The sequence below is a fragment of the Lethenteron reissneri genome, chromosome 28, assembly GCF_015708825.2.
Source record: "Lethenteron reissneri isolate LAM-NWPU_2019-01 chromosome 28, ASM1570882v1, whole genome shotgun sequence".
NCBI classification, from domain to species: domain Eukaryota; kingdom Metazoa; phylum Chordata; class Hyperoartia; order Petromyzontiformes; family Petromyzontidae; genus Lethenteron; species Lethenteron reissneri.
Window position 1 is genome coordinate 11394336 of NC_083806.1, and position 142586 is coordinate 11536921.

General features: G+C 52.3%; 3 protein-coding genes across 8 annotated transcripts in view; 2 read left to right on the forward strand and 1 right to left on the reverse strand.

Moving 5' to 3' along the window:
• Window positions 1–9047, forward strand: part of LOC133348969 (RING finger and transmembrane domain-containing protein 2-like) — an 18333-nt gene extending 9286 nt beyond the window's left edge. Inside the window, exons 2-9 of the mRNA XM_061562142.1 lie at window positions 798–1159; window positions 1551–1627; window positions 2425–2525; window positions 3690–3843; window positions 4643–4795; window positions 6129–6194; window positions 6859–6960; window positions 7609–9047. Coding sequence (XP_061418126.1) covers window positions 798–1159; window positions 1551–1627; window positions 2425–2525; window positions 3690–3843; window positions 4643–4795; window positions 6129–6194; window positions 6859–6960; window positions 7609–7743 — 1150 coding nt within the window. The 3' untranslated portion in view covers window positions 7744–9047. The remainder of the gene's footprint in view (window positions 1–797; window positions 1160–1550; window positions 1628–2424; window positions 2526–3689; window positions 3844–4642; window positions 4796–6128; window positions 6195–6858; window positions 6961–7608) is intronic.
• A 907-nt stretch (window positions 9048–9954) lies between these two features.
• On the reverse strand, window positions 9955–20280 carry TUBD1 (tubulin delta 1). Of its 3 annotated transcripts, none has more exons than XM_061562128.1 (10): window positions 20135–20280; window positions 19733–19892; window positions 17543–17783; window positions 16811–16961; window positions 15902–16118; window positions 15139–15391; window positions 14159–14326; window positions 13775–13849; window positions 11580–11763; window positions 9955–11153 (listed from the first exon to the last, which is right to left on the reverse strand). In XM_061562128.1, the coding sequence occupies exons 3-10, from the start codon at window positions 17709–17711 to the stop codon at window positions 11051–11053; spliced, it is 1320 nt and encodes a 439-aa protein (XP_061418112.1). In that variant the 5' UTR covers window positions 17712–17783; window positions 19733–19892; window positions 20135–20280; the 3' UTR covers window positions 9955–11050. The 3 variants fall into 3 exon arrangements, with proteins under 3 accessions (XP_061418112.1, XP_061418115.1, XP_061418114.1); XM_061562130.1 differs by having other exon boundaries at window positions 9956–11153; window positions 14183–14326; XM_061562131.1 differs by lacking the exon at window positions 13775–13849 and having other exon boundaries at window positions 14183–14326.
• Window positions 20281–32003: 11723 nt separating this feature from the next.
• Window positions 32004–114844, forward strand: LOC133348941 (mediator of RNA polymerase II transcription subunit 13-like). 4 transcript variants are annotated; one of them, XM_061562088.1, is made up of 34 exons: window positions 32004–32502; window positions 34817–35051; window positions 79290–79374; window positions 80145–80228; window positions 81915–82060; window positions 83144–83407; window positions 84666–84821; window positions 87650–87878; window positions 88656–88760; window positions 89316–90572; window positions 91337–91565; window positions 92958–93045; window positions 94269–94396; window positions 95871–95985; window positions 96940–97160; window positions 98020–98216; window positions 98476–98938; window positions 99753–100326; window positions 101153–101332; window positions 101700–101923; window positions 102183–102384; window positions 103240–103631; window positions 103991–104128; window positions 105183–105280; window positions 105678–105936; window positions 107252–107443; window positions 107738–107961; window positions 108791–108933; window positions 109049–109207; window positions 109763–109939; window positions 110639–110811; window positions 111312–111485; window positions 111706–111806; window positions 112278–114844. In XM_061562088.1, the coding sequence occupies exons 1-34, from the start codon at window positions 32434–32436 to the stop codon at window positions 112408–112410; spliced, it is 7614 nt and encodes a 2537-aa protein (XP_061418072.1). In that variant the 5' UTR covers window positions 32004–32433; the 3' UTR covers window positions 112411–114844. The 4 variants fall into 4 exon arrangements, with proteins under 4 accessions (XP_061418072.1, XP_061418073.1, XP_061418074.1 ...); XM_061562089.1 differs by having other exon boundaries at window positions 103994–104128; XM_061562090.1 differs by having other exon boundaries at window positions 101706–101923.
• The last annotated feature ends 27742 nt before the right edge of the window (window positions 114845–142586 follow it).

Sequence of the window (142586 nt, forward strand, 5' to 3'; positions counted from 1 at the left end):
CTACACTATATTATACACTACACTATACACTACACTATACACTAGTGCTGTACTAGTATACTACACTATACACTACACTATACACTGCGCTAAACACTACACTATACACTACTATAAACTATACACTACACTATACACTACACTAAACAGTTTTTCCCTCTACATTTACATTCCTGTCAACCCCTTATCAGTGCCCTACCAGTTCACAGACCAATTCAGACCTTACTGGTCACCCCGTGCCCTCATACATCTCAACGTTCATCCTACAAAGTCCCATCACAAGGGAGAAACACAAATAGACATTTTGTTGCCCGTATTGAAACGGCTGTACGCCATATGCACCTGCAAACTGAATTTCCCTGTACAAGAATACGGAGTAAACCGTACGGGTTTACAGCTGTGCATTTAGACTCAACATCACGCGTTTATAGGCATGTGGCTGTCATATATAATTCCACGAGGTGATGACAAGCCACTCCGTTGAGCGATCATTTGCGATAGGCCAGGTCGCTTCTGAAAAAAATGTTTCTATATTGTTGCTCATTGGGGCCTTACCTGGGAAAGCAAACAACAATCCACGCATTCCTCCTGCCTCGCAGCGTGACCCCAAGCCCAAGCGTGCATCTCTCCAATGCTTCCTCTTGCACACTTTTTAACTTTTGCTACATCGCTCGGTGGAGCCTCAAACCTCAGTTTTAGTTTCAATTCCTGAACTCGCTTCCCTCCTCCAAAAGGCCCCGACCTCAAACTCCGTTGCCTTCCCACCCCCTTCTCCCCTCCGCCGTGCATCCCGGCAGCATGGCGGGCCTCGCGGTGGGCACGGCCGGCTTCTCCACGTCCTCCGCGGGCGACGTGGTGCTGCAGATGGTGGCACGCCACGACGGAGCCGGCGGCGGCTCCTCGGGGGCGCCGCCGGGCGACGCGTCCGGGCCCGCCCACCGGCACCTGCTGTCGGCCTACGCGCCCGCGCAGCCGTCGGCGCCAGCCAGGGGTGACGGCGGAGGTGGAGGAGGAGGTGGAGACGCTGGGGACCCCGGCGGCGAGGCCGGGAATCCCACGGCGGCGTTCGCGGAGATGAGGCCGCTGCTCGGCTGGCTGCAGCGGGGGCTGCCCTTCCTGCTGCTGCTGCTCACTCGGCTCGGCTACCAGCACCGGCTCGGTGAGCGGTCGAGGCCAGCGGCCGTGCGGCAACGCGGCCACACACTCACACGGCCACACGGCCACACACTCACGCGGCCACAAACTCACGCGGCCACAAACTCACGCGGCCACAAACTCACACGGCCACACACTCACACGGCCACACACTCACGCGGCCACAAACTCACACGGCCACAAACTCACACGGCCACAAACTCACATGGCCACACACTCACACGGCCACACGGCCACACACTCACGCGGCCACACACTCACGCGGCCACACACTCACGCGGCCACACGGCTGCACTGACAACGACCTGAGCTCACGTGCACACTACACGAGCACCTCACCTCCGGGGATCGCTGATTGACGGGCGCCCGTCCGTGTGTCCCGATGGTTTCGTCAGGGCTCGCCGTGCTGGCCGGACTGTTCCTCACCTTCTTTTACGCCAACCGCACTCTCAAGACGCAGGTGACGCTCCGGGTGAGTTCGTTCGTCCGGACCGCCGGACCGCCGGATGGGCGGTCAGCTCGGGTTTCGAGGTTCATAATTCACGCGCGACATTTTTTACGTGAATAAAAATGCCCTACTTGATGATAAAGCCCCTTCCGTTGAGCTATCATTTGTCATAGCCAGGTTGCTTCTGAAAGAAAGTTACTTAGCTCAGTGGCGCCTTATCTGGTAAAATAAAAAATAGTTAAATTCATAGTTGAGTTTACTTCCACCAGGGCCCATGGCAGCCACGCTATGCCACTGCTTGACGAAGGCCTTCCCCCCTACACACCTGCTCTCCACCCGCTGCAACGTCTTCCCGATTGTCAGCAATGACTTCTCGCCGCCGTCTTCTTCCGAGTCTCCGAGCTCCTCGCCCCCTTCTGCTGTGAAGTCACGTGCGCCTTCCGCACGCACAGACTCACTCGGAAAATCAATTTCTGTCGATTCGGAAACGGCGCGGTTAACTTGGGAAGGCTGAAAATTCCAAATATACAGCAGCAGGCGTGAAAGTCGGAGTCGAGCCCACGACCGCCTGTATACCGCCGTTATCCTTGACCTAGCGGCCGTCACCGCTTGGGGTGAGGTGCCCTGCAACCAAGGACCGCCCTTGTCGTCGTCCGGCACGGTCGGACCGGCGTCCCTAGAACTGCGCTTCGGTCTCGCTCGTGTGCCTTCCGTTGGCCGCGTCGTCCATGTGCGTTGCGTGCGTGCGTTGCGTGGGCGCGTTGCGTGCGCGCGTTTCGTGCGTCCGTTGAACACCTTTGCCCATGCACGTGCGGCTGCAGGAGCGGAGGTCGTGCGTGAAGACGCTGTGGCTCCTCGCGTTCCTGGCGGGGAACGTCGCCTTCCTCTACTACACCTTCCGCGCGCAGAGGCTGCATTACAGGTAGCAAACTAAATTTGTATTACATTTTAAAAATATTTATTTTAAACTTTTTACCAGGTAAGGCTCACTGAGCTATGGAGCTCTTTTTTTCAGAAGCGAGCTGGCTGTCACAAATGATAGCTCAACAAGAAGTGGCTCATCGTGTGGAAATGCGTAGTGGCAGCCTAATACTCGAAGCCGCGTGGCAATGTTGATTCGAAATGCGGAGGGAAAAAAATCGGAGGACCCGGAGAAAAATCCATGCGACCACGGGGAGAGAGAGAGCAAGAGACACGCAAACTGCAAACCTACAACAGGCGTCAGGGTTGGGATTAAACCCATGACCTCCTGTACACCAGGCGAGGTAGTCAACATCTCCTAGCCACCGTGGTGATGATGAGAGAGAGACGCAAACTCCAATTATACAGCAGCAGGCGTCAGGGTTGGGATCGAACCCACGACCTCCTGCACACCAGGCGAGGTAGTTAACATCTCCTAGCCACTGTGGCGCCCCACTGGGGCAAGGCAGCTGGGCCTGCCCTGCTGCCCTTTGCTGCCACTTCACCATTCTATCGCTACCTCGTGCTGCCATTTACTCTCCTGCTCTGCCCTTCCACTGACCATGGGCACTGGGCTCTGCTGGTACGCGGTGATTGGAGTTGCCACCCTTGTATGTATGATGTATGATGCATGTATGTTGTATGTTGAACTTCTTTCGCAACCGTACGTAGCCAATCGTGCTAATCGGAGGTGCGGGGGAAGGACAACAAACTAACGCACCAAAAGCAGCTCTCAAGAGATTCGTTTTCAACGTAGATTTAAAAGTGGCGTAGCTCCAGTGGCTTCCTATTATCGGAAGGAAGAGCGTTCCAGACGGCCGCAGAAGCGCATCTGAAAGCGGGGCGCGATCCAGCCACCGTCTTTGTTCGATGGCTTAGCCAAAAGCCGCCGCTGCTGCTGCTGCTGCGAGGATGACCGGAGTTCGCACGATGATGATTTACGCTCCTTGACGAGATCAGGGAGAGCGTTGCGGTTCATTTGTGGCGAGGCGCGTAACGCCGCAGGGCGGTCGTTCGTCCCCCGTCGTCGCCGTTGAGCTCACGAGAGGGGAAGAGAATGACAAATCCCGACCCCTGACTTTGTTCGCTCGCTCCCCTCGCTCTGCGCTTCTCCCGACCTGCGCAGCCTCATGCTGGCGTCTCCCTCGCTGCTGCCCGTGGAGCTGTGGGATCTGCTGTGGATCGTCGGCATCGGAGACTTTGTGGGGAAGTTCATCTCTATCGGCCTCAAGTGCCTCCTGGTGGCTCTGCCTTCCGCGGTGCTGCCGTTTGGCTCACGGGTAGGTCGCGCAACGTTACGCAACGTCACTCAATGTCACGCGCGCTGCAGCTCGTTTGCTGCAGCCACATTTTTGTATTTTTTTATTTTGTAATTTTAAATTTTTTTATTTTTTTTTACACCGGGTAAGGCCCCACTGATCTATGTAGTTTTTCAGAAGCGACCCGGCTGTCAAGGACGGTAGCTCAACAAAGTGGCTCATCACCATCGTCGTCGTCGCGTGGAAATTTATAGCGGCAGCCAAATGTTCTCGAAGCGTGACGTTCATTTTTAAACGTGGAGGGAAAAGCCGGAGGGCCCGGAGAAAAATCCACGTGACTATCGGGAGAGAGAGAGACGCAAACTCTAAATATACAGCAGAAGGCGTCAGAGTCTGGATGGAACCCACGACCTCCTGTATACCAGGCGAGGTAGTTAACATCTCGCCACTGTAGCGCCCCTTGCGACCGATGAGAGGACCTACGCAGGTTACAGACTGTTACTGGGTGTAAGTGGGCTTGGGTGGCACGCGTTACTTGAAGGGATGATGGCCGTTGCGGATGAGAGTTATCGCCGGGTGGCAGCCAATGGGGTCACGTCCTCCGCGGAGATGGAGCGGCGAGATCGGCTCGCGTGCAGGTGCTGGGTGGATCGTTGCATTGCGGAGCCGTGAGAGGTGGCGGCGACGGCTTTGTTGGGGGGGGGGGTGAGGCCCTTCAGCCCTTCAGCCCTTCAGCGGATTGATCACGGCTACCGATGACGATGCCTCGAAACTTTCCTACTTAGATTCTGTGCGTGGGGTGGGGGGATGTCTCCTGCAGGGGCGATGGTACGTGTTGGTGGAGGAGGGCAGTCAACTGTACCGCTACTTGCTCCCCGCGCTGCCGTGGTTCCACTTCCTCATGGGCACCAGGAGGCCCGGCGAGGCGAGGCTCTTCCACATGCTGCTTGCCCTCCTGTACTTCTGCGCGAAGGTGAGCAGGCCGGCGGTGGGCGCATAACCTCACGGCAAGTCCTCAAGGCCAGTGAAGCAGAGGTCGGAACCGGGTACCCGATACCCATACCCTACCCGATACCTGGCTACCCGTACCCAGCCGGGTACAGGTACGGGTACCCGTTTGCGACCCTGGTGCGGCCGGGTACGGGTACGGGTAGGCCGTGAGTCACTGGTGAGTAACTGTTTGTCACTCATTTCCCAACGTCTTGTCTCTTCTCACAATTCAAGTTCCTAGAATCAACTCACCCGCGCCTGCAACATAGCTTCATCCCAGAGGTCGCAATCAGGTACCCGATACCCGTACCCTACCCTACCCGTACCCGGCCGGGTACCCGGCCGGGTACGGGTAGGGTACGGGTACGGCCGGGTACGGGTACCCGTTTGCGACCCTGGTGCGGCCGGGTACGGGTACGGGTAAGGAATCAAAACCCGTTTGCGACCTCTGCAGTGAAGCACTCTGTCCAGACCTCCGTTTGACCAGCCAGGGTGGGAGCTAGGCACGTGACCAGCGCTGGAGGGGGGCGGGGGTTGGTGGTTCGCCCCGTGAATGTCGTGGGCGTCTAGGATGTGCCGTGCCGTGGCTCGCCCGGAGGTGGTACAGCGAGTGGACTAATCGCCATCTGTTTCCTGTCTGTACTAACTAGAATTAACTGGACTGGACACAAATGATAGGTCAATGAAGTGGCTTATCGCGTGGAAATTTATTGCAGCCAAATAACTCTAAATGTGTTTTTTATTCTCAATATGGAGGAAAAAACCCGTCACGACCACAGGGTTCAGGGTCGGGATCGATCTCACGACCGTCAGTATAGCAAGCGAGGTAACATCTCGCCACCGTGTATGGGGATCGAGTGTGGCCCCCTTGCACTTGTGGTTTTCTCCAGGTGCTCAGCCTTAAATGTAGCTGGACGCTCCTGAAAAATAATCCTCGGTTTCAGTGTGCTAGGCCAGGCCGCTTCCCGTGCACGCAACAACAACCACAACAACAACCGCCATTCGCCACTAAGTGGCGGTGACGTCACCATGGCGCTTGTGCCAGGCCATGTGCACTTTAAGGCCACGTGAAGTGTCGCACACGCTCACACACGCGTACACACACACACACCTATCAATACCACGCACCCAGCGCTCCAGATGAGCTCCAGCAACCCGCGCGCTGCCCGGCGTGGCGATGCGTAGTCCAAGTAAGGAGAGCGAGAGAGAGGCTGCTGTAAGGAGAGTAAGGAGAGCGAGAGAGAGTGAGAGAGAGGCCTCCTCCGCAGGCTGCCCGCTGCTGCGACCGTCAAGAGCTGTCGCCCTTTCTCCCGCAGTGTCTGGGCCTGTACAGCAACGTCACCGCACTGAGGAAGTCGTGCGCCATGGCGTGCGCCCAGCAGGTGCGTCGGAAGCGTCGCACGCTGACACGAAACCCCGGCGACCCGAGTTCGATTCCCGCTCACCGCCACCAAAGCCTGCGGCGATTATCTGAACCGGTCCTGGGCCCTTCCCTAGGTCGATTCGGCTTCGAATGAGTACCCTGTGCGGTGTGTAAGCATCACCACTGGGGAGACAAAGGCGGACGGGCGTGGTGCTGGCCGCCCACCCCGTCGTGTGCCGTTCCGGCCTTCAAAGGTACTCGCTTAACAGCACTTGCCCCAACAGTCTCTTAGGGCTACACGGGAGGTCTTTGTCTTTGTTCCCAAGTGGAGAGCGGCGGCGCATTAGTTAGCGCTGCCGCGCTACGACCCCGGCGACCCACCTGAGTTCGACTCCCGCTCACGACCACAAGACTGCGGCCAATGTTTGAACCGGGCCTGGGCCTCGCCGAGACCGACCCGTCCTTGTACGAGTACCTGGTGCGGCGGCGTGCAAGCATCAGCACTGGGGAGACAAAGGCGGACGGGCGTGGTTGGCTTGGCCACCCCACCCCCCTCCTGTGCCACGGTGCCGGCCTTCATAGGCGCTGCTCCCGCTCGCTAAGAGCACTTGCTCCCAACGGTCTGTGAAGATTACGCGTGGTGTGGTGGCGTGGTGTGGTGGGATCTCTGTGTTTGTTCCCAGGTGTACGGCGTGCCGGCCAGCAAGCAGCAGTGCGTGGAGGCCGGCGACATCTGCCCCATCTGCCAGGCCGCCTTCGCCCAGCCGCTGATGCTCGTGTGCAGAGTAAGCGTCACCCCCCCCGGCCCCAATGGTTCCATACAGACCCCTGGCTCCATCCACGAGCCGCAGTCTCCATGTGTTTATTTACGCAGTAGAACCCCTTCCTCTGAACGACGGTGATTGGTTCCACGAGTGATTTTGGTGGTTAGTGTGCTGCCGCTACCAACCTGGCGACCCGAGTTCGATTCTCGCTCACTGCCAACGACGATTATCTAAACCATTCCTGGGTCTCCCCTAGGTCGACTCAGCCTCAAATGAGTAGCTGTTGCAGTGTCTAAACATCGCCACTAGGGAGACAAAGGCGACCGGGCGTGGTGTTGGCCACTCACCCCCTCCTGTGCCGTTCCGGCCTTCATAGGTGCTCCTCGCTAACAGCACTTGCACCAACAGTCTGGCAAGGCTATACGGGGGATCTTTGTCTTTGTTTGATTGTGTGTATGCGTGTTGCATGCTGTGTGTTTGTTGACCGCGTGTGTGTTAAAAAAGGGGAGGAAAATCTTCTAGGGGGGTGTCATCATATCAATATGCGTGGAATGCCAGGCTGTCACCGTGCGTGCTATGCCAGGCTGCGTGCCGTGTGTCTGTGCCGTGCTCGCGTCCCGTGCTAACTCCGCGTGTGGCGTGCGGCGTGTGGCGTGTGTCGTGCTACAGCACGTGCTGTGCGCGGAGTGCATGGCGCTGTGGTGCGACCGCGAGCGCGCCTGCCCCCTGTGCCGCGTCCTCATCAGCCCCTGCGCCCCTCGCTGGCGCGACGGGTCCACGTCCGCCCACTTGCAGCTCTACTAGGCGCCCGCCGGCTGCAGCTCCACCGCGGCCCGTGCCACCACTGGATTGGAGCCACGGTGGCCGACGTGCGGTGCGAAAGTAGTCCCGACACGCACACGTATGAGGCGGCCGCCGGCGACGCTGCCGCAGCGACGGCTCCTCCGTTTACCGAACGTCTCCGATCGCAGTTTATTAGCCTGGGTGGGGACCCCACCCCCTGATGGCGGCAGATGCTCCTGGAGCCACCGGTATATATAAAAAAAACACACAAAGGCGGCAATCTTCCGCCGGCCGTGAAGGTTAAAGGCGCAGCCCTGCAACCGCCTGTTCAGGCAACTGCCGGCAGAATAAATGGCTTCCGCTTGAGGAAGCTCGAGAGAGCGCCATTCTGTGGGGTATTTGGCCTACCCTTCCATGCTGGCCCAGACATCTTGTAAGAGGCGGTTTTCAGATGTTTCTGCTGCTAGGCGGTCGGAGGTGTGGGGGGATTGAACCGGAGATGTCCGGATTCTCTGCTGTTCATTGGATGTTTAAAACCCGGTCACATTCTTCACATGGTGGTGTCGGTCCAAACACTACTTTGAAAAATATAACAAGATGACCGCACGTTGTTAGGAAGTACACAATAGCCATCTCCGTATAGCTCGAGGTTTTGAATGTCGCGTCCCATGTGAGAGAGGTCGTGAGTTTCCAGTTGTGCCGTCACGTGGACAAATCTAAGTGAGCGCGTTTCTGTTTTGTAAAGTTTCGAATCAGTCCCCTCCGACTGCGACTCCTCATCGTAACTACCGTTTGATTGAAGAAAGAAATACACTTTCAAGAAGAGTCATTGGTGCTCCGAATGCCCTTGCCATGCACATGAAGTGGATTCTTCAATAGGGGGGAGGTCGGATGTTGAACTTCTTTCGCTCCGTACGTAGCCGACCGTGGCTTATCGGAGGTGCGGGGGAAGGACAAACTAAACAACAAAGCAGTTCGAAAGAAATGGGTTTTCAATCTACATTTAAAAGTGAATAGCTCCAGTGGCTTCCTCACATTGGAAGGAAAAACGTTGCAGGCGTCCGCAGAAGCGCATCTCTGTCCGACGGCCACCGTCTGCTGCTGCGACGGTGCTTTACGCTCCTCGACGAGATCAGTGAGGTTATTGTGGCTTCATTTGTGGCCAGCACTTTGTGTGTGTGTGTCTAATGAGTGCGATCTTGTAACGGGGGGGGCTGTGCCAGGCGGTCGGCCCCCACCGATGCCCACTTGGATGACGTCTTCATTCGCCACGTGTAACAGCATTCGCTAAATAAAGTTTTACGAAGTGAGGGTCAATACCAAAAGTGTCCGTCTCTTTATACGCCCGTTGCCAGAAGCCGCAGCTTGCACGGCACCCATTTCGGACACGAAGAAAACGTGCCGCTAAAAATCTGGCAGTCCGCGAGCATTGGTTCAAGGAAGCTCGACTGCCGATGAGACTGCTGCACGTCGAAATCGGTCCACGGTTTGCATGGAAGCAACGCTGCTGACAAAATGCACTCCCAGGCCTGTGTACAAATGTTTTTTTTCTCTGCAGAGATAAGGAGGCGTACGTTGTGAAGGATTATTTTGCACATTACTACGTACTCTGATACAAAGAAGCCGCAATGTGTGTTGCCCTTGACGCAGACTGTGGGGAGACGTCCCGAAACACGAATTGGCATCAACATCTGCCGCTCTGCTCCCCGCCACGCGCTTTATCGCAGCCTCCGCTCAACCTTTGCTCGGTGGAAGGTCCGCTCATCGCCTCCCCCAATGACCAGTCATCCGTGCCGTCACCTTTCCCGCCGCTGTTCAAGCTCAGGCCCTATAGACCTGCCTTTCTGCCCGTCTATGACGCACTAGCTCGAAGTAAATGAGCCCAGTTTCTGTGCAGCATCTTGAGCCGCAGTGCACTTAACGGAATTCCAAATTGCTACGTCCTGCATAGAATAACAAAACATTGCAATCGCCAGAGACCCGAAGCCGAGTAGTTTGGCACGGAGCGTTGTAGTTCGGGAGTGCACACCGCTGGTGTGCAAGCGTGAGATGGGTCACCGTCTACCGAGGTCTGGGGGCCCACGTGACGACTGCGCTCATTAATATTCACCATCTGTGCGTAGGCCTGCAAGGGTATTGTGATTCAAGAACATTCTCGTGAGCGTATTAATGATTCAACAGAGAGTGTTTTTTCTAATTAATGTATACACTTGCACAGGTATTTAACACAATTTATTTTATTGTGATGTCACCGATTACGTCTCTAGCGGTTCATAATTCGTTGCTTTTGGGTTCGATCGTGGAAGTGGCAATCAAATCAGGTTGTCATGGGGGGAAATGTGCCACTCGACTTGGCTTTGCAGCTTGTACAGGACTGTTGACAACCAAGCAAAACGATGACAATTTTGTTACTTGAATTTGAGAGATCACTGAATATCCACACGGTGCAACCCAAAATAAACGGATGTAATCACATCGGTCGCGAAAGCTTCGTGTTCAATAAATAATTACATCTCTTCAAATATATAAAAAAACATTTGTACAAATTCACTTAACAGGATTCTATTAACTGGCTATCACAAATGATAGCTCAACGAAGTGGCTTATCATCGCGTGGAAATGCATAGCGGATAATTACTCTCTAAACGCGTGGTGATGTTGATTCTAAATGTGGTGGGAAAAAGCGGAGGACCTGGAGAAAAATCCATGCGACCACGGGGAGAGAGAATTCAAACTCCAAATATACAGGTGTATCGGTCATGATTGAACCAACGACCTCCTATATAGCAGGCGAGGTAGTTAACATCTCGCCAACGTGGCCAGGTTCGGCAATGTGTGGGAAGGTGTTCAATGGAACGCTCGAGTTTCAGAGCTACACAAACGAATGCATGGTGTTTGGATCAACTTCTTTCGCACCTTACGTAGCCAACCGTGCTAATCGGAGGTGCGGGGGAAGGGCAACATTAAACTCCAAGCAGAGTTCAACGGAAATTCCGACGACTGCTGCATTTGCACGGCCCAGTGGGAGTCGAACCGCCCTTGGTTCATGAGTTGAGCAACGAGGTTCGGTTCGAAGAGCATCGCGCCGAGCCGGTAAAACACCGGGAGGGGGCGAGGGGAGCTGGGGGGCGGGGGGGCAGGCGACAGCGCACTGACGGATTTCCCCGCTTGCGTGCGACGCCTGTGGCCGGAACACGTGGATCGCAGATCGGAAGCGCCGTCGATGAGATCCGCCATGTCGACGGCTCAGCCCCCCTGCTCCACCCCCCCCCCCCTCCATGACGGCCACGTCCCAGCTGCAGCTGTCGGTAACTCAGCCGCGTCCCAGCTACAGCTGCCGGTAGCTGGCTATGACCTGCTCCAGCAGGGTGAAGCTGTCGAGGAAGTCCTCCTCCGACACGCCGTGGTGCGTGTACTGGTGGACGTACGCCCTGAAAAGATGTTCACATTGTTAAACGCACTTCACGACAATTACCGCACAAACACGGGTATTTATGTTTGTTTGTTTGTACGTACGTTGAACGGTGCTGATCGGAGGTGCGGGGGAAGGACAACAAACTAAACAAAAAGGTGTGCTAAAGAAATTAGTTCTCAAGGGTGTAAGGGACGCCTCGTCAAGACGCGTGCGGGTGAGGCGTGCGGGTGATGCGTGCGGGTGACGCGCGCCGTTGTGCCTTACACGCGTACGGCACGCGTGAACCCAAGAGCCAGACACAGATGCCATCTTGTGAGGCCAGGGCAGACCGGCCTCGATTCTGGCTCGGCAAAACGCCAACAGAAAACGCCGCTAGGATGTGCGAGCGGAAATTCGATACGGTTGCTTCTGCCGTTGCGGCCAGGAAGCCGATGCGGTTTACCTGGACACGAACATGCGCCAGGCCTTGGAGACGGCGTGCTCGACGGGGGAGATCACGGCCGTGTCGTTGGCGAGCAGCGTGGCCGACTTGCCGTAGCCGGTGGGCGCGCGCCGCTCGCTCCACACCGTCAACGCCGCCTCGGGTGGCACCCAGCGGCACAGCGAGCCGCCTGCCGCCAGCTCGCCTAGCGCCACGCAGCGCCGGCAGAATCGGAAATGTGTGTTTGTACTGCAGGAGGAATCCGATGAGCTATAAAGCTCTTTTTCACAGGTGCCCAGTAGGGGCGGGTCAGAACGTTACAACAACAAACAGTACAAAACACGATAGGAGTGCGAAGTATGGGACAGATAAACGAGTTAGCCAAACACATACAAATAAAACTAAACCATCCTAGATTTGAAGCTTTCGTGACTGCAAGGATTCATACTCTTAGGTTTTTTCGGTAAAGTCACGTAGGTAAAAATAAATATAATAGAAATACAATTATTATTTCTATTATTTTTATTATTTATTTTTACCTATGTGACTTTACCTGAAAAAACCTAAGAGTATGAAAACTAAACCATCCCCGTCCTACCAGACAAGGTCCACTGATAAGTATGAACTTATTTTTCAGAAGCAACCTGGTCACAAACGATAGCTCAACAAAGTTAGGGAGAGCTATAGACGTACGTCGCAAGCTTGTGTGTGTGTGTATACTTCATTACAAAGACAAAGAACTCGCGTATAGCCTTAATAGACTGCAGGGGCAAGTGCTGTTCGCGAGTAGAACCTATGAAGGCCGACACGGCACACGAGGGGGTGGGTGGCCAGCATCACGCCTGGCCACGATGTTTACATAACCGCACAAGGTACTCATTTGAGGCTGAGTCGACCTAGGAGAGGCCCAGGACCAGTTGAGATAATCGTCACTGGTGTTGGCCATGAGTGGGAATCGAACTCGGGTCGCCCGGTTCGTAGCACAGCGTGATAATCGCTACCACTACCGCTCCCTAATGTACATACACAAACACACTTGTATACGACACCTATATACAGATAGTCCCTGAGTTATGATGCTCCGACTTAAGATATTTTGATCTTACGATGGCGATAGCGATACGACAAAATTGTAAAATATTAAAAATTTCGCGCGGCAGGCAAACGCAGCAGCGTACGAGGTACGACACTGTACGTTGGGACGCTGCCGGGATGTACGCATCTCCCGCTTTGTGTGAAGTTGCAGTTCATATAGGTAGGCTAAGAATTTACCTTGTTTTTTTTTACTTTACATCTTACTGTGCAATACAGTATTGCAATTCATAAATACATACAGTATAAAGTTTATACAGTACGGTACTGTAAATTGCTCTGTTTTGCTAAATTATCACCATTCTTTAAGACTCCTGGGTAGGCTAGGCCATCTTCGACTATTTTTAACTTACGGTGGGGTCGTCGTAACGCATCTCCATCGTAAGTAGAGGACTACCTGTACACGTTGCTTTGTGGAGACAGGGCTCAGCACGGCTCGGGACGGGCCCAGCATGGCTGGGGCCACAGTACAGCACTGGGCCCAAGTACAGATCCTCGTGGAAACGCAGTGGACGGTGGGAGAGGTCGCCGCTGGGTACGTGCGGGACCGTGTGCGTGCGGGACCGTGTGCGTGCGGGACCGTGTGCGTGCGGGACCGTGTGCGTGCGGGACCGTGTACGTGCGGGACCGTGTACGTGCGGGACCGTGTACGTGCGGGACCGTGTACGTGCGGGACCGTGTACGTACGGGACCGTGTACGAGCTCTCCAGGGAAGACGCTGCAGTGGTGGTTAACAAGCGAAGTTCGTGGGGTGGTTTGCAGTCGTGTGTTGCACGGCTCGCGCTGCAGTAGCAGCAGCATGTGCCAGAACAACAACAAACTCCACACACCTGTCAACGACACTGTGGCCTTAGAGATACAAACGCAATAGAAATCGCCGGCGGCGTGACGTTTTAGGAATGGGCCCTATTTCATGTAAGTGCGTAAACAGAGAGGCCAGAGACAAAGAGTTAACGGGGGTTGGAGACTGTGTGTAACAACACCACGGGGCATGGTGTTAATTCAATGTAATGAAAGTTTTTTCTGATGAACAGTGGTTCAATGGGCACATGAATAGTTAAGTATAACAGTAGCTCTTGAGCAAGAGACAAACTCTTCTGTAACCGAGCACCAAAACAACTCACCAAGCGGCGCAGAGTGAGCATCTGGCCCTCTCAGCACCAGCAGACGGGCAAGAGAGGTCGGAGGTGGGGCAGGGCCTGCAACGCAGCAGAGGACTCGGTGAGTCAACTACAAAGACAGATCACCCGTATAACCTTTAATAGGCTTGTAGGGACAAGTGCTGTTAGCGAGCACCTATGAAGGCTGGCACGGCACACGAGGGGGCGGGTGGCCAGCACCACGCCCGGCACACGTAGCACCAGGTACTCATTTGAGGCTGTGTCGACCTAGGGGAGGCCCATGACCTGTTCAGATAATCGTCACTGGTGTTTGGCAGTGAGCGGAAATGGAACTCGGGTCGTCCGGGTTCGTGCGCGTTACGTACACGCGCCTACACGCACACGCACACGTAGGCGGAGTTGGGACTTTACTCTGGGTCTCTCTGTGCAGCTCCGAGAGAAGGCCCTTCCAGTCGTAGCGCGTGAAGTCGCGCGAGGACTCGGGCAGCTGGGGAACCGCGTGCAGGGAGAGCAGCTTCAGCTCAGGGTGCGGCACCAACGCCTGCAGCAGCTCGCCTGAGAGACACGAAAGACAAAGATCCGCCGTGTAGCCTTTGACAGGCTGTTGGGGCAAGTGCCGGCCACCTCTGTCTCCCCAGTGATGATGTTTTACACATCGCACCAGGTACTCCGTTTGAGGCAGAGTTGACCCAGGAAAGGCTCAGGACCGGTTCAGATAATCGTCACTGTTATTGGTCACGAGCGGGAATCGAACTCGGGTCGCCAGGTCCGTAGCGCAACACACTGACCGCTAACGCTGCAGCTCCACCAATGGTACAATGAAAGCACACACACAGGGTGATGACCGCAGAGGGCGACACAAAAGGGGGAAGAAATGACAGGCACCCGAACACGCAACCTCCGTGCATCCGCAAATGTATGTATGTTGAACTTCTTTGGCAGCGTACCAAGGTGCGGGAAAATCGGAGATGTGGGTGCCTGTAACCTGGCTGAAGTAAAGCCCTGGGCTTCACCATGCCGCTCGCAACAAAGCACACGCACACATGCACTCACACATTCACTCACACACTCGCGCAATCACTCACACACTCGCGCAATCACTCACTCAATCACGCATTCACTCACGCATTCACTCACGCACTCATGCAGGCACTCACACACTCGCGCAATCACTCACTCAATCACGCATTCACTCACGCACGCATTCACTCACGCACTCATGCACGTACTCACACACTCACGCAATCACTCACTCAATCACGCATTCACTCATTCACTCACGCACTCATTCACTCATGCACTCACTCACGAACGCACGCTTCGCCTGATTCGCCTGCGTTGTCCCTCCTCCCCGCGTCCCGCCTCACCGAGCTGGTCGTGGAGGTAGGCGCCGGCCGTGGGCCCACCGGCGGGAGGACCCCGGCGGACGCGTGCGGGCAGCAGGGCACCCGCCAGCTGAGCGGCCACCACCGCGTTGAGGTGCGAGAAGGAGACGGCCGGCCGGCGCAGGAGCTGCGCGCAGACGCGGTGCGTGCGATCGTTCTGCTGCACGAGCAGCGCGTCCGAGCAGCCGTGCAAGTGGGCCAGAGTCAGCACCGCGTTGTAGTTCTGCACAATCACCTGTCGGGGGCGGGGGGAGGGGGGAGGAGGTGAAGAGGTCAAGAAGCAGCCTGACGAACGCTTGCTCAGGCCACTCCTGGCACAAGTTGCAAGTTCATGTATTAGGTATAGCCCTGTGAGCCATTCGGCTCTTGAATCGGGTGCAACAGCAACAAACAAAAAACAAAAACATGAACAAAAAAACATCTTAAAGTGAATATGTGACTGAGTGCAAACAAAAAATCCAAGAAAAGACAGCAAAATATTGCAGAAAAAGCACCGTACACCAACGCTCTGTGCAAAAATCCCAGTGGGATGCAAGTCAAACAACAACAACCACAAGACAACTTAGATTAAGGCCATCAGTCTAACTCTGTACTACAACAAACAAACATGGCTAAACCAATACACTTTTCGAAATCACCAAAATAAAGCCATGAAAGCAATGAAACAGTGATCACAAGGAGGTGCGGTGAGCGGGGGACAACAATAAACAAACAGCTGCGGCCACGCCGTGCGCCGCGGCCCGACCTCCCCGGTGCTGTACGGCCAGGTGAGGTGGTTGAGGAGGCCGGCCTTGGGGTAGGCGTCGCGCAGCCGAATGCACAGCCTCGTGCCCAGGCCCGAGCCCGTGCCGCCCGCGACGCTCATCATCGCCAGGAAGCCCGAGAGGCGGTCACAGCGCTCCACCTGCGCCCGCACGCTCTCCATTGCCTCCGACAGGCAGTGCTCGCCCGGCCCTGCAAAGCTGCACACAATGCAGACAACAGTGTGTGTGTGTTTGTTTACACAGCAAACCCTTGTGCATCGGTGGGGAGGAAGGGGGGGGGGATTGTGGTCTTGAGAATACCCCCCATCGGCAAATATGCGATACGCAATCTGAAATGGGTTCAGTTCACGGTTTGTAATATGACATCCCCCTCCTTTTGTTACACGTTACCTTACGTCAAGCCAAACGCCAAACAGGAAGTGATTTGAATATAAAATGTTATTAATACTTTCTCGTGTTAAATATAACTTGTACGGTAAATGTATCGAATGAAAATAATAATGTAAAATATCCGTGTACAGTACATCAATCCTGCTATCCCAATAGAAGTCCCATGACGAGTGAGGAGCAGCGAATCATTAAACCGGTGTGGCGTAGAAAGACTTAATTATTTTTGTCACAAGCACGGTCAATCCGCATTTAGGACGCTCTGCTGATGGACAATCGAGTGGTCAACTGTGTAGGTGATTGAGCATTAGACGCACAACGGGAAGGACACACACAATGCGACGACATTCACCTAAGACACCGGCTTGGAACTCGCCGCGACCTACAGCGCTGCCACCATCTGAGTAGATACAACGGCCTCCGTCGACTTTAACATTCTGATAATGACGACAATGATGATGATGATGATGAAGCGTGTAAAGCAGGGCCACCACCTCACTCACCCGTACGCCCAGTTGTTGGCGGAGCCGCTGGTCCGGCAAACGGCTGCCCCATCGGCGTAGCGCCACTCTCCCGAACGTGCCGCCATGGCCACGCTGCGTGCCACCACCTTCCTCTCCATGTCCACCAGCACGGCCCGTGCCTCGGGGAGTCCTGCGAGTGGCAGGACGCCCCACTTCGCTTCACAAACATCAACTGGTAACGCAGCCAATTGCTAAACTAAAAACTATTTTTTTTATTTTAGCAGGTAAGTGACCTGGCCACAGATGATAGCTCAACGAAGTGGCTTATCATCACGTGGACATTTATAGCAGCCAAATAATCTAAACGTGTGATGTTGATTCTAAAAGTGGAGGGAAAAACACCGGAGGACCCGGAGAAAAGTTGACACGACCACAGGGAGACGGAGAGAGAGAGACACGCAAACTCCAAATATACAACAGGCATCGTCAGGGTCGGGATGGAACCCACGACCACCTGCACACCAGGCGAGGTAGTTAACATCTCCTAGCCACCGTGATGATGATGAGAGAGAGACACGTAAACTCCAATTATACAACAGGCATCGTCAGGGTCGGGATGGAACCCACAACCTCCTTCATACCAGGTGAGGTAGTTAACATCTCCTAGCCACCGTGGCGAGATGTATCCAGACCAACTCTTTAAAAAACTGGGGCCCATGACCCACAGTTGGGAGGGGGTGAAAGATGTCAAGGTCCCAAGGGACTGGGTACCGGATCCGGCTGGGCTGTGGAAGTATCGCTCCAACGCCGCCTCCCGGTAGCACGCATCGTCGTTTCTCGGCGGCCCCGGAGCGGGGCGCACGTCATGAATCAGTGCATCAAACCACGTGCTGCCCAGCTGGTTCCCGCACTGGCCCAGCTGGAGGGCGACCACCGACATTGGCCCTCTTGAGGTTGCGGGGCCAGAGGCAGCCCTGAGAAATTCGCAGGCTGAGATGTGGATCCGCCGCACCTAGGGGCAGGGGGATGAGGAAAAGGGAAGCGAGAGTGATGTGGAGATGTAGGAGGACGCACAAATTGATAGAATTGTGGCAAGGAGATGTTAACTACCTCGCCTGATATACAGGAGGTCGTGGGTTCGATACCGACCCTGACCCCTGATAATTTTGAGTTTGCGTGTTCTCCCCGTGGATGCTTAGGCTGCATCCTATTCATCTAAAGAGAGACATAGGAATGGGAATTATTTGACAGCCTCAAGAAATCGTTAACACAATCTCCATTCATGTCAATGGTGACTGCTGCGTGTGCATTCAAACGAATTGGATTCTAGCGATAATCCCACGATCGTCACAATATGACATACTAACCCTGGTAACAGTAACTCAGCAATGTCTCCTTCATATACGTCCATAAAAAATGTCAATGTCATTTTACAAACCTTAAATCTGCGACAATGCATTGAGTGCATAATTGCAGCGGCATTACTTTGAGGACTCCTCTTTGCCACGATTTGTGTTTCGCGGATAAGGAGTTACGTGGCAGATAACCCCGCAGATTAATAGTATCCGCGATATTGGTCCCCCACATCACCGCGGATAAGTGGAGTCCTATGATAGCACTGACTGCCGACGAGCGAGTGCGAGTTGTGACGGGAACACATCTGGCTTGCCATGTGGTGCGAGTTTGACTCCCGAATCCCAACCCGTCAACCCATATGGTTTACTCCATATTCTTGTACAGGGAAATTGAGTTTTCAGGTCCATACGGAGTACGGCCGCTTCAATACGGGCACATTTAGTTTTTGGTCTATTTGTTTGTGTTTCTCCCTTGTGATAGGACTTTGTAGGATGAAATTTTATATTTATAAGGGCACGGGATGACCAATAAAGTCTGAGCTGGTCTGTAATAAGGTAGGCACTGATAAGGGGTTGACTGGTATGCGAATTAGTGTGGGGGTGGTGTATGTTTACAGAAGCCATGGCTCACTACCAAACGCTGTGTTCTTATTCACTGTGAGACCCACGGGCCACTGGCGGCCCCTGGTGACCTTTAGTGTGGCCCCTGGTGGCCTTTAGTGCGGCCCCTGGTGACCTTTAGTGTGGCCCCTGGTGGCCTTCAGTGAGGCCCCTGGTGACCTTTAGTGTGGCCCCTGGTGGCCTTTAGTGTGGCCCCTGGTGGTCTTTAGTGTGGCCCCTGGTGGCCTTTAGTGCGGCCCCTGGTGACCTTTAGTGTGGCCCCTGGTGGCCTTCAGTGAGGCCCCTGGTGACCTTTAGTGAGGCCCCTGGTGGCCTTTAGTGTGGCCCCTGGTGGTCTTTAGTGTGGCCCCTGGTGACCTTTAGTGTGGCCCCTGGTGACCTTTAGTGCGGCCCCTGGTGACCTTTAGTGTGGCCCCTGGTGGCCTTTAGTGTGGCCTCTGGTGACCTTTAGTGCTGCCATCTGGTGACCTTTAGTGCGGCCCCTGGTGACCTTTAGTGTGGCCCCTGGTGGCCTTTAGTGTGGCCCCTGGTGACCTTTAGTGTGGCCCTGGGCCTTTAGTGTGGCCCCTGGTGACCTTTAGTGAGGCCCTTGGTGGCCTTTAGTGTGGCCCCTGGTGACCTTTAGTGTGGCCCTGGTGGCCTTTAGTGTGGCCCCTGGTGACCTTTAGTGTGGCCCTTGGTGGCCTTTAGTGTGGCCCCTGGTGACCTTTAGTGTGGCCCTTGGTGGCCTTTAGTGTGGCCCCTGGTGGCCTTCAGTGAGGCCCCTGGTGGCCTTTAGTGCTGTCACCCCCACCCCGCTCCACCACAACAATTTCAAACGGAGTGGCGGCCCCCCTCACACCGACGATGTCTTCTTATCGACGACAGCCCCCCCCACCCCTCTCACCTCTCTGCACGTGAGTGAAGAAAATCATCGATCGAAGCGAACACGATTTGGAGCGGTGGGGGGTGGGGGGTGAGGCAGTGGTCAGCTCAATAAACTTACGAAGCTTACGAAGCCGGCGAGACGGCGCCTTTGGAGTCTTTGGCCGCGGCTGTCGGGTCAGCTGACGAGCGGCGTCCATCCGAGGAGCCGGTCACACCATGGGGGCGCGCAGTGACCAGTGTGGTGAAGTATGGTCAAACGAGCCTCCGGCGTAAGAGCCCTGGCATTCAAAGTCGAATCGACAAAGTTTGCGCAGACAATGAATGAAAGCAAACACTGCCGCCTCGAGAACAACCTTCTCACAGAACTGCGCGTAAACCAAAAGTGTCATCGCGGTAAGAGACGCAACCACTGTTGCTATGCAGTACTGTAGTAGTACAGTACTGCATAGCAACCAGCGCTGATGCTTGTGTGCAACGGTGCATTGGCGGCGGGTTTGCAATGCGCCTTTACGGGTCTCACCTGGTCGCTGTTTGTGAGATGCGCGACCCACACCCGACGCATGCCTCATCCAGCAGTGGAGTGACGAACGAAGGCACTGTACGCGTACAGTAGTTACCGCCACTTCATTTCAAAGCGCGCCACGACACGCCCCGCGCGTGACATGACGTCACTACGCAAGCGCACCATGACCAGCCCTGCGCGTGACATGACGTCACTACGCAAGCGCACCATGACCAGCCCTGCGCGTGACATGACGTCACTACGCAAGCGCGCCATGACTCCCCCCGCTCGCGTGACGTGACGTCACTACACAAGCGCGCCACGACTGCTTCCCCCGCTCGCGTGACATGACGTCACTACACAAGCGCCATGACCCGCCCTGCGCGTGACGTGACGTCACTACGCAAGCGAGCCTTGACCCCCCCCCCGCCACGTGTGACGTCACTACACAAGGTCTCCTTAGTGGTGATGTCACCGTTCTGGCAACGAGCAGGTGACGTCATCGTATGGAATGACGTCACTGCCCACTTTGTGGGGGGGGGGGGAGACCGAAAATCTGAATCTGCAATTATACTGCAGAAGGAATCCGATGAGCTATAAAGCTCTTTTAAACGGATGTCCAGTAGGGGCACAGGGTGAGAACGACAAAGAGACGATAGGAGTAAAGGAAAGTTAAACAAATAATTATCCAATTCTCGCCCTAATAGCTTCTTTAAAAAAAAAATCTGTGTAAATCGTATTTCCTCCCCACCGTCTTGCCAAATTCTTTAACCTCTGCCGATGAGTGCTCGGTCTGTAAATCCACTGCTAGACTGATGGACACAAATCACGTGTGCGGTCTATATATTTTATTACATACTGGACGTGTCGACAGAACAGAGATCTGTGTCAACCTGTGCTGGATTTCGCACGTTGCTTTAACTGCCGAGCCGGGAGATCGAACCGACCCGGCAACCCCTGGATTGCAAGCCCGGTGTCGCACACCGGGACACGACGGCTCCCTCCGATCTCAAAACGAACCTCACTTTATCCGCCCCTGGTGGGCTGATTGGTCACAGTTGACCCGAGTCAGGCATTTTCACTCTCGAAGACCCCCTTGGGGGTTGATTTATCACGAAGCTGATCCGTGTGGTCCACCCCTTAACCCGCAGCCACTGCACAAACCAGCGATGATGGTGATGATGATACACGACTACTACTACACTACTACTACTACACCACTACTACTACACTACTACTACATTACTACTACACCACTACACTACTACTACACTACCTACACCACTACTACTACACTACCTACACTACTACTACACCTACACTACTACTACACCACTATTACTACTACACCACTACTACTACACTACTACTACACTACCTACACTACTACACTACTACTACACTACCTACACCACTACTACTACACTACTACTACACTACCTACACTACTACACTACTACTACACCACTACTACACTACCTACACCACTACGACTACACTACTACTACACTACTACTACTGACGCGGTTGTTACCTGGCCTTGACCACCTCAATGATTGTGGTTGTTGGCGTCTCTGCATCTACATCAGCAGCCGTAAGACAGAAGAAGAAGTCTATACATTCGGAATTTCAGAGTTGCCTTCTCTCTCCCAACATCAACATTCGCTTTTGCCCAGTGTGTGAAGAATTGGAGTGAAGATGCATGGGCAGCATCGCTTCCAGAACGCCCCACGTGGGGGCAGTAACGCGCTCTCTCTTCAGAGGTCTCCGAAAATCGTTCATCTCAGATACTTCTGAGTGCTCAAGCCGAGCTAAAGATGCCCTCTGATAAGTTGAATTGGCCTTTGTACTGTTAATAAAACTAGTTCGAATGTACAACGTGCCCTTAAGCAATATTTATTAGGGCGCCTTTTGGAAAGGCTGTGTCTCTGGTGGAGGGCAATCCGTTTCAAAGACAACGCGTAAGTTATTATCAGTGCCACGTGTTTGTTCGCATGTTCAACACAAGTACCGTGGTTAATGCAGACCAGCAGTTCCTTGCGAAAGGTTTCTGTTTGGTGTTCAAACATCTTCACACCTATTTTATTGCTAGGAATGGTAATAAAGCGATTCTTGTTTTTCATGCATTAATCTCACGCAGATTTCCAGTGTATCATCTTATCTAAATTTAGACAGAGAATTAACTATGTGTACAGCAGAGTAGTGTGACGATGAGATGAGTTTATGATGGCAGTGCGTGATGGATATGACGATGCTTGAATTGAACGATGATGAGAGTGACAATGAGTGGTCAATGATGAGTGAGTGTGATGAACGGGTATGCAGGCGTGCATGTTGAACTTCTTTCGCACCATACGTAGCCCAACCGTGCTAATCGGAGGTGCGGGAAGTTTGGAAAGAGGGGGCGTATTCATAATAAAATTGTTTTTGTGGTTCCATTGCGGAAATACAAATGTGTCGTTCACCCACCACCACCCGACACGGCCAATTAGTAAGGTTTGTCACAAACAAAATGCGCCAATTCAGCACACCGGTGTGCTGGAGAGTAACCCCCACAACATGTACAATTAGAGCCCTGTCCGACGTTTCGCTGGTAATTACAACGAGCTTCATCGGGCGATGAAGCTGTGCCAAAATTGTGGTGGTGGGTGAACAACACGTTTATATTTACGCGATCTACCCCCCCCCAAAAAAAAAACCTTTCTTACGAATAACATTGATCGCGAAAGCCCACGACGCGTTAAAGAGGGATGCAGTTAGTGATGGGGAAGGGATGAGGAGGAGTTGGGGTGAGCAAGAGAAAATAAGTGAGAGGCTTAACGGGAAACACGAAAAATGTAGAGTGAGGCTGAATGTGTTGACGTGCAGGGGACGTTTGTTCCAGGTGTAACCTTGGCGAGTTTCTGGCTCTGCGTAAGGTATATAAAGTGGGCTGCCTATGTATGAGGTTCCCAGAGGTGGACTTGGCAGCAGTTGGCATTGGTGACTGCGTTGTACTGATGAGTCCTAATATGGACGAAGCCGTCCACAGCTGTCTCGCTGCTGCTGCCTGTTGGTTCGTCGCATTTGCTCAATTTATTGAAGGTGTATTGAGGCTAGATGACGACACATGGCAGTTCTTCAGGAATTGCTGGCTTCGCGTATTGCTTCGGGCTGATGAGTGTTTCGCACGCAGAGTGCGCGTTTCGTTGTCGATGCGTCGAAAACCGATACGGCAGACCGCTGAGAAGCCTCGTCAGTGCCTCGCCACCCTTCGATTGCCGCTGCAACAGTTACTGCTCCTGTGAACTTCCTTTATTTATTCGGACACTCGCATAGAGGACTATCTGCACCGAACACGCGGCAAGTCAAAATCACTGCTGCTCACTTTTTTATTTCCCTGCCACCGTCTCTTTCTCCACATGCACACAAACGTTATTCTATTCAAGAAACGTAATGACTCACATCTGTTGCACCTTCACTCGGAATGTTTGTTGCTGGGCATTCGGGCCTGTGTTCATCAACCATGATTTTTAAAAAAATGGTGTAGTGCTCACTTGGATGAACTGAAAAGTGCAGGAATGATCTGTGCGGCAGATGTTTTGGGTCCAGAAGGTTTGTTTGTCTTGTATAAGAATTTGAGATTTAAAAAAAATTCCACTTTGCAATACGCGTTTTTTTATATACCAAGGTTCAGCCAAGTGTAGTTTATGCCAAATTTAAAATAGCTTCACTGAATTGTTTTCGCTGTTCATGCAAGCATGGCACAACATTCAAGCGTGCCTTTTGGGACTGTCTGGATATTCTCAAATGAATGGATGTGGTCCTGCATCACTTCAACGTTGCATGGAAAAATCGTGCTCCCATCGGTTCTGGAGCTAAATACTCTTGGGCATTAGCAAATGATTTAAGCATAAGTTTCAGTTCGAAATTTTATATGTACAGTGTGGCCCAAAAGTCAGGACACATAGGGTTATGATATTTCAACAATTCGCATCGGGTTACTTCATTTATGATAACAAATGTTCAAATTGACTACCATTAGCATTAATGCATGGGTGCATTATCTTTAATTTAGGACTTAAAAATATATATTCCAGGTGTGATCTTTCAATATTCATTAAAAAAAACATGTTTGTCTCAATTCATTCACAGGGTTCTTGGTCGGGTTTTGTAAACAACGGATTTGAGGTGTACCCACAGGAAGAAGAAACGTATAAATAAATAAAAACTAACTATTTTATTTTACCAGGTAAAGCTCCATGTAACTATATAGCTCTTTGTCAGAAGCGACCTGGTTATCACAAATGATAGCTCAACGAAGTGGCTTATCACGTGGACATCTATAGCAGCCAAACACCCGAAACGAATGTTAATAAATGTGGAGGGAAAAACCGGAGAAGCCCGAGAAAAATCCACGCGATCATAGGGGAGAACGTGCAAACTCCAAACATACAGACGTCGGGGTCGAGATCGAACCCACGACCTCCTGTCTACCAGGCGAGGGTGATAACATCTCCTAGCCATCGTGGTGAAATATAAATCTAAAGAGTACACTTTTTTTAATTCTAGATTTGAAGCTTTCGTGACTGCAAGGATTCATACTCTTAGGTTTTTTCGGTAAAGTCACGTAAGTAAAAATAAATAATAGAAATAATAATAGAAATCTAATAATAAATCACGACGTTTCGGGTGGCAACACAAGTCTCCGTCATTAGGTGAGACTTTTTTTATGCCAGTGTTAAACTACGTGAGATAACCCGATGTGTGCCTGGCTTTTTTGCCACCCTGTATATACGACTCGACTGTTGGTAAAATACTCTTTGTTTCTTTCGGTAAAGTCACGTTTCAAGAGAAAAGAATAAATTAAATACTAGCATACGACGTTTCGATTGCAACACAAGCAATCATCATCAGGTATAAATGAAATAGATAACATAACAGTCAACACCCTTATCCGACTCTCTGTTGTATTACATTACATTTCAAAGTATACTAGATTTGTGTTTCTATTTCATTTATACCTGATGACGATTGATTGTGTTGCAATCGAAACGTCATATGCTAGTATTTAATTGATTATTTTCTCTTGATACGTGACTTTACCGAAATAACCAAAGAGTAATTCCTGCAGTCATGAAAGCTCCAAATTAAGTATGTTGGTAAAATGTCGAGGTGCAGCCATGAAACTTCTAGCTCACTAACCTCGCTGGTGGAAGGGCCTCCCGCCAGAGTTAGCTCCAGAGATCGAAGCCGGACCTCTAGAGATCTATCTGCGGGGTACATGGCCGAACTCATCACAGTACTGCACCCACACTTCACTCCACCTCACGCGGCCTGCCTATTGACTTACTGTGGTGTTTGCCCATTCGTACTGCTGAGTGGACAGTGGTCTTGGGGGGAGATTTTAAAGAAAATTGTCGAATTGTCTCAAACTGCCGTGCCCGGAGATTGAATCGTAGTCTGCTAAATTGGCACGTTCCAGACTGATAGAAACCGCACGACACCACACAAAATCGCGTTCTTCATTTTGTTCCTCTCACGATGCTTATTATCTATCACTATCATTGCCTCTCTCATGCCGAATATCTCACAATCCTAAACGATGATCTCCCTCCATACTTCTCCGTGTTCTTCTCTGCTATTCTCACTGAGAATATTTATTCATACTGGAGGAATCCGATAAGCTATGAAGCTTGTTTCACAGATGCCCATACATTGATGACCTTTTTTATTTTACCAGGTAAGGTCCCCTGAGCTTTATATAGCTATTTTTCAGAAGCCACCTGACCACAAATGATAGCTCAACGAAGTGGCTCACCATGTCGAAATGTATTCCAGCAAATACTCGTTTCTATATGTGGAAGAGAGAACACGCAAACTCCATATATACAGCAGGCGTCCGGGTCGGGATCGAACCCACGACCTCCGGTATACCAGGCAAGGTGGTTCTCCCTGTGGTCGCGTGGATTTTTCTCCAGGTCCTCCGGTTTTCCCCTGCACATTTAGGATCAACATCACGCGTTAATAGTATTTGGTTGCTTTGTTCAGCCATCAATTGTGTTTCAATGCATAACAATGGGAAAAGTAGGACTCTAGGCCGAGCCATGCGATATACATTGCTTTGGAATTTTATTTGGTACACCACATTTCATTTATTGGTTTTCTCTCTTTTCCAGTTTAGTGTTTTTAACATAACGATTTGTTATATTTCAGAAAGCACAGCCTGAGTGTATGGAAACTCTGTAACTTGACCTTGTTTAAAGGGGGGGAAGGGGCTGTGGGGGGGAGGGGGCGTGATGGGCGGGGGCGAGGGGCTGGGGGCGTGAGGGGTGGGGAGCGAGGGGCGGGGCGAGGGGGGTAAAGGGTGGGGGCGAGGGGCGGGGCTGGGGGCAATTCAAAAACTGCGAATCTCGCCACACCAATCTCTTTTCTTCTGATGATTTTAAAACATTTGCATTTCCTCCCCTAATAAAATATCGTGCCACTTGCTCAGGGTTTTACTTAAATGCTCAGGGTTTTACTTAATGGGGGGTAGAGGGGGCTGGGGGGGGGTCAATACAACAACGACAACACAAACACTTCTGGAGTGGGAATTGGGGGGGGGGGGTGCATGAGACAGTCAATGTTAAACAGGCTTGAAACAAATGTTAAGCAAAGGAATTCACGTGGCTGTTTGGATCTCGGACCCCACGGCTCGCTGGATTTCAAGTTGGGTTCGAGTTTATGATTTTTTAAATCTCTGTTACACGGGCGATCCCGTTTCGCCAGTTTGCCCGGATATTTTTTTTAGACGACAGATCCGTGGTGCCACGTGGTGCCACGTGACCACAGCAGCAGCAACAATAAACAAAACAAAGACACAAACATCAACATTGCACAGAACGGACACTGGGTCCTTAAGGAAATGTTGCACAACAAACAGACGTTGTTGGTATTTGGTGCTAATAAACGAAACACACGCGAATCAAAGAGTCAATGCGAACGTGACGTGAGCCAGGAAAAGTTGGGTATATGTGCAAGTAAGCTCTCTATTATTGGCCAACAGTGACACAAATTGTCGTAAATCGAAAAAGAAAAAAACTGTGCAAACATGTAGGAGCAAGAGATTTATGGAAGTGAAACTCTGGTCGCAGGATCGAAATGTGCCTTGCTGAGCTGTTAGAATGGCTTTGCGCAAGTTTTTGTTTTGTATTATAAGTCAATGATCTGATACCGTGAAGTCGATTAGTGTCTATTCGTTGTCCAATATTGTATCGGCCATGAATCCGGGAGTCCGTATTCAATTTCCAGGGCATAGCATTCAATTAAAAGTGGGCTTGGGCAGGCTGGGTTAAGGGCTAGAAGGGATGGGGACGAAGAATGGTGAGGAATAGTGACGGAGTTCGCAGCCAGGGTGAGTGAACGCGCGCGAGAGGGCATCCAAGAAGTTGGTGGAGCTTTTGAGATCAGCTGGCGTGCTCGTGCCAGTGGTAGATTGGTCGGTGGCATGCAGTGCCGGATGATTCCAGTAGCAGCAGTAGCTACAAATGCTACGGGCCACGCACTTTCAAGGGCCCCGCGCTAAATGCTTCCAAGCTATCAATTCCGGTTCAGTGATTCTGCACTTGCTCTATTACTATAGTACTATACCGCCTTCAACGTTTATAAACGACTGGATGTTAAGGTTCGAGGTTTGTCGTATTATCTGGCTGTATAGCAAATAAAAAAATAGTTACTTTACTATGCAAGTTAAAATGTGTTGTATTTGTGTTATTTTAAATTTAGGGCCCCTTTATAACATGTACTACAGACCCCGCACTCGCTTAATCCGGCACTGCTTGTCACCGAGGGACCTCGTCCAACAGTGGCTTGACCATGAGAGATTATGATGGTGATGATAACGGGCGTTTAATTAAAACAATAACAAATGATAGTCAGATAGCTTGTGTTGCGATCGAAACGTCGTGATATATAATTTTTTGTTTTATTTTATTTTTTATACCTATGCGACTTTACCAAAAGAACCAAAGAGTATGGATCCCTGCAGTCACGAAAGCTTCAAATTAAGAGTGGATATTTGCTTTTCGATTAGCGAGAGTTTAATAAAAATGCAGTAGAAACATTGCTAACTCGGCATGAACTGTGGAAGGAGTGTACACCATTTAACACGTGCAGGCTTTCGCGATCAACGCTACGATTTATCGTCAAATTGTTGGGTCAGATTGCGTGATACTCTTAGGTTTTTTCGGTAAAGTCACGTAGGTAAAAAACAGAAATAATAAAAATAATATAAATAATAAAGAAAATGATTTCTATTATTATTTATTTCCATTTTTTATTTTAGTAATATTATTTATTTTATTTATTTATTACCTACGTGACTTTACCGAAAAAACCTAAGAGTATGAATCCTTGCAGTCACGAAAGCTTCAAATCCAGATTGCGTGAGTCATAAAGATCGCGTGATGCCGGTTGTAATTGCTGCTCCTGAAACAAAACGCCTGTAGCCCTAATTGTTGAATCTGGCAGGTCGCTCTCCATCCACACCGGCCTGCTGATGCAAACAAAACCGGCACACTTTTGTTCACGTGACAACTTCAAGTGGCTTCTGCCGGGTGGATGACGGTGCACGACACAACACGCACACACATTGGCAATGCACTCACGCGGCGATCTAAACCCAAATAAGTAATATAATTTTTTTTTTAAAACACGCTTTTATGAAATTTACTAGTAATGGCAGAATTCCACGACTCCAGAAAGTGGCCCCGAAGCTTGCCATAACGTAAGGGACTGTGGCCAATTTCAGCCAACGTCAGTTAAAAGAATTTTTAGAAATATATTAAAACATTTTTTATGATAGAATATAGTACTGTCATCAGTATGACATAAGTTTCCCAAGTTTGCAGTCGATACCACATTGGGAAGTGGGTTAAAATTGAGTTACAAGATTTGAGGATACAACAACGACAACAACAGAGTGAGTTAAAAGAAAGCGTGTAAAAAAAAAACAATTATGAATCAGTGTGCGCTGTACGTACAGCTCTAGCAAGAACGTAGCAGTGGTTTTCATGAGCCCTCTTGCAAATGATTAAATTGGGGGGCCTGCCCCCTCAAGACCGTGGGCCCCCCCGCAGTTGCACCGCCTGCACACTCTACAGCTACACTAAGGCAGGCTTCCAGGTTATTGTATGGGTGCAATACTATGAAGTTATTCTTGTATTTTTTTTTATCCGGGAAAACCTCACAGAATCTCACGACTGTTTTTTTTAGAAGGCAGGAGGTGGCTAAAAAGGAAAATGTGGGTATATTTTTTTCTGGAATAATTCATTTGGGGGCACCACGGTGGCGAGATGTTAACTACCTCGCCTGGTATGCACGGAGTTCGTGGGTTCGATCCCAATCTTTGACGCCTGCTCTAAATGTGAAGTTTGCGGTGCCTCTCTCTCTCTCTTCCCGTGGTCGCGTGGGTGTTTTTAAATCCTTTATATTAAGTTCGCTTGCTTAGGACCGTGCAAATCTTTCGGTCGGTTTTTAACCCACTTCCCGTGATCCAATCGAGCTGACATTTTGCACACAGACTCGTTGTGCGTGACAATGCATTTTCGTGAAAAAAAAAATTCCAAAATTTTACACTGTTTAGGGAATTTTTAAAAAATATTTAATCACCAATTGTTTAATGCTGCCAGACAATCATCTGACCCATAGGTGGCAGCCATCTCAAGCCAGAGGACGAGAGGACTCAAGCCGCCCCGATGCCATGGCATATAAAGGATTTAGAGTGAAAAACTTTGTTTTTACGGGTTAATTTTTCCCCCCTCACCCCACACATTTAGAATCAACATCACCACGCTTTTAATTGAGTATTTATTTTACCGCTATAAATTCCCCGCGACGATATAAGCCGCCAACTTCACCGAGTTTGTCATTTGCGACCGCCAGGTGGCTTCTGAAAAAGAGCTACACTGTAATAGGCCTTACCTGGTATAAAATAAAAAGACACAATAGTCAAACAGAAAGTCTTACGTAAGTCTATAAGTGTCCTCCTATATGTACTGCATGTTCTATGTTAGTTTATGGGTCTCGGCAGTGTAAGCTATACTGACTGGCAGGGCTTAGGTGCAATTACACCCAGACTCTGCACTCCAGGTAGCTAACGAGACAACCACACTGTAAGCATCTCTAGAAAGCAGCAGCAGCAGCACAGACACTTCGGCATGTGTTTGAGAGAGAGAGACAGAGGAGACAGAGGGAAAAAAACTCCCCAAGACCGTAGGAAGGCGAATTACGTAATCGTGGTGTGCGATTGGTCGGAGTGGCGCGGTAGGCGCACACGCACAGATACTAAGATCCCCCGTATAGCCTTAACACGCAGACACACACAGACACACAGACAGAAACACACAGACACACACACAGACACACACAGACACACAGACACACACACAGACACACACAGACACACACACGCAGACAGACACACACACAGACACACACACAGACACGCACACGCAGACAGACACACACACAGACAGACAGACAGATACACAGACACACACACAGACACACACACACAGATAGACACACACAGACAGACACACAGACACAGCCACACACACACAGACACATGCACACACACAGACACACGCACACAGACAGACACACACACACACAGCCACACAGACACACACACAGACACACACAGACACACACAACTCGCTACCCCGTAGCCACCCCACCAGCAGCAACTCTGTGATGTCGCCAGCGACAAGATTCCTTCTCAAGCTGGGAGACCATTCGCTGCCCCCCCCCCAAAAAAACTCAGTTTTTTTACTAAAAACTGATTGCTTCACTACTTGCCCATCATTCAGGGATTTTCATTCCCCAGGCAATGTCCCTCCCGCAGTAGCACCGCCGGCACACTCAAACCATGCCGACAACCAATACGCTTCTTTTTTTGTTGACAAGGAAATTGTTGTAAATTGTAACAAATCAAAGTATTGCATTCACGCGTAAGTTTAAATTTCACGTTCTTTTATTGTCCCTTTGTAGCTCTGTGGGTTTTTTTTATTTCTCGCTCTCCCTCCCTCTCTCTCTGGGTCTAAATAAATATAGGTCTAAGCTCGGTATTGACGTAGTGTGTAAAATGTATCTGTGTGTTTACGAGCTTTCAATTTCATATTTATAACCAAAAAGGTCTCTCCCCACACAGCCCCCCCCCTCTCCCCACACAGCCCCCCCCCTCTCCCCACACAGCCCCCCCCCCTCTCCCCACACAGCCCCCCCCCCCTCTCCCCACACAGCCCCCCCCCCCCTCTCCCCACACAGCCCCCCCCCCTCTCCCCACACAGCCCCCCCCCTCTCCCCACACAGCCCCTCCCCTCTCCCTCCCCCTCACATTCCCTTTCGCCCCTCCCCCGCTCCCTCTATTCCCCCGCCTCCACTTCCGCTCTCCCGCCCCTCCATTTCCGCCGTACCCCTCCCCTCAACCCCCCCCGCCCGCCCCAATTCCCACCCCACTTCTATTTCCGGTCTCCATCTCCCTTCCCGTTCTCAAATCCCCCTCCTTCATTTCCGGTGCCCCCCCCCCGCCCGCCCGCCGTACACTGCCATTACGGCACGCGCGCGCCCGTTGGGAGGGGCGGGGCTCGGATTGGGTTGTGGAGCTGAGGGGAGGGGGTGAGGGTCCAACCTCCCCCCTTTTAGCCCCCCCCACCCCCACAAGGCTGCTCGCGTGCCCCCTCAGCCGTCACGCGACTACGAACCCGCCAATAGCGTCGCGCGGACACCGCAGGAGCGGAAGGGGAGGAGACTTCGGCATGCGGGGGACGGGGTGGTGTGCCGGGGGATGAGGGGGCGGGGGTTGTGGAGGGTTGGTTGAGGGGGGGGAGGGGCTACGAGGGGGGGGGATGGGGGGGAGGGGCCCGCCTCATTATTGTCGCCATTACAGCGCGAGTCGTGGGCGCTGTGGCAGGGACGGCAGCGCCAGGCGCCTTCACCACCGATCCCCCCGCGTCTCTCTCGCTCGCTCGTTCGCTCTCACGCGAATAGCGACGGCGACTCGCGAGGGCGACCACAGCGAGTCGCCATCAAAACGGCGGCGGCGGCGGTGGCGGCGGCGGAGTTGAGAGGAAATTGATCTCGCCTCTCTCTTTTTTTTATTAGCCGTCCGTGCTAAACCTTTCGCTTGTCGAATAAACACACAGCCGTAGTAGTAGTAGTAAACCAGTAAGTACTAACTAGTAGCAGCAGCAGCGGCGGTGGTTGGTTGGTTGTTGGCGGTAAAGACTGGTGGACTGCTAAAAGCGAGGAGAACCAAGAATTCCTGCCGCGGGGCCCAGAGTCATGCACGGAGCATGACCGCCGCAAGCTGGGTGGCAAACGGCGCCAGTTTGGAAGACTGCCACTCCAACCTCTTCTCCCTGGTAAGCGAGCCGGGGCGGCCGTGAGCGAGCGAGCGAGAGAGAACGAGAGAGGAGAGAGAGGAGAGCGACAAGGCGAGCGAAGCCACCCGGGCGAGCGAGCGAGCGCCGTGTCCACACGCGCAGAGCCGCCGCCGCCGCCGAGCGAGCTCAGAGAACGCCGCAGGACGGAGAAGCGGCGGGGAGGGGAAGGTTTTGGTGGTGGTGGTGGTGGGGTGGTGGTGGTGGTGGTGGTAGAGAGAGACGGAGACGACAACGACGTCGAAGGACGGCGGTAGACGAGAGAGAGACGGGACGGACGGCGGGAGAGTCCGCGCCGCTAGAATTACCGCCCCGCTTCTAGAATCATTACAGCGGCCATTTTCTTGCGAGTGATAATTTATTTTATTATCGTCATCATTATGTTAATTTTTGTGCGTTAACATCTTTTTTTTAACACCTATTGTTGCGACGTTCGCTCCGTCGTGCGAGGATTTACTCAGTGGGGGGGGGGGGTGGTGGTGGTTTTATCCCCCACCCATCTATCAAACCCCCCGGCGAGGTGGAGCTAGCTCGTGGGGCTTCGCGTTGTTTTTCTCGGGGATTCTCACCCCCCCCCCTCCTACGACCTCCCCGCTCTTGCCTGGATGCGCTGCCGCCTTGCCGTTGAGGCCTCCCCGCGGGACGTGTAGGCCCGACCGCCTCGAAACCGATGAGAGGGCCTCGTCTCGCCCCAGGCCGGAGAGGGTGGCCCACCGCCGGCCCTTCCCCCCGTACCCAACTCTCTCCAAATCCACTCCTGCATTTAAAACTATCGCAGTTTTAGTTTTGTGTCTCGTGAAAGCTCTCCGTCAATGGTTTAGAGCTTTTGTGCATCGGTTCACTTCGTCTGGCCATTTGTCTGAAACGGCGGGGAGACACGATAACTCGAGTAAAGGTGATCCAGTATGAATGGAACTTTCGTGTAAAGTTGCCATGATATTTAAAGACTGTGCCTATCAAAAAGCGACCAGATTGGTCAAATCATTGCTTACAACTATGGAGTTACAAAGCAGAGCAAAAATGACAAATTGCAAATATGCTCGACTATTTGGTTTCCATACTTATAATTTAATACTTCCGAGAATAAAACTCGCGTACAAGCAGAGCGTCACAATCCATTCCAACTATCCTAACTCCGACTTATTATTTCGGGGGTTGTATCGGCCCTTTTCTACTTCGTTACTACGGCGGCCCCAGTCTTGTGGTCGTGTTTGCAAACGAAGTGCTGTGGGAACGCGTACGTGCCATCTACCAATTATCGACTATCTTTGCCTGGTGTCCTGTGGTGTGCAGAAGTGTCGGTGTGACAGCAGCACACGTCATTGGTGTACGCAAGCCGTGGGCTGCACATGCGTGTTCTTACGTTAGTTATGTTCGCATGTACACGCGCGCATTTGTGTATTCTCAACACAAAACTCGCTTGCCCGAGTCTTCGCCAGACTTAAACGAGTGCGCGTGGATGTACTGTCTAGGTAATGTCTGCCAGTGCTTGTGTCTTGAGCGTACATGTGTGCATTTGAATATGCATGGGATGTGATGTGCTCACAGTGCATGTGTGTATTCACGTGTGGAGAGTGTGAATGAGTGGCCGTGTGTGCTCCTGTTGTGAGTGTTCAAGTCTCTTAATGGTGTGCGTGAGTACAGTAGCTTCATCCGTCGTTCGTACGTAATGCGTGTTTGAACTTATTTCGCACCGTACGTTGCCAACCGTGCTAATCAGAGGTGTAGAAGTACCCCCGGTCGTGCACTCGTTTGCATGGATAGGTATACGTATGTGTCGGCGTGTCTTCTGTGTATGTACCCGTGTACCTATACGCGAGTCATCTGACGTGCGTGCACTTTTACCAACCAAGATGTGTACACGTTTGGCTACCTACGTGCGTTGTGCATTCCTGCACGTGTGCACCGTACGTGCACATGTTGGTATTATTGGTTCCTACATCTATGATGATGTTCTCATTTCTACACGTGTCTACGTAGCAGCATTGGCAAGTTTGCATGCTTTCACCTTAAGTTTTTCAGTGACGGTTTAATATGAATGCCGACATGCATCTATGTACAGTGTGCAGCACACGCATGTGTCCCGCTGCTCATGTCAGTCTGCGTTCGTGTAGAAATGCATTTACCACGCACACACAGCACTCGCACGCGGTGGATGAAGGAATTATCATCTGCACTTCTGTATGGTTCACATGCCTTGTGTCCTATGCGTGAGTCTGCATGATTTTCAGTGTTGCCTTTCCCCCCTCCCTCCCCCTCCCAACTTGTACTACCCACCCCAACCACCACCTTACAGGCTGACCTGACCGGCATCAAATGGCGTAGGTACACCTGTGGCCTTGGGGCCTCGGGGCCTGTGATTGCTGCGCCCGCGCAGGAAGACCCCATCCTGCACAGCTTCGTGCGCTCGCTGCAGACCAACCTCCTGGCCGTGTGGCGCCGCAATGGCAGTCCGGGCCTCAAGGAGCTGTGGGTTTACTGGTGGGGTGATCAGCCCAACCTCGGGGACGTCATTCATCCTGAACTTAGAGGTGAATGCACAGGGCTCGTAGCCCTTGTCCAGATGGCGAGCCATGCGAGTCGATCTATCCCAGAGTACCTCGTGTGCACGTGCATGCGTTCACAAGTACACAATCCAATGCACACCTATTGCACCCCTTGCAGTGCACACACCACCTCGGTGTCTATCTGCGCACATTCATCTACGATGACCTATCTGACTGCTCTGTGCTCGCCGAGGGAGTGCGATTTTCATTGGACAGACAGCCTCGAACAGATTGAATGCACAGGTGAAGTGGCATTGACAAGTGCAAGAACCGTTTGCATGAAGTAAACTGAACATATTTATTTCAACAAATGTATTAAATTACGAATTTTAAAAGTAAGCAAAAAAAAGGCGTATCCTCAAAATGGAATTATCTTCACAAGTCGAAGCATTTTCTTCGAAATATTTACGCTAACTGAAATAGGATACATTCATACAGTACTTTCAGAAGCTATAAGGGGCACATTCTGACTTGTCAAATGAAGTACTGTGTGCCCACACAGACGCACAGAGGTGCAAAAGTGTTGGCACAAAGCAGGCTTATATATGCATACAGATAAAGAGGCACGTAAAAAACATGGTTGTTTTGCTGTCACCTGGGTGAACTCTTAATGACATCCCAAAATCCCACGCACAGCGGTAGAGAAAAGCAGATTCACATACTGACACATGCCGGGACATGCAAACCTAACTGACACTGTCAGATGCAGTATTTAGAGAGGAATATATATATGCCAAGAAGAATGACATATGTACTTGGACACACAGATTGAGAGAGAGAGCGGTTTGTGCACAGTCTCACATTGAGGCATCCGTGCACATCGCACACCCGTAAACTGATAAAGGCAAAATGGCATGACAAACTGACACGGGACGACACATGGACGAACTGATAGATAAACATACAGCTAAACAACCTGGCCAGTGCATTACTCTGACTGGCGCCTTGACCGATGGATACAGGTGCTCATAAACTGGTGTTGCGTGCATCTCACAGACCGCGCCAATACGTCCACACGTAAAAAGTCTACACTAAACATGTGTGTTTCACTGTATGCAAATTTCATTACTTTTATCATGCCGAGCTTTCTGAAGTAGGGTTTTCCACCATCCATTTTTTTTATTTAAATGGGAAAAAAATAGACCTGGTTCGACTTTTGGAGTGTCATCAGCAGTGTGGCGAGTGAAAACAAACAGCATTAAGCTCATTTTGGCAAAAGCCTTTGCATACCCATGGGTCTCATTCGGTGCAGTAAATAAAAATTGTACAAAATGTTATTTATGCATGGGTGTGATGGATTTATTTTTCAACTTAATTACTCCATCTGCCATTGGGTTGAATTTTTAGCTTTCAACTGTTCATATTTGTTTTCATTCTCCTAGTTCCTATTTATGTTTAACTTCTTTCGCACCATGCGTAGCTAACTGCTAATCGGAGGTGCTGGGAAGGACAACAAACTAAACTCGGAGCACTTCTAAAGAAATTAGTTTTCAATCTAAATGATTAAAAGTGCATGGCTCTGGTGGCTTCCTAATGTCAGAAGGAAGAGCGTTCCAGACGGCCGCAGAAGCGCATCTGAAAGCGGTGCTATGCAGTAAATGTCTTTTGTTAGATGGTTTAGGCCAAAACCTTCTGTGATTTCCATGTCACTTCAGGTCTTCACAGAATCCACCCATCTTTGGTCTGTTCTCCCTCTGATTTGTTCTCTCACTTCCTGTTTTTCAAAGCACTTTGTTTCATAATATAACAAGTTTGTTCTGACCACATCCACAGTCTCACCTCTTATTATCATGCCCTGAACTACAGCAACTTCTGCTAATGTCTCTTTATTTGCGAGATGTTCTTGAAGACCGTGTTTGCAGAATATTCTGCAGGAACTTCATTGCTGTGGTTACCATATTTCCTTCATGGGAATTGTTTTACCTGTGCGTGTTCCATGTTTCTGTACCATCAAGAGGGTTGGTCACACTACCATCTTGTTAACATACTGTATAGTGTTTTTGGATTTTGAATCCTACAATGGTGTTTTTTTATCGCATGAAGATAAAAATAGTAGGCATCCCTACAGCGTTGGTTTAACCGGCTGCACTTTGCTAATGGGGATTGAGAATGTGAAAGCTGGTCCATCCAGATTTGCCTGCCGAAACGAACGTGGCTGAAAAAAGAGTGAACCAACAACGTTGGTGCGTCAAAAGCCATTGAATCGCCAATGTATTGTTAATTTTACTTGGTGAAAACAAAAAATGCCCCTCTTTTCTCCTGAATTACATGCAATTCACCACCACAAGAGCTTACGGTAAACTTGTGCGTGGTCGTGACGTTTTGCTTTGAAGCACCACAGTGTTTGTTGGGGGGGGGGGGCTCTTGCCCACATGGCATCGGGCAAGCCTCGCTATCGATGAGACCAAGGAAGTCAACTGCTCCTGGCCGCTTAAGAAAAGTCCACAGGACTGATGGGATGAACATTTGTATTATTTCAATACACAAATCCACTACGCAAGGGACGTAATGCGCGTTATGCATCAAGGCTAACTTGCATTTGTTGCCAGTCAAAGGCATGTGCTGTAGGAGGAGGGGTGCCACTCGATACGCAATTTATGGAAAAGTGACGTTTAAGTTTATTGGATTACACCCTCCACTCGATTTGTTACTTTTTGGTGCTGGCAGTCAACTGCTGAAAGTGTCCTTCTAGTCAATTAATATGTACAGGTTGCTAAGGGTCCCCTCTTCTTTACATATACTCAATGTTTCCATACTATGACTCTGTATTGACTGGATTGCATTGTTCAACTCTGTATGTTGAACTTCTTTCGCACTGTTCGTAGCCAACCGTGCTAATCGGAGGTTGAGCAAGTTGTACATGTTGAGGGGCTAACTTAACGTGCAGTGCTTAAGTTTAACAGGTCAACGAGCAAAGGCAGGAGTGTGTGACCTTGAAAATAGTGAACTTGCTTTTTTATTTCATATTTACATTATGTTTATGAATGAGAAAATATCATGCATAGCAGATGTACAGTATATATATGCATAAAGTGACAATTTAAGTGCACAAAAACTAGACATTATTATGACAATGCCATATATTATTTATCCAGGCAAGCATTATCTTGTCACAACAGTTTGAAAGAGGATTCTGCATTGCCACTTTGGTCTTTTCCTTATAAAATAAGCGCCGTTTTAACTAAAGGCGATAAAAGCTCCTTAACTACTTTTAGGGTTCCGTGTTAATGTCCCCAAGGCAAGTCGAACTAGACCACAAGGTACCTTTAGGGTTCAGTGATAATGTTCACGGTTCAGAGAACTAGGCTATAAGGCATCTTTCAGAGCTTTCTGGTGCATGGTTATTCCCCGAGGCTCCGAGTCAAGACTAAAGCAATGTCACTATTCTTAGGGTAAAACAGAAATCAGTAGTATCCTAGTCATAGGGACCATCTATATATACGCACACACATAGTGATACGTGTCTAGTGTGAAACTCTTATCTGAGCAATCTGTCACCAATTAAGTAATTAACACTTAAAAGAAAGGCCAACAGGTTGGCCCGTTTAGTTGAAAAGTCCTCACTTTGTGCCACTGCCAGACCTGTTGCCAGCTTCACCAGCCAGCCAGACTTTTAATCCAGACATCCTACTCTATAAAGACATCCAAAAGAGCCCGCGGGCCCTTTCAACTGTACGGACAATGGGCTGCTATGTTTTCACACCCAGTCTATCCAGAGCTAGACGGGGGTAGTCGGGACGCACGGCCCGGTCAGCTGGACAGCCAATGGTGCCAGGCCCGCCTCTGGAGTAAGATGGAGGAGGGTGAGCGAGGGCAGGCAGCAGCAGCAGGCAAGTCAGTTGACTGACGCTCGCCAAGGAAATATGATCCGCGGTTTGGTCTGCTTGTTCTCGGCTGCTGGATTCCTCCCGCCTTTGCTCAGCCCAGCACAATCACCACCTCCACCCCCACCCCCCACCCTGAACTAGCTGTGTACTCCCTAAGGGCAAGCTGTGTGGCTTTTTTTTTCTTGCTGCGGTGGTAGTTTTTGTTTGGTCACTTGCATGCACCGCTTGCTTTTGTAGTGGCTGACCTGCTGTGTGATGCACCAAGTAGCTGAGATATGGGATGCGCTGGATTTGTCTATAGCAATTGTGAACCATGGACACACGCTGGGCAGGTAGAGTGGATGATCAACTGTAGGATAACGTGGCTGATAATACCGATACGCCAATAGTATGTGAACATTCACCAAAATACTTCCTGGTTTGCTTTTGTGCTGCTTAGGCCAATCCACTGCACGCGCCTCGGACGCTCTCTTGCGCGCCACAGTCTTTGTAGCGACACCACAAATGTGTGTTGTGGCATCGCCGTGGCTGCAGCAGCAGTAGCAGCTGCTACTGCTGCACTCACTGATGAGGGTTCTGTGTCGGTGTGACGACGCCTTCGTCCTCTATAACAACACCACGTGTGGGTAATGCTTAATGGATAGCAAATGACTTGAGGTGCGAGTCAACACACACTTAGGGTCTGTCAAATGCACCTCTGGATAAGAGCTATAGTTGTTTACTCTATCAGGAACGGTACATTACTGACAAGGACGCATGTGGATTGTTAACAATATGGTGTGAAGGTTGCCTTACAGACGAGAGCTATTGTAGCACGTGACTTTAATGCGAGCACAATGTTGTTTCCTGCCCCGAGTTGAGTCGTGCATTCTCCGGTAGAAGGCCATGGATTTTATTGAACTGCCTTCCCGGTGGCAATGGAAGTGCTTCGACAAGTTCACGTCGTGAAAAGAATTTGGCTTTTTTGAGGTTTTGAGAGCTCGTGTGTGGTGTGTTAAAAGAAATAGAAAATCTACACCCTTCACATGTTGACCTACAGCAGCTCCTTTGTGTGTGTGTTGTGAGAAGCGGACTTATTCTCACCTGATGGATCGTACGCGCCGCTTGATGGGCTGTGATAAATGAGCGTGCACGCTACATCCTCGCGGGCTTTTTCCCTCCCTCCCCTCTCCTCCCTCCCCACTCCCTCGACTCCCACCAACAATCATCAAATGCTGTGTCACGTTATCGGGTTGCCACCGCCCGCCCCACTCTCTTGTTACGTTATGTCACTTTTTTTTTAATCCTTGATCATCTGGGAGCAGTAACCCCATAGTCTTCGGGAGCTAAAGCAAGTCATTGATTCGATGCGTTTCCTGGAGCTTTATTAAACTAACGACCCCCCCCCCCACCCACTAAACTTGATTACTACAACGGTGTCTTCTAGTACACGTGCTTTTCGAGCCGTGGCGTGAAGCCATGCCCGATTGGTTGCCAAACGGCACAGGAGCGAGCAGAATTGTTTGTATGATAAATAGATGCGGCCACCCGCTCTTGCATGTGTCATTATTTAGAACCGTTTAGTCGTTTTGAATCTTGAGCAGCGACAACTCCCGGTTGTGTTTATTGAAAGTAAAAAAAGCGGTTTTAAGAGTGCTCATTCTGGTCATGAATTGTGCGGGGAAACGGAAGCTCGCACGTTTCGGGTTGGGGGGGGGGGATCGAAAGACGCGGAAGAGAGGGGGGGGCGACTTCAGTGTGCATCCTTCACCTTGGTGGTCCTTGTTGCCAAATAAAGAACCTGTTTTTAATGTGGTGTTCTTGTGCTGGATTAGCGGATGGTCCGCAAGCGATGGTACTGCACATGACACGTGCGTTTGGCTACTGATCCATACATCCAGTTGATTCTTGTGGTTCAAAAATATGCATTTTAGTAATAAGCACGTCACACTTTTCCTCTCGACTATTAAGGGCTTAGCGGCAAAATCCATTCTAGTTCTTTGCCTGCCCCCCCCCCCCCCCCACGTTTGTCAGCTTTTCATTGACCAGCGTGGTGGAGTATGGTCAAATAAGCCTCGTGACCCAACGCAGCTCTGAAGTCCTCATCCAGCATTGGTTCGGCAATCGGTCGGTGTGCTTGTACAGTCTCGGTATCCAGCATAAACCCAGTAATAAATGGACCAGCAATCCCCGGTTTAGCTCTCCTTGCTTCAAGGTTCCGTGTGTTTGTGCAGTTGTACTCCAATGTGCCGTCATTAGTACTCGTCGCGCCTAGCAGGCGAACGTGTCTGCACGCTGAGTAACGGTGTGTGGTGTGGAACATGCGTCTCCTTATGTAAGGTTATGTAATCGGGAAGAGTTTCCTTTCTCTGCTTTTGGCTCTGTAAATTTGCAGTGCGGATTAATCAGATCTCTTGATAGATGAAAGCCCCTTACCCCTAGGCGAGACACACAAGGGGGGGCCTTTAAAGATAAATGGATATCAGTCTGGGGTGATTTTGTATGAAGTGGGTCTATTAGTTAGCACTCTTCGTCAATTGATATTAATATAAGTAAAACAATTTTGTTTCTTTTTGTGGTGTCCCGATAGTTGGCAAGCGAGGTCAGGAGATGGCGGCGGCGGGGGGGGGGGGTATGTAATGGTGTTTGGATAATGATGTGTTGTGTGCAGGTATTCTGTCAGCTTTGCGAGAGAAACCTATTGTGTCATGAATCTTTTGGAAGGGGACTTGGGAGTGCAGGGAAGACGTATAGGGGTGAAAAGTCATGGCTATACAATCTGTACAATACAGATGCCAAATGGGCAGGGAAACGGTGAATATATGTGGACCTTCTAGGATTTCATAAATGAAAAATAAATATGCAATAACTTGAATCTTTTTTTTAAATCTCTGGTTACAGCTGTGCTGTTGGTGTTGTATAATAAGGAAAAGCTCTTTTTGGAGCAACTCACGATCATTAGGGCAACGCAGTTGTGCAAGTTACGCTCATCTTAAAGTGTCCAATGTAGGTCGAGTTACAAGAGTGAAGCAGCATTGACGAGCCGTTTTTCTTTATCGTCGTCGTCATATTTCGGATGATACAATCTCGAGGGGGGGATCGGTCTGAACAGTGTCGTGTAATTGTGACTTGCAGACGCGTCGATCGCACGGCTATCAAGGCTCGGCTGCTTGCCCCGAGCGTGGCGTTGCCCGCTGCGACGAAGCAGCAGCGAGTGCCCGGTGGTGGATAAGGTCGCAAACATTGTGAAATGAATCGTTGCGCGTGCCCATTTTTTTCCCTTCCCCAAACGTGTGTTCACAACAGAAACGGTTAGCAACCAGTAAGCAGGTTTGAAGTTGGCCAGTTGTTGGTGGCTAAACTGGTTCCATTGGTGTCCTCTCTTTTGGCTACCCCCCCCCCTCCTCCCCCCTTTCGAAAGCCCCGAGGCTTTTTTAGTGCACGAGCGAGGTTCCCTAGCGACAGACGATGAACTCAAGTTCCTTAGCGATACAGAATGGCGCTGGGGCTTTCGTTTTGCATCCTGTAAACAAGATGCAGTTTTGTTTTTACCAAGTCTGTCCACATTGGAACGGAGCTGGTCATTACTGACACTTTGTATGAATGCAGCTTAAGGAGGGGGGGGGGGGTTGGGGTGTGTGGCGGCGGGCGGGCGCAATGGAATGTAGTTGCCCAAACCGGCCCCACGGGCGAATCCCATTCTGTCAGTCTAATCACATGGCTACCTGTGTAACCAATCGTGGGTACGGAGGGTGCTACTGGTGGTGTAAGATGGCGTTGCTCTTCCTAAACCTCACGTGAAGCCCGGCATAATGGGAGAGGCAGGGGGCCATGTGCCTTCGTACCGGATTGGACGGGGCTTAAAAAAAAAAAGGTCACCATTTAATTTGGTCAACGTAGGATGCTGGCCTCACTCGTGTGATTTCTTAAAGCACTGGTCATTCGCACCCATATGCATGGAGCGCTTTGAGCATAAACGAATCGGATTGTCTTGAATCCATGCATTCCAGGAATGCAAGTGCATTTTTTCCCCCAATGTTGGTGCGTTGTGGATTTTAACTTAAAAAAACACAATGATTGCCACCGCCTTCTATCAACGACGGCTACCGACGGCCATTGTTCGCAAGTCTGAAATTTTGTCTGGTCAGTGCTTTTAAATACCCTTTGTCAATCATCCAGTGACCTTTACCCCACGTGCTCCGTTAAATTGTCATTGTTTGAACAAGTACAGATTTTTATTTATATACTAGACTTTTGCCCGTCCTAGGACGGAAGCTGTAATATTTACAAAACAATTGAGCAGAGTATAATTGTATCTTGTATAAATTTAATGGCAGTGAATCTTGCACGAAAGAAGTCCTAAAAAACTTCACTGCAGTTCACTGTAGCACTATTAATGGCAGTGATTCTTGCACAAAACTATGCCCTAAAACACCTGACTTCATGTCACTGTAGCACTGTATATAACTGACCTTTAATTTGTTCAAATTCACTGCTCTGATACTTTATTCGATTCTGCTTTTGGTCGCTGAGGTGGAAATTAATTGGAATTCGATACAATATCTGGAAAATCACGGAGATATGTCTTTTACCATAATGTAGAAGCATAAATTAGACTTACCTTTTGTCTCAAGTGCTGAAGAAATAAATAAAGACACCAAATCCACTTCGTCACTTTCAATAAAGAAACGTCAAACTTAAAGCGAATTTGCGAAAAAATATGTCTTTCCTCTCGACCGTCGGCGTGTTTGTAAAAATCCACCCGCTCATAAATATTAATGACGGGGCGGGGGGGGGGTGCGGCATGTGGAGTGACGTCACGCGCGGGACACACAGACATTCTTGGCCCATTACAGTAGTAACTAGTATTTTGCCTGTCCAAGGACAGGAGTGTTGCAGCAAATGTAAAACTTGCAAGTGAAAAGCAGACCGCGACGTGATATTCATTGCATCCATTCGTGTGCAACTTGTAAGGCCGCGGTGACAGACTTATTTCATTTAAAGGTTATAATCCCTTGTTTATCATGACGTCCTTTTTCATTCGATGTCTCAATAGCGTTACGGAGGTCGCGTGACGTAGTGAGGGTTGTCAGTTGATGCCGAGGGGGGGGAGGAGGCACCTCGTCCACCCCCCCCCCCATTTGGAGTGACGTTACCCGCTAATTATTATTCATGGGGGGGGGGTTTCCTTTTTGGTGGACGTCACCTGTTCATAATTATTAATGAGGGGGGCTGTTCGATGTGGAGTGACATCACGAGCGGGACACAGACATTCTTGGCTCATAGTAAATGATCTCCTGGACTATGAACACGGTTTCTTTTATGTCTGTCTCGTAAACCCAAATCGGGGTCTTCTCCAAGGTGAATTCTTAATTTCCAGGTATTTATTTTTTACCCAAACCTGGGTTTTGCCGCTTGCTTTATAGCTGTGTTTGTTACAGCATAACACCGTGGATTAAGCACACGAGGGCCCTTTGTGTAATTTATTGAAAGCAAATGTGTATAATGCTGTTTACGGTTTAAAAACGGATGCTTGCTGGATTTGCGCGCTATTCTGCCGCTCTGCGTAGGTTACGAGTTCAAATCCCGGTTGGGGGTCGATTGGGCCCATCGTTCATCTGGGGCCATTAGAATACGCACTGCTTTGTGGTTAAGTCGGCAAACAAGTGGACGGAGAGTCGTGTTACGGACGGGGAGAGTCGTGCGTGAATGTGGAATTTCCACAGCTGGCTCCTGGTGGCCCAGTGGGGGGCAAGCTTTTCCACAGTGCTCTTTTGAGTAGGAACACTTTAACAGTTTATTTAATAGTGTTCTTTGTTTATTTAACTAGGTGAGGTAATACGCCTGTTTTTTGTAGGTGTGACCTGGTGGGTGTAAATACCAGGGATTCGTGTAGAACTTGGCCCAATTTAATGTTTGGCGGGAATATGGCTTTATTTCAAGTGTTCTGTTTGGCTGGAATGAATGGCCATAAACTGACTCTGGTGTTGGTGTTGCAGCAAGGGAGAAAGGGGGTGGAGAAGTGGGAGGCGTGTGGGTGTGTGTGTGGTGGGAGCGTGCTCTGTTGGGGGTAGAGAGTGGGGGGATGGGAAGGGGTGAGTGGAACATCGACTTGCAGACTACAATTGTAAGTGTGTGTCCATCTACTGTCTGTGTTCTTCATCGGTGCTTGCGAACAGCACTTGCCCCAAAAGTCTGTTCAGGCTATACGGGGTGTAGACGGGGGGGGGAATTATTGTCGTACTATGTGCCTCTGTAAACAAGCATTCATTGCAAGTTGCTTAAAAGTGCACTTAGCCTGGCACAGTACTGTGACGTTACTGGTGTGCCTGTTTTTTCCCCCAGCCATCTGTGTTGGTACGTATTTGGTTGTATACAACGTTTGTAAACACGGTAGTAAATAAAAAATATAAATACATGGACAAATCACCATATTGAAGAAAGGCTATTGTAATGTAATTTATGATAATGGCATATTATGACCCTAGTCTTTTCAAAACTAGCTCGTGGCATTTTGAAATACACACAGCAGTTTTGGCAATTCCCTGTCGACGCTGTTGGGGAGAGAGGAGGCTGCAACGAGGTGTTCCGAAAACTTTTTTGGCCGCAAGTGAGAAAAGTGCTCTGCGATTCAGCCGCCACAGGTCCAGGTGCTCGCTGCGTTTCGTGTTCTCACTTTTAGCGTTCTCTCACTCCCTCCTTTGTGTCTGATCGGAAATATCCAGCCTGGAGCCATTTGCATGCAGTCAGAGGGCCTGGAATGTCAAACGGCATTATCCTGGCCAAGTACACAATGGGGGCCAAGTGGATTGCATAAATAATGTCTCTTATGATCTTGGCTTCCATTGTGGATGATCCCGGGGAAGGTCCTTTTGCTTTTTGCATCGGACAAAACATGAATCAAAACGGGTGAAGTGGGGTTGCGTGGAAATGCACGATGAGGTCATTGGAAAAGCTGATTTCAAATAAATAAAAACCAAGGGGGGGATTGTCTGCGCCACTGTGGCGAGATGTTAACTACTGTTGTTAGCCTGCTATGGAGGAGTGCGTGGGTTCGATCCTGGCCCTGACGCCTGCTGTTGTAATTTGGAGTCTGCATGTGTCTCGCACTCCCCGTGGTCGCGTGGATTTTTCTCCGGGTCCTCCGTTTTTTTTTTCCCTCCACACGTTTAGGAAAACGCGTGAAGAGAATTTGGTTACAGCTAGAAAATTCCGCGTGATAAGCCACTTCATTGAGCTATAATTTGTGATAGCCAGGGCTATTCTGGAAAAGAGCTACATAGCTCAGTAGGCCTTACCTGATGATACAATACAAACATAGTTTAGTACAGGCAGCCAGGTTTGCCTCGTGCTCGTGTGCATTTCAGGTCTTGTGACCTGTTACTGTTGCAGCAGCAGACGATCTGCTTTCCAACCAAAACACGGGGGCCTGAGCAACACCCCCTTGGCATTTCCGCCGACAGCTGAACGTGCCGGCCACCGCTGGTGGCTGCTGCTGCTGCGGGCGCCCCGTTTAAAGCGACGTCTCCCTCCCAGTGGTCTCCAGAATCTTGCAATTTTCAATCGTGCACACTTGCAGAATGCGGATTTGCGCTCAGTAATTTTTTTACACGTTGCGGAATTTTTATTTTTTGTGTTCACGTCTCTCCTGCAACTTGGAAAGCAAGCGTGCTTTTTTGGGACGAATGCATCCAACTTTAGACTTAATTACTTGGTCTTGCCAAGTGCATACTTTAACCTTGTTTGCTTTAGGCAAAATAGACTTTTGCAGCTATTGTTGAGCTATGGAATTTCAGATTGTTTTTTTTTACAGCTAAGTTTTGTGGTAAATCTGGACATTTTTGGTTATGGCCTATGATGTGGAGATACACCGACTCGAGATGGCAAGCAATAGCATCCCAGAACCACTAACAAGTGGCGAGCTTGCCTTTGCAATAACCACTCTCACACCGTCACCTGTGGGGTGTGCTGAGAATTTAACCCTAGGATTACAATATTCGCTTCAGTTGGCGATCGCACAAACCGCACCGTTCACGTGAATTGTTGCCGCGACGTGCCGGATTGTTTCATCGGTGGCCGCATCTTTGTTGCAAACTACTTTCCTTGGGTGTTAGGTGGTGAATTTCTGAAAAGCACATGCTGGTGTTGACAACCCACTTGGGGGTAGGGGGTGGCGGGCTGTAAATTGATAGGCCTGGGTGGTAAAATAGTCCATAGTTCAGGTGGATGGCACCATTCGTTCTCGTTGCCTTGGTGGTTGTTCATGGCGCCGCAAGAACAAAACATCTGTTTTGAATCCTGCGCCCACTCGTTAGCTTTTGCCGCGACAATGAGGGATTTTAAAAAGGTGGGGGGGTGGGGGGGTGGGGGCCGTTCGATGCACGCGGCGTAACGAGTGAAGTGCCGCGAAGAGTTTTGCACCAATAACGCCTGCGTGCGAGCGAGCCCGCGTGCGCACGCACTGCCAAGGGCTACTGCAATTTACGGTACCGTGCCATGTTATGAGAGGCATTGACTACTGAGCAATGTAGCTGTTGGTAATTTGCTGCCAAGTTGGATGACATAATCAGCAGCATTTCCCCCCCCCCCCTGGCCCCCCCTCTCACCCCCCTACAATCCCTTGCCCCCTACCACGCCAAACAGATTCGGCAGCCGGTACGAAAATGGATTAGGACATAAATAACGGCTTTACAAGGCTTTGTTCCGTGGTATTTATTCTGAAATAAATTTTGTAGCGCCATTGATGTCCACCGTGTCGGCCGCACACACTCGTTTGCAGCCGAGCCTTAATGTCACAGGCGTTGCATGTAGACGTCAGGATCGGAGTATTTGGAGGAATACTGGAGGAATCCGATGAGCTATTACAGCTTTTTCACAGATGTCCAGTCGGGGCGGGTCCAAATGTTACAACAACGAACACTACAAAAATACGATAGGAGTGAAACATTTAGGGAAGGTAAGCAAATCACATCAAATATATAAAATAAAACTAAACTATTATTTTACCAGGTGAAGCCCACTGAGCTATTAGCTTAATTTTCAGAAGCGACCTGGCCACAAATGATAGTTCAACGAAGCGTCTTATTGTGTGGAAATTTATATCAACCAAAAACTCTAATCTAAATGCTTTGAAAGTGGCGAAGGTGGCTCACGGTTGGCAAGTGGTGCCACGGTTGAAATTGCAAGTCCATTAAAGTGAGCGTTGTTTGCTTTTTGTCGTCTTGATGGGGGCGATGTTGAGGCCTCCTTAATTCAATTGTTGGACACGATTTAAAAGTAAGAGCGGGGAATCAAGTCGGGTTCTTCACGATCGCTGACGGGGCAGGTCTTTTTCCTTGCCGCGGATAAGCAGCAAACTTGCCACGTCCGCAACGAAATGCTCGTTCCCAAGCAATTCTGCGTGCGTACCTGTTAAGCCCTTGACACTGCTGACAAATGGCAGCTGCTGCCCGTTTCTGGGTTTTTGCTTTGTGCTTTTCATCTTCTGCCGTGTTCAGTCCACTGCTGAATTAAGCCCTCGCCAGGCCTCGCCCCTACCACACTTCCACAATCCTCCCGACGTAACAAGCCGTCAAGCACCTGCACAGGAACATGAGTTCATCGCTTCGTCTCTTCGGTGGCTTCGCTCTCGGATGCGCTTCATTCTTTGGTCGCCACTCCGTTATAATCAGAATTTTTTTCAGAATCTTTATTTATCCTGGAGAAATCCGATGAGCTGTGAAGCTCTTTTTCACATGTGTCCAGTCGGGCCGGGTGAGAAAGTGACTACAACAACAATAAACAATACAAAAAAAACAAAAGTGCAAAGCATGGTGAAAGGTAAGCAAGTCACAAAAAATAAAAGTATATAAGTTCAAATTTATTAAGTACAAAGCCAATTATTGATAAATACCAATAGTGCCCATTAGTTTGTCATACCTTTTCAATGAGCGTGTGGAATTGTCACTTTTTCCTCCGATGCACTGCTGGTGTTACGTGATGACGCGCCACTTTATTAGCACACGCGGTGCTGCTGCTGCTGCAGATGAATGGTGGGCGGCGTACGCGCTGTCGACCTGTAAACATGCAACGCCATGTCCCGACCGTCGGCCCTCGCTGCGACTCTTAATTTAGAACCTCCGACACGCTCTACACCAACATTAATGCTAATTCTTAGCCCTGCATACTAACCCCTAACCCCCTAACCTTTAACCCTAACCCTTAAAAAAAATCAATGCCTCTGCTCAAACAAAGCGAGGGGGGTAATCCTCATCTCTTGGCAGCCTTTAAGCAAGAGGTGTAAATGCCACATTCTTGCGGGAGGGACTCGCATTTACTTAAAGTAAGCATGGTAATATTTAACACTCGTTAATAATATTTAGCCATGATATCCACCTCGTACTTAATTTAAATGGATCGAACCTGAAACTAAAACTCATCTATTCCAAAACTCTTAAAGTTTACACTTAACCACAACCCCCATGCACAACCCCCAATCCCCTAACCTTTGTGCATTGCTTTAATTAAATTGCACTTCAATCGGTTTTGTCTTTTTTTGGGTAAAGCCTCATGCTGTGATTTCTCATGGCCATCGGTGCCCCATGTGACAAACGAGATAAAACATTTGCGGTAAGACGGTCCTTTTTAGCCTTGACTTTAGCACGATCCCTGAACGTTGTCGTGCCTGGTATCCCTTGTGTTTTTTCTTTTCGTTGAAGTATCTCGCGCTGGCGGTTCACAGCCATGCGTCGTGGTGCCCGAAACGAAAAACCGAGAGGCACAAACATTTGCGATGGGACAGGGGGCGCTGCTGTGCAGTCTGTCGTGAAAGTTCTTAATCACAGATGCCGCCCCTCGCACCCCCCCCCCCCCCCCGCAAGACTTGCTTTGTGGTTCTCACTGTGAGTGCGACGTGCATTGTAAGCGCAAACTGCTTGGATCTGAATGGGGCCCTCTTTCTCTCTCTCTCTCTACTCTATGTTGAACTTCTTTCGCACAATACGTAGCCCAACCGTGATAATCGGAGGTGCGGGAAGTTTGTAAAGAGGGGGGCGTATTCATAATGAAGTTAGTTTTTGGGGTTAGATTGCGTAAATACAAATGTGTTAACCCACCACCACCCAACACGGCCAATTAGTAAGTAAGCTTTGTCCCTGCGAGTCTGTGTCTGTATGTACATATGTTGAACTTCTTTTGCACCGTACGTAGCCCAACTGTGCTAAGCGTAGGGAAGGACAACAAACTAAATGCAAAAAAAAAAATTGTTCTAAAGAAATTAGTTTTCAATCGAGATTAACAAATGCATCCCTCTAGTAGGCTTCCTCCTATCGGATGGGAGAGTTCGAGACTGCCGCAAAAGCGCATCTGAAAGCGGCGCGATGCGGTGACCACCGCCTTTGGTCGATGGCCGGCTAACAAGCCGCCGCCGAGGCGAGGATGACCGGAGTTCGCATGCGTACGCCTTGAGCAGGAACCATAAATTGACGTCCCCAAGTTATTGGATCGAGCTGATGGCTTCGGAGGACACAGTGCGCAACATCGCCTCTCCCCGAACCTCGGAGGAACACTCGGAGTGAACCCGAGTTCACGGCGTGCCATCGACTGCGGGGAGTGCACGCGGCAACGCCAGCCTGAGTTGCGTTGCTAATAAAGCGGTTGTCATTTGGGTAGGCGGAGGAGAGCGGGCATTTTAAATTACAATCGATAAGATCGGTAATCATTGACAATGGTGCGGTTAAAAAAAAAATTGTTTACCAGCTTCATCGGGGCACACACCTTGAGGATGCTTAGGCATCGATCTTAATGTTGGAGGCTCATAGTTCCGGAATCGGGGTCCCACCTGGGTTTTGTGCGGTGTATTGTTAATTCTTGAAGCTTAGCGAGCAGACGCATCTTTGGGGCTCTGTGTTCATGTTTGCGTTCCTCTCCTTTCCCTTCCCCCATGAACAATTGCACCATCGTGGTCACCACGGTGGCAGGATGTTAACTACCTCGCCTGGTATACAGGAGGTCGTGGGTTCGTTCCCGACCCTGACGCCTGTATATTTTTTCATGATCTCTCCGTGGTCGCGTGGTTTTTTTCTCCAGGTCCTCCGGTTTTTCCCCTCTGCATTTAGAATCAACGTCACACTTTTAGAGTATTTGGTATAATTTTCTACTCGATTTGGCCACTTCGTTGAGCTGTCACTTGTGAAAAAGAGCCGTGTAGCTCAGTGGGGCCTAACTTGGTAAAATAAAAAAAATAGTTTAGTTTTGGTAAGCGCCACTCTTAATCCCCTGCCCTACTCCCCCCCCCCCCCCCCCCCCTGGCTGTCGTGTCCCTGTCTCGCAAAGACATTCTTTGTCACGACATTGCTCAGCCACTCCGCGCGGTTTAAACGTTTGATAATGAGTTCCAAACATGTTTTACCGTTTCTTGTGTCGGTTACCCTCGTGTAACAATACAAAAATTAATCGATGTGATAATTGATTTGAACGCCCATTGAACTGCGTGGTGAAAATTCATTATTCTCCTCTGTACCATACTTTGCACCTAATTTGTTCTAAGCGACAATCCACCGCAGGCAGGTGTCATCGTCGCAGTCCTAGCTAGCTTTTACATTCCACTTCTCTTCTCTGAAACGCAGCTTCTTGACCTCCGTATCCTGCCTAACAAAGGTGCGGCGTCTTTCCCCCTCCCTGCACACCCCTTTCCCGTCAACCCCCGGGGGCAGACGCAAGACTGTAGCGAGTGGGGAGTAGTTTATAGTGGCGAAAGAGGGGAGATGGGTGGGGGGGGGACAACAGGAGATGGGGCTGCGTGCTTTTTTTTGTACAGACATTGCTCGGCATGGTGCAGGCACAGGCTTGGACTCAAACGTGCCTCGAGGTGGGTAATACGTGTTTGTATAAACATAAAAACACTTATTGATGTTGGTTGCGAAAGCCTACGTGTTAAACCGATTTATTTGATTGTCTTTTCGTGTACGTTGAACTTCTTTCACACCTTACCGAGCCAACTGTGCTTTATCGACGGTGCGGCGGGGGGGGGGGGCTACAACAAACTAAACCCAAAGTCAATTGGCTGATGACATCGTTAATAATATATTGAGGACTGCAGAAACTGGGCGGTTGTTCGTGCCAGGTTTCTGTGGTTCCTCTGCGAATGTGAGATTCCATTATGCATGACGACGCTGCATTAAATGTTAGCAATTCCTATTGTTATTGTTGCCTGGCCTTCTTACAACGCCTCAACAGCCGAGTAAACTTGGCTGTCCTTTATCTCAGGCCTGTTGAGCTAGAATTTAAGGACCAATATTATTGCGAGCCGGTTATTATTAACTTAGTGCTATTATTACGTCGAGCGCTAATCGTGGAAGCATTTTTAAGTGTTTTTTTTTAGAGCGACTTGCCCCATTCAAGCGCCAAACTTAATGTTGAACGTAACGCCACCGCCTACACCTGGTGGTGCTGTTGTGTTTTTGCAAGTGTCGATGTTGTATCGCTGTTGATGCGCTCGAGGATTAGCGGAAACAAAAACTGGAAATGCCACTTTTTTTATCCAGGTACGGAGTTGCTTGTGTTTTTAAAATAGTTTTGTAAATCCTGCAGTTTTGTTTATGGGTGTTGATTTAACAGAAGTGTCGGTTCCGTTACATTAGCGCGATTTTTATGTCTCCAAGGAACATTAGGGGGAATGCACTTTTGGCACTTTCACAGAGGAGCGAAACGCAAAGAAATGCAAGTGGAAATAAGTCTGACCATTTTGTTAGAAAGCTATTTTTTTTATACCATCCTTCCTTAACCCTTATCCAAACCAGCAACTCGTGCAGCCTTTCATCGCACGGTCTTCTAATCCACTCCTAGCCCGGTGGCGCGCACACCCCCTATCTAATCCCCTCCCGTCCACAGTGTTCCAGGATTTTGCAGCTTTCTCCTGGCTTGTGGCTTGCGACGTCACTCGATTTGCGCGCGACAAGCCAAGGGAAAAGCTTCCTCTCATGTGCGGGCTTTGAACACCCCGTGTGTGTCCCCCCCCCCCCCAGAATCTTTTTAATCACAATCTTTATTTAAGACCGGAGGAATCCGATGAGCTGTGAAGCTCCTTCACAGATGGATGTTGCCCCCCACCCCCTCTCGTAGCGGGGCCCCGCGCCTCGCCGAAATCTGCGCACCACTCATTTTTACGTCCACTGCAACATGACATCATCCGCAGAGTAAATTGGGAGTGCCCCTAAGCTGCTAGGTATGCACCCTGTGGAGTGCAGCACGGCGCTCCGCGCGATGCGACACACACGTGGGGCCCCGTCCAGTAGGCGGGAGGCAAAATAAAATGTAACCCCCCCCTCTCCCAACCATTCCCACCCTGCTCCTTTGTGAGACGGGGACTGTCACGGCCCATTTGCAACCGCGGCCAAGCAGGTTACCGCCGACCCACATTGCAAATGCGCGTACAGTGTAGACATAATGTAGCCAGGCCAGACTCCGCCAGCTCGCTAAGGCAAAGGGAGAATCGTGGTCTGCGGCTCCGATCTGGTGTCTGCACAGAAGATGGGAGATTACAAGGGCTTTAGGGGTCAAACCCTACAACGAGGTGTCTCCTTAGGGGGGCTTGCGAGCTCTCTCAGGGCATGCGTTAGGGTTGATTCGGCAAGCCCTTGGACTGGGTTTGTCTTTGTGACCTGATGCTCCGACTTGTCACGGCAGTTTAGGTATGCGAGGCTCTTTCGGGGATTCAAACCATGGATCCGTCACTCGTAGTACGTAATGTCCGTCGAGGTTGCGAATGTTGCGGCCGATGGTTGTGCTGAAAAATCGTACATTGTGATGTCAGATTGGTCGTATCGTGTCGGATTAGAGGGTGGGACCAAATGGGGATTGTTAAAGTTTGCGATTCGATCCCAGAATCGATTATTTAGTAACATCGCGGTGAGTGATAGCGTGCCTCTCATGCGTGCAGATGCGACCTAAACCCATTTACCTAAGAGTCAAAAAGCATTGCCTCCAACGCTTGGTGATGCAGTGTGTTTGTGGTGACATTATTACCGATAATAATCGATTCGTCATTCCATCCCGACTTGTATTTTAAAGAAAAGGTTAAGGGTTTGCGTCTTATTGGATAGGTGTGCATGTGTGTGTGAGTTATCGCGCTGCACTATGAACTTGGCGACCCGAGTTCGATTCCCGGCCATGGCCAACACCAGTGGCGATTATCTGTATCGATCCTGGACCTCCCCTAGGTCGACTCGGCCACACATGAGTACCTGGTGCAGTGTGTAAACATCGCCACTGGGTAGACAAGTGGCCGGGCGTGGAGCTGGCTACCCACCCCGTCGTGTGCCGTGCCGGCCTTCATAGGTGCTACTCGCTAACAACACTTGCCCCTACAGTCTTTTAAGGTTATACGGGGGATCTTCTTTATCTTTTGTGAAACTGTGGTACCTGGCACAAGTTTGTGGTGTCTTACTTTCCAGAGCGTATTTTAATATGGAGAATATGGAACCCCCCCCCCCCCCCCCGTATTAATAAAAGAATGCACAATAGATGTTATTGCTAAAGGCAGGAGAGTGCATTCCGTTACGGTATCATGCTGTCTAAATGTTGTTGAACAAAATCGCGTGCCATTTACCAATGTGGGTACTGGGAAATTCAACGTGTGATTCAACCTCTTCCCAAAAATGTCACGATCCTGTGTTCTCTAGGCAGGAGCGTTTATTCATAGCACTTCTGGCATGGTACCCACATTCTTCCAAAATGAGGCTGTCATTGGTATCCATATAGTTGATTTTTTTTGGTGTGTGGTCAAAGCAAGTAGATTTTAAAAACATTCTGGCGAGTGTCACGACTCCAAAAATAAGTGGCGGGGAATGCTCTTGATTTCTAAAATGTTGATTGCTTTCCACGGAGGCAATTCGATGTGGAAAGGGACTAAGAATCATACAAAGACAGATCCCAGTGGTGGTCGTCCAGCACCCACGCCCTACCACCTTTGTCTCCCCGTGTACTCATTTGAGGCCCAGTCGAACTAGACGAGGCCCAGAACTTTTTTTGACAATCCGTCACTGGTGTTGGTGGCCGTGAGCACGCACAGAACAACTCTGATTACCGAGTTCCTTGTGCAGCGTGCTAACCGCTGCACCACCGCTCCACACGTGCGCGCGCGCACGCATTGATGGGGGAAACTGGATAGTCCAATGCTACAGAGGTGGGGGGGGGGGGTGGAAAGTTGAGATTGAATTGTTGGCATTGGATGTCCAAAATAATAATCGTTATGAATAATGACGTGCAGTGGTAGCGGTGAGAAAATGTTTGCGTGGCGTGGTGATGAAGTGGCTTTTGGTATTGACATTGACTCGAGAAAAAACATTAATATGCTTTGTGACTTTATTTTGCACTGCCGTGTGAGAGTCGGACCCTTGCTATTATGGTATGGGGGGGGGGGGGGGAATTAAGTGAAAGGTATTTGTTGCATACACATTCATAATTGCATTGTCTGCCTTTGTCCTAACACCACCCCCCCCCCCCTCTTTCGTGAAGGGAAGTGGTAGGTTCCTTGCCTAAGTGATGCAACTGTCACTGCACGCTTGTGTGATCAACCTGGATGAAGCTGAGTGCAGCAATTGCAATCGTACAATATAACAGCTGTATAATATAATAATTGCGGTTGTTGCCAATGCAGCGGTTGCGTTTTTTTGTACACCCCCTCTCGCCCCCCCCCAGTCGAGTGTTACTCGCGAAACGTTGGCGCGACCGCACTTAATTTCATTAGGTATCTGTATTAAACGGCATCCTTAAAACGACTTGAGCTAAAGTAAGTTTGGCTCGTCGGGGAAGATCCTGGGATACCTTGGCGAGGGTGGGAGGGGGGGTGGTGGCCGACGGGTCAAGAGGTAACAATTGAACGATGACATCGGAGTTGGTACCGAGGTCTCTGGGTGGATTGCATCGCAGGATCGTGAGCAAGTGGTGGGGGGGGGGGGGGAGCAGCTTTAGGGGGAGGCCTTCACCCAGCAGTGGAATGGCTGTGGGGTAATGATGGTAAGCAATATTTCTTTTAAGTTGTGTCATTGTTTACTTTCCAACACCGATACTGCATGATGAAAACCTGCTTACACCACAACACGTTTTTGTCACGCTAATTTGTAAATGACCAATTAAATGTGTTCAGTAATTAATGGCATTAGAATTTCTGATTTGTTATTATGATGATAAACTAATATTGTTTTGAAAGCCTTTAAAAATAACTTGAGGTACGTAGTAATCTAAAATGATTTCACAATTGATTTTATTTCTAGTGATGACAGTAAAATTAACAGCTGCTGTGAGATAACCGCGAGCGCGCGACTGTTAAGTCGCGCACGGTCGTGCTCCGACATACGTACCGATGAAACTTTCGGCTTGCCCGGCTTGGTGGAGTGGGTGTTGACTGCGTGGCTTTGCGTGTGCCCATGCATTTACTCGTGTCCCTCCGCTCTGCGTGCGTGCGTGCGTCCGTCTGTCGGCTTGGCCTACGTGATTCCGCGCGAGTGCTCTTCTCTTCCATCGCTCTCTGTGGCTGTGTCGCTGCTCGAGTGCGCGTGTCTCCTTTTGTCCGTGGATGCGTTTGCGTCCTTTCCCATGCTTACGTTCGTGCATTTTGTGTAAATTTTTGTGCGGTGGGTAACCCCGCTGCGCCGGTGTTAAATGTGTCGCACCCGTTTTCTTGACCGCCTGCCAGGGAGCCTTCGACATTCCACTTTGCCTCGGTGCACCTAGCCTGGCATCATAAGCTCCATGGTGACGGCAATGCCACCTGGTGGTGAATTTGCAGTTGTCTGCTGGAGCCAACGTGCGTCATCTTGTTTAGCTGTTCACTGCAGATTAAAGTCAAAGTGTTGTGTAAAATGAGCTTTCGAGTTGGTGTTAATCTCCTTGCTTACAGCGCTGAGCCAGTGGTGGAAATTCCACTTTCCCATGGTGGGGGTGAGTATGCATAGAGCAACCCCTTCGCTTCACCACAAAGTGGTAGCAATTTTAGTGACCCCTGAGGGCTGATGGGCCAAGTCAACCCCCGACCAGGATTTCAATTCGCAACCTTCCAATTGTGGGTTATTCGCTCTGCCGCAGAAGCCACCTTGCCCGGATGCCTTCTATAATTGCCTTATCTTAAATAGCCCTGGACACAGCTCGTTCGTTAATTTACCCCACTCACCCACTCGCGCTGTTCCTTGACGGTGACACCAAAAATGGTAATGAAACGCTATGTATCAGGGCTGGTTGAGCGCTGTAGATGCGTAACGCTATGGCGGTGAGCGGGATAATGAATCTCCCTTGTGCCTAACATTCCCAGCCTTCAGATGTGTTCTGCTCACCTGTCTTAAGCTTTTGAAGCACTTTATGAATAGTTGATGATTGTGGGTGCATGGACTACAAATTCCCTCACACCCTCGTGGTGTTCACATCCGTCTCCTTGCCATCAGGCAAGCGACTTTATGAAATGATGTCCGTCTCTCCACCTTAAAAACAATGCAGCCTATTCTACTTTTGAAACTCCTGCTATCCAGCAGCATTTGTTTGAGTAAAAAAAAAAGCTCTCAACTGGTGCCAACATTTTGTCTCAGCAGTCTGGCTAGATATTGGAGTTCTTGGTGAAACCACATTGCCTACTACTGGGCAAAGCCATCTTTCTGGGGCAGAGAGCGTCGTTGCTGATGCACTGAGCCTGAGGGTGGCTGGACCTAGCGCAGTGAGGTCTTCATGCCCTGGGCCTTACCTGGTGCCGTAGCAAATCTACCCACTGGAGGTCGATTTGTTTGGCACGTCGGGGGGGGGGGGGTGTAATTGCCAGTTTACCCAGCGTCTGCACACGGTTCTTCAGCGCAGTTACTGGCCAGTTGTGTGCACGCATTCTCGCTGTGGGTGCTCCTCCCGATGGTGCCGGCGAAGATCAGGAGGGGGACTTGCCGTCCATTCTCCTGATTGACCCATACTCGACCCTCCGCTGGCAAGGTTTACACCCATCTCTGGAGTTGTCCTGTTACTCCACGTTGCGTCGGAGCATTGGTCCTTACTCCCCTGTTCTGTGACCTCCCGTCGATCGCGAGCCACTTACGAGAGAGGAGTTCCAGCGAGGACGGCCGACTCTGCCCGTCGAGGTGCGATGGTCCAAGGCCGTTTTCCGACTGCGTTGGCCTTCAACAACGATGTTGCTGGATCGCCAACGGCGATGCATCTGGGAAGGTCCGGGCGACCGGCCCCAGTCTCTCGTGCCGTTTGGTGCTTGACATCCTCACACGGTCGTCGTTTGATCTTCTGGCCACGACGAAGGAGACGCTCCTTGAAAGCCTCGTTTGTCGTGGCAATTTCCCCTTTCATATCTTTCCAAGGTAGCCTTCACGTTCCATCTTTAGCAGAAACACTGCACCTCGAGACTGTTTGCTGCCTTTCGTGATAGATGGGCAGAGGGCCTTGCATTCACTTGCTGTTAGCAAGGGCCCTCTGAAGTTTTACTTGCAAAGGACAGCTGACTGGCACACATCCAGGAGCTTTTCGTCCGGTATGGGAAAGCCGTATGGGGAGATGCGGCCTTCAGGGTTATGAGTTGGCCAAGAGGCCTCTGCCAAAGGGCTTTCAGGTCCCATTACACCAGGGTGGTTGTAACCTCCTGGGCCTTCCAACATCCCGTTGGAAATGTTATGCCGGGCGGTGACCTGGAAGCCATCCCTTGCATTCGCCAGGCACGAGAGGCTGGGGGATACCCTTGCCTCGCAAAGGGTCCTGTGGGGGAGGGCGGTCTTGTCGATGGCCAAAAAAGGGGTGACCTGTCCATAGTCCAAGTGGCCAGCTGTGGTACTGTTGCTGATGTCGTACTCCCAGCATCGTCCAGAGGGTGGCAACAAAGATAGTCAAAATGTAGGTTTTGGTGCCGGGGTAGAAACGTGTTTTTGATTGTGGGTGGTGCCACTCATGGGACATGCTTCTAAGAGTGTTCCAGGCTTCTTTAAGATTATCCCCCCCCCTCCCTTGTTGTCATCATTGACCGGCTACTTTTTTTTTATCGTGTAAGCTGTGATGCGGCGCGTCTTCTGTAGCACTAGGGGAGGTGGCCAGGAGGTAGGGGGGGCGGAGGCATCCCAGTGCCACGCCCCCCCCAAAGACATTTTTGCCGTCTGGATGGGCCCTGCCGGAAAATGCTAACGTTGTTATTACCAGCATCGTCCAGTGGGTAGCGACACCGACGGGATGTTTATTTATTTATTTACGTGTTTGTCCCTCGTGCTTGTCCCGGTTGCCGATGCGTTCCAGCGTTTTGAAGGCTGAGTCGGGAAGTGTGCGTCAGTTTTTGACGGAACGGGTACGACCGTAATATTTAGCTTGTCCACCGACATCTGTAAACTATATTAATAATTAACTCCTTTTTTTCCTCTTTTACGTTAGTTTAGTTTCGATGTGGAGGGAGAATGGAAGCAATATGTTAACTTAAATATACAAAATGACAACAGGACTCTGGATGTAGTTTTGCCAAAGGAAGCTGTGTTTCTGAGACTGCGAGGCAGTTGAATACATGTTTGCAAGCTTAATTGAGAAGTGCGTGTGTGTTTTAGTGTATAGTGTGTGTGTGGTGCGCACTGTATACATGTCTGTGAATTGTGTGAGAGTTCGTTGCGTTCCCTCCCCCCCCCCAGTGCCGTGCAACAGAAGTTGGAGCTGGGTGATGGGTGGGGAGTGGATTTCACGTGGGCAGGAAATTCCTGCCGCGCTGTAATGGGTTCCATTCAGTGCGCGAGGCAGGAGTTGTGCGTGTTGCCAGCTGGACCTTGCTCGGCCGCGCTGGTATTTTTGACCATTCCCCGAGTTCAATTGCATGTGTGCCCCTCCCCCACTCACCCATCCACCCACCCCCATATCTGCGCTGCTGCGTACGTGTGGCGAGCGGTGGTGCAGCACTCGGGAGACAAAGGCGGCTGGGCGTGGTGTTTGGGCACCTTTACCCCCCCCCTTCTCCCTTGTGTTGTGCGCCTGCATCGTGTTTATTAAAAGCAATTGCCTACCCCCCCCCCCCCCAAAAAAAAAAGACAGAGTTAAAGTAAAGTCGCGTAGGTATAAAATAAATCGCGACGTTTCGGGCGCAACACAAGTGTCCATCATCGAATGAACCAAAAGAGTATGGATTCCTGCAGTCACGAAAGCTTTGAATCAAGACAGTGTTGAAGGTTATACAGGGGGATCTTTTATGAGTTTTTAAATTTGGTGAGTTTAGTTTATTTTGTAGTTGGTTTGAAGCTATTTTTAGTCGGTGTCAGTTTATTGTTTGTAAGGAGACTCGCGTAAAAAAAATCGAGTCGTACAGTTGTGTTGGGTGTGTAAGCGGAGCCTGATTTTGTGATGTCAGAGCAGAGGATTTAAAAAGGATGAAACACTGCATTAAGGAACAATGCGGCACTTCCCCCTTGCCCTTCGGTAGTCTTAGACAGCTCGTGAAGCTTTTTGTTCGCTTCTGTCAAACAGGGTGGCCCGAGTTGACAAACGAGCCGTCGTGAAATTAATGTTTTAGCCAAATGTGTATCCTGACCGCTTTTATGAGGCATGGGACTGCCTCTTCCGTTTTTAGTTTCTCCAGAAGGTAGATAATCACTATTGTGAAACCCACGTGTGACCAGAGCATCGGTGATTCTTGTTAAATTGTGGGGTTTTTCTGAGATTTGCAAATGTGTTGGGTGACAGGAGAGTAAAAACCCAGTTAATTTACAGCCTCGAGCATGTCGCTGCCTCTCCCCGTTGCTGAAATAGAGGGTTGTTGTGGTGGGGGGGGGGGTGTAGGGTTGGGTCTGTGGTCAAGTGAACAATGTGATGGGCCCAAGATGCAGAGAGAGATACCGTCATTAACATTGGAATGGCTTGTGACATTGCATGGCTTTACTGGTGCTTCTCCAGCCAGAGACGAAGTGGGCCCTCATGCCAGATCACAAGACGAGGAGGAGGAGGAGGGGTGGGTGGGGGGCGGGCGGGGCCCTTTGCTTCATTTTATTCGCGCGCGAAACAAGCTGGCAGGCCAGTCGATTAGCAGAGCCTCCGTTCCGTGGCAGCAGGGATGGGCAACCCGCGGGCTCTTTCCAGGATGCTTCGTGATGTTCGCACGTGTGTGCGTGGCGGCTCTTGAAATTTAGCGGGGCGTAATTTTTTTTTTACTCGCCGAATTATAAAAAACTAATAATGCTCCTCCAGTTATTTCGGTTGCTGACCCATGTGTTGGAGAGGATTGGACCGTACTAAAGAACAAACGTGGGCTTGGAAACGTGTGGAAACGCGGTCCAACGGTACGCACGCGGGTCGTTTACGACCGCCCGCCCGCCAAGCACACGCACACTTAACACCCACGTGTGCAACTTCTAATAATTGATTCGCTTACAGCCACTCTCACCCCCTCGCGCACACGTTCACACCCGAGCATGCGCAGCCACGCGTGTTTACACCCGGTTATTCGCTGGTGGGGGGGGGGGGCTTTATATTTCAAGCAGGTGAGAGACGAGTTGCTTTTTGTGTTTTTACTTTGTCGTCATCCACCTCCCCCGCACCTCCGATTTTTTTGCACGGTTGGCTACGTGCGGTGCTAAAGAAGTTCTGCGTGCGTACAATTGAGGTTGAAGTCTTGAGTTGGCAAAAGGCATTCCGCACTGCAACACAAGTGGTTATTTAGGATGTGTAAAATGTGCCCCTTGCACAATGTATGCATCGTTGTTGTCGGTTGCTGAGAGGTGAACTGTATGATGTGCATTGAGCACTTCCGATAGCTCACTTCAACGTGCTTGGGTTATTTTTAGATTGTTTACAATACTTTTATCAGTTGCATAAAACAACCTAAATTGCACAATTTCCGATAGCTGCTATTTCACGAGTACAGGAGATTTTCACTTCAGTTATTTCTTGCAACTGACTACGGGCTTATTGCTTTGAAGAATTTCATGTAACAGTGGTGCGAGTTGATGTTTGCCTGTATTCAACTTTATATTTTTTTCAAGAAGTGCTGAAGGAGCCGAGGTTATAGAGAGAAGCGTTTTGCGTCTGGGCGACTGCTCGTGTTTTTATCGCGCACATCTCCGCAGCCCAGAAGCGGAAGACGAGCGGCGTCGGTCGGGGTTCCCGCGCTGGGCAGCCATCTTCCATCACGACAAACACACACAAAGACAAAGTTCCCCCCTATTGCCGTAAGACGGTTGGGGCAAGTGCTGTTAGCGAGCACCTAATGAAGGTCTGCACGGTACGTGGGGGCTGGTGGCCAGCACCACGCCCGGCCGCCTTTTTCTCCCCCCACAGTGGCGATTGTTTCCACATTGCACCAGGTACTTATTTGAGGCTGAGTCGACCTAGGGGAGCCCTTGGACCGGTTCAAGATAATCCCCGCTCGAACTCGGGTAGCCGGGGTCGTAACACAGCGAAGCTAACCATTGCACTACACACACAGAATACACAGAACACACACGCATTCTTTAATCCTGGACAACTTCAGGACCGTGCAGAACCAAGCACACCTTCTCACCCACGCCAACACACACCCATCCACCCACACGTGCGCGCCTGCTAACACGGCGTGTTCGTGATGCCCGCATTCTCTCCTCCTAACGCACGCGTGCTAATCGCGCTGGTATGCGGCATAACGTTACATTTTCATGAACTTTTTTTTTACCAACCACCTTCTAAATCTTTGCCAAAAATGACAGATCACGCCCATTGGTGTTTGTAAGCTGTGCTACATTCTGTAGCCAATGGTGTAGTCGAAAAAGTTAAGTGATTTCCTTCTCAAATGAGCACGGGCAGTGCCTCCCATCCCGCTCACAGCCATGAGCCACTGACTAAATTCCACGTTCCAATGGCAGATGTGAGTCTGTCCAAGAGACGTGACCATTGCCGTCTCCCCCACTAAGTCGTCCTCATCTTATCGACCCCCGCATGGGCGATGGGCCGAGGCCATCCCCAACCGGGGATTGAACCCGCGGCCCCTCCGAGTGCGAATCCCGTACTCTCTTTATTGCTCGGGCCACCTCGCCGTTTGCCGCTTTTTCTCTTCACCCTTGGAAAACACGGGGAGCTTTTTTGAATGACACGGAGCGGCGGGGGCGTGCGTCCGTGGGACCCGGAACTCGCTCTGCAGGCATGGCTGCCTCCTGCGGTCCCGTCCGTTTTCTTTTCCATTCCGATCGGGTGAGCGATGAGGTGTGGCCGATTTTTTTTTTTCTCACACCAGAGCGACTGTTTGCCGAACCACCCGGGCTCGTAGATCCCAACAACCCTCCCTGCTTAACAGCATGGTCCACTGCTTAATAGCGTGCTGCGGTGGCAAGGATGTTAACTTACCTCTCTGTGTTTACAGGAGGTTGTCGGTGCGGTCCCGACTCTTGACGCCTGCTGTATATTTGAGTTTGCGTGTCTCTCTCCTCGTGGTTGCGTGGATTTTTCTCCGGGTCCTCCGGTTTTTCCCTCCACGATTAGAATCGACATTGCACATTTATAAATTTACACTTGATCATGAGCACATTTGAGCTACCATTTGTGATAGCCTGGTCACTTGTGAAACCGAGCTATACAGCTCAGTGGGGCCTTACCTGGTGAAATAAACTTTGTTTAATTTAATAACAGTGGCTTGTGCAGAGAAGAGATAACAACGGCGGTGAGGTCATGTGACATGGGGAGGAGAGGGGGGTGCCTTCTACTGGCGGAGTGGCCGAGTGTTTTGCGTCGACCTCTGAGGACCGGAACACGACCGGCTCTCACGTGTCGCTCGCCCCCCCCCCCCCCTTCCACGAACTGGAATCAAATTTGAGTTTCTGGCTACGCGGGGCAGCGCGCCGACGACCGCCGCCGTGGCTCCCCCGCTTCTCTCGCGTTGCGTATTTACGAACAGTCCGATGGGGCAGCAGCAGGCACGGTGGAAGTTGCGAGGTCAAATTCCAACTGCGTAGCGTCTATTCTCCTACAACAGCGATCGTTGTAGCAGCATTGTCCTGAAGAACACCGCGCTCTGGAAAAATCACGTAATAAATAATATATGATATGGGGGTAAAGCACAGTCCGCGATGACGCGTGAGACGCACACGCAGGCTCGGCAAAGACCTGAGGTGCGTGTGGGTAGCTTCTTGAAGCATCCAGCTCCAATCCCGTCTTGCGTGATGCTTCTCCGAGGCAGCCGTACGACCGCTTATTCATACTCGCGCGACGTTGTACCGTTCACTCGATGGCGTTGTATATCCAATTCGCATCCACGTAAAAAAAAATGCGTTCCCAATACATTAATCAGCGCGTTGTATTCAATTCGCATTATGAAAACAACACACGTCGTAGGAGAACAGACTGTTCGTGTTATCCGATTTTTAGTCGGGTAATGGAATCGCTAATGTGTTACCTTTATAATTGGTCATCCTAGCTCCGGTAAAACATTATAACGAATCTCTTGGAAATGCGCACCGCTCATTAACATTTAAATTCAAGCGATGCGCAAACAGTGTTGGCTTGATTATCGGACCGGCCAGCCCCAAGGAGTTTGGTCTAAACAGGCAGCTAATTGACATCATATTGTGAGAGATGGATGTATATAGCCTGTTGGGTTTTCCTGTAATTAAAGTTCATGGAGCAGAGTAGAATGGCGTATGTGGATCGTTACATTTGTTTCACCATGTATTTCATACTGACAAGTGACATGCACTCTCATACGTGAGCATATGAGAACTTGTGATGTTTTATTAAATGGATACATTTAATTAAAATGCATGAATTATTTAGTAATTATGATGGATGTGATATTAGTCCAATGATAAAATGTATTTGATATTCAATTCATAGATAGTGTCCTTTAGTTAATTGTTCTTTTCTTCATTATCCACGGTCAAACTTGAGTGAATTTTAATTTTGAAGCTTTCGTGACTGCAGGAATTATTCTTTGGTTCTTTCGGTAAAGTCGTATGCTATTATTTAATTTATTATTTTATCTTTATACGTGACTTTACCGAAAGAACCAAAGAATAAAACTTGAGTGAATTATCTTCTGCATGGGAGAACCTGATTCCTGTAGTTTACAATTGGTATTGTGCATGTGCTGTGTTTTTATTGTAGACGATATTTAAACCTGTGCAAGTAGCTCCGCTGGTATAATGGACTCCCTTTGTGAATTATGATGTTAGTGTTTTCAGAGAGTACTTGGTGATATTAGGTGTCACCAAGGAAATTGCCATATAGCTGTGGGAATTGCGATGCCTCCCTACATCTCAGAGTAAACAGTCTTAATGATTCACACCACCAGAGAATTGGCACGAGGATTTAGCATTTTTTTTTGTTGCACGGGGAAAAAAACCCATCTGCCGCATGCACGCAGACACACAGGAATGTCCAATAAATAAATGGGTACGCCAACAATGGTTTTAAGCAATCTGCAGCAGTTTGCGTGTGGTGGGGTAAGGTGTGGGCATGACCTGATCGGCGTGCAGAAGTAGATGAAATGCGCTCTCTAGCACTCCCCTCTGTTGGAGGCACTTCTCATGGTGTGTGCATTTTATAATGGAGCGCGTTGTAAGGGGGGTGGGGGCGTGCTATCCGCGTTGTAAGGGGGGGGGGGGCGTTATTGTGTGAACACACGTTAAGTGAGGACTTGCCGTAATCACGATCCAGCCGACGATATGAAAGCACAAGGTAGGCATTAGAGTAGGCAGGCAGCGTTCAGCGACCCAACACAAGGTAGTGGGAGATTCATTTGAGTCCTGCTCTAACCTTGCGTGCAGATTGTAGGACAGTTACGTAATATATTTTTTTATAATTTTTAGGGCAGTTATTCATGAATGCGAGAATATTATATATATTTTTTAGCAGGATGGAAGATGGTAATGTTGAGGCTTGGGAGCATGAACTGAATAGGTTGCGAATAAATGTTGATTACCTTTGTAAATGTTTAATAATTGATTCCCATGTTAATTCCACTTGTTATGATGTTATGGGCACATCTGTCACGGTGGAGCCCGACTATAATCCAGCGCACAGTCACCTGTTATTTGATCGTACACAAACGTAATGTTTACGCATCTGCCGACCTACGAGATGGCCACGAGATAAGTGCAAGGAGGTTGCTAGCTTGAACATTTTCTTATCATTTCAGTTTTACAGCAGCGTTGTTTTACGCCGCTCCTTCGTCATTCACTCACGGGCAATCCCCTTGCTGGATGAAGGCTGCCATCGCCACCTCTCGTCGTCCCGTGACGTAGCAATCCGCTCTTAAACGGCCGTGGCGTTCGCTATTGCGGCAAGCCCTCCTCGCCTTAACGCATTTGCACACAACGCACAAAAACGCGGTTCTTCTACGAGGGAACACTTTGCAAACAACGTGTAGTGCGGTCCGTCATAACGCGCTTTCTGAGCTGTCGACGGCCAGCCACAGCGCGGCACTTGAGCCGGCTGAGCTGTGTGGGAATTCTGGGCGTACGCGCGGAATGATCACGTACGCGGCGGCGTACCCACATATCGGCTCTTTGTCCCATCATCTCACTGTGCGTACATCGTGTGTTGCACCCCCCCCCCCCCCGCCTTTTACTTATAATTTCTCATGGGGAAATCGTTTTCGCTCAATGCGCTTTTCGCTTAACGCGGCGCTTCTCGGGAAGGCGGCATCTGTCGCGTGAAACGAGGGATTGGTGTTTTTTTTCCACCGACCGAAATTTGGGATAATGCAAAGTTGTGCAAGTTAGGTAGTCGCGACGCAAGCTCGGTCTTGGCGTTCTGCATCGAGGCTCGGTGACGAAGAGGCGATTTGGATGGGGCCTCGGTGTGTGTGTGCAGGTGTCATTTGATGTAGTCAGAACTTTGGGTGCCTCGGTGGCTAGGAGATGTTAAATACCTTGCCAGGTATACAGGAGCTCGTGGGTTCGATCCCAACCCTGATGCCTCTGCTTTATATTTTCCGTTTGCATGTTCTCCCCGTGGTCACTTTGTGATGACCAAGTCGCTTTTCAAAAAGAGCTACATGGCTTGGGGTGGGCCTTTACCCGTTAAAATAAAAATAGTTTATGCATTGGGGTAATAAGATGAACGATGCAGGAGGTTGTGAAAAGGATGCTGATAAACGCATTGCGTCGGATAGCAGCGGTGTGGTCACCCATCGTGGATAGGCAGCACACTTCTTTGGTGTTGCGGTTGGCATGGCACGAGCGCGACTGGAGGGTGAAGTGGCATCACTGGAGGCTATGGTAGCATTCACCAGGGTTATACATGGCGGTATTGTGCTGTGTATAATTTGATGTACTTGTTGTTTCCTGTGCAACTGCAGTGAGTTGACCTAAAGGGCCCAAAATTAATTGAGCATCGGCACGGCTACGTATGGGGCATGGTAGGGTCATCTACACGTACCATGTCACCTTTTCCCCATTAAATGCCGCTGGTTATAAACCCCAGACCAGGGACTCGTATTGAGGTGAAACAACTTGCGGGAGAGACCCCGTGGTACAGGTACCACATTTCCGCCGTGTTGTGTTAAGGAATTGTGGAATAAGTGCTGTGCTCTCCAGCACAACACCCCTCCGTAACCTTTCCTTACCGTGCCAGTTGTACTTATGGGTGTCTGTACGTAGCAATCTGCACACCGAGAGATTGACGCACGCATGCAGAGTTCGTTCAGTTTTGCAGCCCTTGAAATCTTGACGTTTTTTTAAAACACAAAAACAAACCAAGGAAAGTGCATTGGACAGTTTGTTGGATTGTGTAACCTCCGGAGAGAGATTGGTGCCTGATTGCGCTAAGCTGTTTTACATGCCAGGATCGTGTTCGGGCTCACCAAACCAGCTGGGTAAACCATGCCCAACAAACCAGTGGGTGTAAACCATGCCCACCAAACCAGCTGTGTAAACCATGCCCACCAAACCAACTCGACCTGGCCAGCAAGCACACTTCCTGCCTCGCACAGACATCCGGCAGTGCGTACAGGATGTAATATACGACGTACCTAAAACAATCCGTTAAGTCATTCCTATGATTTTTTGATTCATAATTGGTTTCTTTTCGGTTGGGCCGTGGAAAAATGTGTTAACCCTCCGCCACTTGGCACAGCCAATTTATGAATCATAATATTAGTTGTGAAAGCCTGCGTAATAAAATTGTATGATTTATGTTTTGTTTTGTGTGTGTTTATATTAGATTTTATGATATTGCTTTGCATTCGTTTTATCAACAGTTTTTCACATTTATTATTTATTTCATTCTTTGCAGAGGGCTTAGGTTCTCAACTGAATATATTGCGGATAGACTGCAGTAGGGGTCACATGACCTGCAGCCAATAGCGTAAGCTATACTGGATGTGGTGTACCGTGTCGCCGACACGGACAGACGGGTCGAAGCCCTGCTTTGTTGTTATTAGTATTACGTGTTGCATGAATCATCACCAACATTGTTGTCAACAGCAGCCTTGGGTGTGCCCTTTGCAAACCTACCACGGCCGCCCTGAGCCTGCCACACACGTGGGCCCGCGTGATGTCACCGACACGTGCCAGCCTGGCAGCATCGTTCATGCCACTCGTAGAGCGCGCGCACCAGGTGGCCACGGGGTCTTGTCAAGTGGGGCAGCTTAGGAGGCGTGGCACCCACTGCCTCCCCCTCCCGTTAGCCTGCAATGGTCCTTTGTGGACGCTGGGGGGCAGTGTAAACAGCCTACTACCGATGCAAAAAAAACCTAATAACTCCGACCAAGCTGGCCAAAATTTCAGAGCCGACTTGTTCTAATAATACCAGATGGTGGAGGGGGTACCGTTAGGGGTACATCTTGAAGGTCGCGCGCCAACTGCAGCAGCAGCTGCTCCAGGTTCCGCCAACGGGTTGAGAAGCGTTGTGTTGGCGCAAGGGTGTGTGGTGGAAACGGCGACTTCCTGATCCGTAATATTTTAGTGACCTAAGCCACGTTTATTGGCTCGTAAGCGCGGTGGGGGGGTGGCGCCCCATTTAAAAATCTAAACGACGAGCTCTCATAATATGACTGAATGTGAACAAGTGCGTACGTGATGGTATGTACGTTGACGTTCTTTCGCACCGTACGTAGAGCCAGCCGTGCTTACCGTAGGTGCCAAATACTAAATATGGCACACCGAATGGCCACGGTGCTTCTGCGTAAATGTGGTTTCCATTGAACTTTTGGGTCCGTTTGTGCACGATCGGGTGTGAGGCCCGTTGAGCGGTGTGTATGTTGAACTTCTTGGGCGCTGGACGTAGCCTGCCATGCTAAGCTGAGGTGCGGGAAAGAAGCTCGTCTTGAATGGCGACCCCTGGCCAAAACGGCCGCGCCATGTCGTCGTTGTTACGGTGGGAGAGCAGGGGGGGTGGTTTTTACAAGGGTTGTGTAGCAAGTCCGTGTCTGATACGACTATCGCGAGCATGTTGCATCGGGTAAGGGGTGGGGGGAGAGGGTTTTCAGGGGCTGCATTAGAACACAAAAAAGCAGGGACATTTTCTAAACGTGACCTAATAAATAATAAGAATGGTACTAAAATAATAAACAAGCAGAACTATGTTGCAGCGGAAATCTGAGGCAATCCAAAATAACCACGCCGTGCACGACGCCGGTGAGAGGAACCACGCGGTATTTAAAATGGCATCCGTAGTAGCGAGGACCACGATTGCGTTTTCCTACTTGGAAATTGAGGCTTTCCAAAAATGGCACGCAAAACTTAGTCGCCCCCAATGGCTTTTCTCATGGCGATCGCAAGTGTGTGGCAGTGTCGCGTCCTGATCAAGGCAGCAATAATTCCGTCAATGCAGGGAGAGATGGTAAGCCACTCTGGACCGAGAGGTTCAACGTTATGGCCTATAATGTGAATAATCGCACTCAAGCTTTGTTTATGTTGATGTTTTGTCAAAATCCGCATTAAATGTTTTCCATTTAGCTTATAAACTAACGTGGATTGATGCCTTGGTGGGGGGTGGGAGGCAAAGGGATGTCATGGCAGCTGTGACCCCTGGATGACCCCCCCCCTCCCCATTCCCCCGACTGTTTCCAGTGTTGAGAACATGGCAGCACATGGCCTAAAATGTGTTTCTATTCGGGAAGTAGCAGCAGGTTCTTAGGCCGGTACGAGTCTAGCAATTTAAAACAAAAATTGTGGAGACAGCTCGCAGGTCCAGCCGAAAAAAAAATGTTTGGGGGTTAATTTTTTGTTGCGTTTTTTATTGTAGAAACGGGACAGTCGTCTTATTTCGTATAAATAGCTCGATGTAGGTAGAGCAAACGACTCGAATTTCACAACGGTTATGACACGGTGGCGCAGTAGTGCTGCTGCGTATTATACCGGCGCCGTCCCACGCTGCTATAAAGTTATTTTTCAGTGGTTCGTGTGGGCCCCCGTGGCGTGCCGAGACCTGACCGCACGGCCGATCCAACCTGGCAGCGTCCGCTGTTGTTCGAATGACCCAATATTTGATCGCGTAATTATTTAAACCACAGCTCGCCGTGATGTATGCGCTCCCTATGAAAACCGCTTGATGAATACCGCTTGATGAATAATTAAGTTGGTGGTGCGGGCTCTGCTGTCTGTGGCCATATCAATAAATCCCCGTTGTCTGCCTGTTGCCCAGTGTTCGTGGCTGTGCATTCTGCGGCCGCTTCTGTTCTTGAAATGAGCCCCCCCCCCCAGCCAGCTGTTATCAGTCGCAGGGCCGCACAGCCACTTGTTGTTTTGCTTGTTGAGCCGCCGCCGCCACCCCCACTCCCGCCCGCCCAGTAATCACGGCGAAAGCCCCTTGCTGCTGCTGCTGCTGCTGCTCGCGGAACGCGGGCCCGAATCTCGGCGCGAGCCATGTTGCGTGCGCGCGCCCCCATCGCGTTTACCCGTGAATCCAGTCGTGTGGCAGCTGCCTGACATGGCGCGCGCGTGTGCTTAATGGTGCGCGTGTTTAATGGTGCTGCTGGGCTGAGGTTGGGTTGGGGGGGAGGTGTGGTGAGGCTGCCTGTTTGCCGATTGGCCCTCGGCTCCGAATCTGACAGCATGCCTCGGAGAATGAATCCTGCTCGCTCGCTCTCTCTCGTCTTACTCTCGCCGTCCTGCACGCTAGGGTCATTGTGCCTTGGCGTTCCTCTCGATCTCCGGGCCTCTCTCCCGTGTGGTTTCGTTCTGTGCTCTCTCTCGCACTGTCATGCTCCCTATAGCTCGTGCTCTTTCCTCCTGCGTCGTGTCGCCCTCTCTTCTCTCTCACGCTTGCTCGCACCGTCGTTTCTTTTTGTGCCTTTCTCTCTCTCTCTGCTCGATGCCGAAAGCAGTCTGCAGAGATGTGGGGTAATATTTAGATGCCTTGAATCAGCTTAATGGGTAATCGGATAAAGTGTTATGTAAATGTGTGTTTTTCTCTCACTCCAAATTAATATTAAAGCGACACCGAGAAACATTCGAGTTCAAATTACATTAACTGGCAGATTCTTCCTGTTCCGAACATAAATCTCAATCTGGCAACATTAGCATGAGCACGTTGACAGAGCTCCAGTTTTTGGCACCCTGTGGCTGAGCGGTGGCATTGGCTGTAACCCAATACTCGGGAGAGCGGTTTGGGGGGAGGAATTCAGATATCATGTGCATGACTCATCCCTAATGTAGACCCGCCAGGTGACCCGGACCGGATTGCGTAAAACAACTTAGAAGTGAAAAACGTGCGTCTTCCTTAACATTTCATTCGGATTGGAAACTATGTGAATGTTTCACTGACTGTTGTTTTTGTACGCAACTCGATGCTATTTTCTATCAATTACTCAGTGCATGAAGACTTTACTATTATTGTGGCGAGGGGGGAGGGCAATTTTGCATTTACACTACTTACAGTAAGGCCGTGTGCTCCGGCAAGGCCGTGCTGCTGCAGCAGCAACGGGGGTTTCTCTCCTCCTTCCGAGGGGTCGCCTGCGTCTTGCAGTGTTGTGCGACAAACAGCCAGGTGACCTTTATTCTCTCGGCCGCCCTGGTAGTTTCTCGCGAGCGCTGCCATTTCCTGTTGCTAGCGTGGGCTCCAACATCCCCAAGCACAAATTACCCCCACCCTCGGTCCCCGTTCTCACGTGTCCCACGGGTTAACTGTGGGTCCTCATCCCCGTGTCCGATTTTAACTTTGGTGTCTTGATTTGTACGTTAGAGCTGTTTGGGCTTCGGCAATGAGTAGCGGCCGCGGAGGCTGTGACGGGTTGTGGCTCACGCCGTCCGCCTCGTGCTGCGGGCTTTCCCTTTCACACCATCGCTGTCCTCCGCTTATCGAGCACTCCTTTGCCAAACAAAAGTTGCGTTGTGGTGACTTTCACTGGGTCACGTGGAGCTCACTTTTATTAATTACCCGATCTCTGGCATAGGCGTCAACAACCGTGCAGCGTTTGAAAGGTACTGTTGCACTGGCGCGCTCGCTGACCAGTAAGTATCCTCATCGGCCCAAGTGGTCTCTACAAAAAACAACGATCAAAGGTCCCCCGTATAGCCTTAACAGACTGTTGGGGCAAGTGCTGTTAGCGAGCACCTATAAAGGCTGACACGGCACACGAGTGGGTGGGTGGCCAACACTACGCCTGGCCGCCTTTGCCTCGCTCGTGGCAATGTTTACACACCGCACCAGGTACTCATTTGAGGCCGAGTCGACCTAGGGGCGGCCCAGGACCAGGTCAGATACTCGTCACTGGTGTTGACCGTGAGCGGGAATCGAACCCGGGTAGTCAGGTTCGTAGCGCAGCATGCTTACCACTACACTACCGCTCCTCAAAACATACAGACAAAGATCCCGCGTATAGCCTTAACAGACAAGTGCTGTTAGCACACACGTGCGCGCACACAATGTTTGCCACTCTAGATAAAACAAACTGCTCCAACCGGTATGGTGACATAGAACGGAGGCTTGGAACTGCCTTTCCCCATGCAATGCAGCATCCCTGATGGCAGGAGGACTTTGCACTGAAATAAGCCGGTGCGGTGTGTGGCGGTGGGGGGGGGGTGTTTAGGGCGGCTAAACAGCAGCAAGTTGGCAGTCAGGGGTACAACTGGTGGTGCATCTTCCAGTCATCTCGGTCAGCCAACCCACAGCACCTGGGTCTGTCCCGAGACCTGTCAGCGAGCCTTCGACACTTCACCTGGCCTGGCACAGGCGCCGTGGTGACATCACCGTCACTTCGTGGCGATTGGCCCGGTGTTGGTGTTGGTTTAGGAGTGGCGAGGGTATGGGGCCCCCAGAGTCGAGTTTGCAAAACATTCAGGTTTCCCCCCCCCCCTTACATATCACGAACACCGAGAGCCAATGGAAATACAGGAGGGACCTGGGAATAATAAAGCGTCGCTGAAGCGACGCTTTATTATCCCTTCTACGTGACTTTACCGAAAGAACCAAGAAGATGAATCCCTGCAGTCACGAAAGCTTTAAATCGAAATGACATTAGCTTTGTGGTAAAGTATAAAGAAAAACACATTAAAACGATTTGAAAAATTGAAAGAATGCCCGAACTCGGCGGGTTGACACTTGGAACCCGCGTTCGTGTCCGTTCGGCCTCACAGTACGCGTAGTTTAAAAAGCGGTCAATAACGAGCCCACTTTGAAACGAATATTATCGCGCGAGGTAAAGTCTTTGTTTTTTAGGTGAGCTTGCGCTCGCTACAGACAGCGCGCCTGGCTTGCGTCGCCGTGCGGCAGCGCACCTGGCGTAGAGCCGCGCGCCGCTCGACCCACTAAACATTTACAGGACCAATAACTCCCCCACCGCCCGCCGTGTTAGACCCCTCCCCAAGCCCCCCTTCCACCACCCCCCCCCCCTTGTTCACGATGCCACTGTTGTGCGTGGTGGTGGTGGTGGGACGTGTCTGGTAGCTTGAATACTGTTGTTGCATTGGTTTAATATGTACGCTTTCGCGACCAATATCTATAATACAGGTTTTTTGGGTTAGGGAAACCTGTATTTAAAAAAATACCTGTGATTATGGGTACTGTTACATCGTCTGGCGATACTGCCCTCATACACCGTCCCCCGACAGTTGTATCCTCTAACGTTTTGCGAAATGTAGTTCCGCGTCGTTATTAATGGTATTCAATTAAAGTAGTTTGTGCTTTGCCGAAATACCTAGGAAAAACTCCTCTTACGTGAGTTTTTAAAGTAATAAACAATTGTTGAACTGCAACGTGTTTTTTGGAGACGTAATTAACGGTATGGTGGTTGTGGCGTCAAGGTTATAGTTAGTCAAATTATTAAAATGCTCCTTGCGTAACGGACGGTGCATGCTAAAGTTCATGAAGTTGCAATGAAAGAGACTGATACGTTGAGTGATCGATCGCCTGTTGAACGTTTAAGTAATCTTTATTCGTACTGGAAGTGCGGCAAAAGGACAACCTATTAAATACAAATGCCGCGTTCATTTGCAAAGTCGTGGGATAATGCTACCGTGATGAACATCGCATCGTGAAAACTTACATCGGATTACGTCATGAAATATTACGTCACGAAACCAATATTGTGCCAGTCGCCCTAGAAACACCTGGGAGGCATTAGGTAGTGCTTGGTGCCCGCTTTGGCCCCTCTTGCCGAATCCTCCGTTTGCAGTTTCTCTCGGCGCTAGAGAAATCGACGAGCTGGAAAGCAAGTCTTAAGAGCCTGCATCTTGCTGATCTTGCGAAGAAGCGTAGACCATCGCGCAAACTTCACTCCTCACGGCAGCGGCTTTTGGCTAACCATCGAACAAACGCATCGCCCGCTTCCAGATGCGCTTCTGCGCCCGTGCAGAATGCTCTTCCTTCCAATTTTTAGGTAGCAACAAAAAATAATCTAGATTGAAAACTAATTTCTTTAGACCTGCTTTTTGTGTGTTTTAGTTTTGTTGTCCTTCCCCGAGCCTACGATCAGCACGGCTGGCTACGTGCGATGCGGAAGAAGTTGAACACGATACAAACATACGTCTTGTTCACGCACTCGACTGCGGAACGAAATGCACGTGTGCGAAAGCAACACTAGCACCCATCCGGACTGGCGCAAGGCGTGCGAGCTCGCACCCGCACGCTCGTCGTGTTCTAACGCACGTGCGCAAATTGTGAGTACGTGGCACAACTTGGCGTTTTAAAATATATAATGCAAATGCTTTTTTCCCCCCAAGTATGTTGCAGCCAATCTTTCCAAAAACTACACACTTCGGAAATGTTAATGTTGCATTTCGGTAATGATGCTGTCGACTGCGCAATCCCATTCGTGCGATGCGTTTCCTAATCGGTGTTTCCCAACTATGTAATTTCAACCGAACAGGAGAAGGACTCGGGGTAGTGGTGTAAGGAATTCCAAGAGGACTTTAACCGCTGCTTAATAGACCTTATCATGCCCTATTATATACCATTTAAGAAGTCGGAGCTTTGGGATGTTCTATTCGCCCTTTGGGGCCCCAAGACCCCTGCTCCTCACTATCATTATTACGTGCGCCTCTCCTGAGCGTGGGCAGCCGCCGTTACCGCCGCCATAGTAGTCGGGAGCCATTCCCCGAGCACCTGGAGGTGCATTTATGGGTGTCCTCTGGCACCTATACTTCTGTTTAATGGCTTCTGTAACTGTCATTTGAGGGGAGCCTTCCGTGGCGTTACCCATTGTATTTCCATATGGCATGGGGTACTACAATAGGAAGGTGCTGATAAGTGCCCTGGGGGTAAAATGAAAATGTTGGCCCCCTGCCTGTAAACCGTCGATCACCCGGCGCTGCCCGTTCTTCGAAACAAGCGACATGTTTTGCTGATAAATCTAGAGTCCCGCCGCTTAACGTGGTGGAACCTGAATATGTAAACCTTGACGAACAGAATACCGTACCTGCCAGGCTACTCTGTCTCTGACAACACCACCCCTCCCTTCCTCCCTTCCTCCCTCTTTGATGGAGGAGGAGGATATGAATTAGTGGTCACGTCGGTTTCTTTATTTAACAGCAACAATAACACCACCACTGACAACAAAGACAAAAATCCATCCTCGCACCAGGTGCCAAGCTGCTGAGAACTGCAGGCGATCGTGGCTGGCTCTTTTTGGCAGAGGTCTCGTTCTGAATTGGACGAGTGGCATGGTGAACGCCGTTCATCGACCTTGTTGCGCTCTTGTGGCAAGCGCCATGAATTTGGGCTGTCATTCCACAATCTCCTGGTGTTTCCGGACACAATCGTACCATCTGTTGTTATCTGATCTTGTGATGAGTGGATCTCCTTGTAAGGAAGCACCTGCATTGGCACATTAATGCTGCCCTGTCTGTGATCTGTTATCGGATTGTCTTCATTTGATTGAGGAACTAGCAGATTACTTGTTAAATACCGGCATACGTTTCCCATCATTCGACTCCACCGGCAGATGTGAGGATACTTCGGCCGAATCAAGCCCGGTTGCACGCGCTGCCTCGGTGCATGCCCGAGCAACTCCTGTTTGGCTGGGTAGTGGCTAGAGGGAGCTGAATGGGTCAAGTAGAGACTGTTAAAAAGTATACTGTGGGCCAGCAGATGTGGTGCAGGGCAGGAGACTTGTTTTGATGAGATCCCTGAGAGAGCCAGACCGGTATTTCACTCGGACCCTCTGGATACTTGCTAGACCACCAATAGCTCGGCCCAAATAAACTTTTCCACCGTCTCCGCGCTTTTCCTTTGTGGATCAGCACTTCATCTTTGTCGGGATGGGCCTTTGCCCGATTTTAAATCAAGGCTCAACCCAGGTCCTTGTGAAGACGAGACTTGACACGGTTTTTGTTAGTTTTATTTTATAGCGTGTAAGAAATTGACGGATGTAACTTTAGTAGTTTGGCAACTGATAGGGCGCGGCCGGGGGGGGGGGTGTACGCGTGCTGGAATATTATTACATGTGTTAATTCACATACTAAAGTAAACTGAAGGGGAGAACAAAAAAACTATTTCGAAAGGAAATGAAATAAAATTGTGCATGATATTGGATGTTGTGTTAACCCCACCACCCACTCTGTCTGAAAAGGCTGTACTGGACCTTTGGAGTGTAAGGGATACTGCCTTGGTGTTGGCGGTGTGCCTTGGGGTAATGGTTAGAACACTGCCGATCCGGTTGGATCTTATCTTATGTAGGTTTATATAACGTCTTACTCCAAGGCCCTTTACAGCAATTACACAATTGTACATTAGATAGTGATTGCGATTTAAAGAGTGGGGTTATAAAGATGGTGGTGGAGTTATGGTGACAGGAGAACGGGTGGGAGTGGTTAAGGAGGGGTAGTGGTAAGGGGGGTAGGGTTTGGGGTAGTGACAGTGATTGGGGTAGTGGTAGGGGGTGGTGGTAGGCCTGATCGTAGCTGGTAGCGGTAGTGGTAGGGGTAGTGGTAGGCCTGATCGTAGCTGGTAGGGGTAGTGGTAGACTTAATAGTAGCTGGAGTGTCACGAAGTGGCTCTTTTAGGAGCTGCTTTGTGACCGTTATTTATTAAGGAGCCCACCGTGAGGCTCTTCTTCACCACGTGCATTGCGGCTCTTGGAAAAAAATTAGTTTAATATTTTTTTATGGAATTCAAAAAAATGTGCTCCTTTTGTTGTTTTGGTGGTTGGCCGACCCTTGGGCTCGGGAGAAGAGAGATGGGTTGTGGGGTTAAGTCGCGGCACTGCAAACAACGGTGAAAGTTTCTTAAATCCCACCCATTGCTTCTGTTCCACACAGCAGTAAAAACGGGAACACCAAATTTTGTAGGCTGCGTGTGGGGGAGGGGGGGAAGGGAGGGTTGGGGGTAAAGCATCGCTTTAAACACCGTTTAACACGGAGGCTTTCGCAACCAATATTATTTTTGGGTAATAAATGTCTTTAAGCCCACCACCACCACCCGACACAGCCAATTGGTAAGGTTTGTCACGTAAAAAACACTACTTATTGGCTGTGGTGGGTTTAACGATCTAACCCAAAACTAAATTCTCTATTCCAACCCAAAAACTTCAACACATCCACTCAACCTGGATGCCATGGGCCAAACTACCAAGGCAAGGCACACCCCCTCCGTATAGGTGCTTGCTCTGGAGCTGCCTCTAGTGGGGAGGCCCTTCTGCCAGCAGCGGTGTGCGTAAGCAGTTGCAGGGCTTTGCCTTTAACGTTCTGCAATGAATTTCCCATCTTTGAATAAGGAAATATTTTTAGTCCAAGAAAATGACCAACTGCCTGTATACATAACAAAAAATCCTAGCCCAGATGTGAGTTAATATTTACGTATGCAGCTGTTGATTGACACGTGCCCATGCCCGTGTTGCAAGTAAATTGGCCATATGTTATCGTTAGCATGGTTGGCTACGTACGCTGCGAAATAAGTTCTGCACACATACATTGGTTAAGAGAGAGGTCTGTTGAGGTTTCTCCTTGCGTAACTGCGTGCCATCATCTAGTCCAGAGTCTTTTTTTTTAATGCTTGCATGTGAATCTCCCAGGTGTCTGGAATAATTCCAGGCAGGGACATCGCTTTGCTTCGGGACACGATAAAAGCACGAATTTTGGTGTGTAATTAGAGGTTAGAAGCCAGCCAATAACCGCAACAAATTGTATCCAGCGAGAAACCTCTTATTAGTGGCACAATGGAGGGTAACTTTTCGCCGGGCAGCAATTCCCCATGTTTTAGCCCATTGCCGCTGGTCACACGAGCGTGCTAATCGTAGTCCAGAATTTTTTTTAATGCTTCCATGTGAATCGCAACCTGTAGCTGCTGCCTGATGAGGCTGGTTGTGATTGCCAGCAAAACATCATGGTACTCAACTTGTAAACGTTATGGGTTTACTCCCCAACACGACCAGTGCACTGCTGAACTAGCAACAAATTGGCACGTTTTGCGTTACCCGACACAAACCCTTAACTAATTGGCTGTGTCGGGGCGGTGACGGGTTTAACGACGCATATTTATGCGATCTAACCCAGAATTGCCTCTAATGGATAATAATGGGCGCGAAAGCTTAGCGTGCGTTTCAACTCGCAGGAGTTCTTCTCTATGGTTGACGTCAGTGTACCTGTCGCAGGGCCACGGGCATAGGCAGAGTACTCCTTTTGACTTAGCCACTTGTGCGCCTGCCCCATACCGCCTGAATAACCCCCCCTCTTCTCTACTACCCACAATGCCTCGCTTCCTTCTCAGCACCACGAGGGGGCGCAGCGTGTGGGCAAAGTTGCCGCCGTGGCCTTAATCGTCGAAAATTGCTCCATAAACAAGCAAAGAGGAGAGGGGTTACAATCATTCCTGTACCTGTAATCTGTTTTCCATCCTTCCTTTCTGCTGTCTGTTCAACTTTGAAGCACTGTTTTAAGCGTTCGTCTGAAATATAAATAATAACCACGTGGCAGCTTGTCGCTTGAAGCTGTGTGCTGTGTCAATTTAGGCCTAGACCACCACCACCATCACCCCACATTCCCCTTCACTCGTGCAAGATGCTTTTACTTGCTTGACTAGGAAGTCCGTGTTTGTTGTGACCTTTCTATGTCGGTGAACTAATCGTACGTGTGCATGTCGCACATTCACCCCTCTTGTGCAGGTGAAGAAGAAGGCTCCTGGGATAATGGACTCACGTACGAATGTCGCACTCTGCTCTTCAAAGCCATCCACAACCTGCTTGAGAGGTGAGCGCGTACTCTGCGCGCACACGCGTGAGCACGTACGCATGGGACAACTGCGTAGACGTGTGCATATGAACGTCTGCGCAGACGTCTTGACAAGGCCGCAAGATTTGGGGGGGATGCGTGTGGGATCCGTTTAGTCGAAAGCACGTTTTTTGACTGGCGTCACGCTTCTCTGCGGGCATCGGCAAACGCCCACAAGCCACTGTTAGAATTTACCAAATTGTAGGTCGTAGGCTGCTCGGGACAACATTAAACTGTACTTTTTATTTTGCCAGATAAGGCCCACTGAGCTGTCTAGTTCTCTTTCAGAAGCAGCATGGCCATCACAAATGATAGCTCAACGAAGTGACGACTCTATAAACGCGTGTGATGTTGATTCTAAATGTGGACGGAGAAAACCGGTGGACCACAGGCGTCGGGATTAAACCCACAACCTCCTGCGTACCAGGCGAGGTCAAATGAAAGCAACTCCGGTTTCTTCCCATGCACTTTATTCTCTGCGTTTGAGAAAAAAAATTGTCTATTCACTTCCTGGATGCAAACCTCTGCCCACTCCTGAATCTCAAAATTTTATCAGAAGGTCTTTTAAATGTGCGGTTGAATCCTCTGTGTGTGTGCAGCCCATCTTTAGCATGAGCGGTAAATTAGTTTTATGGTTTGTAAAAAAAATATATACTTTTTAACTGCTTATTATTTTAATAAAAATTGTTACACGAAATGAACAATGTTACGCCTGAGGTCCTAATTGCGCGTTTCATTCGTTCCTCCAGGTGTTTGTTCAACAAGAGCTTTGTTCGCATTGGCAAGTGGTTCGTGAAGCCGTACGAGAGGGATGAGAAGCCGGTGCAGAAGAGGTGAGTCCATCGCTTTGCGCTGCTGTGTGTATCGTCTCTGGTTTGGCCTGCACGGTGTACAGCTGTGCTCTCTCCTGTGTTATGCACAGCTCGCTGTCCAGACTACTTTGGGTATAGCCAATCCGACGTCCAGTGTATATACCCCGCTGTCCCAACTGGCTGTGTGTACACCCCGTTGTTCGGCCGGCTGTGTGTGTCGCCCGTTGTTCGGCCGGCTGTGTGTGTCGCCCGCTGTCTGGCCGGCTGTGTGTGTCGCCCGCTGTCTGGCCAGCTGTGTGCGTCGCTCGCTGTCTGTGGCCGGCTGTGTGTCACCCGTGAAACGTCTGCTGGTCCGGTCCGGTCACAATTGGCCATGTGGTTCTGGGCATCTCCGTGCTCTCGCTTGGTAGCCACGTGGGCAGGGAGAAATTCTCTCCCTCACAAATGTGTAGCCCCTGGCCCCCCACCAAGGCCTTAATAAGTAAATACTACGATTTTTTTTTTAATTGCCACGTAAGCCCCCCACTGAGCTATGTAGCTCTTTTTCGTAAGCGACCTGGCCACCACAAATTATAGCCCCAACGAAAGACGTGGCTTATCATGTGGACATGTCCCATGCCAAATAGTCTAAATGCATGTTTCTAAATGCGAAGGGAAAAATCCACACGACCACAAGGGGAGAGAGAGACTTGCAAACTCCTAATATACAGGCGTCAGGGTCGGGATCGAACCCACGACCTCCTGGAAACGTGGCGAGCTAGTTAACATCTCCCAGCCACCGCGGCGAGCGTTTCCCCTGTTGTTTTTCCCCGATTGGTTCAGAACCAGAATTGAAATTATTATTTATACTGGAGGAATCATTCCGTTTATGTTGGGATAAAAGTGGAGCTTTGGCGACTGTGGATACAGCGCTAGGAACCCACACACCGCACTACCAACCCGGCACACCCGAGTTCGATTCTCATCCACGTCTACCATCGGTGGTGAGTGATATCTGAACCAATCCTTCGGTGGCATAACAAAATTTCAGTCTTATATCGGTCCCTATTAAGTTATATTATTGTTCCTTAAGAGTGGGTGAGGGTGGCGGTGAATCGTGCCGCTAACTCCCTCCGAAAACCCGAGCTCAAGTGAGCTGGAGTATCCTTTATTGTTATTTCAGCAGCTGCAAGCATGTTCTGAAGGTCTCGATAACTCTGCAAACCTGGATTGTGGCAGCAGCAGCGAACGAAGCACAACAATAACACGGCGTCCCCTTCCATCATAAGTTGGCAACTTATGCCCAGGGGGACGTGTGTACTATCAATAGCTCAGGCTCACCTCGGATACCCTCAGAACGCTACGGATTTCCGACCCCCCCTCCCCCCGGTGCCTGGAGATGTTTGTATCTCCGCACCAGAGCGCGCAGTGAAAGTGATATCTTCATGGGCATCTTCATCGGCACGCTAAATACAAGGGTTTAGACGGGGAAGAAGTGCTGCACTGGTGGTACGTGGAGCGCAGCTTGCTTTGCCAGCGCCGCCTGTTCACCGCTGACTCGCCGAGCGTTGTCGAGTTCCACCCGGCGCTACGAGGGTAGAAGCAGAGTCTCGTTGCCGCCCCCCCCCTCCTCCTCCTCCGGGCTCGCAGCTCACCGTCGGTCGTGGCGTCCCCTCTCTGCTCCCTCGCCCCGCCCCCCTCGTCCCCGCCTTGTCTCCGTGGTTGCAGCGAGCACCTGTCCTGCTCGTTCTCCTTCTTCCTGCACGGGGACAGCAACGTGTGCACGAGCGTGGAGATCTGCCAGCATGCGCCGCTCTACCGCCTGGACGTGGACCTGCTCGACCTGGCCAGCGCTTCGAGCTCGCCCCTCAACGGTAAGGAGACGCGCACCCACCCCCCGTCGTGTCCGGCAGCGGCGGCGGTGGTAATCGGTGTTCAACAAAAGTATTAAAACGATAAACTAAACTATATAAACTACTTAAGAGAGAAAGACGTGCAAACTCAATTTCCAGCAGGCGTTGGGGTCTGGATGGAACCCGCGACGTCCTGTATCCCAGCCTGCTGCGCCAACAATGAAAATCAGTGTAGATCAATATAATAAAATCCTAAACGGCTCTATAAATCGCACACGGGTAAATATAGTAACACTTTAAACATCTCCATAAAACATTACAAACACGTGTTGCGTGGAGTGAAAGGTTATTTTTACTGGATGCTTTTTAACACAATGTAATGATATAAACAAATTGGTACTGTACGGGCATGCACGTCTGCACTGTACACACGGGCTGCGTTGATGTTTGTTTTTGCTGCCTTGCCCAATCTTGACTCGCGTAACGCAAACATTTATTACTGTTTAGTGACTTGCTTGACGGTGTTCTCTCGCACTCCCGATTGTGTTCTTGCAGTTGTTTGCTGTAGTCTGACCCCGTCCATACCGCGACATCTGTTTAAATAGAAAAAGGAGATTCATAGCTGATCTGATTCCTTGTACAGTCTAAATGAGGATGATTCTAATTGTGATGTCTGAGGGAAGTTAAAAAACGGACGTTGGACGCTGACAAAACACTGTAGCGAAGGAACGTGGGAGAGAGGCGCCTTTAGAGAGACGGCGATGGGGGCTGGGGTGGGGGTGGAAAACGCGTGGAGATGACGACACTTCCGGCGCCACCTACCGGGCGCGAGTGTGAATTTCAGCTCTGGGTGTGGGTCCTAGAGAAGGGAGGCTGGTGAGAAACGATTCCAAACATTTAGCTGACGTGGTCGATGTACATGCGAAAGTACGTCCAGGCTGGAGAGAAATGATTCCAAACATTTAGCTGACGTGGTCGAGGTACATGCGAAAGTACGGCCAGCCGAGGTTATTTTTTTAAACTTACACCTGGAGCATTTGGTAATACCGGCGAGGGCGGGGGGGGGGGGGAGTGTGAGATCATTTTTCGACTTTTGTCTCGCAGTGATCCTGAGCCCGTACGGCCTGAACGCCGTGCTCACGGGTCAGGCGTACAAGCGCAGCGACGCCAGCACGCGCAAGCTCATCGAGGAGTGGCAGCAGTTCTACCCCGTGGTGGCCACCAGCACCGTGGGGCCCGGCAGCAGCTCCGGCTGGGACGGCATGATGGGCGCCGGCGCGGCGTCGTCGGCGCCGGGGGGCGGAGAGGACGGAGCCTCGGAGCCCATGCAGGATGAGGACGCGCCCGTCGCGGTGGAAGTCCTCGTCGGTGAGTGGGGCCCTCCCTCGCCCCCCATCGTCACACCCCCGTGGCGGTCTCCCGCCTCTCTTTAGCTGCCTTGGTTTTCTGTGTCTCGTGCGGCTGAATACGTCTCTCTCCACAGGGTCTCCAATGAACCCCGTGAAGGGTCATAGTGTGAACGTAGCAACAAGTCGCTATTGCAAAGGTCCGGTTGTCTGTAGAATACGTTTCTCTCGGTGAAAATAGCCCCGAATTGATTTTAAATAGGGGATGAGGGATATGTTCCAGTTAAATTGATTCGCGCGTCTGACCGCTGGCTTTAAGCTGTGCCCATCGATGCTTTTTTTCAGAAGGCTCCGTACATCCGAGGTTCAATCGCTGGTCAGAATATATTATTTGGCAGGCTTGATGCTGGTCGGCTCTAGTGAGGTGTTGCGTTATAGCACCGACACTTCTCAAAGTTGTTACAATGCCCGAGTTCTTTCTTTCAGCTTCTTTAGGTTTATTTCGGTAAAGCCCATATAGCCAACGAGTCTTTATTTCTCCTTCCAATGCCTTGCGTCTCGTGCACATTTTGATGCCGTTCTAATGGCAGTCGTCGTTGTTGTTGTGTAGCGAGCCCCAGCACTGGCTGGAATTGATGCTTCACGGCGGAGCCGCAGCGTGTCTCTGGTGATGCCTGTGAACGCCGCTGCTGCCTGCTGCTGCGCGTAACGACGAAATCCTCCTTTTCAACCATCGCGTTAGCGCGCCGCGCAATTAATCCCATGGACAAAGTTCGATTACTGCTCACGGCCAACATTGGTGATGAAAATAACTGAACCCGGTCTTGGGCCCTCCCCTAGGTCCACTCGGCCTTGAATTTAGTTCCTGGTGCATTGTGTAGACAGCGCTGAGGAGACACGGAGGCAGCAGGGCGTGATGCTGGCCACCACCCCCCCCCCACCCCACTCCCACCCCCTCGTGTGCCTTGCCGGCCTTAATGGATGCTCGCCAACAGCACATGCGCTGGCAGTCTGCTCATGGCTATGTCGCGTGCTTTCGGATGTGCTTCTGCGGCCGTGTGCAATGCTTTTCCTTCCGATGTTAGGAAGCCACTGGAGCTACGCACTTTTAAATCGTCTAGATTGAACAGCTTATTTCTTTCGAATTACTTTTTTTGTTTAGTTTGTTCCCCCCCCCCCCGCACCTCCGATGAGCACTGTTGACTACGTACGGCGCGACATAGAAGGCCTACATACCGTTACGTACTTACGTGTGAGACCTACGTTGCGCTCTGCTGCAGGCGGCGTGCGCATGGTGTTCCCGGCGGCGCTGGTGCTCGTGCCGCAGAGCGAGGCGCTGCTGCTCGCCCCGCTCTACCCGCCCGGGGGCGCACGGGACCCCACGTCGTGCGGCACGCTCACGCCACCCACGTCGCCCCCGCACGCCCTGCTCGCCGGTACGCACGGCCACGCGCACTCGCCCCGTAACCCGCTTCGGTCCGCCTCGACCCATCCCTCGCCACCCTTCCCCCTTCCTGCAGGCCCGCGGCTGCTTCCCGTGTCCTCGGCAACTCCCCCCTCCCCACGACGTTTGTACCTCGATCTACATAAACCCTCCTGCGGTACTGTACCTCCATGCAATTCGCCATTGGTAGAATAATCAAACCTCCTTACTCCCGGTGATTAAATTAATTGGTGCGATTTGGGGGTCACGGTTACATTTTAAGAATCCCATTTTTTCTTCCAACATTGCTGTGAATGACAGCGCCTCCCGGTAGGTGTTCCGTGATCCGTTTTTGTTGTATACGTGCGGCGGAACATTGATTCTGCACGCTCAATTTTTTGCATTTGTTTCACGCTGAAGAATCCATGTTTCACGAATGGTTGCCGTTGTATTCCTATATAATTTCCCCATTCCATGTCTTTTTCCTCCTTTGCTGGTTAGTCTACCAGGTTGCTCGTTGGCCTTAACTAGTAGCGGTTTGCCGTTCGGGCCACGGAATGTGATGCCGGAGAGTTTTGAGGTGGGACACAAAGTGCCCCGGCCCACTACCCCTATCAGCCATCTGAGTTAAAAAAAAAAGTATTTTAAGTGAATTAAAACCCCCCGGGCACAAAAAGAAACTTGCACGGAACATCCTCATGCAGTCTCTTCGCCCCTAAGTGCGTTGCTTTGCCTATCACTATCGTTAAATAAGTTCCTTTTCCCCACACGATAGAGATGGCAAAAGAACTACTAAATACTCAACTGTCTCTCCAAGCCCCCCCCCCCCCCGTGTTCCTCCCCGTGACTCTCGGCTCCATCCTCAATCTCCTCAAGCGCACCCCTGTCCTCCGCGTGTCGCCGTAGCTCCGTGCGTGCTCCTCCCTCCTCCTGGCTCCGTGTGCCCCCAACCACAACCCCCCCGTGTCGTCACCACATTGATCTGCCGTACAGACCTGTGTGTGCTGTTTGTGTTGGTTGTGGGGTCCTACCCTAGATGTCTGTAATCGCAGTACACCCCGCGCGTGCGCTATTTTACTCGCGCTACGTCGTTGCCGCCTTCCCTCTGTGCACCAACAAACTTTGCTTTATTGCTCTGATAATTTCTAAATGAACCGAGGGCGTTCTTGTCGATGCCCGTCTTTCATTCTTGAAGTTAGAAATCCGATGATTTCCTGTGTCATATGCTTTTGATGAAGCGATGAAGACGCGTCAAGGTATTTACCACCTTGTCCAAAAAGCCGTAGAGTTTTCTTAACTCAAGCTGCAGTGGCTAATGTGGCAATGTGACCTGGCTGAAAACGTGATGGGATTTGGCTAGAGGAGGAATCGTGCCGCTTGAGACGTGGAGTAGTTTTTCTACGACTATTTCCAGCACTCGGGACAATATCGTGCAGATAAGATGTTTTATTTGTTGTCTGCTTGAGCTTTTAAGTACCGGACAGACACGTGGCAATATGTGAAATTGAGAGATTAAAAAAAACACATCCCTGACTGGAACCACAGTGCAACTCTTTGCCAGTTTTAATGGAATGTAATGGGCCCATTTAAATATATTTTCTGAAGTAAACGGTGCGAGGTGCGCGATGAATCGGAAACCCCACGGGACGGGGGGTGGGGGGGGGGCGTGAGATCACGTGTTGGCAAAAGGGAAGTACGATGAGGAGACGCCGCTGCTGGCAAAGGCATTCCCCCACCAACGCCAGTTGGCAATCGGGGAAATCTCTCGCAGTGTTCTGCTTACGCATGGTGTGACCTCACTCATTTTGCCCTTTACCAAGAGGACCGACCGTACCGTTCCAGAATTTGACGATGCGTTAACTTGAGCGCAAATCCGATAGCCGGTGACTAAAAAACCTCTAACTGATCATTTTCTTCTAAAATGTTTTTGAGTTGGCATTCAGGTTCTGTTTTTGCCTAAAAGTGCCCCGAGTCCTTGGGCTGTCCACAATGATTTGGGTTGGAGGCACGACCAACTGGAGTGACAAACGGCAAAAATAAAGCGACACTTTTGTTGCTAAATTTCCACTCTCAGTGATGGAAAACCACCGGCCCCTATTGGCCGCGCATCGTGGAGACTTCTAACTCAACATCCAATGCGGGGGCGGGTGGGGGGGGTGGGCCGGTAGTGCGGCCAGCGGCACAGTCTACAACCTGCTTGTGTTTGCCTTCCTTGTGCGCTCGCGTTGACCACATTGGCGCTGTACCTACCGATGTTTACTTTAGGCCAAGTCTTCTCCTCGGGAGAAGCTCCCAGGGGAACATTCACAATTTTTTCGCTGTTGATTGTGGCACCGAGTCAAACCGCCGTTGGCACGGTTGCCTCTCCGGCTCCCGCTCCCATTTTATGTGCGGGGAGAAGGAAAAAAACTTCACTCGTCCATCTCCCCATCACCACAAATCATAGAAACTATTTTTGTTTTATTTTACCAGATACGGTTCACTGAGCTATACAGCTCTTACAGAATGATAGCTGAACGGAAGTGGCTTATCACGTGCAAATGTACAGGAGCCAGATACTCTGTACGCGTGATGTTGGAGGGAAAAATCCACGTGACCACGGGGGGAGAGAGACGCGCAAACTCCACATATACAGCAGGCGTCAGGGTCGTGATCGAACCCACGAACACCAGTATACCAGGAGAGAGGTAGTTAACATCTCGCCACCGTGCCGAGATCATATCCAGAGTAATTTCTTGAGCCGCCCCAACTAGAAGACACCTGTAAAAAAAAAGATCTTCGTAGCCTTATCGGATGTATCTAGGATATAATAAACAATTCTGATTGCAAATTTTCCCGCAGACTACTGCGTGACCATGCCGATGTCGCGGTCGGGAGGGCCGGGCGGCGCGGCGCCACCGGATGTGCCAGGTGGGATCCCGTCGGCCGCGGCCATTGCCGCGGCCGCGGCGGCGGCGCTGGCCGCCGGAGGCAGCAGCCCGGGGCACGCTGGCGAGAGCGCGCACAAGTGGGCCAACTGGATGGTGGAGCACTCGTGGGAAGAGTACAACCAGGACAGGACGCCTCTCAAGTGAGTGGCAGCATCGTGTGCCGGCAACGACGACTGCTGCGCTCTCTCACGCGTTGCCAATCTGCCTGCCGCGCTCTCTCCGGCGGCGTTCTTCACCGTTAGAGGTTGTTCTTTTGGGGGGTTGGCTCGCGCAAATATCAACGTGTCGTTAAACCCGGCACCACCACTCGACACGGCCCATTAGTAAGTGAGGTTCGTCACGTAAAATAACGTGTCACTTGGTTACTGGTTCAGCACGCCGGTATGTTGGAGAGTAAACCCTCAACATTTACAAAACCCCCGCGGGCCACTGGGTTTACACCGGGTGTACTGAACGAGTGCGATTGGCACATTTTGTTTACGTGACAAACCTTACTAATTGTGCTGTTAGGTTTAACGACGTACTTGTATTTACGCGATCTATCCCGAAAAAACCTTTAATAGCTAATATTTGTTGCGAAAGCCTACTTGTTAAACTGAGTTCTTCACTAATTGTCAGAGGGGAGGTCGGGGGTAGGGGAGACGCTCGCTGACAAGACATCATCAGTGTGTGGGCCGCCACATTTGAAACCATTATGGGGTGTGACAGCATCGTGACGATGATGATGGGGGGTGGTGGGGGTGTTCTCACGCTGTCTTGTCGGGAGCCGCACCTCGGGGCCGCACGAGAGGCCACCAGGGGCCGCCAGTGGCACCGCGGGGCCTTGCAACGAAGAGCACTGCTCTACGGGTGGCTCTCGTGACGTGCATAGGGTGTGATTTTTCAAGTGCGCTGGTGCCTTGCGGTCGGTGTCGCAGGCGTACCCGCGCGATGGCGGGATCGGACGACGACGCTGCGTCGAGCAAACTCACGTCCTGGGATTTCCTGGAGCCGTCGAACCGAACGCCATGCTGCTGCTCAAGGTGCTGCACATGACCGCTGAGCTGCAATAGCGGAGCTACACTTTACCTGCACACTTGCTATGCATGTCCCTCTAGAATGCACACTGCACTCGTAATTTTACTTACGTTAAGCCAGGGAAGACTGCGAGCTAAGTTTGCACAAGCCATTTGAACAATTGGATGCAACTGCGAGAAGCATCTCTTGCGATGTTCTTCAGTTAATATCATGGACGAGATTGAAGGGAATGATGCCATGATCGCCGATGTGTTTGAGAAAGGACCTGGCTCGGAGAGAGTTGCTTACAAGGCAGTTCAACCGTGGGTCTACTCTATAAACAACTCTTAAGAATTCTTTGTTTCTTTCGCATTCCACTCGGACAGTATCGTTTAACCTTCAGTAGAAGCCATTATTTAGGCTCGTGCCACAGCAATGTTGCCACCACATGGCCCCTTGGATGGCCACTGTGTTGAACCCTCCAGAGTCGTCGTCAACCTACGGGCGACGGTGAGGCCCTTTCCCAGGTTTGCCGTTGTGCCGAACGTCCCCGACGGACTCTTTGACTCCGACCCCAACAGGCACAAGGTGCAGAGGCAGCGTAGCGGCGGTGGGCAGCTGAGCGCACGCCCCGCTCCCCTCTCGGGACCCTCCGGACTCGGCGGCGGCGGGAGCTCGGGGCCGTTTGGCTCGCTGTCGCAAGGCCCCGGCGGTGGCTCCTCTTCCCTCCCCACTTCCTCGAGCTCCACCTCTTCGTCGTCCGGCTCCACCCTCCCCTCGTCCAAGCACAAGCCCTGCATGGAGAAGGGCGACAAGGGGGGCGGGGGCGGCGGGGGCGAGCGAGGGACCCCCAAGGCGGCGCGACCCTTCACGCCGTTCCACCACCGGGCCGAGGAGAACGCCGCGGCCGGCGCCGGCGGCGCTGGTGGCGCCGCGGGCGCCGGCGGTGGTCCCGGCACCGGCTCGGCGGGTCTCTTGCTGCCCGAGCTCGAGGCCATCGGGGGTGGCACCCCGAGGACCGCACACCATCACCACCACCACCACGCCGGCAAGGCCGACAAGCTGTGGTCAGCCGGGCAGGCGGGTGGCAAGGCCGCCGACGGCGGCGCCGGAGGCTCCGGCGGCGGGCCTCCGTTGGCCGCCGAGGTGGTTCAGTCGCCGTCCCCCCTGCCCCCCACGCTGAGCCCGCATCCCAGGTTAGGCCGAGACCTCGACGGCGTCGACGGCGTCGACGGCGTCATGCAGGGTGGAGGCGGTGGTGGCGGTGGCGCCGCCTGCTCCGGTGTGGGAAGCGCCGGTTGCGTGCCCGCCGCGGTGTTCTACCCGCCCGGCGGTCCTGCGCACGCGACCCCCGTTTTCCACGGCGGCGAAGACTCCTCCTCCCTCAAGGCCGGCCTAGCGGCGACGGCGGCGTCAGGGCAGCAGCAGTCGCAGCCGCCGCTGCACCACCCTCACCACCATCACCACCACCAGCAGCAGCAGCAGCAGCACCACGGCGGGTGCCACCTTGCGCTGCCGCCGGGCCAGGAGCTCGGAGAGACGGCGCTCTACGCGGGGCTGTGCCCCCCGCAGTCGCCCGCCTCTGCCGACACGCGGTCAATGGCGGCAGGGGCGACGGTGCCGGCGTGGTCCGTGTACCAGCTGCCCTATGACTGCGGGCCGGGCTTTGGGCCGCCCGGCTTGCCCAGCGGCAGGAGCAGGGAGCGGTGCGACGGTGGCGCCGGCGAGGACGGGGAGGGGGGCGACTGCCTCCTCCTCCTCGGAGGCGGCGACGACGACGATGACGACTACGCGCAGGCGGATGAGGCGGAGGCGCAGACCAGCATGTTGCTCACAGCGTACGTAGCACTGTACTTAAACTATTTCAACTATTTTAGATTTTGCCATGCAAGTCCCACTGAGATATATAGCTCGCTTGCAGAAGTGAACCTGGCCACAAACGAAGTGGCTTATCGCGTGGAAATCTACGGCAGCCAAATTCTCTAAACGCGTGATGTTGTTTATTCTAAATGTGGAAGGAAAAATCGGCTCCCTCCTGCCTCGACGATGGGCGTCGCACGGAGTGGCTACTCGTAGTACTACTACTCTAGTTCCCTGCGTAAGGAATGTGGAATTGCCTCCCAACTGGCCCAGGGTTGTAAGCCGAGAGACGAGAAACGGCCCGTTGCTTAAGCAGCTAAATACATTTTCGCCCATTTTCGACGTATGTGCGTACGTGCGCGTGTTGAACTTCTTTCGCGCCATACGTAGCCAACCGTGCTAATCGTGAGGTGCTGGAGCAGCACAAGAACAACAACAACCGCCGTTCATTGACGCTCGCTGTGTTCGTACAGATGCTCAAAGTAAGCGACGTTTTGTGACTGTTGGGGGGAGCGTCGGGGGGGGGGGGGTAGTGCCACCTCTTCCAACACGTCTGGTCGGACGCCGTGCGGAGCGCCTGCAAAGCGGGAGGACCCATCCACTCGCGGCGGCGTTGAGCAGAGCAAGCGGCCCCGTTAGAAACCACCACACCGTTAACCCCGCTCTCTTGTCTCCCTTGCCCTTGGTCTTGTTCGACGTTTCTGTCGGTGGCGGCGGTGGGCGGCGATTTATCCGACCTCAGGCTGCTCTTGCAGCCAAGCAAGCGGCTGAAGGTTTGCGAGGAGCGGCTGCAGATGCACCGGCAGATGCACTCGCGCGGCGCCCACTCGCGGCACGGCGGCGCCGCCGACGCCACGGCCGACCCGTACGCCTTCAACGACGTCGACGACCAGATCAGCATCGGGCCCGGCAAGAAGGAGCGGCCGGGAGGCGAGCGCTCGGCCAGCAAGAGGGCGCACCCCGACCACCGGGTGGGTGGCTTGCGGTGGCCACGCGTGCCAAGTGGGCGCGTGCGTAGTGGGCGTGTGCAGATGGATATAAAGCAATACCGTATTCTCCATAATATAAGACGCACTTTCCCCCTGCAATTTGCAGCAATTGTTGGTGGGGGATTTGGTGTTAGGAGGGGTGGCGCAACGGTTCGCGAGCCGCGCTACGAACCCGGCAACCCGAATTCGATTCCCTGCTCACGGCCGACACCTGACGATATCTCAACCGGTCCTGGGCCTCCTCTAAGTCGACTCGGTCTGAAATGAGTACCTGGTGCGGTGTGTAGTAAACATCGCCACTGGGGAGACAAAGGTGGCCGGGCGTGGTGCAGGCCACCCACCCCCTCGTGTGCCGTCCCGGCCTTAATCGGTGTTTTCTAACGCCACTTGGCCCAACAGTCTGCTAAAGCTACATGGGGATCTTTGTCTTTTGTGTGGAAAGCCAGTTGGTACAGTAGGGGGGCACAGGTGGTGTATCTGCCAGTCGTCTCAGTCAACCCATGGCACCTGTGTCCGTCCCTGCTGTGACATTTCACGTGGCCTTTAAGTACACAGCCTGGCACAAACGCCATGGTGATGGTTGTTGCGTGGGAAGCGGTAGTGTCGTTGTTTACTGCTCTGCGCTACATCATTGACGTACCCGTCCCCGAAAGTTGTGCAGTGCAGTAATATTCACACTGCAGTTCCTTGTTTTTTTTATTCTGCGCTTCTTTGCTCCTGACGCGAATCCGAATATTTATTTGTCCTGGAGAAATCCGATGAGCTATGAAGCTTTTTTTCCCACCGATGTCGAGTTGGGGCACAGTGTCAGAAAGTTACAAGAACAAACGATACCAAAAAAGTACATACGGTAAAGGTAAGAAAATTACAGAAAATAAATTAGTAAAATGGATTAAGTACATAATGTTCAAACTGCATGAGTACATCGATTCCAAAGCTTCTGCAAGGCAGCAACGCAACATCAAAGGCAGTCGCGGACCACAACAAAGACAACCACGCACGGTAGTTCCTCTGAAATTGCACATTAACATTGAACTATCGATCAACGGTAGCTAAGCAAGCGGCTGAAAGGCTCAACGTTACAAAGCCCATTTTTGCAAATGCAGTTGTGTCCAGCACTAATCTGCTGCTGCTTCCAATCCCTTTCTCCGGTGGCATCCTCTGCACTTTACACACGACAAACAATTTGTATCACCTCTCGCCAATCCCAGTCGAGGTTTTTTTTGTTGCGTGTACACGCACGCGCGTGTCTTATCATTACCGCGGGAACGTTTTGTTCGCGAGCGGCCTGCGTGCTTCGTGTTTGTTATTTTGCGAGTTGGGTTTTCCGCGTTGACGTTTGTGCGTTTGCTTGTTTTTGTGTTGTGTTCACAGACGGAAGGTCATGGTCTAGCGCCTGTGATGAACTCCTGCCTGGATAGCAAAGACGCCATGTCCATATTTAGCCCCGCTCCCAAGTCCGGTACGGTGCCCATGTGTGCGAGCGTGGGGTGCGTGTGTGGTGTATGTGTGGTTTGTGTATGGTGTACGTGTGGTGTGTGTAGTTTGTGTATGTGTGGTGCTTGTGGTGTGAGTGTGTAGCATATGTGTGTGTGGTGTGTCTGTGTGGAAGGGTGTATGTATGGGATGGAGTGAAGTATTGCGCGTAGGAGTGTGGGTGTATAATGCGTGTGTGTGGCAATGTGTGCGTTTATCCGTGGGGAGCAGTAGTGTAGCGGTTAGCGTGTTGCGCTGCGAACCTGGCTACCGGGGTTCGATTCCTGCTCACGGCCAACGCCAGTGATGATTATTTTAGCCAGTCCTGTACCCCTCTCCTAGATCGACTCGGCCTCAAATGAGTAGCTGGTGCGATGTGTAAACATCGCCATTAGGGAGACAAAGGCGGCCGGGCGTTGTGTTGGCCACCGTCCTTCATATGTGCTCGTTTAACAGCACTTGCCCCAACAGTCTGTTAAGGCTATATGAAGGGTCTTTGTCTTTGTTTTGTATGTTTGTGTTATTGCTTGCCCCAACACTCTGTTAAGGCTATATGAAGGGTCTTTGTCTTTGTTTTGTATGTTTGTGTTATTGCTGCGGCCCATACCCACAAGGCAACATTTTTAGCATTCATACTGCAACGCATCTTGAATAACACATTCCTGCGGAGGGAGCTGGTAGGAACGTTGGGTTGCTCGGTCAATGGCCAGGGTCAACGGCGGCGTGGTGTATTCCGCAAATATGCCCGACAGTGAGGGCGGGCACAAGCCGGCGTGAGTAGGTTAAACGTTGAGTTTATAAGGGCACCCAGCTGAGTGGTCTGGCTTGGCACATGATGTCATGACCATGCATCATAACAGACCGTTATTATAGTGCACCGATACATTTGTTGGTGTTGGAATTAACCTGATTTGCTCTGTGGCGCGATGTTCAGGCGTGGTCGCTGTTAGAAATGCCCGAGCTGTTTTTGACTATCGGTGTATAAACAACAAGCAGGAACATCAATCTGAGTACCATCTAAACACACTCGGGTGCTGCTAACGATCATACCACGGCGGCCATCGCCTTTACGTGCCACGGCAAAATAAAAACCCGTGCCTGCTTCACCGCACTTGGCTCGAACGATCTCCCTCAAGGTGAAGAAACGTTGAACTTTGGCGTGCGTGTTTGTGCGTGCGTGTTTGTGTGTGCGCGTCTGTGTGCGTACAGCGGACACGAGGCCCCGCAGCAGCTCGACGAGCCTCATGAGGGAGGTGGACCTGCGAGTGTCCTTTGAGGACCTTGAAAATCTCTTTGACAACTCCTCGGATGACGACATGGGGGTAAGGGACGCACGGGTAAGGGACGCACGGGGGGGGGGGGCACGCACTGATGGGATTTCTCCAGGGTTAAATAGAGATTCGATTGGCTGCTGCAAATATTATGTTATTGTTATTCATAATACAGGCTGTTTTGGGTTAGATCGCGTAAATAGAAATGTATATTATTGGTTATTTCGGTAAAGTCACGTAGAAGGGAGATAATAAAATAATATAAAACAATAAAAATTCTCACGACGTTTCGACTGCAACACAAGCAATCGTCATCAGGTGTGAAATCCACAGCAATAATGTTTTGTTTGTTTTATATTTAAATTATTTTATTATCTCCCTTCTACGTGACTTTACCGAAAGAACCAAGAATATGAATCCCTGCAGTCACGAAAGCTTTAAATCAAAATATGAATGTGTCAAACCCGCCACCACTCGAAAGACAATTTTGTAAGGTTTGTCACGTAAACAGAACATGCCAATTCGTTGCTAGTACAGCACGCCGGTGTGTTGGAGAGCAAATCCACAAGATTTACAATGAGAGTACGACGTTTCGCCAGTGATTACAGCTAGCATCATCAGGCGACATCCAGACTTTCTATTATATTCTTGGTTCTTTCGGTAAAGTCACGTAAAAAGGAAATATTAAAATAATATAATTATAAAACAATAAAAATTTTCACGACGTTTCGACTTCTATGTGACTTTACCGAAAGAACCAAGAATATGAATCCCTGCAGTCACGAAAGCTTTAAATAAAAATTTAGACTTTCTATTGTTTGTTGGGGAAAGCCTCATCGAGTCTCGGGGTTCTTTTTCAGGTGGGTCCTGCTAAGTTCACGCAGCGAGGGTGGTGTGACGGACTAGCGCGCACCTGCTGTCCTATCAGCGAGAATACAGTGGTCCCTCGGTTAACTGTTACATCGGTTGACGTGGTGCTGAGCCGTGCCCTCGGCCAATCAGTGATGCCCTTTTTATGAGAGTTTAAACCTCAACTGCCTTTGTTTACATTATAACGTTTTCTGTTTTGGCAGTGAATTCGATTCGTGGTTATTTCGGTTCGTAGGATTTTTCATGGAACGGATTAAAAACGTTAACCGAGTGACTCCTGTAATTTGCGAGTCAATTGGTCGATTTTACGGACCGGGACGCCGACACACGCGGCCTCTGCTCTCGTTCCGCGTAACGTCCCGAGACCGTTAATGCCCGCCACTACAAAGCGGACGGCTGTGCTTGAGCGCCACCATTTTTTCAAACGAGTGCCGCTACCGCCTGTGCCTTGTCGCAGGAGCCAATTGGCTCATTGGTCAAGCCCCAGTGCACACGAGCCGAGTTTGTTTTTTTGTTTTCGGCCACCTTCACCCGTTCGTCTTGTGTGCTCGTCTGTTGCGACTGTCCTCGTCTCTGCTCGTCTGCGTCGCGACTGTTCCCGTTGCTGCCACCTGCTCGCTCGCTCACTCGTGTTGCGCTCGCTCCCTGTGTGTGTGTGTGTGCTCTGCAGGGCCCATTGCCAGCAAAGGCGGCGCCCCCTGGTGGTGGAGGCGAGGAGAGGCACGCGTCGCGAGAGGGTCGAATGCCTCCAGCGCCTGCCCCTGCCATGCCTCCCTGTACACTGAGTGAGTAGCGCCCTCTGCCTGCTCAAGTCGTGCACACCATGGGCTTCCAGTGGGCCGAACTGATGGGTTTATCGGGTCTCGCTCGTTGCACAAAGCGCTTGCCACATGAACCACGGAACCTTTTGCTGATTTCGTCAAGGAGCGTAAACCAGCATCACGCAAACTTGCTCATCCTCGCAGAAGTAGCTTCTGGCTCGCGCTTCCAGATGCGCTTCTTGCGGCCGTCTGGAACGCTCTTCCTTCCGATATGAGGAAGCCACTGGAGCTATGCACTTTTAAATAGATGATGAACTAACAGAATCGGAATATTTAAATTTTGTATTGATGCTGGAGAAATCCGATGAGCCTATTAAGCGCTTTTATACAGATGTCCAGTTGGGGCATGGGGTAAGAATGTTACAACAACAAAAAATAGAAAAATAGAAAAGGTAAGCAAATCTAAAATAACATACAAATAAGCGACCTGGCTATCACAATTGATAGCTCAACGAAGTGGCTTATCACGTGGACATTTATAGCAGATACATATACAGCAACTAAACCGTCATATAAAGTTGTTTTGCCTCCGGTGCTTTGGGGCGGGGGTGGTGGGCTCGCCGTGTATAAAATGGGCCCATTTGATGGAAAGGCCGTCGAAGCCACGGAGACGCCACTCGCTAACCGGCTGCTCGGAGGAGCCACCTCGACGCGCCGTCCTCGCTATCAGAGGAGCGGCGCCCTCCCCGGCCGCGCCGCTTATCCGAGCCCCACCCCCCCGTCGCTTTTTCCTCGCAGCCTTCGGACAGGCGCACGGCCGTGACCGCTGCCATTCTCACGGCCTGCCTCACAAAGTCCATCCGATTTGACAAACTCACGTCGGAACACGTCAGAATCCATGCGTGCGTATTCTTTTTTCTTCCCCGTTGTGCTTTATTTTGTGTGTTTAATACCGGACTGTTTTGCTTTCCTTCGAAGGCTCGGCCGACCTGCAGCGAATGTTCCCCACGCCGCCGTCCCTGGAGCAGCACCCGGCCTTCTCGCCCGTCAACCCGAGCTGCAAGGACTACCTGAACCCGGACTCGGCGCCCGGACAGACGCTGCTCGACCCTCACGGTCCTCCCATGGCTGCCCAGCCGGCGCCCTTCCGGCCGGAGATCGAGGACGACATGGGCAGCCCCAAACCCGAGGAGCTGAAGGTAACTTCCCACCACCCACCTACCCCCCCCTGGTGTGGTGGAGACTTTGATTGTTCCCACTGTCGCCTGGTATAACCTGAGGTCGTGGGTTCGTCGATCTTGACCCCGACGCCTGCTGCTGTATATTTGGAGTTTGCGGTGTCTCTCCCCCTGTGGTCGTGTGGATTTTTCTCCGGTTCCTCCGGTTTTTCCCTTCACATTTTAGACATCGTGCGTTGAGAGTATTTGGCTGCTATAAATTTCCACGTGATAAACAACTTCTTTGAACTGTGTATAGCTCAGCTCAGTTTAGTTTACATTATAGAGTGTGTGGGTCTCCTCAACGTTGACTCCAGTGCCAACCAAGGTTTAGATCGCAGGTCTTACACCACTGCCAATGCAGTGTCTCAACCAAAAAAAAACTACAAACCTTTTCCCCTGAAAACGACCGCCCACGTGCTGTAAAGGAGGATCATTGCCATTAACGTCACCTCCCGTGGGTTTTTATTCCGGCGTTCAGTCGCTCCGATTGTGCCTACGGCGGACGCAGCCTGTCGGTGACCAAAGACCGCCGGGTTTAACGTCCGAACCTAAACCCATTTTATTTTTAACGTTCAGGGGCCGGCGCTGTTGACAACCGTGCGGTTTGTGTGCCGCCGTGGTGACGGTGGTGACGGTGGTGACGGTGGTGACGGTGGTGACGGTGGTGACGGTGGTGACGGTGGTGACGGTGGTGACGGTGGTGACGGTGGTGACGGTGGTGACGGTGGTGACGGTGGTGACGGTGGTGACGGTGGTGACGGTGGTGACGGTGGTGACGGTGGTGACGGTGGTGACGATGTCCGCCTCGTCCGCCCCTCTCCCCCCTCACCCCCGGCAGGACTTCTCGTTCGTGTTCCGCACCTCGAGGCTGCAGCCCTTCGTGGGCTCCTCCATGTTCGCGCCGCTCAAGGCGCTGCCCAGCGGGTGCCTGCCTCCCGTGCGCGTGCCCGACAGCGCCATCTACCGGCCCAGCTGGACGCTCTGCAAACTGGACCCGGCCATGCACGCGCTCGCCGCTCCCTACATACGAGACGTGTAAATACCTCACCCCCCCGTGCCCCCCGCTTTCAACTGTCGTCCGTTCAACTGGACCCGTGTTTTGTGAGAAGTGTGACGAGGACCGGACCGAGGCGTGTTTTTTTTATATCCGCGTGCGTGTGAATGTGTGTGTCGCCTGTAAAGTATCGCACGGCTGCACCTCGGAAATGCTTGGTCCGCACTCTGCAGACCCGATGCAAAAAGCGTCACGAACCCTCCCCCACCCCCCCCCCCCCCCCCCCCACGCTCTCTGCAGCAACCTTCCGAGCGTGGGCAGCCTGGGCGACCAGGACTACCTGCAGATGAGCACGCCGCAGACCGGCACCCCGCTGGGCGGCGCAGGCGGCGGCGGCAGCAACGGCGGCGGTGGAGGCGGCGGAGGTGGCGGCGTGCTGCCCTCGCCGGCGACGCCGCGCTTCTCGACGCCGAACCCGCGCACGCCGCGCACGCCACGCACCCCGCGCGGCCCCGGCGGCCCCGCCAGCATCCCCAGCTCCACCAACTACAACTCGGCGGGCGACCTCTACTCGCCGGCCGCGTCCACCCCCTCCACCTTCCGGCCCGTCAACTCGGTGGAGCCGCCCGCCACGACGGGGCAGGCGCTGCCCGAGGCGCACAGCCTCTACGTGACGCTCATCCTCTCCGACACGGTGCTCAACCTCTTCCGCGACCGCAACTTCGACTCGTGCTGCCTGTGCGCGTGCAACATGAACATCAAGGTGTGATTAATAAAAAAAGATTTATATTATTCGTGGAACTGCGGTATCGGTGCATACTAAGGTTGATGAGGTGTTCCTGCCATCTGTGCGAGTTTTTTTTTAATATATACAGGGACTTCTTTATTTACGAACATTCGACTTACTAACTTTCAGAGATGAAGAAACCTGTCCGTAAGTTCAACCGCCGTGCAATAGATGGCGGTGGTGGCATCTACATCTGCAGACCGTGAAGAGCCAGTTGCATCTACAGGAGATGATACAACTTTTAAAGCCATTCTCTGTGTTTAGTGGACACGCCGTACAACATGTTTGGAATTGACGGGAGTAAAGTTGCACTTACGAACAGACCTCTGGAACCTAACTCGTTCATAAGTCGAAGAGTCCCTGTGTAGGTTTTTAAAATAAATAGTTATTATAAAGCGAACCAGGATGTTCTGCACGCCAGAGTTCCCTGGTGTAAAAGCGAATTGTCTTTAAAGTTGCCACCCCGAGCTCTACAAGTACCGCCTCCCATACGCGCCCCTCCTAACCCTCCACGTAAATGGAAGGCATCGCCTAAGTCTCACCAAATTAAAGGTTTTTTTTTTTTGGGGCTTAGATCGTGTAAATGTGAATGTGTCGTTCAACCCGCCACCACCCGACACGGCCAATTGGTGAGGTTTGTCACGTAAACAAAACGTGCCAATTCGTTACTGCTTGAGTACACCGGTGTGTTGGAGACTATAAACCCACAATGTTTGCAATTCGAGCGCTGTGACGTTTCACCGGTAATAACGCCCCCCCACCTCCCTCCCCCCCCCCCACCCCCACCAAGGGAGCGGACGTCGGCCTCTACCTTCCGGACCCCGGCCTGGAGATCCAGCGCCGCTGCTCCTGCGGCTTCAGCGCCGTGGTGAATCGCCGGCTGGGCCCCAACGCGGGCCTCTTCCTGGAGGACGAGCTCGACATCGTGGGCGGCCCCCTCACCGAGTTCGGCCGCGCCGCCCAGCGGCGCCTCGAGTGCTGCGGCCAGACGGACGCCGATGGCGGCCTGCGCCTGGGGGCGCCCGACATCCTGGACTCCGCCTCGCAGGACACGGCCACCCTGGTGTCGCTGCTCGAGGACAGCTGCAACAACCCCTTCCCGCCGCTCGGCCTGGTCGCGTCGCCCTCGCCGCCGCCTCTCCCTCCGCCGCCGCTGCCGGGATTGCCGGGCCTGTCGGCGTTGCCGGGCCCCGCGGCGGGGCCCGGCGGCGCCGACGCCCTGCGGCTCGACCTGAGCGACGGCAGCAGCGAGTGCGTGATGGCGCTGGAGGCCGGGCGGCAGTACGTGGACAACCCGTCGGGAGGGCGCATGGAGGAGACGGCCGTCAAGGGGACGCTGCTGCACCACTGGCCCGAGCGGCCCGGTGAGCTACGGGGGGCCGTGCGGTTAGGGGGGTGGGGGGGCAGGTGGATGTACGTACGTCCGTTGAACTTTTTTCGCACCGTACGTGGCCGACCGTGCTAACCGGAGGTGCGAGGACAGTACTGATTGGCTGGGTGGGTGAAACACGGCTGCAGGTGGCTGGTGTGGGGAGTGGGGTTCGGGATGGTTGATAGTCTGTGGTTATCGTGGTGAAAGCAGCATTATAAGCTTGAGCGTTTGCATTCCCGGGTCATAATTTGAATGCCTCGTCAACTCAGAGCAAGCTTGCTCACCTCAACCATTCCATTGCCTTGCTCCGGCCTCGCCAAGGGACCCCCCCGCCCAGTGGCAGCTGTCCCTGCGCACCACGAGGTGAAACGAAACGACGACCTGGAAGTGGGTGTCTAGTCTGCCTGCATGTAGCAGGGCAATGTTGCTCGTTGACGATAAAAATTCGACCGAATTTGCTACCGTGGATTCCCGCAGCGGCACACACTGGCTCCTCCCCCCCGCCTCTCTTGCGAATTGCGTCGGCTTCGAATTGCGTCGGGAGCGTCCGCTAAGACGGACGCCAAGCGCTCGTGGTGGTGAACACGCCCCCGGACGGAGGCGCTCGGACCGCGAAACCTCCGCAACAAAGCCGGGCAATCGCGCTCCCCGGCTCGACCGCGTTTTAACCCATCAAGTTGACGACTTTCGGAGGTCGCGGTGCGCCGTCGACGTGGGGACGGGTCGGGGGGAATTTGCTCGCGCTTGTGACGTACTTGGCTCACTTCTCCGCGTGACCTGCTCGCGTTTTCCCCGTCCCTCGCGCCCTGCACGTCCAGCGGTGGAGGTGTCGTCGCTGTCGAGCCAGGACGTGGTGCGGCTGCTGGGCTCTCTGCAGCCCGTGCTGCAGGACGCCATCCAGAAGAAGCGCACGGGCCGGTCCTGGGAGAACGTGCAGCACGTGCAGGGCCCGCTCACCTGGCAGCAGTTCCACAAGATGGCTGGCCGGGGCTCTTATGGTGAGTATACTGGGGCGTGTAAGCGCCACATTAATTAAAATCCTTATGGGTGGGGGCCCAACTTTGTCCTTGCACCTGAATCTGTAAACCTCTAGGACCACCACCACCCCCCCCCCCCCATTGGTCTTAGATCCTGGGTCCCTCCCCCATCCCCACCCCGGTATGAGCATTTCGTGAAAACCGCACCACGACGCGCCCCGTCGTCACGCTGACGAGAGCAAACGCGTGATCATTTCCAAAGCGAGGGGTGCCCCATTCGATGGTCCCGAGCTATTTCACCCCTCCGACAAAGCCACGCGGGTCGCTGCCGCCTCCGCCGCGATTGCGCCGCTCGTCGCGTCACGCCCCAACTCCGCCCGTCGTGCAGGAACAGAGGAGTCTCCGGAGCCGCTGCCCATCCCGCACCTGCTCGTGGGCTACGACCGCGACTGCCTCATGGTGTCGCCGTTCTCGCTGCCCTTCTGGGACAAGCTCCTGCTGGAGCCGTTTGGGTCCCCGCGCGACATCGCCTACGTCGTGGTGTGCCCCGAGAACGACGCTCTGCTGCACGGAGCACGCAACTTCTTCCGCGACCTCAGCACCGTGTACGAGGTGAGGGTTGGTGTCCCGGCATCTTCGCCTCCTCCCCCACCTCCACCTGCACCGCCCCAGTGGCAGCAGCCAAGCCGGTGCCACCTCTCCAATGATTGTGCGTCGTAAACGTCGCTACAAGGGAGACAAATGCGGCCCGGCGTGTTGCTGGTCACCCACCCCCATCGTGTGCCGTGCCGGCCGTCATAGGCGCCGGCTACTCGCTCATGGCACTGGCCTATAAAAGAGGGGATCTTCGTCTCGTTTTGTGATTGCGCAGAACTGTCGCCTGGGCCTCCACCGGCCCATCACCAAGGTGCTGCGCGACGGCATCATGCGCGTGGGCCGCTCGGCCGCCCAGAAGGTGTCGGAGCAGCCGGTGGACGAGTGGTTCTCGCAGAACGTGGGCCCGCCCGGCAGCGCCGCTCACGAGGCCTTCTGCAAGCTACGGCTGTTCGCGCAAGTGTGCAGGCATCGCCTGGGTACGGGAGGAGAGAGAGAGAGAGCGAGCGTGCTTCTCGCACGGCACAATGCAACGACGTTCCTTCGCACTCGGCACGATCCACACTCACGTGCGCGCGTCCCTGTCGTCCGGTCCCTACCCGGTGGTTGACGACGGTAATAGTTGCAATGGGAGTTGTTACAAGATGCTCGTGAACGGAGAGCGCCTCCCTCGTTGCGTAGACGACGCAGAAAAAAATCCCACCGGCTTCGATCTTCCGCCCCCAATCTCGTGGGACCACAACCCCCTGAACCGCATCTTCACAAAACGTGGCAGCAGCAGCAGCTGCGGATACTTAAAACGCGTGCATGGAAAATTAAAAGATCGTCAGTGTGCGATGAATGTGGGTCACCCGGTACAGAACTGTGGAACGCGTAAGCGACATTTTCCATTTCTCGCGTGACGAAGTTGTTTTTGACTTCCAATTGCTTCGTTCTGTACACTTTTTTTAAATTTCTCTTTGCCACTTTGGTGACCCAAGTTCTCACTCCTGCAAACATATAGGACTCATCCTGGCCTCTCTAGAATTCCCAACATAGTTGAATAAAATAAATTAATGAAAACGAAATTAAACATTGGTCGCTCCCCCCCCCTACTTGGCCCAGTTCTTGGCATCATTTTAACGGTGATCTCTTCTGTTTACTGTTCACTGTTTTTATTTTACCAAGTAAAGCCCACTCAGCTATACAGTTACTTTTCAGAAGCGACCTGGCCACAAATGACGCACGTTTCTAAATTTACAGCAGGCATCAGGGTCTGGATCGAACCCACGACCTCCTGCATACCAGGCGAGGTATTTGACATCTCGCCACCGCGGCGCTCATTCTGCCTGCAGGCCCTCACCTTGCGACGCAACAGCTCGACAGCTCCCTGCTGGCGCAGTCGTCGAGCCAGCGTGCCCCGCCGCAGCAGCAGCCTGGTGCTTCGGCGGGGGCGGCCGCTGCCCCCGCCGCCGCAGCCACGGGCCCGAGCGGCGCCCAGGGCCCCGCGCAGGCCGACGCGAGCGGCGGCGCCGGGACCGCGGGCGGTGCTGGCGGTTGTGGAGCCGGTGCCGCCGGCGGTCCCGCTGGCGGCGGTGGTGGCGGGCCCAACGGCGGCGGCGGTGGTGGTCCCAACGGTGGCGGCTCGGCGGTGTTCCCCGGGTCGTCGGCTATGCCCGGCGGGCAGCAGCAGCAGGCTTCGTCACAAGCGTCCGGAGCAGGCGCCTGCGCGCAGCCAGCGTCCGGGGTAAGTGGCCCTGCCGTCTTCGTGTTGACACCGCTGCGGTTTCGTCTCGAGTTGGCCGGGAGGGTTTCCTGAGGGGTCGGAGTGCTCCTGAGCTTGACGACCGCTGAGAAATCCTGGGTTTGGTAGTGCTCCGAGTTCGCTCAAACTAGAAACGTATTTCCGTTCAGCGAGGATAACATGCCTGCAAGCGGATAGGTAAGTAACGCTTGCGGGGTCGTTTCGAGGTGGGTAGGCCCCACGTGTGGCTGCGATCCTTGATCAAATAAAATAAATTTGCGGGGCCGTGAGCTCTTCCCCCCCACCCTGTGCGAGGAAGAGAGCGAGGGAATGACATCACTTGTTTTGTTTCTTCCCCTCAGCAGCCAACCGGCATGCCGTCGCTGTCGCAAGGCATGATGGGAAGCCAGTCTTCCTTGCAGCCTCCCCAAAACTTCCTTGGTCAGGGGTCGACTGGAGCAACGCAAGGCATGATGGGAGCCACGGCAAGCCACCACCAGGTGCTCGTTTGCCCCCACCTCACCGCGCCACCGACGCGGCCGTTTCGGTTCGCACGTCGTTCCGGGTCTCGTCCCGCGTTGTCGTCATCCTCCACGGGGCCTTGTCGCTCGCGTAGCCGAGGACTTGAAGCCGCCTGCACACGAGACGATTTTTCACCGCTCCGGTATCTTTTGACGGCGTCCTCGGATCCGTTCCGCCGTTCCGTTCCTCGGCTGCCACTCCCCTCAGGATTCTTGACCCGTTGGCCATCAAGTCCCTACTTCTATCACCCCCCCCCCCCCCCCTGCCTACTTTGCTTAACAGTTGAAAAGTTAGCAGAGTTGACAGTTTTATCATTCGCTTGCATTGATGTGTGTGGGTGCTTTGGCACTGTATTTTAAGCTTAGAGCTGCAGTGTTGACTGTACTAAACTAAACTATAAAAAAACTATATATTTTATTTTACTACGCAAAGCCAATTGAGCTATGTAGCTCTTTTTCTAGAAGCGACCTGGGCCACATGATAGGCCAACAAAGTGGCTGATCACGTGGATATTTTCGCAGTAGCCAAATCATTTAACTGCGTGACGTTGATTCTAAACGTAGAGGGGGAAAAGTTGAATGAAAAATTTTGTAGGTAAGGAAAACATTTTTTCCAGGTAAGGCCCCACTGAGCTCCTATATGGCTCTTTTTTCAATAGCGTTTCAAGGTGGTAGGCCCAGAAAAACATGTTGATTCTAAACGTGGAGGAAAAAAAACGGAGGACCAGGAGAAAAATCCACGCGACCACGGGGAGAGAGAGAGACACGCAAACTCCAAATATATACAGCAGCAGGCATCAGGGTCTGGATCGAACCCCCACGACGACCCTCTTGCTAAACCAGGCGAGGTAGTTAACATCTCCTAGCGACGGTGGCGTACTTAAGCCAAGACGTTGAGAGGTTTGCATTTCGCTTGCTCCTGCGCAACGAATGCGCGCTCACTGTGGTGTTGTTTTTACTGTTACTCGTTGCTCTCAAGCAATGGTGGCTAATTTCATTGTGGCCGTTTTACCTCCCCTTTCAATTGCTGCAGGGCATGATGGGAAGTCACCAAGGTCAGACCCAGTCCGGAGGCGGCGTGGAGGTGGACGGAAGTTCGGCCACGTCACAACCGATGGACGTCCCCGACAGGTATGGAGCCACTTAATAACTCGGCTTGAAAGTAATTTCACGTGAAGCTTCATGTTCGCATCCCGGATTAGCACGGTTGGCTACGTACGGTGCGAAAGAAGTTAAACATGCACACATACAAAACTAAGCAACGATACAGCCGCCGAACTGAAATAAGTTTTGGCAGCTTAAATAAGTTTGGTGGCTGTATCGTTGTTTAGTTTTGTATTTGTGTATGTTGAACTTCTTTCGCACCGTACGTAGCAAACCGCAACCGTGCTATGTATATATTTTTAGCTTCTTTCGCACCCTACGTCACCAACCGTGCTAATCGGGAGATGCGGGGTCGGTGGAAGGACAAATGAAACAAATGGAATCGCCGAGTTGAAATGTCTTGTCGGGCTTTGCGGTTGCGCAGCACCGGCACGGAACGCGAGCGCGAGCGGATCGGCGTGCCCACGGAGGGCGGCTCGCTGGAGGTGCCGGTGCCGCCGGCCGTCGTGGTCTACATCGTCGACCCGTTCACCAGCGACGAGGGCGACGACGCGGGGGCGGGCGGCGGGGGGCCGGACGACCCCGCGCTCAGCGCGTCCGTGTGGACGCTCGGCCTCCTGCGCTGCTACCTGGGCATGGTGAAGCACCTGCCCAAGCACATGCGCGACGCCATGTGTGTGCAGGTGAGGCACGGTTGGGGGCGACTGAACGTCTGAATAACAAGGAATGATGGGTGACGTTTGGGGCAGTCGGCCCTCTTTCACAGGACGTGTGGACGATCATCTTCTGCGGGGGGGGGGGGGGCGGTGGTGGAGAGGTTTTGCAGTCGTCTTAAAAAAAATTTAAACGCCACCATAATAAAGATTCTTTTTTGTGTTGGATCGCGTAAATATTAACGCATTGCTGAACCCGACACGGCCAATTAGCAAAGTATGTCGCGTAAACAAAATGTGCCAATTAGTTACTATTTCAGCAGCACGCCGGTGTGTTGGAGAGTAAACTCACTACAACATTTACATTTCGAGTCCGACGTTTCGCCGGTGATTACAACAACCAACATCAGCAGGCGATGGCCAGAATTGTGAAGAAGTCCTCCTTTTTTGTGCTGACAGAAGGGTAACGGTGATGCCATCACTGAGTGTGACGACCAGAGGGGGGTGAATGTAGTCTTAGAAGTTACAATTGATCATGTCAATCTGAGAAAATACGCAGCACCTATGGTTGGTTGGGTTATTCAGACTGCGTTGACTGTAATGTGGACTGGCGATCTTCGCCTTGTTTGGCATAAACTTCAACGTTGAGGCGACCCACGCCCTATCAAATAAATTAAACTAAACTTTTTTGTATTTTACCAGGTAATGCCCGCTGAGCTGTGTAGCTGTCACAAATGTTAGCTCGCCGAAGTGGCTCATCATCACGTGGAAATTTATAGCAGCCAAATAATCAAAACGTGTGACGTTGATAAAAAAAAATATGGAGGGGGGGGGAATTATCGTAGGACCTGGAGAAAAATCGACACGACCACTTGGAAAGAAAACGTAACGAGCTCGCGCCGTGTGACCGCTGCCTCGCCGTGTGACCGCTGCCTCGCCGTGTGACCGCTGCCTCGCCGTGTGACCGCTGCCTCGCCGTGTGACCGCTGCCTCGCCGTGTGACCGCTGCCTCGCCGTGTGACCGCTGCCTCGCCGTGTGACCGCTGCCTCGCCGTGTGACCGCTGCCTCGCCGTGTGACCGCTGCCTCGCCGTGTGACCGCTGCCTCGCCGCCTCTCGTCTGTGGTTCCTTCGAGTCTTCCTTTCCTCCGCTCGAGAGCGAGTGAGCGCCGCGTGGCGTAGCGGTGGCGGTGGCAGCGACGGTGCGTTGTTGCGAGGTCACCGTTGTGACTTCAGCAATTCCCGCGCGGAGCTTGGCAGAGCGATGGCGGGCCGACGGGTGCGCACGGGAATCGTCGCGCTGCGCGCCGGGAAGGACCTCGCCTCTTACCGCCGTCTCCCCGCAGGTGGTGCCGAGCCGCTACCTGCTGCAGCCGGTGCGCCTGGAGGAGCACCCGCTGCACGTGCAGCACCTCAAGTCGCTGGCGTTCAGCGTGTACGCGCAGTGCCGCCGCCCGCTGCCGCACCCCGTCAGCATCCGCACGCTCACGGGCTTCGGGCCCGCCGCCGCCATGGTGTCCACGTTACGCGAGCTCGAGGTGAGGGGTGGCGCGGTGGAGAAGTGGAGAGGTGGGAGGGGGAGGGGTGAGTGGTGGGGGGGGTGAGTGGGGGTGAGGGTGGTTCCCCGCAGGTGGTGGTGGGGGGGTTAGAGCTACCGCCTCCTCGTGTGCCGTGCCGGCCTTCAGAGGCGCCCGCTTATCAGCACTTGCCCCAACGGTCTGTTCAGGCTATTCGAGGAGGGGGGGATCTTCGTCTTTGTTTTGCGCGAGCTCGATTCTCCGCCAGGCTTTTTGTCATTTCACGAATTTTTGCCCCCTTTGTGTCGCGCGCAGCGTCCGGAGCGCCTCCAGATCTACTCGCCGCCGTTCATCCTCGCACCCGTCAAGGACAAGCAGACGGAGCTGGGCGAGACGTTTGGCGAGGCGGGCCAGAAGCACAACGTGCTCTTCGTGGGCTACTGCCTGTCCCACGACCAGCGCTGGCTGCTGGCGGCCTGCACCGACCTGCACGGCGAGCTGCTCGAGACCGCCATCATCAACATCCACGTGCCCAACCGGTGCGCTCGCGCTCATGCTCGCTCGCGCTCGCGCACGCTCGCTCACCCTCGCTCACCCTCGCTCACGCTCGCTCGAGCCCTGGGGGTTGGCAATATTTCGAAGAAGAAGAGCCATTTAGTTTTTGTCTTTGACCAAAATAGTTTGAGAGGCACGTCACACGCAGAGCGAGCTACTTGTACGCCAAACACAGCAGCGGGTATTTAGTAGGTGGTAAACAAATTTTGACTCCAACAAAATCTTTGACTTTTGGACATTTTGTTATCACCAAGACACTCCACAGTGAATCCCATTCCCTGCCATATTTAATCAATTAAATTACGTTGAAGATTTAAGTTAGATTTTTTTTTAAGAATGACTGGCCGCAAGGGGCAGCCCGTAGAGCCTGATGCCTGACCCCAGCCTAGCCTCCTCGTAGTCTATGAGAAAAATGATAGATGTATATAAAACTAATATGAAATGGTGTTACATGTTACGAGCGCGGATTGCTTTTGTATTTATATTTATTTAAAAATCTACCCTCTCCAACCTTTTTGAGGATTCAACCCCCCCTCCCCAAAGCCGCCATCACACGCAGGACCACGGTGACTTTTCCACCGCCACGTAGCCTTTCGCGTTCACTCCCGCACCTCCGATTGGAGCACGGTCGGCTACGTACGGTGCGCGAAAGAAGTTCCACGTGCATGAAACAAAGATTCCCTCTCCCTCCCACGTAGCTTTAACAGACCGATGGGGAAAGTTCTGCACGCAAACATACACTGCCGCTGTGCACCCGCCCGTCGGACTGACATTCCCCCCCCCCTCCCCCACCGCCTCGTTTGCCCGCGACAGCTCGCGGAGAGGCAAGGTCGCGTGCCGCCGCTTTGGCCTCAACAAGCTGTGGGAGTGGTGCCTGGGCGTGATGCAGCTCACCTCCATCCCCTGGCGGGTGGTCATCGGGCGGCTGGGCCGCGTGGGCCACGGCGAGCTCAAGGGTGAGTCGCCGTGTGCCTTCACCCTTCGCTCGCACTCACGGAGGGGCGGCTTCGTAGCCCTTCACCCCCGCGATCGCTCCTCTAACCGCGTGGCTTCTTGTTTTTGTTGGGGCAGACTGGCACATCCTGCTGGGACGGCGCGCGCTGCAGTCGAGCTCGCGCAAGCTGAAGGAGACGTGCCGCATGTGCGGCATCTCCGCGGCCGACTCGCCCTCCATCCTGTCCGCGTGCCTCGTGGCCATCGAGCCGCAGGGATCCTTCTTCATCATGCCCGGTGAGAACGGTCGTCTCTCTCTCTCGCTCGCGCACCCATCTCTCTTTCTCGCCCGTCTCTCTCGTGTGCCCGTCTCACTCTCGCGTGCCCGCTCCCCACTCGAGTTGCTGCGTTATCACTTTCGTCACGATATACGATCCCCCGTGCGCCAACGTTTTGCGAAACAAAACTCGTAACAAGCAACCGTTCCCACGGACCCGCTTCCCCCCCCTCCCTCACCCCATGGCCTTTTGCGGGACCCCCAGCGGCCCGTGGGCCACGGCTTGGGGGGAGGCCACCCTTGTCAGGGCCACAGCTTGAGAGGGCCCCCCCCCCCCCTTTAGTGGCTATACCCTTCTGCCAGATGGTGGCATGAACCAGCCACTTGCTGCAGGGGCTTGCGCCTTCGCCCGGCGCCTCCTACGTGTTCCGATTGTGCATCCTTCGCGCTCGTTTTCGCTTGGCTCTCGCGCCCAGTGGCCCCGTGTTTGTCGCGCGCTCGACGCGTCGCCCGGCGGCGCTAACGACCCTGCGTCGTACCCCGACCCCACCACCACCGCCCGACCCAACTCGCAGACTCGGTGTCGACGGGCTCGGTGTTCGGCCGCAGCACGACGCTCAACCTGCAGACGTCGCAGCTGAGCACCCCGCAGGACGCGTCGTGCACTCACATCCTCGTCTTCCCCACCTCGGCCGCCATGGTGCCCACGCCCAACTTCAACCCCGAGCACCTCGACTTCAACTCCAACAATGGTTTGTGCCTCCCCCCCCCATCCCCCCCCCCCCCCGTGGTTTTGGAGCCCTTTTTCACAGGTGCTTGCAAGGTCGCGCTCACGACCGCAAACTGTACGAAGCCAACCGCGCTAGTCGGAGGTGCGGGGGAGGGCAAACAAACTTAACGCTAAAAACAGTTCTAAAGGAATGACTTGTCAATGTAGTATCGTGATGGAGTAGTGTATAATAGTGTCGTGTATAGTAATGTAGTGTGTACGTGTGAACTTCTTTCGCACCGTGCTTAGCCAACCGCGCTAATCGGAGGTGCGGGAATGTTTATCTTGCCGATGTCATCGAGGAGTGTAAACCATCATCGGGTGAACTCCAGTCATCCTCGCGGTTACAGCACCGACTTGTGGCTGGCCGTCAAAGACGGTGGTTACCGCGTCAGCGCGCTTTCGGATGCGCTTCAGTGGCCGTCTGGAACGCTCTTCCTTCCGATGTTAGGAAGCCACCGGAGCTGTAGCTGTTCGCGAGTAGAACCTGTGAAAGCCGGCGCAGACATTTAACCAGTTCATTCGCAAATGCAAGGCAGAACTGTTTAATAAGCTTACAATGTATGAACGATGGGGCAGAGCAGGGGGGGCGGTGAAGCAAAAGCGCAGGAGCGACGGAGCTTCTGCCGTTGTGCTTATCCGCGTTGACGGTCGCGTCCGTGTCTCCCCCACCGCTCCGTAGAAGTGATGGACATCTTGGAGGAAGACATCTTCGACCTGAGCAGCGTGGACCCCGAGCTGTCGCAGCTCATCAACCTGCACCCTTCTCCCACCGCCTCGCCCGGCTCCCCGTCGGGGTCTCCCTCGGGCCCCCACGGGGACGCCCCCTACCAGCACGGCCAGGGGGCCGGCAAGGTGACGGCCGCCCCCCTTTCTTTCTCGTCCGGTTGCCGTCGTTTCTTCCTCGTTCCGTTGCTCTCTTCAAAGCGTCGCCTCTTCCCCGTCGCCCATTCTCTTCCTCTTTCGCCGCCCCCCCCCCTCGCCCCTCCATTTTTTCCCTCGCCTCTCCTGCCCTTCCCTAACCCCCCCCCCCCCCCCGACGCACCCCTCTATCGCGGTCACTCATTCTGCATCCCTTGCATGCCCCTGCCGTTTAAATCATTCTTGGTTATACCGTTTCTTTGTTATTGCAAATGTGATTTATATAAATATATCCGTTTAAGAGAATAAAAAAATGGGGGGCGGGGGGGTATGTCACAAGACATCCGGACCACCCAGTACAACAGCAGTCATCGCCAGGGTCTGGAATCGAACCTGCGACCTCCACGCGCACCGGGCGAGGGAGGAGGAGGCCAACTCCTCGCCGTGCTGACCAACGCGTGCCCCCCCCCCCCCCTCTGTGCCGGCGTCCGCAGCACCAGGGCGGCGAGCGGCTGCTGTCGGCCGAGTCCCACGAGGAGGTGACGAACCTCCTGCAGCAGCCGCTGGCGCTGGGCTACTACGTGTCGACGGCGCCCGCCGCTCCGCTGCCCCAGTCCTTCTGGGCTTCCTGTCCCCAGGCCCAGCAGCACTGCCCCCTCTTCCTCAAGGTAGCTACTCCCCCTTGCTCTCCGTCCCCCCCCCTCTCTCTCGTCCCCCTCCCCCCCTCTCTCTTCGTCCCCTCCCCCCCCCCCTCTCTCCCCCTCCCCCCCCTCTCTCCGTCTCCCCCCCCCCCCACCTCACTGTTTACCCCCCCCACCTCACTCCCCCCACAATGCCACTCACATTTTGTTGTCTCTCCCCCCCCCACCTCCCTCCGTTCACCCGCAGGCGTCGCTGCATCTGCACGTGACCTCCGTGCAGTCAGACGAGCTCCTGCTGTCGAAGCTGTCGCACCCCCTGGACTCGAGCCGCACCTCCGACGTGCTGAGGTGAGCAAGGCGGTGGGGGGGGGGGCTGGGGGCCGTGGGGTGGTCGAGGGTTTGGGGGTAAGCTCAGCCGGTGGTGGTCTGGGATCTCGGCTTTTGGCTCGGTCGCCGAACAAAAGGGCTTCTGCGGCCGTCTGGAACGCTCTTCCATCCGATATTAGGAAGCCACTGGAGCTATGCACTTTTAAAGCCTCATTATCTCGGTTGACAAACTCATTTCTTTAGAACTGCTTTTTGTGCGTTGTCCTTCTCCCGCACCTCCGATTAACACGGTTGGCTACGTACGGCGTGAAAGAACTTCGACGCGCACACCTGACAATTTCTCCCGACCTATTAGAATCTGTTGACGACCACCACTTAACGACGATCGCCCAGACCCAGTTGGCATCATCTTGTGACACTTGTTGGTGTGCGTGTGCACGCGTGTGCCCCCCCCCCTTCCCTCCACCTGTCGCTGGCTTTGCGCGCGTGCAGGTTTGTGCTGGAGCACTACAACGCGCTGTCGTGGCTGTCGTGCGATCCGGCCACCCAGGACCGCCGCTCCTGCCTGCCTGTGCACCTCGTGGTGCTCACACAGCTCTACAACACCTTCCGCACGTTGCTGTAGCAGCACCCCCTCCGCTCTGCCTGCCCCACGGAACTCTACGAGACCCCCGGGAGGAGTGGGTGTGGGGTGGGAGTGGGTGGCAGGGGCGTTCGCGTCGCTCCACCCACCGCTCCTCCACCGCTTGGCGCCCGCCGGACGTGAGCCGGACGGCCGGCCGGCGACGAGGCGGAGAGGGACGCAAAAGAAACAAACGGGGACCTCTGCCGACAGAATTGTGCGCGCGTGGATGATGTCGGGTGAAGATGAAGAAGATGGGTGATGATGATGATGAGGACCGCGATGACGATGATGACCGCGATGACGAGAAAAATCGGTGGAAGTGGGGGGCGTTGATGAAGTACGATGTGTTCCCCCCCCGATTTCCGATCGGACATGATGGCGGGGGTGGTGGTGTGGGCGGTGGGGGGTGGTGTTGGTTTGTGAGCATCAGTGCAACGGGAAGAAAGAGATGCTGGAATTTTTTGCGTCATCCTCTCTCCCGACCGCCCGTCCGCAAGATCTTTGTCCCCCTCGCAAGCCAATCAAAACAGCCAGCCGTTGAGGACCCCAGCGATGTGCCAAGACTGCTTTACCTACACAAGTGTTAAACAAACAAACAAAAACCGTCTGTTGTCCCCTTGGCCGTTCACTCCCTCGCCCAGTCGCCCTCGTGGGGTGGAAAACAAAAACTAAAAATGATGACAAACGAGAATGCAAATTCTTCAGCTCGTCTCCTCCCTCTTTTTACTCTTCACTCAGCTCACCGTTGTCCGTTTGCGTGACGCTAAAGCTAAAAAGATTATGATGACGATCCCGCCGCCGTCGTTGAGCGATTCTCCGGTCGTTGGTGTCCACGGTGACGATCCGGTGGAAAAATTGGACAAAACCGCGATTGCGATTTTGTCCAATTCCACACACCCCCCTCCTCCTCGCTTACGTTTTGTACAAAGCGCTGTTCAATGGCGCTCTATTACGCGACGCTAACAAACAAAACTGCCTTTTGGGTTTCGAGGTCCGCTTCTTAAGTGGACCTACGTTTAATGGTCTGTTTCGTTGGCATTAAAATAAATGAATTCCTTTAAAGGGTTACTTTTAAATCGGCGAATGAGTGGAGTTTCTCCCGATGAGCGAGAGGTCTCTCCTGCGGGTTTGTACAAAAGCGTCGGCACGTTATAGGCCTCTTATTTTTTAAGGCTTCTTCAAACTTAAAAGAAAATTAGGCCGCTTTTCATGAAAAATAATAATGATTTATTATTGATTTCTTTGCCCGTAAAGTTTTTGATTGCTGTGCGAGCTGAGCTTTTAAGTGGAGGGGGGGGGCGAGATTGAAGCAAAATGACAATGAGAGCGAGAGGAAGAGGAGAGGGGGGAAGATGATGGGGTTGGGTGCACGAGGGAGTGATGGCGATGGGGGACCCCCCCAATCTTTACCCCACGGCCCCCTCTTGGAAGACGGAAGTGGCAGTGGTCCTTGCCATGAGCACCCCCACACACACACCCCCACACGCACACCCACACACACACCCACACACGCACCCACACGCACACCCCCACACACACACACACCCACACTCGCTCACACCGCTCAGTATTGTCGCGCGGCCCACCGGATGAAGGCGGCCATCTTTGTAATTAGTACTGTACAGTGTATACAGATCAGATGACTTAACGGGACAATGATGATGATGTGTTTTTTTTGTGGGGTGATAATGGATTGTGAAAGAGTGATGGCTTTGGGGGGTGGGGGGGGTATGTGCTTGGGTGGGGAGATGGGATATGGAAGGGGGGTGGGAATGGGGGGGGGGGTTGTGGGTAATTATTAAAAAAACTCAAGTGAAATTAAAAAATAGGAGAAGAAAAATATACAAAAAACTTTTAATTTACTGGACTATTTTCGTAAGCAGATTTTAAAAAAAAGATACAAATTTGACATATGCTTTTTTCTCAAATATATTAAAGAAAAGTTTTAAAAAATGTAAAATTGTATACAATGTTTAAAACTTTTAGTGTTTTTTCATACGACTCTGTAACAATTTTCATCCTTTTTTGTAGCCCTCGATTGGGGGGTGGGGGTGGTGGTGGGCGTCTGGCCCACGATGGCTCTGCTCAGAGACCCCCGCGGATTCTCCTGCTCCTCGTTCCTCCTCTCATTTTTAATCGACTTGCGCCCCCCCCCTGACGTCTCTTACTTTTCCTTTGAAGCAAAATGAAATCGAGAGAGAGAGGGGGGGGGGGAAGACCTTTATTATTTAAACGTTTTAAGTTAAAAAAAAACAAAAAAGTTTTTTTTTGGTCGGAATATTTATAGAAAAAAATGTGTGTTCTTAACCTATTGAAAAAGGTAAAAAAAAAGAAGCTTATATTCTCTAAATGACTACGAATCTTGAGCCAGAGAGCGAGCGAGCGTGCTTCAAGGCAGCACGCCGTGAAGAGCTAGAAAAAGGGGGGGCGTGGGGCGGGGGGATCTCCCCTTTTTTGGGGGGAGGGGGGGCAGCAGCAGCGGGGGGTTTGGGGGTGTGAAGGCGTCCGCGGTGGGATTGGGGTGGGGGCGGTTGGCCAAGTTGGGGGGGGGGGGTGGCGGGGGGGGGTGTCGGTGACCCTGCGACTGGGTGCGGAGGTTTGGCGAAGAACCGCGGGCCCCCCCCGCTCGGAGGCAGCGATCATCCCCCTGGGGTGTGCCGCCACCGCCACTGCCGACTCTTCCCCTCCCCCTGCCCCCCCCCCCCCAGTCTCCTACCACCGCCCCCCCCCCTCCCCACTGTCAAGGACAGCCCCCTGCCATTCCGACTCCCATGCCAAGCCAGCCTAGACTAAGCATTTGCATGATGAGTGTACATTTCAGACTTTTTAACGAAAACGCTGTATAATTTATGCTGTTCTTAATGATTTCCCTTCCCCCCCCCCCCCCCCCCCCCTCTTAAGCATTACACTGTGGGCTTTTATATGACAATAAACCACGTTTTCATCTGTAACTGAGTGCGGCTCCCTGCCAGTGATCGTCGCTCCAATATTAATAACGCCAAAGTTAGTTTTTTTAACAAGCTTTTGACAATCCGATGTAAGCAGTCCTCGATTTACGAACGCCCGCACTACGAACACACGAACTTACGAACTAGCGTCCATGACATTTTTAATGTAAAAAAATTAACCCGTAAAAACAAAGTTTTTCACTATAAATCCTTTATATGCGTGGCGGCTAGAGTCCTCTCGTTCTCTGGCTTGAGATGGCTGTCACCTATGGGTCAGATGATTGTCTGCCACCATTAAGCAATTGGTAATTAAATATTTAAAAATTTTCCCCTAAACAGTGTAAAATTTTGGTAAAAGAAAATTCACGAAAATTAATTGTCACGCACAACGAGTCTGTGCAAAATGTCAGCTTGATTGGATCACGGGAAGTGGGTTAAAAAACGACCGAAAGATTTGCAGGGTCGTAAGCAAGCAAGCACGCAAGCAAGCAAGCGAACTTAATATAAAGGATTTAATTACATTGACTTAAAATACGAACTCGCACTTGCAAACTGCGCCGCGGAACTATGTGATGAGTCTGCCTCGTGCTAGGAGTCTGTGTGTGTGCCCATGCGCACGTGTATGTGAGTGGAATTGAATGTGCGCGCGTGTGCTCCCGTGTATGCGCTGCACGACCAACCCGGCGAACCGAGTTCGATTCCCGCTCACGGCCGACACCGGTGACTATTATCTGCATGGGTCCTGGGCTTGTCTAGGTCGACTCGGCCTCAAATGAGTACCTGGTTCGGTGTGTAAACGTCGCCACTGGATGCGTCTCGTGGTCAATTGTGGTCGGGCGTGGTGCCGTGCCGGCCTTCATAGGCGCGCTGTTCTCCAACAGTCTGAAGGCTCGGTGGGGGATCGTTGTCAGTGGAGTGTGCGTACCCCGTGTGTGTGTCTGTGTGTCTGTGTGTATGTGCCCCGTGGGGATGACCCTGCTGAGGCTGTCGTGCCTCAAATATTAGAGGAAGAAGTCACCCCCTGTGAGTGGCTGGCTGAGATGCAATCTGTTGAAGTACTGAAGGCGATCCAGAGTCTGAGACCAGGAAAGGCACCAGGCAGAGATGATCTCCCAAGCGACCACAAGGAGAGAGACACGCAAACTCCAAATATACAGCGGCAGGCGTCGGGGTCCTAATTCAGCGCAGGTCGCCCTGCAGATGGCGATGGGGTGGAGGTGTTTGTGCGTAATCATTTGTGACCGGGCAGAAGCACCATCATCAACACGCTTTGACAATCACAAGCGGCTGACACTCGGTTTGGAACTCCGGGGACTCACTCTCAGTGAGGTTGGCGACTTCCCCGCGCGAGACGCCGACTCCGCCTGCGACTCGGCAGCAGAGGGCGGACTTGGCACGGGCGGCACGGGGCGAGGTAGGGGGTGGGGGCGAGGGGGGTAGGGGGGGGCGAGGCCGGGAGCATTGGCGCCCTGCTCATCTGGAGACCGCGGGACCACCAGCCCCCCACCACCCCCACCACACCCACCACCACGACCCCCCCCCCCCCACCACCACTTCCCCACCACCACCACTAAACCACCACCACCACTAAACCACCACCATCCCCCCACCACTCCCCCATCACCACCACCACCACCCCCCACCACCCCCACCACCTCCCACCACTCCCCCAACACCACAACCATCACCCCCCCACCACCACCCCCACACCACCACCCCCACCAGCACACCACCACCCCCACCAGCACACCACCACCCCCACCACCCACCCCACCGTCCCACCCCACCACATCTTCGATTCCCGCTCAAGGCCAACAACACCGGTGACGATTGTCTGAACCTTCCCTGGGCTTCCTCGAGGTCAACTCAGCCTCAAATGAGTACCTGGTGCGATGTGTAAACATCACCACTGGGGAGACAAAGGCGGCCGGGCGTGGTGTTGGCCACCCACCCTCTCGTGTGCCGTGGCCGGCCTTCGTAGGCGCGGCTCGCGAACGGCACTTGCCCCAACAGTCTGTTACAGGCTACACGGGGGATCTTTGCCTCTGTGGTGTCAGCACCGTCCGTGCGAGGCTCCTCTGGAGTTAGTTTACGATCCTTGGGGAGGATGGGAGGATGGGGGCGGCATTCTGAAGCGACCTGGCTGCCACAAATGAGAACTCGACGAGGTGAGATTATCATCGTCACGTGGTTAGCGGTAGTCGAATGCTCTCAACGCGTGGATGTTGTTGATCTTTTAAATGCGAAGGGGGAAAAAAACCGGAGGACCCGGAGAGAACTCCACGCGAAGCACGGAGAGAGAGACACGCGGACTCAAATATACAGCAGCAGGCGTCGGGATCGAAGATACGACCTCCTGTATACCAGGCGAGGTAGTCAACATCTCGCCACCGTGATGATGATAGAGACACGCAGACTCCAAATATATAGCAGCAGGCGTCAGGATCGGGATCGAAGATACGACCTCCTATATACCAGGTGAGGTAGTCAACATCTCGCCACCGTAATGATGATAGAGAGAGAGACGCAGACTCCAAATATACAGCAGCAGGCTGTATATTTGGAGTCTATACAGCAGCAGGCGTCAGGATCGGGATCGAACCCACGACCTCCTGTACACCAGGCGAGGTAGTCAACATTAACGAGAGGGCTCTGGCTCTCTGCTGAACGCGTAAACACCTGGGGGGGGGGGGTGGGATGATAATCGTGGGCTCGAGTCGCGGTTTCGCGTCTAAGAGACAGAAGAATTACGTTCGGACTTACGGCTTTAGAGTCTTACGGGATATATGGGGGTTTAGTCGCATTAGGGATTAGGGGCTTGACTCGGGCGAGTCGCCAAGGGGCGATGTTTCTGGCCAGGTGGGTCGGAGGCCGGGAGAGCGGCAACTGCAGGTTACGAGTTCAATCCCCCGGTCGAAGGGGTGGAGGGTTGACTACAACGCATCATTACTCCGCGGCCGGTAAAATTGAGAACCACTTTGTGCGAACGTCAACAATGGTTGTCTTATGGATAGACTCGCTCCCATCCATCCTCTCCCGCCATAGGAATGTGGAATTTCCAACACTGGCTCCGCAGGGCTGTACACGGGAGATGACCACCAATGATGAATCAATGCTCGTTTGAGCCACGACATTGCGTTTACCCTTCGCCATTTAGAGAACCTGTCGACAGCACAATGACAACTCGCTTGGGACTGAGATGTACAGGCGGATGTGTGAACATCGTTGTACGTAATCGGATGTGTGTTGAACTTCTTTCGCACCCTACGTAGACGATGGGGCGATGGAATTCCAAAGTGGAGAAATGCGCGTGGGGAAGCGAGGAAGAGAGAGTCGGGACCTGGGTGATGGTTGATGGAACCACTGGAGGATGTTGTTGATGGTTGTGGATGTTGTTGATGGTTGTGGTTGATGGTCGAAGTGAGAGAGAGAGAGGAGGAGTCGGGACGAGGTTGATGGGACCAATGGTGGCCTAGCCCGGTGCAAGTCTTTAGCTCTGTCAACTAAGTCGCGTTAGTGAGTTAAGCTGCTTTTTAAAAACTTTATTATCCGACTGTGACCCCCTCGCCCCCCAGTCCCAAGCCCCCCCCCCCCCCCCCCCGGAGAGAGGTCTCGGCAGTGAAAAGGCAAAAGTCATTATCTCAATTAGCGGAGCAATGACTCTGACACCGCGGGGGGGGGGGGGTGCGAGGGGGGGGGGCATGGTATGTGTGGGGGTGTGGTGGGGGAGCGGTGGCGCAGCGGTTAGCGCTATGCTGCGCTACGAACCCGGCGAATCTCGAGTTTGATTCCCGCTCGCGACCAATGTCGACCTGGCACCAGCAGAGAGACAAACAGAGAGACAGACAGAGAGAAACAGAGAGCTAGAGAGACAGACAGAGAGAGACAGAGAGACAGACAGAGACAGACAGAAAGAGACAGAGAGCGAGAGAAACAGAGACAAAGAGACAGTTCGTGTCATGTCGCTGCTCCTCGTCCGTTCGAGTAGCGCAGAGCACACTGGGTTTACTGTACGGGTCTCTGTGAGTCTCTATGAGTCTCTGTATATGCCAATGTGTCTCTATGCATCTCTGGATATGTGTGTATCTCTATGGGTCTCCATGTATCTCAATGGGTCTTTATGAGCCTCTATGTATCTCAATGTGTCTCTATGGGTTTATATGCATCTATATGCATATCTATGCATCTCTATGCATCTCTGTGGGTGTCTATTCATATCTATGGATATCTGTGTATCTGTATGGGTTTCTATGCATCTCTATGGATATCTGTGTATCTCTATGGGTCTCTATGCATCTCTATGGATGACTCCAACAGGAGCGCGTTCAGGAGATCCACAGCCAACGCCGAGTGCAGCCGTCGCGACGAGAGGAAGTCGGCAGGGAGAGGGAGAGAGACATTTCGTGTCGTGTCGCCCTTCCTCTGTGCTCACGACCACACTCCTTCTGGCTCGACTTTAACTCTTCTCCATGGGTCTCTATGAGCCCACATGCATGTCGGTGGGTCTCTACGAGTCTCTGTGGGGTTACTGTACGCGCCCGTGTCTTAGAGGTGGAGGGGTGCACGCCAGGAGGGGGGGGAGGGGGGTTGAGCTGTTTGGGGTCTCAACGGAGCTCTCGAGTCTGAACTCCTCCTGGGAGAGGGGCTGGCGACCTTCATGGAGCCCCTCCCCCCGCACCCCCCCCGCACCCCTCCCCCCGCACCCCCCAGCACCCCCTCCCCCCGCACCCCCTCCCCCAGCACCCCCTCCCCCCGCACCCCTTCCTCCAGCACCCCCCCCCCCCAGCACCCCCCCCCGCACCCCCCCGCACCCCCTCCCCCAGCACTCCCCCGCACCCCCACCCCCAGCACCCCCCCCCCGCACCACCCCCCCGCACCCCCCCCGCACGCACCCCCTCCCCCCGCACCCCCTCCCCCAGCACCCCCCCCCGCACCCACCTTCATTTACGACTCATTCTTAGGATTCCGTCAGCGCGTGTGTGAGTTGATACTCTAACATACAACCCCCCCTACCCCCTCCCCCCAACTCCTCATCTCAACACCCTCATCGTCAACTCCTCTTCCTCCTTTCCATCATCTCCTCCTTCATTGAGCAGCTCTGCATCGTAGACTCAGCACTGCCCATAAACTCAACACTGCACCATAGACTCAGCACTGCACCATAGATTCAGCACTGCACCACAGACTCAGCACTGCCCATAGACTCAGCACTGCACCATAGACTCAGCACTGCCCATAGACTCAATACTGCACCATAGACTCAGAACTGCACCATAGACTCAGCACTGCACCATAGACTCAGAACTGCCCATAGACTCAACACTGCACCACAGACTCAGAACTGCCCATAGACTCAACACTGCCCATAGACTCAGCACTACCCATAGACTCAGCACTGCACCATAGACTCAACACTGCACCATAGACTCAGCACTGCACCACAGACTCAACACTACCCATAGACTCAACACTGCACCATAGACTCAGCACTGCACCATATACTCAACACTGCACCATAGACTCAGCACTGTCCATAAACTCAACGCTGCACCATAGACTCAACACTGCCCATAGACTCAACACTGCCCCATAGACTCAACACTGCACCATAGACTCAACACTGCATCATAGACTCAGCACTGCACCACAGACTCAGCACTGTACCATAGACTCAGCACTGCACCATAGACTCAGCACTGCACCATAGACTCAGCACTGTCCATAAACTCAACGCTGCACCATAGACTCAGCACTACCCATAGACTCAGCACTGCACCACAGACTCAGCACTGTACCATAGACTCAGCACTGCACCATAGACTCAGCACTGCACGATAAACTCAGCACTGTCCATAAACTCAACGCTGCACCATAGACTCAGCACTACCCATAGACTCAGCACTGCACCACAGACTCAGAACTGCCCATAGACTCAACACTGCACCATAGACTCAGCACTGCACCATAGACTCAGCACTGCCCATAGACTCAGCACTGCCCATAGACTCAGCACTGCACCGTAGACTCAACACTGCACAAAGACTCAGCACTGCACCATAGACTCAGCACTGCACCATAGACTCAACACCACCTATAGACTCAACACTGCACCATAGACTCAACACTGCCCCATAGACTCAACACTGCATCATAGACTCAGCACGGCCCACAATAACCCGACGTGCGCTGACTTTCTTGGGGCCACCCTGGGCAAATCTCACAGACGGCCGAGCTTGGCGTAACGCGAGCCGGCTCTCGTTTCTCCACGCGGGCAGTTCGTGCGATTCGTTAACTCGGCCCGTGGCGCTGGGGGGCGCGCGAGACCTTGACGCGTGGGCCGTGAGTCGTCTGGGGAGCCCCACGCGGCTGCCGTGGCCCAGACGCGCAGCAGGTCAGAGGACCGCAGCACTGAGCCGAGACTTCGGATCCGAGTCAGAGGTCTCCCATAGGCTCAGCGACGCTCATAGACTCAACTCTATACCAAAGACTCAGCACTGCACCATAGACTCAGCACTGCACCATAGACTCAGCACTGCCCATAGACTCACACTGCACCACAGACTCAGCACTGCACCACAGACTCAGCACTGCAACATAGACTCAGCACTGTCCACAGACTCACACTGCACCATAGACTCAGCACTGCAACATAGACTCAGCACTGTCCACAGACTCACACTGCAACATAGACTCACACTGCACCACAGACTCAGCACTGCACCACAGACTCAGCACTGCACCATAGACTCAGCACTGTCCACAGACTCACACTGCACCACAGACTCAGCACTGCACCATAGACTCAGCACTGCACCATAGACTCAGCACTGCACCATAGTCTCAGCACTGCCCATAGACTCAGCACTGCCCATAGACTCAACACTGCCTATACACTCAACACTGTCCATAGACTCAGCACTGCTCATAGACTCAGCACTGCCCATAGACTCAGCACTGCCTATACACTCATCACTGCCCATAGACTCAGCACTGCCTATACACTCATCACTGCCCATAGACTCAGCACTGCCTATACACTCAACACTGCCCATAGACTCAGCACTGCCCATAGACTCAGCACTACCCATAGACTCAGCACTGCCCATAGACTCAGCACTGCCTATACACTCAGCACTGCACCATAGACTCAGTACTGCCTATACACTCAACACTGCCCATAGACTCAGCACTGCCCATAGACTCAGCACTGCACCATAGACTCAGCACTGCCCAGAGACTCAACACTGCCCATAGACTCAGCACTGCACCATAGACTCAACACTGCCCCATAGACTCAGCACTGCACCATAAACTCAGCACTGCCCATAGACTCAGCACTACCCATAGACTCAACACTGCACCATAGACTCAACACTGCACATAGACTCAACACTGCCCATAGACTCAACACTGCACATAGACTCAACACTGCACATAGACTCAACACTGCACCATAGACTCAACACTGCCCATAGACTCAACACTGCCCATAGACTCAACACTGCCCATAGACTCAACACTGCACCATAGACTCAGCACTGCACCACAGACTCAGCACTGCCCATAGACTCAACACTGCCCATAGACTCAACACTACCCATAGACTCAGCACTGCCCGTAGACTCAGCACTGCACCACAGACTCAGCACTGCCCATAGACTCAGCACTGCCCATAGACTCAGCACTGCACCACAGACTCAGCACTGCCCATAGACTCAGCACTGCCCATAGACTCAGCACTGCACCACAGACTCAGCACTGCACCATAGACTCAGCACTGCACCATAGACTCAGCACTGCCCATAGACTCAACGCTGCCCATAGACTCAGCACTGCACCATAGACTCAGCACTGCACCATAGACTCAGCACTGCCCATAGACTCAACACTGCCCATAGACACGGAGATGATCCTTGTGGCTGTGGAGAAAGGCCCCTGCGGAGAGTGGAGAGTGGATTGGTGATTGAGTGGGTGGGTGATTGTGTGGGTGGGTGGGTGGGTGGTTGAGTGGGTGGGTGGGTGATTGAGTGGTTGGGTGATTGTGTGGGTGGCTGGGTGATTGTGTGGGTGGATGATTGTGTGGGTGGGTGGGTGATTGAGTGGGTGGGCGGTTGAGTGGATTGGTGGGTGGTTAAGTGGGTTGGTGGATTGGTGGGTGGGTGATTGAGTGCGTTGGTGGGTGGGTGATTGAGTGGGTGGGCGGTTGAGTGGGTGGGTGATTGTGTGGGTGGGTGGGTGATTGTGTGGGTGGGTGATTGAGTGGGTGGGTGGGTGGGTGATTGAGTGGGTGGGCGGTTGAGTGGATTGGTGGGTGGTTAAGTGGGTTGGTGGGTTGGTGGGTGGGTGATTGAGTGCGTTGGTGGGTGCGTGATTGAGTGGGTGGGCGGTTGAGTGGGTGGGTGATTGTGTGGGTGGGTGGGTGATTGTGTGGGTGGGTGATTGAGTGGGTGGGTGATTGAGTGGGTGGGTGGTTGATTGTGTGGATGGGTGATTGAGTGGATGGGTGGTTGAGTGGGTGGGTGGTTGAGTGGGTGGGTGGTTGAGTGGGTTGGTGGGTGGTTGAGTGGGTTGGTGGGTGGGTGATTTAGTGGGTTGGTGGGTGATTGAGTGGGTGGGTGGTTGAGTGGGTGGGTGGGTGAACGACTGGGTGGGTGGTTGATTGGGTGGGTGGGTGAACGACTGGGTGGGTGGTTGATTGGGTGGATGGGTGATTGAGTGGGTGGGTGATTGAGTGGGTGGGTGGTTGAGTGGGTGGGTGGTTGAGTCGGTGGGTGGTTGAGTGGGTGGGTGGGTGGTTGAGTGGGTGGGTGGGTGGTTGAGTGGGTGGGTGATTGAGTGGGTGGGTGGTTGAGTGGGTGGTTGGTTGAGTGGGTGGGTGGTTGAGTGGGTGGGTGGTTGTGTGGTTGGGTGGGTGATTGAGTGGGTGGGTGGGTGATTGAGTGGGTGGGTGCGGGAGCTATTCCCTGACTATTTGTTCTCACGTTGATATTTGGATCTTCGTCTTGATGTTCTCGGCAGCAGGACGACCTTGGTGTAGTTCAGCCTGTCAAGTCCTGCGACAGCCTCTTCATTGGGGGCGAGATTTTATTCACGAAATAAGTTGAATGAATGAGTGAAGAAGATGATGACGAAGACGATCATGGGAATGATGAGGCGATTATTCATGATGAGGTTGATGATGATGATGAGGATGATGATGGACGCATTTATTTGCCCTCCTCCCTCCTCATCATCATCCTCATACTCACCCTCATCATCCTCATCATCATCCTCATCCTCATCTGCATGCGACTCACGTAGCGTCATCGCCTCTGCTGGGGGCTCTGGTGGTGGGGGGCTCTGGTGGGGGGGGCTCTGGTGGGGGGGGGGGGCTCTGGTAGGTGAGGGATGAGAGGGTGGCGAGAGGTGGGGGGGAGGGTGTGGGGGGTGTTGGGGGTGTGGGGGGGAGGGTTAGAGGCGAGGCGGCGGACGGGAGAGTGGAGGACGATGGCAGGGAACCTGGTGAGGTGGACGAGAGGTGGACGGAGTGGTGGCCAGGAGATGTTGACTACCTCGCCTGGTCTACAGGAGGTCGTCGGTTTGATCCCGACCCTGACGCCTGCTGCTGCTGTATATTTGGAGTTTGCGTGTCTCGCTCTCTCATCATCATCACGGTGGGCTAGGAGATGTTAACTACCTCGCCTGGTCTACAGGAGGTCGTGGGTTCGATCCCGACCCTGACGCCTGCTGCTGCTGTATATTTGGAGTTTGCGTGTCTCGCTCTCTCCCCGTGGTCGCGTGGATTTGTCTCCGGGTCCTCCGGGTTTTTCCGCTCCACATTTACAATCATCACCACCACGCGTCTCAGAGTTATTTCGCCGCTGGCTCTACATGTCCCCGTGGTGATGATGATGATGATGATCAGCCGCCACTTGGTCCAGCAGCTGTCACCAGTGGTGGCGAGGTCGCTTCTGAGAAAACAGCCATGTAGCAGCTCAGGGGGGCATTTCCTGGTAACGTAAAAAGAAAAAAACGTAAATATTTTATCTTGACTTAAAGCTTTCGTGACTGCAGGAATTCATATTCTTGGGTCTTTCGGTAAAGTCAAGTAGATGGGTTCAAAGAAAATAACAAAATATGACAAAAAAAACCCCACGACGTTTCGACCGCTTGTGTTGCGATCGAAACTTCGTAGTTATTTTTTTATTTTCTTTGAACTTAAATATTTTAGTTTATAGATGGACGGTGACTCGGATGGCGGGAGAGGGGAGCCGGGGAGTGGGTTAGATTGGGGGGGGAGGGGTGAGGTGAGGAAGGGTGAGGAGGAGGAGGAGGTGAGGCTTCAGGTGAAGGGATGAGGAGGAGGGCTGATGAGAGGTGAGCAGGGGTGTGGAGTAAAGAGGGGTGAGGAGGTGAGGAGGGGTGAGGAGAAAGAGGGGTGAGGAGGGGTGAGGAGGGTGAGGAGGTGAGGAGGGGTGAGGATGAAGGGGTGAGGGGTGAAGGGGAGGGGTGAGGAGGAGGTGAGGCTGTTGGTGAGTTGCTGCAGGAGGGACACGCAGGGAGCTTGGAGGGGTCCCGCGCGTGAAACTCGATTCGCGAGGCTCCACGCGCTGTCAGCGGCGTCCCATCCATCACCATCCCGCGCCGCCCCTCCCCCCTCCCCCCCGGCACCCCTCCCCCCTCCCCTCGCTTCTCTCTCGCCCCCCCCCGCCCCCTCGGCCCACGGCGCTGCCGCTCGGCAGGGCCCCCAGGCACGCGCCACCGGTGACCGCGTATCTCGGGGGTTGCCGCGGTGGCCAGGAGATGTTGACTACCTCGCCTGGTGTGCAGGAGGTCGTGGGTTCGATCCAGACCCTGACGCCTGCTGCTGCTGTAGATTTGGAGTTTGTGTGTCTCTCTCTCTCTCTCATCATCACGGTGGCTAGGAGATGTTGACTACCTCGCCTGGTGTGCAGGAGGTCGTGGGCTCGATCCAGACCCTGACGCCTGCTGCTGCTGTATATTTGGAGTTTGCATCTCTCTCTCTCTCCCCGTGGTCGCGAAGATTTTTCTCCGCGTCCTCCGGTTTCTCCCTCCACATTTAGAATCAACATCGCCTACTGCGATACATTTCCACGCGACGGCGATGGTGATGATGATGATGACGAGCTATCATTCGTTGGCAGCCAGGTCGCTTGTGAACAAGAGCCACATAGTTCAGTGGGGCCTTGCCTGGCGAAATAAAAAGTATGCTCTCATTTAATTAATTTTTCTTTCTACGTGACTTTACCGAAAGAACCAAAGTGAAATAAAAGAGAAGTAATAAAATAATAAAAATAAAACATAATAAAATAAAATAATATATTTTATTATGTTTTATTTTTATGATTTTATTATCTCCCTTCTACGTGACTTTACCGAAAGAACCAATAAGATGAATCCCTGCAGTCACGAAAGCTTTAAATCGAAAAATGAAATAAAAGAGTCTGAGCTTCGTGCCGGGCTCGTTCACCCTGCGTCTCTTTCAGCAGCTGCCTTGTGACGTTATTTGTTTATTCATGAAGGAGTCGTCTCGTGTCCACCACTTGGGTTCAGCATTTCTCGGCATGCTGAGATTTTTTTTGGACCCAATTCGAAAACAATTGGCGCTGCTTGTTATCAGAATCTGTATTTGTACTGCAGGAGGAATCCGATCAGCTATGAAGCTCGTTGATTTCACAGACGTGCAGTCGTTACTTTAGTTGGTCACCTTCGCCCGAGGCTATCTCCATAATCTACATTTTTGGTCCATCCTGCATCTCTCGCTGGGCACCCTCGTGGTGTTCACCTTCTAAAGCGCTCGCTCGTCACCGTGGCGTGCGCGATGAACACCACCACCACCACGTGGCTTTTCTTTCGTGTTGTGCGCGCTGCTTTTAGCGCCACAGCGCGTGGATTTACAGCGTTTGTTTATTTGTTTCCTGGTGACTTTGTGTGTTTTATGTCGGAATCGCCTCCAGTGCTGTTGCTGCTGGCGGCAATAAAAGTTGTTTAAAAGTCAAGACGACATCTCCTCGTGTCGACCTCTCGCCCCATCTCCCGCAAGAATCTCTCCCCGGCTCTCCCTTCCCACCACGATTCGCTCCATCTCCCCTCGCCTCTCCCACCACGCCACTCTCGCTCCGCTCCTCTCTCCGTGTTCCCGTGTCAACCCCTCCCTGCCCCCCACCATCCATTTACCTTGACGCTCACCCCAGCGCCCCCCCCCCCCTCTCCTCTCTAATCTCTCTCCACCTGCCTCTTTCGCTCTCTCTTCGCTGACCGTTTTCCCCACTCACTCTCTCGCCATTTCTCTCTCTCCGTGACAGTGATAGCACCCCCCCCCAAAAAAAAAACCTCCCCCTTCACCCCCACCACCTTCTCAACCCTGACCCCTCCCTCCCCCCCTCCCCCTCCCTCCCACCTCGTCGTCGTCTTCACGTTCCGCTCGTCCGAGGCGGCTGCTGGTGCTGCTGCTCCCATTAGCGATGGAGCCCGCCGCCGCCGCCGCCGCCAGGAATGCGGCGGATCCTCGCGCGAGCGTTGACGTGAAGAGGCAGGCGACGCTCTGTCGAGGGGGAGCGAGAGACTTGGGTTTCACATGGACGGGACCCCCGGGACCTCTGTGTGTGCGTGTGTGTGTGCCACTGTGTGTATGTGTGTGTCACTGTGTATGTGTGTCTCTGTGTGTGTGTCTGTGTTGTGTGTCTCTGTGTTGTGTGTCACTGTGTGTGTGTCTCTGTGTTGTGTGTGTTACTGTGTGTGTGTGTCTCTGTGTGTGTGTGTCTCTGTGTTGTGTGTGTCACTGTGTGTGTGTGTCACTGTGTGTGTGTGTGTCACTGTGTGTGTGTGTCACTGTGTGTGTGTCACTGTGTGCGTGTGTGTGTGTCACTGTGTGTGTCTCTGTGTTGTGTGTGTTACTGTGTGTGTGTCACTGTGTGTGTGTGTGTCACTGTGTGTGTGTCAATGTGTGTGTGTCACTGTGTGTGTGTTTCTGTGTTGTGTAAGGTGCTCGCTAGCAGCACTTGCCCAAACAGTCTGTTGAGGCTGTACGGGCGATCTTTGTCTTTGTGCCTGTGTGTGTGTTCCTGCATATGTGTGTGTGTCTGTGCAGGTCGACTCAGCCTCAAATGAGTACCTGGTGCGATGTGTAAACACCGTCACTAGGGAGACAAAGGCGGCCGGGCGTGGTGTTGGCCACCCACCCCCTCGTGTGCCGTGCCGGCCTTCTTAGGTGCTACTCGCTAACAGCACTTGCCCCTACAGTCTGTTAAGGCTAATTGGGGGATTTTTGTATGGGGAGCGGCCGTGTAGTGCTGCACTGCGAACCCGGCGACTCGAGTTCGATTCCCGCTCACGGCTAACACCAGTGACGATTATCTGAACCGGTTCTGGGCGTCGCCTAGGTCAACTCAGCCGCAAAAGAGCACCTGGTGTGGGATTTAAACATCACCGCTGGGGAGACAAAGGCGGCCGGGCGTGGTGCTGGCCACCCACCCCATCGTGTGCCGTGCCGGCTTTTCTCGGTGCTGCTCGCTACCAAAACTTGCCCTAACAGTCTGTGAAGGCTACACGGGGGATCTTTGTCTTTGTTATGGGGGGGGGGGGGGGTGTTGACAGGTTCACAGTCACGTGGGGTTGGTGGGTCTCAGTGTGACGCTGATGCACACGTGACGTTGCCCCCCCCCCCTCCACTGCTGCCCCACGTGGTGCCCTTCTCTGGATCTGCTGCCCGCTGCTGCCTGGGTCACGATGCTCCCCCCAGATCTCTGTGTGGTGCTGATGACGTGGCGATGTCAGAATCTAAAGATTTATTAATACTGCAGGAGGAATCCGATGAGTTATAAAGCTATTTTTGTTTTCACAGATGTCCAATACAGAAAACGCAAGCAATTCACTTAAACAAACATTAACTCATAAAGCTAAACAATTTATTTATTTTTTTAGCTAACCAGATAAAGCCTATCTTCTTGGTTCTTTCGGTAAAGTCACGTAGAATAATAAAATCATAATAAAACATAATAAAATACAATTCTCACGACGTTCGGCCACAACGCAAGCAGCCGTCCTCAGGTGAAGAACAGGTCTGTCGGAAAGACAGCGTCCTGAATGAACACCACCAAGCTTTGTCAAGGCGCTCTCCTCCTCTAACCCAGCTTAAATATACGCTGCCAAGCTTGGTGGTGCTCATTCGGACGCTGTCTTTCCGACAGACCTGTTCTTCACCTGAGGACGGCTGCTTGCGTTGTGGCCGAAACGTCGTGAGAATTGTATTTTATTGTGTTTTATTTTTATTATTTTATTATTTCCCTTCTTCATGACTTTACCGAAATAACCAAGAAGATGAATCCCTGCAGTCACGAAAGCTTTAAACCAGGTAAATCCCACTGAGCTATTCACTTATTTTTCAGGAGCCGAGGTCTCCACCGTTACGAGGTCGCCAGCAATGGCCCCCCCTCCTTCCCCACCCCAGTCAACAACAACGACAACTCATCACTGAGTCTCAAGACTCCCGTTCAGGAGGATCTTGACACCATTGGCCGTGGGATTCTTTTTTTTTATTTCTTCCCAAGTATGCAAAATAATCACCAGCGTTATTAAGATACTTTAAATATTAAAATGTGTGTTTATGAAATATAAGTTATTAATATTAACGTATTATACACGTGCGTGTGTGTGTGTGTTATATATGTCGTGGTGGTCGTGACTTCACCACGACGCACGATCCCCGCTCAACGTTGCGGGACGAGGGTGACGTCACCGCACGCCAGTCAGCCAGCCAGCCAGCAAACCTTAACCAAAATTTACATCCCGAGTTTGTGTTATTGATATTATTTGTGTCTCTTTCTTTCTCTCTCCACAGTCTGTACACATTCCTCCGGCCACCACTCTCTTTTCTCTCTCTCCAACTCATCCCTTTTGCCCCGTAGCTATTATCTCTCTCTCTCTCTGTCTGTCGTGTTATCCATCTCTGTGTCTGTCTGCTGCGCGCCTTTCTATCGCTCTCGCCATCTCCAGCGAACCTCATCCCTGGGGCCTCTCTCCTCCCTCTCTCCTCTCTCCTCCCTCTCTCCTTTTTTTTACGATCAGTGGAAACAAGAAGATGCTCGGTGTATTCGGCACTTTGCTTCGTTCATCATTTCGTAATTTTTTTTATAATTAAATTTACATTTTTAAACTTTGCTTTATGTAAACCCCCACCTCTCGCTCTCTCTCTCGCTCGCTCTCTCTCTCGCTCTCTCTCGTTCTGCACGCAGCCCTTCTCGCAGGCCAACAGCCTCCGACGGGTAGCTCATATCATGCACGCAGAGCTCCCCGTCACCTGCCACCGAGCACACGGCCTCCTCCATCGCCCACTGCTCCATGAAGGCCGCCACGGCGTGGGTCACCAGCCGCGATCATGGCGGAACTCCAGCCCACACACCCTGGCTCCGACCAGAGCGCGGAAGATGCCCAGGCTGCTGGCCGGACGTTTCCCTCTCTCTCCTCTCTCTCCTCCCTCTCTCCTCTCTCGTGCGTGGAGCAGGTTCGAGGAGAGGTGAGAGACGCTGCACTTTAAGCCCTCTGAACGCTGCGGGGGAAGGGCGGGGCCGTGGTGGTGTTGGGGGGGGGGCTAAGTTGTAAATCCCCCCCTCCCCCCCCCGTGCCCCCCTCCCCGTGCCCCCCCATCGCTCAGCACCGCTCCGGCGCAACCCGCAGCGACCCCCGGGGTCGACCCCGCACGGCGAAGACTCCGAGCCCCGCCCTCAGAAAGAGGGGACGACTCAGAGCTGAGTCGTCCCCTCTCTCTGAGTCGACCTCTTTCTCTGCTGCAGCAGCATTCCAATTAAATATAAATATTGCAAGATCCCAGAAAAACCGGGACAGGCGATACCCCATGCATCACCACCACGGTGGCTAGGAGATGTTAACGACCTCGCCAGGTATACGGGAGGTCGTGGGTTCGATCCCGACCCTGACGAATTTGCGTCTCTCTCTCTCCACGTGGTCGCGTGGATTTTCCTCCGGGTTTTCCCCCTCCCACATTTGGAATCAACATCACCACGCGTTTAGAGAGGAGAGTTTAAAGAGGAGTGTAGAGACTTTAGAGGGGTGTTTAGAGCGGTGATGTTTAGAGCGGCGACGTTTGGCTGCCGCTTTCAACTGTCCACGCGACGAGGACAACGTGTCCATCTCCTGTCGAGCTATAGTTCAGTGGCAGCCGGTGTCGCTTCTGAAAGGAGAGAGAAGCTGCACAGAGCGGCTCAGTGGCGCCTTATTACCTGCGAACAATCTAAACAGAGAGATAGAGATTGAGAGATAGAGAGAGGCTTTTGACTTTTAAACAACTTTTATTGCCGCCAGCAGCAACAGCACTGGAGGCGATTCCGATACGAAACACACAAAGTCACCAGCAGCAAACAAATAAACAAACGCTGTAAATCCACGCGCTGTGGCGCTAAATGCACCGCGCACAGCACGAAAGAAAAGTCACGTGGTGGTGGTGGTGGTCATCGCGCACGCCACGGTGACGAGCGAGCGAGCGCTTCAGAAGGTGAACACCACGAGGGTGCCGTCCACGCTGGTGCAGAGAGGGGCTTGTCCGGCTCCCCGGCGAGAGTTATGCAAGTGCGCGTTGCGTGAAGATGCCACCAGCCGTCGCCTCTGGCCCCTGACGACGGCGGCTTAAAGAGCTCCACGGGCAGCCGAAATCCTCTGAGCGGTTCAGAGGTTGACACTAAACGGCAACCCCAGACCGCGTGCTTAGCACAAAGCTGCCGTGGTTTAACTCTCACACCCCCCCACCCACCCCCCAGGCACCCACCCACTCACCACCCCCATCACCACCACCCAGGCACCCACCCACTCACCACCACCATCACCACCACCCCCATCACCCAGGCACCCACTCACCACCCCCATCACCACTCCCCCACCACCACCCGGGCACCCACCCACTCACCACCATCACCACCCCCATCACCACCCCCCTTCCCACAGCCACCGAGTCGCGTCTGCTGTCGGCACGTGTGTGATGTGTGTACGCTGAACTTATTTCGCACTCGACACGGGATCAGATGTTAACGACCTCGCCTGGTGTGCAGGAGGTCGTGGGTTCGATCTCCGACCCTGACGCCTGCTGTTGTATACGGTGGTACCCCGGAGATGAAACGTAATTCGTTCCAGAAGGCCATTCGAACACCGAATTAATTTTCCCCATAAGAACGAGTGTAAATGACATTAATTGGTTCCAGACACGATACATCTCTCGTTAGAAAGCATTTTTACACGAAGTTTACAGTAATTACATGCATAAAATCAAACAAAAGAATACGAAATACAATTGTAGCGTTTATTTTCATTTGTGTTGCTGGTTACTTTGTGTATTTCATATCGAAATCGCCTCCAGTGCTGTTGCTGCTGGCGGCAATAAAAGTTGTTTAAGAGTCAAAAGTGTCTCTCTCCGTGCTCGCGAGGATTTTTCTCCAGGTTCGTCCGCTTTTACCCCTCCACAGTTAAGATGGACATCACCCACGCGTCCAGAGTTGTTGGGTTTCTGCTCGACATTTCCACTTGATGATGGGCCCACTTCTTTGCGACAGCCAGTGTCGCTTGTGGGGACAAGAATAAGCTACGTAGCTCCGCGGGGCCTTGTTGCATGGGCACGATACATTTTATATTTTGAAAGAAAAACAAATGTGAGTAGCTGGGAAAGACTGCAAATCGTCCGCCACTCCTGCGAAAATTTGGCAAGACCCTGACGAACAGGGGGGGCGGTGGTGAGGGGGGAGGTGAGGGGGGGGTGAAGGGGTGGGGGGTGAGGGGGGTTGAGGGGGGGAATGAGGGGGGGGTGAGGGGGAATTGACGGGGGAGGTAAGGGAGAATTGAGGGGGGGTAAGGGGGAATTGAGGGTGGTGGAGGGGGGGTGAGGGGGAAATGAGGGGGGGGGGGGTGAGGGGGGGGGGATCACGATCTCTGTTGACGAAGAGGGGGAGCCGCCTGAACCCGGATGTCTGGGTCGATCTCGCGCGCGCTCAGTGGCCGTGACCACTCCACACGTGACTCGACGTGCGTGTGTGTGTGTGTGTACACCTGTGTGTGTGTGTTGGTGTGTGTGTACACCTGTGTGTGTGTGTACACCTGTGTGTGTGTTGGTGTGTGTGTACACCTGTGTGTGTGTTGGTGTGTGTGTGTGTACACCTGTGTGTGTGTGTTGGTGTGTGTGTGTGTTGGTGTGTGTGTGTCGGTGTGTGTGTGTGTACACCTGTGTGTGTGTGTACACCTGTGTGTGTGTTGGTGTGTGTGTACACCTGTGTGTGTGTTGGTGTGTACACCTATGTGTATGTGTACACCTGTGTGTGTTGATGTGTGTGTGTACACCTGTGTGTGTGTGTGTACACCTGTGTGTGTGTACCTGTGTGTTGGCGTGTGTGTGTTGGTATGTGTGTGTGTACACCTGTGTGTGTGTGTACACCTGTGTGTTGGTGTGTGTGTGTGTTGGTGTGCGTGTGTGTACACCTGTGTGTTGGTGTGTGTGTTGGTGTGTGTGTGTGTACACATGTGTGTGTACCTGTGTGTTGGTGTGTGTGTGTGTTCGTGTTTGCGTGTATGGGAAGCGTAGTCGTTAGTGTGCTGCACTACGAACCCGGCCACCCGGGTTCGATTCCCAACACCCAGTGACGATTATCTCAACCGGTCATGGGCCTCTACCTAGGAGTGGTGTGTGAACATCGTGCTTAGGGAGACAAAGGCGGCCGGGCGTAGTGTTGGCCACTACCCCCCTCGTGTACCGTTCCGGCCTTTATAGGTGCTCGCTAACAGCACTTGCCCCAACAGTCTGTTAAGGCTATACGGGGGATCTTTGTTATCTTTGCGTGTGTGTGTGTGCGTGTGCCCGCATGCCCAGCCACCGCATGCCCAAACAGATTTTGTTTGGCCGGATGGAGAGGGGGTAAACAGACGCGGCACGGGCTAGAGAAGAGATGGAGTGATGTGGTACAAGAGGATGTGGAGCTGAGTGGACTTGCCGATGACTGGTACCAGCGGTTTCAAGATCGGCTTCTGTGGAAGAGGCTCGTGAAGGACGCTGCTACTGGGCAGTTGGAGGCAGTGGCCCTCCAACAACAACGGAGGAAACAGGAGCGACGCTCACAACAACGAGCGGAGCGCCGGGTGGCTAAAGCGCAGCGAGTTGGCACAGTAGGGGGCACAGGTGGTGCATCAGCCAGTCATCTCGGTCATCTCGGTCAGTCGACCCGTGGCAACTGCTGGGTCTGCCCCGTGACCTCCTTGCCAGCGGGCGTTCGACACTTCACGTGGCCTCAAGGTGCACATGGCCTGGCACAAGTGTCGTGGTGACGTCACCGCCACTTAGTGGCGAATGGTGGTTGTTGTTGTAGTTGTTGTTGTAGTTGTTGTTGTTGTTCGCGCGCTGAGCTACGAACACCGCAGGGACCTGAGTTCGATTCCCGCTCGCGACCACCACCGACACAAGTGAGAGTGATGATCTCAACCTGTCCTGGGCCTCCCCTAGGTCGACTCGGCCTCAAATGAGTGCCTCGTGCCGTGTGAAAACGTCATTAGGGAGACAAAGGCGGCCGAGCGTGGGTCTCGCCACACCGCCCCCTCGTGCGCAGCTTCCGGCCTTCGTAGGTGGGGGGTGGGGGGGCCCTGGAGGTGGGGGGGACCGGGGGGGAGGGGGGACCGGGGGGTGAGGGGACCGGGGGGGGGAGGGGGGACCGGGGGGTGGGGGAGACTGGGGGTGGGGGACCGGGGGAGGGGACCGAGGGGGAGGGGGGACCGGGGGGTGAGGGGACCGGGGGGGGGAGGGGGGACCGGGGGGTGGGGGAGACTGGGGGGTGGGGGGACCGGGGGGGGAGGGGGGACCGAGGGGTGGGGGAGACTGGGGGGTGGGGGGACCGGGGGGGAGGGTGGACCAGGGGGTGGGGGAGACTGGGGGGTGGGGGGACCGGGGGTGGGGGGAGACTGGGGGGAGGGGGGACCGAGGGGGGAGGGGGGACCGGGGGGTTGGGGGAGTAATTGGGCGAACAATGGCGTTGTATGAATCTGCCTAAATGAAATAACTACTCTTTGGTTCTTTCGGTAAAGTCACGTATAAAGATAAAATAAATAATAAAGTTAATTTATTATTTTATCTTTATACGTGACTTTACCGAAAGAACCAAAGAATAATTCCTGCAGTCACGAAAGCTCCAAATTAAGTTTGAAATAACTACGTTAACAATTAAAATCTCGCACGGTCACTTAGGACGGTGTATGGAAGACCTTTCTCAAGTCGTTGATCGTCAAGCAACGCTCCGGGTTCCCAGAGTAGCCAGAAGACGAACACAAATACAGGGACTCCTCTCTGCCCACGAACGAGTGAGGTTCCAGAGGTCTGTTCGTAAGTCGATGTGTTCGTAAGTGCAACTTTGCTCCTGTTGTACGGCGTGTGCACTCAACACGGGGAATGGCTGTAAAGAGTATGGATTCCTGCAGTCACGAAAGCTTGAAATCAGCAATGGCTTTAAAGTTGTATAATCTCCTTTAGATGTAGATGCCACCGGTTCTTCACGTCTTGCAGATGTAGATGCCACTGGTTGTTCACGTTCTGCAGATGTAGATGCCACTGGTTCTTCACGTTCTGCAGATGTTGATGCCACTGGTTCTTCACGTTCTGCAGATGTAGATGCCACTGGTTCTTCACGTTCTGCAGATGTTGATGCCACTGGTTCTTCACGTTCTGCAGATGTAGATGCCACTGGTTCTTCACGTTCTGTAGATGTAGATGTCACTGGGTCTTCACGTTCTGCAGATGTAGATGCCACTGGTTCTTCACGTTCTGTAGATGTAGATGTCACTGGGTCTTCACGTTCTGCAGATGTAGATGCCACTGGTTCTTCACGTTCTGTAGATGTAGATGCCACTGGTTCTTCACGTTCTGCAGATGTAGATGCCACTGGTTCTTCACGTTCTGCAGATGTAGATGCCACTGGTTCTTCACGTTCTGCAGATGTAGATGCCACTGGTTCTTCACGTTCTGCAGATGTAGATGCCACTGGTTCTTCAAGTTCTGTAGATGTAGATGCCACCACCGCCATCTATTGCTCGGCGGCTGAACTCACGATTCTCGGTCCGAACAGGCGACTGGACATACGGACCAGGTTTGTTCGTATCTCTGATAGTTCGTAAGTCGAGTGTTCGTAAGTAGAGGAGTCTCTGCACATCACGCGTGCAGAGCGCCCATTGAATATTATATTTAATATTTGCCTGCAGTTACCGAGCTAGCGAGGGTAGAACCTTCACACAGTGGACAATCTGGTTAAGCATATTAACGCCCATTAGTTCACAATAAAGATTTCTCAGAACCATGCCGGGCCAGGCTAATCGGTGGGGTGTGTGTGTATGTAAGGGAGGAAACAGCACTCAAACAGACTGGCGTAGAGTATGGAACAAACCACACTCCTCACACTTCACCTTAGCAAAGCAAACATCAACAACAACAACGACAGCAGCTTGCGGCATAGACACAACAACAACCCCCACCTCCCCCCCCCCCCCCCGCACGATTTGGCAGCATCTCAGCCACCAACACCCCCAAAGCGTTCACAATTAATGTCGGCCCCAAAATCTTTCCAAAACATCACGGATTCAAATCGTCCCGGCTCCGACGCCGTGGCCTGGGGCACTCAAAGCCGCAGACTTGGTGGGAGAGGCACGGGGGGCAGGGGGGCAAGGGCTTTGTCTGGGGGCTGCTGAGATGGGACGGGTATGTGCGTGTGTGTCACTGTGTGTGGGGAGCGGTGGTGTAGCGGTTAGCGCGCTGCACTACGAACCTGGCGACCCGGGTTCGATTCCCGCTCACGGCAAACACCAGTGACGATTATCTGAACCGGTCCTGGGTCTCCACCTCGGAGTGGTGTGTGAACATCGTCACTGGGGAGACAAAGGCGGCCGGGCGTAGTGTTGGCCACCTACCCCCCTCGTGTGCCGTTCCGGCCTTTATAGATGCTCGCTAACAGCACTTGCCCCTACAGTCTGTTAAGGCTATACGGGGAATTTTTGCTTTGTGGGGGGTACCTAGGTCGACTCAGCCTCAAATGAGTACCTGGTGCGGTGTGTAAACATCGCCACTAGGGAGACAAAGGCGGCAGAGTGTGGTGCTGGCCAACCACCCTCCCCCCCCCTCGTGTGCCGTGCCGGCCTTTATAGGTGCTCGCTAACAGCACTTGCCCCAACAGCCTGTTGAGGCTATACGGGGGATCTTTGTCTTTGTTGTGTGTGCAGGTAAGCGATGAAGAGCTGCGCTCCGCTACGAAACCCGGCGACCCAAGTTCGATTCCCGCTCACGGCCAACGCCGGTGACGATCATCCGAACCGGTCCCGGGTCTCCTCTCCTAGGTCGACTCAGCCTCAAACGAGTACCTGGCGCGCTGTCTAAGCATCAGTGCTGGGAAGTCAAACGCGGTGTGTGGGGTTTGCCGCCCTTAATAGGTGCTCGCTAACAGCACTTGCCCCAATAGTTTACTTGGGGAGTCGGCAGAGTCCACGATCCGACACGAGAGAGAGAGACCGGAGCTAGCCCCTGGGAGTTGTGTACCCTTGGGAGCTCCTCAACACCTGCGTAGTGACGCTGGGAGGGAGATTGTGAGACAATGGGGTTGGGGGTAGCAGCCCGTCCTAGCGGTTGGACCCGTGGGCAAGGCACGGAGCCCTCTGGGGAGGATGAAAGGACGAGCTCCCGACTCACAGTCGGGGCTGCTGCGTCGTGCTGTCGTCATCGTGGTCGTCGCCCTCTGAGAGCTGTGGGTCTGGCAGCGGTGTTGGTTGTCCCGACCCGGTGTGTGGTTATCCCCTAAGGCTGTGAAGGCCGGAATTAAAGAGAGAGAGTGCCTCCTACTAGTGTCTGTGAATTAGTACACTGCACCTGCCAAAATAAAAAGTGCAGTTATTTTTTTTCGTTTTACTTCGTTTTGTGATCACTTGTGAGTGACAGGTCGCTTCTGAAAACCCAAAAAACAGCTGTGACAGCTCAAATGAAACAAACTAAAAAGTTGGGTCGTTTAAGTTGACTCGTTCTCCACTCACGACGGAGACGCGGGGTGTATCGGCCGTCCTCCACCACCACCACCACTACTACCACCACATCCGCCACCACCACCACCAGCAGCACCACCACCAGCACCACCACCAGCACCACCACCATCACCACCACCAGCACCACCACCAGCACCACCACCACTAGCACCACCACCAGCACCAGCAGCACTACCACCACCACCAGCAGCAGCACCACCACCACCAGCAGCACCACTACCACCAGCAGCACCACCACCACCACCACCCACCCCTTAGGGGTCGTCACCCACACAAAGGCTGGGGGCAAGGGGCAGGTGGGGGGGGGCGCCTCGTGGTACTTTAGCTCAGACTCGCGGCCTCCCTTCAGGAGACGCCGCCGACGCCGAGAGAGGTTGGCCATTGTCGCAGCACATCCGGCCGCTCAAAAGAGCGAGAGAGACTTTAGAGAGAGCGAGAAAGAGGGACCCTTTAGAGCGAGAGAGAGACTTTAGAGAGAGCGAGAGAGACTTTAGAGAGAGAGACTTTAGCGAGAGAGACTTAGAGCGAGAGAGAGAAAGACGCGGCCGAGGTTTGTATAGCGGCGTGGGCAGTCGCAAAATGAGGTCTCAATCAAATATAAATAAAGAGCCCCCCTCCCCCCCCACCACCCCGCCCCCCACCACACCGCCCCCCCCCCCTTCAAAGCCTCCCCTTTGCTTTGCGGCTTGATCCCCCCCCCTTCTCTCCCCCATTGCAATACAAGTCTTGGGAACACTGAAAGCATGTAGCGTGTCCAGACAGTCAGGACACGCAGGGTTGTTATATTTGTTTTAACACCGGTAGTAGTAAAACGATGATAATTGTTTTTTTTTACCCTTCTACCTGGCAACAAAACTGACACCTTTTTTTACAAGGAGTCATGTTTGCATAGACCACAATACCTGCAGTCATAATGCAAACAAAAAACACTGCTCTGATAATGTATGCACTGTCCTTGAAGTTGATTGGTCCACACCCGAGACAGCTTTCCTTAGAGCCTAGTCTCACATGGGTTGGACCAGATGACGCCAAAAGGCGCACAACTCAAAGACAATGCACCATCAGAGTATGAGAGCTCGGGGTAAGAATTTACACCATTGGAACCTCATTTGCCAGTAAAAAATATGATAATTGGGTTTTTACCCTTCTATCTGGCAACAAAACTGACACCTTTTTAACAAGGAGTCATGTTTGCATAGACCACAATACCTGCAGCCATAATGCAAACAAAAAACACAACTCTGATAATGTATGCACTGTCCTTGAAGTTGATTGGTCCACACCCGAGACAGCTTTCCTTAGAGCCTAGTCTCACATGGTGTTGGACCAGAACGATGTTTTAGTATTTTTATTTCAGCAGGTAAGGCCCCGCTCAATGCTCAAGAAGCGATCTGGCTATCAAAAATTATAGCCCAACGTGAGTGGCGGCTTTTCGTGATCATCATCAGCGCGTGGAAATTTATAGCAGAAGCCAAACACTCTGAAGGCGCGCTGATGTTGATTCTAAACGTGGAGAAAATTCCACGCGAACCACGGAGAGAATTTGCAAACTCAATAAAAACAATGCTCACTCGGTTAACATCGGCATCTCTTATCGTAGTGAACATCTCTCTTTACACACTTTCATTTCACTTATCCCGTTGTTTGTTTATATTCTTTCACATCTTTGTGGCTTAATATCTTCGGATGTACGAAGCCGAACAAGTTGAAATGTCGTCTCGCGTGACGATTCCAGATTTAATTTAAAGAACCGGTCCAGGACCCCGCCGATCCTGGGTCTCCAAATGTTTTTTTTTTACTGACATTTTGCCTCACTTGATGCAGTAATTTTAGCTGTGACGGTCCCACCTGATGACGGAGACTTGTGTCGCCTCCGAAACGTCGTGATTTATTATTTTATTTCTATTATTACTTCTATTAATTTTATTTTTATATTTTCCCCTACGTGACTTTACCGAAAAAGCTAAGAGTATGAATCCTTGCAGTCACGAAAGCTTCAAATCTAGACATTTTTATTGCATTATTTCTACTATATTACAATTTTGCGGACAATAATGAACGATTGTAATTGTCTGGATTGAGATACAAATTATGGTTACAAGATTAACATTAAAATTAATTAGGCAGATAAGAAAAAAGTTTTTCAAAGTGGCAAACTTTGACTTGCGCTCAAAAGTAGAAAATAAATGAGTTTTGACCCCACAATGAATCGATGTGCTCCATGAAACGTGGGTGGGTGTCTTGCATCAAGAAAAGTAAACACATCACCGGTGAACCACCCACCTCAGCACATCAACATTTAATTAATTCTGGGGTTAAAACAAATTTATTTTCTACCTTTGAGTGCAAATAATCGTGTGCGTGTGTGTGTGCATTGAAAAAAAAATACTCGTGTCGTTTAATTTTGTATGCTAAAGAAGGCAGCGACGAATCTTTAAAAGAGTCCTAAAATCATGAAAACAAGATAATTCATGCATAGCGTATTCACGTTTATGGAAGTCAGTTGGAACATTTGTTATTGTAAATTAAATAACCCGCTGTGATTTGCTAAAATAAATAAAGCTGAGACTCTGAAACCTCGCCGCGTCGTCTCGATTCTTTATCCCGCGCCCCCCAACCTACAACTCCACCCGCCCCCCCATCACCCGCCCCCCCATCACCCCCCCCCCAGGCACCCCCCAATCCCCCCACCCCCCCACCCTCCACGTGGGAGCCCCGCCCCCTGCCGGACACGAAGCGCGCGCTGCGTCGTCAGGACGCCGAGATCGGCGCGAGGCCGCAGACAGCGGAGAGGGGGGAGGGGGGAGGGGAGAGAGGGGAGGGGGGAGAGGGGAGGGGGGAGAGGGGAGGGGGGAGAGGGGAGGGGGGAGAGGAGGGGAGAAAGGGGGGAGAGGGGAGGGGAGAGGGGAGGGGAGAGGGGGGAGGGGGGGGGACGGAGAGAGAGGGGGGAGAGGGGGGAGAGAGGGGGGGGGGAGAGGGGAGAGGGGAGGGGAGAGGGGGGAGAAAGGGGGGAGAGGTGAGGGGGGGAGAGGGGAGGGGAGAGGGGGGGGGGGAGAGGGGAGAGGGGAAAGAGGGGGAAGGAGGGGAGAAAGGGGGGAGAGGGGAGGGGGGAAGGGGGGGGTTTAACGACAAATGTTTATAAATTTACGCCATCTAACCCCCACCCCCCCAAAAGAACTATATTATTATAGACAAAAAAACCGCAGTTCTGAAGAAATTAGTTGAGTGAGTTGGTTTCACCCATCGACTCACCGTACCATGTTATGTCCGTTCATTCATCCATTCGGCTCCCTCCCTCACTCTCCATCCCATCGGATCGCCAAGTTTCACATCTGTTTCCTTCTCTCCCGCCTCTCTCCTCTCTTTTTTTTACGATCAGTGGAAACAAGATTATGCTCGGTGTAGTCGTCACTTTGCTTCGTTCATAATTTCGTTTTTTTTCCAATGCTTTGCTTTACATGCGCCCCCCCCCCCCCGCCCCGTTTTTAAATGAAATATTTCACTCATCTCTCTCCTCTCTCTCTCTCATCTCTCTACGCATCTCTCTACCAAATGAGTAGTGGTGTCTCTGGTGCGGTGCGTGAACATCGCCACAAGGGAGACAAAGGCGGCCGGGCTTGACCCTGGCCACCCACCCCCTCGTGTGCCGTACCGGCCTTCGTGTGTGCTCCCTAACAGCACCTGCAAGTCTGGCAAAGGCGACACGGGGATCTGTGTCGTTGATGTCGCGAGCTCCGTCAACCCCATAACCCCGAGGTCTGACCTGTGACCTCCTGCTTGCCTGCCAGCCTGCCTTCGACGCTTCGCACGGCCTCAAAGTGCACCTAGCCTGGCACTAGCGCCGCCACTCGGCCGTTCTTAAGATTGGTAGATGTTAGTGGTGGTGGTGGTTGTTGGTGGTTGTTGGTGGTGGTTGTGGCTGGTGGTGGTAGTCGTGGTTGTTTGTGGTAGTGGTTGGTGGTGGTTGGTAGTAGTGGTGGTGGTGGTAGTCTTGGTGGTTGGTAGTAGTGGCTGGTGGTTGGAGGTAGTGGTGGTAGTCGTGGTAGTAGTGGTTGGTAGTGGTTGGTGGTGGTTGGTGGTGGTAGTTGGTGGTGGTTGGTGGTGGTGGTTGTGGATCTGAGTCGAGTGGGAGCGGGCGAGGTTCACTCCGGGGTCACGTCTCGAGAAGGTCTCAGC

Coding starts and splice junctions, on each gene's coding strand:
- TUBD1 (XM_061562128.1), bottom strand. CDS start 17,711: ATGTCGGTGGTCGCCCTCCAGCTGGGCCAGTGCGGGAACCAGCTGGGC. Junction 16,962..17,542: donor CCACAGCCCAGCCGGATCCG/GTACCCAGTCCC, acceptor TGCCACTCGCAG/GACTCCCCGAGGCACGGGCC. Junction 14,327..15,138: donor CTACCTCCACGACCAGCTCG/GTGAGGCGGGAC, acceptor CGTGTCTCTCAG/GCGAGCTGCTGCAGGCGTTG.
- LOC133348941 (XM_061562088.1), top strand. CDS start 32,434: ATGACCGCCGCAAGCTGGGTGGCAAACGGCGCCAGTTTGGAAGACTGC. Junction 95,986..96,939: donor CATGCCTCCCTGTACACTGA/GTGAGTAGCGCC, acceptor TTTCCTTCGAAG/GCTCGGCCGACCTGCAGCGA. Junction 108,934..109,048: donor GGGCCACGGCGAGCTCAAGG/GTGAGTCGCCGT, acceptor TTGTTGGGGCAG/ACTGGCACATCCTGCTGGGA.